The 144,179-nt window shown below is 41.5% G+C and overlaps 2 protein-coding genes across 2 annotated transcripts; both read right to left on the bottom strand.

The window, feature by feature from the left end:
* Positions 1 to 47,740: 47,740 nt before the first annotated feature.
* On the bottom strand, positions 47,741 to 53,246 carry KCNJ8 (potassium inwardly rectifying channel subfamily J member 8). The gene is made up of 2 exons (XM_009821214.2): positions 52,806 to 53,246; positions 47,741 to 48,994 (listed from the first exon to the last, which is right to left on the bottom strand). The coding sequence occupies exons 1-2, from the start codon at positions 53,168 to 53,170 to the stop codon at positions 48,094 to 48,096; spliced, it is 1,266 nt and encodes a 421-aa protein (XP_009819516.1). The 5' UTR covers positions 53,171 to 53,246; the 3' UTR covers positions 47,741 to 48,093.
* A 12,629-nt stretch (positions 53,247 to 65,875) lies between these two features.
* Positions 65,876 to 135,801, bottom strand: ABCC9 (ATP binding cassette subfamily C member 9). The gene is made up of 39 exons (XM_059817155.1): positions 135,769 to 135,801; positions 134,074 to 134,239; positions 130,965 to 131,106; positions 130,476 to 130,597; positions 129,248 to 129,414; positions 128,320 to 128,562; positions 121,940 to 122,134; positions 119,014 to 119,178; positions 117,306 to 117,461; positions 114,364 to 114,498; positions 112,917 to 113,079; positions 112,236 to 112,276; positions 111,160 to 111,302; positions 108,274 to 108,382; positions 106,777 to 106,887; positions 105,758 to 105,830; positions 104,017 to 104,122; positions 98,860 to 98,898; positions 97,214 to 97,315; positions 95,714 to 95,798; positions 95,137 to 95,217; positions 93,989 to 94,126; positions 93,364 to 93,489; positions 92,698 to 92,794; positions 90,357 to 90,586; positions 89,272 to 89,420; positions 88,408 to 88,477; positions 87,421 to 87,578; positions 84,476 to 84,568; positions 81,635 to 81,737; positions 79,153 to 79,254; positions 76,184 to 76,304; positions 75,081 to 75,211; positions 74,410 to 74,488; positions 71,334 to 71,442; positions 70,994 to 71,097; positions 70,156 to 70,289; positions 69,741 to 69,803; positions 65,876 to 67,574 (listed from the first exon to the last, which is right to left on the bottom strand). The coding sequence occupies exons 2-39, from the start codon at positions 134,216 to 134,218 to the stop codon at positions 67,437 to 67,439; spliced, it is 4,668 nt and encodes a 1,555-aa protein (XP_059673138.1). The 5' UTR covers positions 134,219 to 134,239; positions 135,769 to 135,801; the 3' UTR covers positions 65,876 to 67,436.
* Positions 135,802 to 144,179: the final 8,378 nt, after the last annotated feature.

Below are 144,179 nucleotides of genomic sequence, written 5' to 3'. Positions count from 1 at the left end.
AGCTTTTTATTTAATATGTCTGGCTGGCACATGCTAGCATTGCGAAAAACTTATTAATAATTTATATTTGTCCCTTAATGGTTTTATCTTTACTCCTTTTGATTTTGATGTTACTGTGCCAATTCCAGGTAGATGGTTAAGCCTGACAAGTTTAAAAAAATAACCGGGAGGATCAACACCATAGCAACCTGGTTTGCATCACAGCAGCAACAGATGATCCCTTCTGAGCAATCCACTGAGCATCGTTAGGAATAACAGACTTACCTTCCACTAGGGAAGATGATTTTAGACACTAGCGTGGTACCAGCACCTGTGGCGGGAGGAATGAGTGAGAACCTATTTCGGAGGCAGGTGTGGGCTAAGGTGAACGGCAAAGCTCTAAGTTCAGACACGGGCAGTGCTGAGGGAGGGGTAGATCTAGGATTCCTGTGTGGCCGACGGGTGAGGCAGATTTGCTTTAGTCTATGGACTGATGACACATTTGAAGTCTGGATGGTGTTGATACCCTCCCTCCATTCCCTCTTCACAGCATCTGAAGGTGGTTAGCTCTTTAGTTATAACTCAGGCTAGGTTTGAGAGGAAGGGCTGTATAAGTCAAGGCTGTGCACCTGAGAGATAATGAAGATGTGTGCCTGGAGCTAATGAAGATGAACTCAGCAAAGCCCTTGCACCCACTTGGCTCCGCAAACCATCCGAGCTGCCCCGGGGGACAGTCTATGGCTGTGATCAGACCCACATGCAGAGCGGCTTATGCGTCAGGGTCAGGAAACTTTCTGGTATGAACCATCCCACCATCAGCTGTGTGACACCTGCCTTTAGTACAGGAGAAGGAGTATGGGGTTGGGAGCCAGCTTTTGTCCAAATAAGGGGACTGTAAACAAGATGATACAAGACAAGCCCCGGAGATGCAATTACACGTGACGATGAATGAAAAGTTCTGTAATCAGGCCGTGGTACTGATGGCCTGTTGCTGTGGCTTGAGCGCGCCTGTGTGTTATCTGTCAGGGCTGTCCCCCTTTGCAGCCTCTCTGTTGTTTCCCTGTGGGCTTTTGCATGCTCCTGCAAAAGTACAGGAATCCTTCTCCTCTGAGACTGCAGAAGGATTTGACCCTCTAAATCATGTTATTCCAGTCGGGCTGTTGTTCAGCATTCCTCGCTAGACAATGTTTGATGTTATGGAGTTAAAAAAAGCAAATAAAACCCCCACTTAATAGCCAATATTACTGAAGCCAGATATTTTGGGAAGGAATATTTTTTGTTAGTCCCTGGCAGGCAGCGGATCAGTACGCTGCCTGAAGTCAGAGCTGGGCTGGGAACAGCGTGGGGTTTGAATGCCAGATGGAGCAACGCTGGATGTGTTGCCCAGACCTTGTTTACATTTGGCCACTAAGCCTGACTCAGTGCTTTTCAAAACATTTGTTATACGCTCCACGAGTAGTGTCCTTTGATTTCATGACAGAGCGTGTTTTTCATGTCCTAGCCTTTCTGATTCGCTTTTCACTTAAAATGTTTTTCACAATATTTTTTGTTAGATTTAACACAGTGAGGGCAGGAAGAAAAAAGAGAAGAGAATATGGAAAGTCTGACTGGTTGCCTTAGTAGGTAAAATATTTTCTGTGCGTGCAGAGTGGGCTTTGCTCTATTTAACTCAGCCAAACTTAATTTAAGGACAAGGAGCTGCCTGGGCTGAGCGGTGTAACAGGATGCAAGGCTCTTCCTTCAAGACGTAGCTTGTTTCTCTGGTGCACTCCTTGATTACAGATGCTAATAGCAGCTTCTCCTCTTACAGAGATCCTCTCCCAGGAGGAGATTAGTGTTTCCACAGCGTGCGAAACAAAGCCGAACTGCTTAATAGTCTCATTGTCCTGCTCGAACTCAGCAAAGGGGCAATTCCGGGCTGGGGAAAGGTGTGGTAGAAGTCCCATAGGACAGATTTACCTTTGGCAGCTTCCGCTTCAGCTTTGTTGCTGTGTGAGTTGCAGCTATTTCAAATCACAGAGCTAACTCTAGGCTGAACCTTGGGAGACAAACCTCAAATTTTAATTCTGCTTTGTAGTGGTGTGCAACAGTACGTCAGAAGCTGAAATGACAATAGCTCCAGAAGTTATAGTCCTGGCTTTTAAAAAATGTTTCACCCTAAGCACTGAAGCAGCTATGGATGCTCATTCTATTACATGTTTTTGTGCTCTGATGCTATGCAGAATCAAAGTACAGCAGAGTCTTTGGTAGGATGTTTGAGGTTATCTTTTCTCACCCTACGGTATCTAGTATTTGTGCTAAAAAAGAGCAGTACTGTTATCGGGGAACAAAAGCAGGCTGTTCTGAGAGGCAGAAGTAGTGCTCGTGTTATGCAAACTCTTACAAGAAATGTAACATTTCCATACCAAGATGCACACACCAGGCAAGTAAAATGAAAAAAAACCCAAGCCAGGCATGTTTTTATAATCGAAGTTTATAACTTTCACCATAGAGTTGTATGAAGTTTAGAAACCTGTAACTTTTTAGGGAGAAGGTTGGAAAGCACCCACTTGAGTTTGCTGTGCAATTATTATATACTCTTTCATGTCAATAACCTGAATTGTCATTGCACATGTAATTAACAGAGTGAAAGTCCTATTTTGCAGATAATTGCGATGTGTATGTTAAATAGGAAAAGAACCTTGTTTAGGCTAACATGCTTCTTTTTTCTGGTGAGGAATTAGTTTAGCACTTCAGTCTCCTATTCATGCGTTATAAAGGCTGGAAGCAGAGGTGGTACAAAAAGGAATTGTAGGAGATCATGAATGGTTCTTACTCTTTACTGAAAACACCCAATTTACTTTGTTATTTCAGGAAAAAAAAAAAGTATGTTAAAGGATGGTGTAAAGTGCTAATATTTTTCCATATGTTCTTAAGCTTTTTGGAGTATTTTTTAACTTTCAGGTTCCAAAAGCAAAGAACCTGTTTTGTCTCACCTTTTTTTTTTCTTTAGCCTTAATGAAGTCTTGCATTTCTGTAGCCTTCATTTAACTCTGTCATCCTTATTCACACCATGTTGTACCTTACACCAAGACCTTGATAAATTACCACTTAAGTCATGTATTTTGATTTCAGCAGATTTTAGACTAAGTTCCTGGAATATTTGCATTCTAGGCAGACGGTGCAGAATTAGGTTCTTATCAAAGGAACAGATTAGCATACTATTCTCATTTTCCAAATAGGAGGATGCGATGTGATAGTTTGAGAACCAGAGTGGGAAGTAAACAGTAAAGGCAGTCCTTGCCTACAGCACAACTGTGTCTAGACCACCTCTTGCTGAGGTTTCTTAAAGAGCATTTGTGTTCATAATGTGTTATTTTGATTCCTATTGCCACAACTTTACAATTGTGCCATCAAAAATTAATAGCTTACCCATACAATGGCCATATGTTTTACTCACTTTAGAATATATCTTGGAAAATCTTCCTGAAAATTCTGCCTGTGACCGTAATTATTTGTTAGAGGATGAAGCTTACTTTGATTATAGACTACACAGAACCTTTGCTCAAAGTGTAGACAATGAAATGTAGACTAAGTTGTTGCTCTGGTGGTTTTAATAGTTGACATTTGTTGGGTCGAACTAAGGGAAACTCTCTGAGTTGGGAGAAAATCCATGGGACCCTCCTGATTAAAGCCCTCTCCCTAGTATATTAGCTGACTTCTATAAAGCATTATGTCACTTTAAACAGTTTATATGCTATTAGAGAGTGATAAACATGTCCCTGTGTTTAACTTTGTATTCCTGGAAGGCCTTTGCAAGTTGCAAAATATTCTGTTACTGGTATCTTTTGTACCTTAGTTAAGACAGAGCATGTTTAGTTGCTGGCTTCCATGTACAAAAAGACAAGAAAACTGCGAGAAAAGAAATTTCAATTTAAGGAGCTGGTAAAAAAATTCAGATTCTGGAGTAGGAAAGCAGGCTGTTGGAGAGCACCAGGAGACAGGCCAGGCTTCAGCGGGAAAAGAAAGAGGCAAGTCACTTCAGAAGCAGGAATGCGGCCACTGCGGCATGAAGACTGATTTTGAGGCTTTTCAAGCCTAGGGCCATCACGCTGCAAGTTCAATCTAGTGGCAGGGTGGGATAGCTTTGCCCAGAAGTGCTCTGAGCTTCCCAGTCCCTCTGCCAGCCCCTCACTCTTCCCTGCTCCTGCGGGGTGGCTGTCTCCAGGCAGGAATCTGCCTTATCTCTTGCCCCGGCAATCCCCTCTCCTGTCTGTCCTCAGTTGATGGGGAGTGGTGGTGGTGCTGCTTTCTGGGCAAGCATCCTTAATTCTTTCCTTTTCTGCGAGCTGCACACCCCAGTGGAGGCAGGCAGAGGCAATGGCAGCAGACATAAAACTACACAACGTATGAAAACGCTGACTTAGTTTGGAAGGAGAAGCAGCAATAAGAAAGGAGATCAATATGAACTGTGAGGGTGAAGAATCCCAGGAGTCCTTTACTCAGTTGGACAATGTTCTCCATTAGTTTTACATTTTATTTCTAATTTGGGAAGGGTTTTGTGTGTTAATTATAAACTGGAATTTAAATCATACTTTATGCACGTGTGAAACAATGTGGATTTTAAAGAAAATAGAGTTCTATCTCATATAAGCTGTCTGATGCCACACAAAGCAATTCAATAGTTGGTCATGACTTGTATTAATGCCTGTTAACCCCAGCTCTTTCGTAAAATACTGATGGTGAAGCTCCCTTTCCTGCTTTTTGAAGCAAAAAGGGTATTAGCAATGCAATAGGGAGAACATCAGCGAATGAGGCCTTTACAAAACCAAACTGTGTTTTTCTATCAATGCACCACACAGAAACCAATATCTTTCTGTGTCTTCCTGCAAAGGTTAGAAGAAACAGAAACCGTCTGTTGATCAAAACCTCTTGAATCTGCTAGTGGTAGATTGTTTTGTCCTTCAGAAGCAAATAAAGTACCGCTAACTTGGGGGCTGTTTAGTACCCTTGACTACCCAAGAGGTGTGGGAGACATTTTATTAAGCAAGATGCACAAATGCATCCTTCTCACAATCTCAAAGTGGCTTTGCAGGTAAGAGAGGCCTTGGAAAGACATACACTTGCTAATGATTCCCTCATCAAATAAAATTCCTTACCAGTCGCATGGCTTTGTTTATTCAGTGGTTGAATATTAGCTAAACTACAGATAGGAAAGAGTGACTGTCTAGACCAGCAATTCTTGGTCCAAACTCCTGTGCCCCTTGAACCTTCCCACTCTCCCCAGGCAGCCAAGGAAAATTCTGGTGACAATTTCACCCCACCATCTCTTTGGCTAACATCAAGGGAAGAAACCGTGGGAATGTTTGAGGGTTGTTACCTGGAGCTGCTTCTAGGTGGGGAGAGTGCTGGGTGCACGTTGGGAGAGGGGAGACCTGATACATTTAGGGGCTGCTTCTTGCAGAGCAAATGTCCACTATATTTGACAGCATATGCTGTAAGACTTCAAATCCCAGGGTTAGCAACATGGCATGGGATGAAGAACAGTTGTCTCTTGCCTGACCAGGTTCATTTTCCCCTGACTTGAAGAGTTATGCCCTACCCTGCCTCTTCCCTTACTCCCAGTTTCTTAACAGAGAAAATAGCGATCAGTCAATTTAGTTTTAAATACGTGAAGGATGGATGAAAGGAGAGGAGTGAACACTCCAGACCACAGATAAGTTTTTTCCTTTTATTACATATTTGTTGGTAATTACTAACCCTTTACCTTTAAGGGCTTTCCAGTCACATGGACACTTTGCAGTCATTAAACCAGTATTTTCTGCTGCCATACAGCTTTTTCGTTCTCTGTGAGTGGTTGCCTTTCTGCTACTTTCTGCGCTCGCATGAACAGTCTTTGAAGCATACTGGATGACCTAAAAAAAAAAAGCCCCTGAAAAGTTCTCCTTTGGTTTCCTTATATGCCTTCTGTTCTCCCTTAAATCTCACTGCTAGTATGTTATTAAGAGCTGAATTAGAAATAAAGGAGTCGGAGCGGCTCACTAACACACAGTTGTTCCCCTTAACCTCAAAGAGACTTGCACCAGTCTTTGGCCTCCTCCTGAGGGAAGGGGAGGAGAGGGGTACCCCTTTCCCTGTCTCTTGGCTCTGCTTCTTTTATTTACTGCAGATTTACTGCCACTGGTTGGCTTATTTCGGTTGTGCATTTGTGGCTGCACGTACTAATCACTCTTGACTTTCACTTCACGATACTCAGACAGACACCATAGGTTATGCTGTGTTTTGGGCTCTGTTGTGCATGGGCTAGCAGCAGGGAATCCCTCATCCAGAGTCCCTCCAGTGCAGGAGTTACACCTCCAGAGCTTCAGGACAGCCGCGTCTCTCTGGAGGCCTGAGCTCTGCAGATGAGCTGCAGTTGTGGCATTCATGCTTGAGGCTGCTGTGGAGCTGGAGAAGTGACCGACCGGTTCTCGCTGCAGACTGACATTTCCCCTTGCTGAAATGAGTACCAAATGAGTAATTCATCTAAAATTTCCTTTCTTGCAGATTTTTCTTTCATATTGATGCTGGTCTGAGAAGTATGATCAGTTCCTGCCCAGGCTCCTGTTTCACCCACAATTAAACTTGTCATTTCCTTGTTGATTTCTGAAAACCTTGTTCCATAACTTCTCCACTTTATATTCCAGTAGTTGTTGTTTTTGTCATAATTTTTGCCCACCAGTGTCCTAATGACACTCATAATATAAAGTTGTGCAGAATAATTATGGTGTTGGGACAGAAGGGAGTGTTGTTCCTATTTCTGCCTTTGCTACTGGCAAGCACGGTGACCTTGTCCTTGGAAGCTTGGCTTTGTGTTACCTCCTCCGTGACGTGTTGGTCTTGATGGTATAAATTGCAAGGAGGTAACTCCAGTGGCCTGTCAAAGCCAACCCAGCCTGGGCTGTCTGCCAGGGTGCTCTGCCTTTCCTTATCAGCGCTTTGCAAGCAGATTCAGCAGACATGTCAACCGTGGGCCTGCTGCTGCTGCCGGCTACCATGGGGATACTGGCATCTCCTCCCGAGAGCCGCTGGAGAGGGGCAGGCGCAAGCTTGGCCCTTCTGGCTCAGTAAGAACTGTTTTGGATGTGACTGTCCTCAGTTCTGCAGGAGTTTTTAAATTGCTCAGCAAAGCATTTTTTTCTTCCATAAACTGCTTTAGCTCCAGCCATGAGCTATGAGATTAGGTCCATGGAAGATCTGCATCAAGAGTCATTATCAAAATATCAGCTCAGCGTTACCCATGCCAGTAAAGTAGAATGGGGCAAGTGGTAAGAATTTAAAAGATTGAAAAGAGGAACACGTTTATTTTAACCTGCCAGTTTACACTGGTTTTGTCTCCTTTTATCATCATCTAATACATCATACCTTTCTATGGCATGAAATACATATAAAGACACATAATCCCTTTGGTACTACTCAAAATGGGAGAGCAGATGTTGTAGAATAAAACTATCTTGTATTAGCTGAGTTTGTAAGATGCAAAGAAGACTCAAGCATACCATGGCAAGTACCTCTTTACAGGTGTGATTGCAATGGCTTTACCTGAGTGGTATCGTTAACTAAAACAGATTAATTAGGGCCCTACGTGAAGTTCACACAGTGAGCTGGAGATGGAGACACTGGGAATGTATCCCTTACAAGGATGTTGGCCCCAGCTCATCCCATCTGAATTATGATTTTTTCCTTGGAGGACCTTCTCTCTCTTCATTGCCTGTGCTCTAATTCGGCATCTCAGTTGAGGGAACAGAGATCTGTGTCTTTTTGCCCTCAATAACTACGCGTCTTCTAATCTTTGATGTACCTTGATAATCTGCCCCCAACAAGGTACTCTTTGATTCTCCTAAGAGAGCACTAGCCACTTTTAGCTCTCAATGAAGTGCTTTTCTGGATAACTCTCTAGCAGTCTTTGTTTTTAGCTGGCTTGTGACTCGTGGGCTATTGCTATTGAGTTTGTTATCAAAGGCTCTATTCTGATGGTCCTAATGGCATTTGTTATGGAAAATACATGCTTAGCGCTTCTGTTATGCTGCTATCCCAAGGATGATGAGATTTGACAGCAGGTATCCAGGTATCATCAGAGCAGAGGTCTTCAATCTTTTCCAGTATTTATTTTCCCCATGGCACAGATTGCATTTAAGCTTTTGGTGAACTGATTTTAAGAGCCAAGATCTAATTTGTGAACTGACTCAGCGCCATTCAATGAAAATAAAGGACATGCTGAACTCCATGGAGCTATGATTATTCACTTCCATGACCAACAAAGGAGTAATTGTGTTTGGAGTGAAATCAAAGAGAAGGTGCATAAGGCTTTGTCCTCGCATGAAAAAGAGTCCGGGTACTCCAAGAGCTAATGATGCCAACTCTTGTGATTTTACCACAGGTTTCAGGATATAAATAGAAATATGTGTATATATATAATCTTTCTTAAGGTCCATGGCACCTGATATTGTGTGACTGTATGAGAAAATCACCTCTTCCAACTTAAAGTTTGAGGAAAGAAAGTAATCCAACTGTACTCTAAAGAAGCCAAGCCAGAAGGCAAGTAGCGGTTCAACATTTAAAATTAAGAGACAAATACTTACTATGAATTTTTCACAGCAGAGTGAGAACGGAGCAATCCACCCAAGCTTTCATCCTGGGTCACAGTAGTGGAAATAGCTGGCATTCCTGTAAGGGAGCTATTGCTTTTGCTATTGCTATTTGCTATTGCCCCAGGTACCCCCAGGCTGGCAGAGGCACCCTGCACCTTGCAGTGGTTCTTTCCCGCTTGTCAAGCTGGCAGCTGCGTCCTCATCATGAGCAGACAAGATTTAAGAAGAAGGAAATGCTTCAGAAGTTTATTCTTGGTCCTCAAGGAGCTCTTGTTTCCAGCAATGCCTCCAGTGGCTTTGGGTATCTTCAGTTTGTGGAGTGAATTCAGGTCTGCCTGGATTTGTGGATAAGGTGGGAATTGAGGGGAGGGCGATCATGCAGGAGCTGAGAAGCAGGCTGCAGGGGCAGTACGACAAGCTAGATAGCAAGGACAGGCAGAGAATGGACTGTGGGTAAAAACAAGGGAGTGACATTTTCAGAAGCATGTCATTTGACTGCTAGCAGGCTCAGTGTGACAGTGCCTGTGGATTTTGGACCTGGTCTGGTAACAGAATCGACAGCCTTAAGCTTGGCTCTGGGAATGCCTGTAAGACTTGCAGGAAGACTTAAGTGCATCTGTGAGTACCAACAATCAGAATGGGAAGTCAATGGGAATAACTAACTTACGGGGTGCGCCAAATCCCCCTGCCCCTTGGGACTTCTTATGCTTGCTCAGGGGACCCCTGCTTTCATCCAGGGTTCTCAGCTTCGATGCAAATTTTGGTCTGTGTGAAAGAGTTCAAATCCCTCTGTAAGTTGTGGAAGATGAAGATGCCAAACATTTTTGCAGTGAACTTTTCAGATAAAATACTTGCACGTGTTTTGGAATCTTGCTTCCTCCTTTCTATATCCAGCGAGTGCCCTAATCAGCAGGAAGGGGTCCAGTCTTTCTCCCTCTTGCCATTCTTTCTCTCTCTAAAATACCAGAGACACGGCATGACTCAAATTTCTTTCAAAATCTCAGAACACAACTCATGTGCTCACTACTTCAAAAATTTTGGTAAATATATAGCTGGCATTTGTAACAAATGCAAAGCAGAGCTGCAGTTAATATAGAAACTTTCCTGCCGGGGCGTGGGAGGCTTCAATTTAAATCAGAACTTTGCTTTTCTTACATACTGTCCATCGCAGAACAGTTCAGACTTTACAAGTTGCAAAGTTTTCATGGTAATTAGCCAATTTATGAAGCAGATTTATGTTTCTTTGTCTTCTTAATTGGCATGTTCTAACCCACTACAGTTGAACTGGTCTGTTACGAAACTAACCTAAATAGTGAATGGCTTTGCATAATTACCCAGAAAGAGTATTTCGTGAAATGTTAAGAGTTTACTTCCCCCATCCACTGGTGTATATATATATACACAAGTGTGTGTGTGTGTAGGTGTATTTTCCTTTTAAAGTATTAAGTGTTTATACACATGCAACACATTTAAAGAGCACAGAGAACAGTGTAGGCACAGAAACATGGCACATCTACTCATATCTGTTGTGTTTTAGTCTGATGCAGAAACTCATTTCAGTCCTAGTGAATTTTATAATCATTTTATCACACAAAGAAAGACTAATTCTCATCTTCTGTATGCCAGCTACTTACAATAAAGGTATGCTAAATTAAATAATGAGTTAACCTTCTGCAGTTTCTTCATGTTATTAGAATGACATTTTGATATGGGAAGGAGGCTCTGCCTGACTGAGGCACTGCTCGCTGAGCACAGCCTTGTACTCCGGACCTTTGAGACACACCACTGATCTCTGTCATCAATCCGACCCAGGGCAGGGGGGAACCATTCACCTGGGCACTCACAACAAGGCCAGCGGCAGTTGTTTGCTTGCTTGAAGAGTCTTGGTGTGGATTCGCATGGGCTTTGTGTCTACTTTAAGATCTCATTTGTGGCGGGGAAGAAAAAAGGAGGAGACACTAAGTGCTGGGATAAACTGAAGAGCTCTTTCTGATGAGTCGTTGTGGTGAATGTGTAGTACTTCTTTAAAGCATGCTGCTGTTCTCAGGGGACTGCTCAACAGGACACAAAGACGTGGTGTTTTCATTCAAAACCTAAGCAAACTTAATTTTGCACCTGCTTCCAAAAATGCCCAAGCTCAGACCAAGAGTGAGAAAGCAGAAAAATTGTGGTGTTTTTTTTATTCTCCCAGAAAGTGTCAAACATCTAAGTAAAGATAAATGATATCCACTCTACCCGTCTCAAGTTGAAGAGCATCCTCTGTGCACCGTGCCTCTGCCCAAGTATACACTGTTCTGTGGTTCAAGCACAGAGCCAGTATTCAGCAACTGCAAGCTGTTTCCTTTTGAGGGAGAAACAGATGTCAGAGTCAAATATTTCTTTGATACAGTTCAGTTCATTTATAGACACCATATAGGAAGGGGCTGTTTGCCTGGGCATCGGAAAAACTGGGGAGAAAGACACCTTTTTTTCCCCTCATTGTTTTGAACCTTAGCTCAAAATTCTCCCAGAGTTATCCAGCAAGTGTCCACCTAGTATTTTTGCTGTCTTCTGTGGCTTTTCTATTGTTTTCCCTCTAGCTTCTTGTAGTTTTGTTCACCCTGAACAGCAGCCATGTGTTATGCCCCCCAGCTTCAATGCGAGATGTCCAACTCACTGAGGAGTATTCAGAGACATGTATCATTCTCCCCTTCACATTCCCCTGTTGTATCTGACATCATCAGTATTTTCTTGCAGGGATGCCAACAAAAGCTTGGACAATGGTTAAGACCACAGGCTGACATAACTTGTACTGTCTGATGCTGTCTCCTTTTTTCCTTCTGTTTTCCATTTGACCTGCATCCATCTGTTGCCTCCCGTCCGAGATAACAAGCTGCCTGGGCCACCACCGTCTTTGTTCTGCCTGCGGATGGTTCCTGATGCAGCCAGGTCCTGAGCTGCATGGGGCTTATAGGTGCTCTGGGCATACATGGAAATAAGAGTGGGGATATTTAAGATCCACTTTGGGTCAGGTGGGCAGTCAGAGTGGCTGCTTCTGGCATTTTGAGAGTGGAAGGTTACGCTCTCATTCGAGCACCTGCTGCTCCGTAAAGCCCCTTATGGCTGATAAAGCCTCTGTGCGCAAACACGTGTCAAATTGCCACTCCAAAGAGGGCATGGGCCTTATAGAGCTAGCTGCTCTGAGGTATAATAAGCGACTATTGGTATGTCATTGCACAGAAATTACCGCTTCCAGAGCCAAGCTGTTGTGTAGATCCTAGCTCTGCTCGTAGCCAGGGGTGACGCTTTCCTACCTGCTTTCAGTCAAGTGCCTTGGAGTGCTTTGCAAACAGAGATTACTTGTGCCTCACAGCACCTCCTGAGGCATGTCATATTATCTGTTGCCAGATAAGCAATGACACAAAAAGGAAAAAAAAAAATTAACTGGTGCTATTAGCTGCCCAACCCAGAGCAGGAAAAGTCTAGTTTTCACTGCTGTGCTGAATTTATTTGGGGTGGGGCTGCTTACCAGATGTACAGTGTCCCCAGACAGGGACACCACAAATGAGCAGCTGTTTCTGCAAGAGCTAGGGTCTCGCCTCATTCTACCTGAAGTCAATCACCCACTGAAAAAAGAACCCAAAGCCCTTGCTCAGCTCTCAGCCTCCACTGAGCTTCTGGACTGTGCCTGGGTATGATGTTCTCATAGCTCCATGTGGGTGCTGAGACATCTGTTACAGTTTATTTCTGTACCAACAAAGCTAGGGCAATTTCCAGCAAAGAAGGAAAAGGAAAAAACATCTCCCTTTAAACTTTTAGGATGACTGTCAAAAGAGAATAAGAAAAGGAAGGGCTCAGATGAGAAAGGTAATGGGCTGCAAGCTTGTCTGGAAACAGATATGAACAATAAAATGGGTGAACACAAGGTTATTTCCATAGTTACATGGAGAATTATATGTAAACCAAAGCTGGACATGAGCTTTATCTCGTGATATTTACAGCAGGATCTGATGTTTCCATCTACCTGGACTCCAGGAGGGTCATTTTCCTGTGATGCCATTTGGTGCCTGGGTTAGTGCCTGGGAGAGTCTTGTTTAGAGCAGGTTTTGTGGGCCTGAATGGAGCAGGACAACTTGCTCCCCCAGGGAGGGCAGCCTCTCCCATGGTCATGCCAGAGGATCCTGTCCCTTCAGCATCCTCCTTTCCATACCCCAACAGGTCATCCCCTTCCTCCTATACCTATGCACACATTGCAAGAAGGGTTCAGCAAATGTAACTTAAGCAATACTCTCTCCCGGGAAAGGTTTGGACCAGTTTTGCCTCACCCAGCACCCTAGAGGCTTACAGCTTACAGCTGCAGCACCTGGAGATGTCCCACTGGAGTGTGGAGAGGTTTATTGGACAAGCACAAGTCCAACTGTTTGCAGCCCTATCTCCTTTGTACCGAACACAAGAAAAATCTAGCCCAGAGGCAGCCATCAGAGTTGAAATGGACTGCTACTAACTCTGACTTCAATTTGTGTTGGAAGGGACCTTTGGAGCTCCTCTAGTCCAGCCTCCTGCTTAGCCCAGGGTGTCTTTCACAGTTAAAGCAGAATGCTCATGGCCATATCCAGTCAAATGCTGAATGGCTCCAAGGATGGAGTTTTCACAGCCTCTCTGGGCACCCCTGAGAGCCTGATTGTGCCTTCTCACCCATGAAGTAGTGGAGGATACGGACAGATCTCCCCATAGATGTCTACAGGCTGAACAAACCCAGCTTCCTCAGCCTCTCCTCATACACAGTGTGTTCCCGGCCCTTAATGATCTTGGTGTTCCTCCACTGGACTCTAGCCAGTTGGCCAATCCATTTATGTCAAACAAGAGGAGTGCAAACCTGGCCACAGGTCTGGGTCATTCAGAGCAGGTGTATGAAGCTTTGTAGTGAGGAGAGGATTAACCTTCCTGCAAATGCTTTTAGTGCCCTCATTTGAGGTGTTATGGGTGCTATACTCAGCTGGCTGCATTCAGACAGACCTGCTAAACCTGTATGGTCACACCAGGACATTCACAGGATCTAAACTGATTTTAATTTGTGCCTCTGCTATGCATATTGCATGAGGAAGTTGTGGTTAGAGGTGTAGCATTAATGCCCCCATCTAAACTTGGGGTGGGACCTACAATTGAGTTTTAGGTCAAAGCCAGTTTAAGTAGTGATTATCTCACAAACTTCCATGGCATTGATCAAATAAAAAAACACAACACCCTCTAATAATTCCCTCTTTGATCTATATGCATTATACTTTTATTCATAATGCATAATTTTCCCCTTATTATCTTCATTTGTTAGGATTAGCCTAACAACTTAAACATAATATACTTTTTAACTGTATAGCCATGCTGGGGGCACTAGTCTGAAAAGGGAAGGTGAGAGTGCATGTTTTCACAAAGAATGAATGAAAGCGTTGCAGAATTCAAACTGAAATTATATATGTCAGTCCTGAAATTGTCACTACCCTGTTTTGCTGTTTTATCATATTGACAGGTAGGACACAGGAATCTCAAACATTTCTTGGGAACATTTTTCCTCTGAAATACATTCACTTCTCCCCTTTTCCACCCTCTGCATCTTGATGCCGGGGAGAAAAAAGAGTGCTGTCTTTTTTTCTTGAAGCCTTCTGGTTTCAAAATTTGTCCATGTGAGTGTGCGCGTGTATCACTGACATCTACCGACCAAATTAAAAACCACAGCCTTACCAGATGGGAACTGCGTTCAGCTGTGCATTTTAATGGTAAAAGCAACAGTTGATAGCAAAATTTGGAGCTGCTTCTTGTTCAGTGACCCTGAATCCAGACCCATAGTGTGGTGTTAGGGCATTTCTCCCAAGAAAGCCAAGCAGAAACTCCACTGCCAGCACCACCCAGGCATTGCTGCCTTGTTCACCGTGTTCATCCCAGTACATCTGTACTTTATTTTCAAGACCTTTGCGGCTACAGGTCCCTGTAGATGAGCTGTGCTCACTGCAGGGGTGCAAGTTCATGCCAGGGACAGCATGGAAATCCAGGCTGTGTCCCTGCGGAGCTGTGCGGGAGCAGGCGTGACCTAGGGGGAAATTCAGTCCCAAGGCTGCACAGGCAAAACTTGTGTGAGCAAAACTTGCATGAGCTGATACCAGCAGGCTAAGTATCTGATGCAGTTTTAGTCTCATTCTTGTGTGTTGGTAAGTAAGTAGGCTGTGGAGGAAGTTTGGTATGCAGGTAGCAAAACTCTCTCCCAGGTTCCCTGGTTAAAGACCTGTGAAAGTCAATAATACCACAACATTGGTCGACAAAGCCCATTGACACTTCTCTGACTGAAGAGTGCACCAAACTTTTCAGAAGAAGAGTTTAAGAAAAGATGTAATAAACCAGTGGGCCTCTAACGTGCCTGTCTGTTAATGAGTCTCACCTATTCCAAAGCACAAATGTTTACCTTGTTTCTTTTAAAGCCTCTCTGGAAGTTGTGAAAGTTCTTACAGGTGTCTAATACCTTGTTTAATCATCTGCTCAGTAGATAATTAAACAAGGTATTAGACACCTGTAGGAACATCTTTTTTTTTTAATCATTTTAAGGCTACTGCCTGTAACTTAATTGTGTTATAAGAAACAAGAAAAACAAGCACCCAACCCACCTTTGCTGTATCATCTATTATTTCAAACATCTTGAATCCTCTGATTACTCTTTCTGTCAAGAGTCTGCCAGACCTCTCTCTATTCATAATGCCTGCTATTCATTTATTATTTCTCTTTCCTTCAAGGCAAGTCCTGGAACCAAAAATAAATAAATGAGTAAATTCTAGTCTTTGTTAAAACCAATGGGCAGATATGTTTACGCCAGGCTTAGCCAAAGCACTTTCCGAAGCACAAAGACTGCAAGCAATAAAGACCCATCCCTAGGTATGCAGCACAGAAGAGCTAAGTCCTGTTTGCTGTTGGTTTTCTCTGTTGCAGAGGTGCAGAGCTGATGGTATCAGTCAGCCTGAAAGGAGTGCACACAAAAAAAAGACCTTGGGCACTGAGCTTTCTAGACTTGAGTATGGGAGACATTCCCCAATGTAGAATGAAGAGACTATATGCCTATATACCTATTTTGAAACAAGCAAGTTTAGGTCAAAGAATAAATATTTCATGCTACACTGTCAGACTACCCCAGCAAAAAAACAATAACTCCCATGATACTTTGTCTTTGACTCATTTAATATTTAGAGATAAGATCACCAGACCAAAAATATCTGGAAAGATGAGGAAAAGGTTTGTGTCATTACGAGGCATATTTTCAAAACTATTTCTAGACTCAATCTGTATAAGCAATACAATTTAGTTTGCATTTTACGACTGTTATTGCACAGTGCTTTGAGGTTTTCTTGGGGAAGAAGGAGAAAGTGTTGAACATGGCTTCCAGAAAGAAGGAAGGAGAGCACCATACTTGGGAAAATGGCTCCAGGCAGGGATGAGAAACCTTCTTGTCAGTCAAGTCCAGATTGATGGTGCCATGCTTCTGTGGATATCACAGAGCAATCTTAAACTCCAGACCTGTGTTTCTCATTTAATTTGCACAATAAAGGTATGGTTTGTGTCCTCCCTGTCATTCTACTGGTGGGAAAGGGAAAGCTTCTCACAGTGATGAGTAATCCCAACCCCTGGCCGACCTGTCTGAGTTGCACAGAAAATCTTCTCCCCCCATTTAAAAGGATTTCAGCCCCATCTGTGGTCACCACGACTAATTTGCGTCCTTGAAGGGTGGCCGTTCGGGCTGCGGAGATGCCCAGGACTTTCCCATTTAATTTATAGTAACTAGGAATAGCTGCTCCTTAATGAGGTGTACCCTGACCTCTGGTGGCAACCCCCCCCCCCCCCCCCGCCCCGCCCCAAAAAACCTACATGCACTTCACTACAGGTTAGAAACCTAAGCTTTGCTCTTACACGGAGGTGACCGCAAACCAGCAGGACAGGGAGCAGAGGCCTGGGCAGAAATTTCTTCTCCAAACAATCCCTAAAAAGTGGACCTGATAATTTGTTTGTGGAAGGCTGGCCAGCTGCTATGAAGAAAAATACAACGAACAGTTCTATCTGTAGTAATTCCCCTACCAAACCTTTATTTTGCTTGTCCTTATAATGATAGTGATGGATTATAATGATGTCACCTACAATAAAATACAACTGTGGATGTAATTACTGGAGATATTGAATTACAAGAGCTCTTGGTCAATGCTCTCATCATCATCGGAAATGACTGCTGATTCATTGACTTTTTTCCTGCCAACAGCTTGACTGCGAGACATTTTGAGATGAAGGAATAAAGGAGCAACCTAGCGTCTTTCACTGAGGGACTGCTCTCAGCAGTGGCTCTATCTATCAGTCTCTGATACGACACAGCACAACAGCATGTGAATGAACCAGGTTTCACGGAAGCAAGTGTCGGTACCTTGTCAACACATTCATTTTGTGCTCTGCGCCAGCACTCATCCCCTGGTGCACATCCCCTGTCCTGCTGTCCGTAGGGTCCTGGTCCTGGTCAGTGTGAACCTGACTTCAGGTCTCTATCTTTGAATTTTTGTTTACTTGTATGTATGTATATACAGGTTGTGTTTAAATGATATAATCACATTTTTCATTTATTATAAAATTATTAATTTGATATTGAGTATTATAAAGAAATTGGGGCATGAGCATGTTCATGGAGCAGGAGAGGTGAGAGTGCTTCCCCTGGGATTTCCTGGTACCAACCAAGTTTCCAGTCAGAGGAGCAGGTTCCTCTGCTGCGGGCTGTGCTGGGAGAGGGCAGGGTGCAGGGGCAGCGCGCTGCTCAGCTCCCTTTGCTCCAGGAGCTGCTGTGACAGACATAGCTTGTCAGGGGCTGCTGGGAGGCACAGCCCAAGCAGCACTGAGAACAGGACATCACAGGGAGCAGCACAGCATCCCCTGCCCACTTTCCCAGGTCTCTGGAGAAGCTGAGCCCCTAGGGAAAGGTCAGGGTAAATGGACTGTCTAAACCAGAGACTAGGTGGACTGTCTATCCCAATGCTGGTCTGGGTAGTAAATGTTACCAGATTTTACCAGGGTGTGACAATAGTCACGTACAATAGTAAATGCCATTCTTTGGAGTCCTTGACACCAGATGACTCCATTGCACAGGACACTATAGCCCCTCACTTTCTGGCTGCAGGTGCGGGAGCTTGTGCAGCAGCACTCCCGCTAGGTCCAGGTCTGCTTCAGTCAATGACCAGAACCTGCTCTTCCACAGACCTGCACAAATCTGTGCCAAATTGACTGCATTAAAATGGCTAATCCAGGTCCAGAATGATCTGGGATAGCATTTAACGAGGTGGATCATTGTTTAGTACGTGTAGGCAATATACAAGTATTGCCTAGTATATCTTAGCCATATTCTATTCATTTTGTCTACAGATGTATCAGCTTATATGACTTTCTTGCAGAGGTCAGAGAACTTCTTGTCAGAAATAGTCAAGGCCACAGGATTTTCCTACTTCCAGGCAGTAGAGTGCCCTCACTGTTTCCTTGGTTCGTAATGGTGGGAAGACATCCTCTGTCCATGACCACATCTTAAAGCCAGTCTCCACTGGTATCGTTCTTCCTCTGATGGTTCTTCCAGGAGCTTGCTCCTGTTGGCTTCAATCACACTGGTGAGGTAAGTGTCAGTGCTGTTCCTCCAGGTCTGAAGGTCCTGCACCCTAAGAAGGCTGGCAGTTTCTGTGCTGCTGAAAGCTGACCATGGTATTATGACCACTGACCATACTTATTTAATGGACTTCATTATTTGTTATACCTTTTTCTCAAAATTCCCAGTAACCCCCAACGAAGCTGTTTTCAGGCTTTACCTGTCCATATTTGTTGCCCTGTGTTTGGAGCTCTTCAAGCTTCTCCTCTAAACAAAGTGTAGACTTAATGCCTACCCGAAGGGGATCTGAGGAGTCTGCTGGGAAAATGAAAAACAAACATTTTCTACAAAACTATTCTCTGGCTGCATACTGCATGCTCTTTAACCCTAACTCTTTTTCTGGAGTCCCGCTGCATCCCAGCTTGGTGGATAGGCTATGCCGTACTTGCTGTCCTAGAAGTTACCGGGAGTGCTGGAAGGTTGCTGATAATAAGTGAGGTCAGGACAGTTTCTAGGAGAGTCAGGACTGTGGCCAGCTTCCTCCATATGGAGAAAATGGTTTCTGTTTGCTGGGGTTTACAAATGAGTTAGCTCTCAGTCCTTGAGACTCCATTCATTTTCATCAAGGTGTGCTGGCTACTGAAAACCGCCCTGAAGGGACAGACATTCAAGTATGTGGTAATGACTGTGGAAGTTCGTGCATTATCAGTTGGCTTCTTAACAGCTTCAACTTTAAATTGTTCAAAAGATGCTTTTAAGTAATTTACTGAGAAGTTGTCAGCATCCTCAATCATTAAGAACAAGTTAAAAGCAGCATAAGTGGAAAAATGAATGGGCCCTTTGTATCCACACCAAAAAAGCCATGAATCTAAAGAAAGGTCATATAAATCATGTGCACATAGACTTTTTCTGAAGTAGGTTTTATGCAATGAAAGTGCTTGCTGCAAGTCTACCAAGACCACCACTGGGTGGTGGTAACAGCGCAATTTCTTGGTTGGTTGGTTGTTTTTTTTTCTTTGAGGAAAGGATTGACAATTTTATGTGATCATGACACCCCGTGAACAGTTTGTTAGATGATGATGAAATACCCATCAGGCTTCAGATGTGAAACGGAAACCACAGGCTCATAGTCCAGCAGTGGGAAAGAATGGGGCTCCCCCAGAAACAACCACAAACAGCTCGGTTACAGACACTGGAGACAAAGTGGATAGTGCTAATTACAGAGCAGCTGACTGTGAAGGGAAGGGGTTGTTTTTCTTGCTCGCTACAGATTTACTTTTTTAAATGTATTCTGTATTTAAAGGCTGGAAGATTTAGATTCATGGTTAAATTCCCACTTTTGCACTAGTACCTACTTTCGCGTTAGCACCCAAGTGTTGCAAGATTCATGCTGCAGCAGCTTCAGCCGGTGTAAGGTTTAAAATCTGAAAGCCCAACCAAATTCCTTTTTTTTGGGGTTTTGGTTTTTTTTGTTTTTTTTTTTTTTATAATGAAATTAAATAAAAAATATTATAGAGGATAAGATAAGGGTCTCTCTTACTGTTTGCTTGATCGTTTCTTTGTCTGCAGCTTTGGGCCATAAGACTGCTGCTAGACATTGGTGCAGTTCCAGTGGAACAAAATTTAAGCTAATGAATGTTCAAATGTATCTTGACCAATCTCCTGTTCTTGCAGTCCCCAATAGTTAAGGTTTTTCAAACAGAAAACTCACCAAATCAAGAAAATGAATCTGTGTTCATTAGACCAATGTCCAAACACTGTACTGCAAGAGTATTTTCTTCACCTTTGCAGCCAAGTCCTTGCATAGGCAGCACGCTAACAACCGTATTGCAATCGAGGTTTACATATACAAAAAATCATACTGGGATGTAAAATTTGAATTCCCTCTGTGTCTAAATTAGCATATATATCTGCTGGTGTAAGCACTTCAGCTGGTGTAACTACTTACGTGGTCATTCCACTTAACAGTGAATTTGATGTTGTAGCTAGAAGTATATGAAAATAAAGGGAGCTACACTGATATATGCTTAATTGTAATCTGCGATGAAGAGTTACTTGATTATTGCACTTACAAAACGAATCCTGGTCAAAGAACCACTTCCATATTCTGCAATCTTTACTACTCCAGTTCTTAAATTTATGAAGCCTTCCGAGGCAGACCTGGTAAGGTGAGTGCATTTCTCCCACGATATAAAAACCATATTCTATTTTATGGTGTCAGATAAAGTATCTGCCAAAAGAAATAACCGCACATAAAAAATACATTTTTAAAAAGTAAGAGGCTTTTTTTCCAGTTTGAGGCAAATTGTTCCAAGCCCCATGCACTTCATATTTTTGTAACAGTAAGATATGTTGCATTAGCATTCAGTTGTTTTATTATCGTGGATCTTACATTACTGTGTGTGCAGTGATTACTCAATGTTGTGATTTATTGGACTCAGGTGGCCTGCCACCATAACTAATCACCAACTAGACAAAAGTTGTATGCTAGGAAAACAGCAGTCTTCTCAGGTGTTCCCTTCTTGCCCTTTTCCTCTATTTTTTATCCACCCTGGGTCCAGTGAAACCAAGCTTCAAAATAATGAGCATCAATCAGGGCTGAGTTTGAGATCTGAAAAATCTGAGCTACTGGTCAGAAACTGAGTTGAAGCAGCAATGAGTCAGGCCCTTATTTTGTGTGCTCGATAGCAAAGCCCAGGCAGCCATGGTGTTTGGAGACATGACTAAGAACAGCTGTGCAAATTGGTCACTGCATTGTGCTGAGGCACCGGGATATTCCATTTAATCCTTCCCATTAGTAAAAAAATCCACCCAGAAGAGGTCAAGAAGCTGTAAAAGACTCAAAGCCTCTCCTCTCTGATGCATTCTTTGTGGTCTATTTTTACAGAAACCTCTCTTAGTTCAAACTGTCCTGAGATTAATGGTTCAGGGAGGGTTAGCCAGCCTTCCCGGCCATGGAAAAGTAATCACGCCACTCAGTCAGCACAACAAATTGATAAGGTGCTGTGCAAAGTGCTTTTTCGTCTGCTGGCAGCCTGGGCCCCAAGCCTGTATCAAACGCACTTGGAGGATGCCACAGGAATTCTGCCGAGTGTATCTGCCACAAAACATCTCCCAATAACGTCAAAGCAAACTTACTCAAAGAAAATGAGCCCTTCCTGTAAATACCACCAAAAGAGCCATTTTATTAGCTGATGGTGGTATTAAACGTTGTTTTCCTAGAACATTTACACCACAAATAAGCCAGAGTACACCAGAGCTTTATCATTTGTCATTGCATTTGCCAGGTAAATTAGGGTTTTGCTCAACAACAACCCCTCTACAAGCTGACAGAGTTTGCAGGTTCAACAAACATGGAGGCCCCTCCCCATGCTGCAAGTCCATGGGACATAAGAGGTTGTGGGGGCACAGCACCTGGGTATGGGCAGGCAGCGTGGGACCCCTTAGCAGGGTCCCTGCATCCCTTTGGGGATGAAGTCGGGCGGCACAGCCTGGCCGGTGCCTGCTTGCTTGTGCCGATCCTGCTCTGTTGCGCCCATACTGGAGCTGCTCAGACTGATAAACTGGGCAGAAAAGTTCCCCTTTCTCCAGCTCTTTTAGAGAAAGTCCCCCTTTCTCTTTTAGCTCACCGTGTTGTTGGACGAGCTGATACACCATGTGTCACTTTGCCCTGACTCTGACTAGCATGGGAAGTAGAAAGCATGTGTTTAATTACCTTGTCTCTGTAGATTTTATTAAAAACCATCAGCTCCAGGCTTTAACTCTTTGAGCACCTAATGATGTTGGTAGGCAAGTAGTGAGCGTTTGAAAACACCAAATCTGTCTCCGCTTTGCAAAGGAATCTGAACCTGAACTCAGGTTTTCAAAGGTAAGAGAGAGAGTTTGAATTTCCTGTTAATCAGTTCACACAGCTGCCACTCAAACTGTTGATGGAAAAGGATAGTTATTACTTGCAAAATCCTCACCCCTTGTTTCTGGCATTTCAGGAACACAGACTGCAGTATCTTTCCCGGAGACCTCTGCTTCAGATGCTCCCTGGAACATGGATGCTGGGAATCATTAGGAAAGGAAAACTCAAGAAAACAGAGAGTATCATGATGTCCCTGTATGGGTCCATGGTGTATCTTGAACACTGTGTACCGTTCTGGTCCTCTCAGTTCAGAAAAGACACGGTAGAACCAAAAGGGTCAGAAACACAACAAGGATGATCAATAAAGTGGAAGGACTAAATGAAGTAGGACCCCTGAGCCTGGAAAAATGGTGTCCAAAGGAGCATATGACAGATGTTTAGAAGATGTGTGTTGTCTGGGTAAGAAACCGCTTCTCACAGTCTCTTTAATGCAAGCTAATGGGCATCACCTCAAACTGTCGGAGGAGGTTCAGAACAAACAAACAGATGTGAGAAAGGCTGAGAGACCTGGTACTGTTCAGTCTAGAGAAGAGAAGGCTTGGGGGGATGAACATATCAGTGTATATACATACCTGAAGGGAGGGTGCAAAGAGGATGGAGCCAGGCTCTTTTCAGTGGTGCCCAGTGACAAGACCAGTGGCAATGTGCCCAAACTGAAACATCCGAGGTTTTGTCTGAACATCAGGAAACACTTTTTCACTGTGAGGGTGACCAAGCATTAGAACAGGTTGCCCAGGGATGTTGTGGAGTATCCATCCTTGGAGATGTTCAAAAGCCATTGGGACCCAAGCCTGGGCAACTGGCTCAAGGTGGCCCTACTTGAGCAGTGGGGTTGGACAAGATGACTTCCAGAGGTTACTTCCAACGTCGACCATTCTGCGATTATGTGATCCTTCAGAAAAAATGTACTTAAGCTGCCATTCCTCACTGCAGCATCTGGTGGATGTTATCGATGTACACATATTCAAAAAGCGATTTGACAAATTCAGAGAACAAAAATCCATCAAAGGCAGGGGGTGTGAGACCACACCTCTGCCTCAGAAGGCCTTTAGACAGCAAAATGTAGATGCTGGTAGAGCTTCCTGGGGGAGTGTACCATTACCCTCTCCCTACACACCCTTTATTGGCCACTTTGGGACATTTTTCTGTGGAAAGGGGCCAGTGTACTACTAGGTAATAAATAGCAAGAGCGTGGATCCATCTCCCAGCATAGCAAAACCTTTTAATGGCAAGTCCTCACAGCAAGCATCTGTTGTATTAAGCCATTAAGAAGAGAAACCACATTTGATCATAGCTTTCTTTAAAAAGAAAGCTGAAAAACTGGGGTGACTGAACCAGTGTCGCAAAAACTGAGGCAGTGCTAAAGAAAATGGGGAGCCTAAGGAAAACTTAAATCTGTTCAGTTTATTGAGGTGTGACTTTAAAAGGCATACAAGTAGTTCCTGAGAGAAAAATAGTCAAAGATTACGTTAAAGTGCTCCTTAATCTGGCAAAGTCAGAACAAGATGAGGTAGCTAGCATTAAAGAAACACACATTAAAGTGAGAAATAGAACCAGGATGCCTGATGATGACAGTGATTACCCGCAGAAGCAAACTCCCTTGACAGCCGTGGTACTCATGCCTGTAGACTGGAGGTACCAGCAGGGAGATTTGGCCCAAGCATTCCTCTGCTTTGTCATTGCAAGGGACCCTGTACTCCTTCCTCTTAGGCTTGGGAAAGCAGGCTAGAGATATCTTTAACCTTACTATGGTCTGACACATTCGCTTCTTCCCAGGTATATTGTTTCCGTTACTTGTAACTCATATTTTTGTTTGTGTTACCTTAGACCAAGATCGCTGGGTCTTCCCAAAGATGAAGCTAATTGTTATCCTTTCTACCACTTTTCTCCCCAGATAAAAAAAAAAAAAAAAAGGTGCAAATCTTACTGCTTTTCATGCCCTGAAACTATGTTACAGAGTTTTTGCAGATGAAAACAAGGTGAATGCAACCACTGTGCCTATGTGTGTGTGTCCCTTTCTTCCTCCTCTCTCCTTAGTAATCTTTGAATCCTTTGGCTACCATCAACCACAGAGGGCAGAGGTTTCAAGGACAATTAAAACTCTACAAGTTTTGTGAAAATAAGTATCCAAGTAGAAAAGAGAGACTTTGCTAGTATTTTTACTGAGGAAAGAGTTGTAGTGTAAGCCTACATCTTTTTATTCAGTAGAGAACCTGCATAAGAGAGTGCCTTTATAAATAAATGCCCTATTATACTTAATATCACCTGGAAATCTTACATCCTTGGACACCAAAGTCAAGTAACTAAAACCATAAAATCCTTATGAAAGGAGGTGTCATTAGTTTGGCTGCTCAGGGAATTGCTTGCTTCTCTTTGAAATCCTGTCTCTCAAAAATGCCAATAATCTAGATTATTGGTACAATTTCTGATCACGTTAAGAAGTCTTTTTCTATGTACTCATTCATATTTGATATATATATAAAAATAGCTCTTCTGTAAAGTCATAGAGAGCATGGCTTTCTGATTAACTGTGAGTTTTTGCATACTTTGTTCTAAACTCCATGCCTTTATAAGCAGATTTGTTGACTAGAACTTCTGCAATGTTTTCTACTTCCCAACCAGAAGAATAGACTTACTAGTCCCCTTGCCTTGTGGCAAAGGACTCAAGTAATGCAAAAGTATCCTCAAAGCCCCAGAACCACCTACACTGGGTTTTATTTGGTGCAGAAGACAAGGGGAGCAGACTCTTACCAGCACATATGGTTTGCCAGCTGAACCAGCTCAGTGCCTGGTGTCTATGAGAAGGTGAGCTACTGAGCCCATGCATAGCTTAGGCTAAACTGGGGGTCTTTTTCTCAACAAGGGAAATCTGCACTTACAAGATCAAAGAATTGGACAAGGCTGTGTAGTCTTAACCCTTTTCTATAGGATCTGAATGGGGCAGTTGAAACATACCACAAAAATTCTCTGTATCAGGTTGAATGATCATTTATTTAAATGAGTATCTCTCCTTCCCTGGGCTGCTCCACTGCAGACTGCTCACCAATTTCTGTCCAAGAAGTGTCACTGGTTTTGATCTAGTGGTTTACCCCCTCCTATCTCTGTTTTCCTGGGGTTATGGGACATACAAGAACTGGTCCCTCAGGACTGGCCAGGACAGCTCCAGAGAGCCCCCTCCCTCAGCCCCTCCATCATGCATACTGCAGAGCCCATTTTCAGAGTGATTCCTCTAGCATGGTACATCCTGGAAGAAAATATTTGTGTGTGTATTATGAATTAGTTAAAGTTGGCACATAAATTGCTTTTGGAACATTAGCTTGTGATTACCATTGCTTTTTAAACTTTTAAAGCTAGCTTGCTTTCTTTGTTTTTTTTTTAAACCTGGATGTGTTTAACAGGCAAGTCAACTTTGAAAATGCACTTAGCAACGTTATCTTTTTGTTGTTTGGAAATAACTGTGCCTCCATCCTGAATAGATGTAAAACCGTGTTTTCTTTTACGTTCACCCTGTCTCCACTGCTCTTTAAACAAACTGTGGCCAAGTGATTGTGCTAGTGCAGTGTTTCATAACAAAGCCTTTCACATGGTGTTGGCTCTTTCTAGGGCAACACATGTGAGAAATCACCCTTTCCTTTTATTTCTGTTGGAATCAGATTGAGCCCCTATTACCAAGTGACTTCATACCTGCAGTACCAGGAATATGAGTAGCCATAAAAATAACACAGATTTGGGTTGATCAAGTTTAGGGCAGGTACTAGGAAGTTGCTTAATTCTCAGCCAGATCCTTCCTTGTTTCACCCATTTTTAAAGGTTCACTGGTTGCCATCTAAGACAAATAACTGGGAGACCTAATTTAGAAAGACAAGTGATCCAAACAACAAACTATAAACATGTTGCATTTAATCTGTCCTTGTTAAGAAAAGTTCTGCATTATTTCTATAAGGAACATAAAAAGAAACAGAAAGTTTATTTAGTTGATGTTTTGAAGACATATTGAACAAGCACAAATTTATGGCTTGATCACTTCAGCCAGTGGCTTTAGAGTGCAGAGAATCATTTTTGTTCATAGGCATTGTACACAGCAAAACCCATTAAAAACTTGACGCTTTAGTGGTACAACAGAAGGGGAAAGGGAGATGTGGCAAGAAACTGCGGTTATAAAGTTCAAGTCTAAATACCCTTAAACATAGGGAGGCTCTATTGCTGTGTTATTTCTGTACCTTGATTTGAGAGCCTCAGTCTGACCATGAGCAACCAGTTCACGAATATGAACTCTGGGACTCAGATCCACCCTTCTAACTGGCTTGTTTATGGTCAATGGCTCCAGCTTTAATTTGGTAAAACAAGGACTATTGGCTGGGGCCTTTAATCTCTTTTTTCTTCTCCTTCTCCTTCTCCTTCTCCTTCTCCTTCTCCTTCTCCTTCTCCTTCTCCTTCTCCTTCTCCTTTTCCTTCTCCTTCTTTCCCTTCTCCTCCTTCTCCTTCTCCTTCTCCTTCTCCTTCTCCTTCTCCTTCTCCTTCTCCTTCTCCTTCTCCTTCTCCTTCTCCTTTTCCTTTTCCTTCTCCTTCTCCTTCTCCTTTTCCTTCTCCTTCTCCTTCTCCTTCTTCCCCTTCTCCTCCTTCTCCTTCTCCTTCTCCTTCTCCTTTTCCTTTTCCTTTTCCTTCTCCTTCTCCTTCTCCTTTTCCTTTTCCTTCTCCTCCTTCTCCTTCTCCTTCTCCTTCTCCTTCTCCTTCTCCTTCTCCTTCTCCTTCTCCATCTCCTTCTCTGTCTCCTTCTCTGTCTCCTTCTCTGTCTCCTTCTCCTTCTCTGTCTCCTTTGCATTCTCCTTTTTCTTCTCCTTCTAGATGTAACAATTTTTTAACCGGATCAGCACACATTGTGTTGTCATTTGCGTGCTTTGTGAAATCTTCCCACACACATTTACCTCATCACTTCCTTGAGTACATGGAGCCACTAGGAAAAAAACAAGCTTCAGCATCTGTCAGGTTACAATTTTTCTTTCTCCCAGTCCTATTTTCTTGTTGATGGGTTAGCCTACTCCTTGATATGTTTTAAAACTCTCAGGGACCCAGCTGTTGAAATGCATGTTAGCTTAATCAAAAAACAAATAAACAGCAAAGACATGTGGGAAAGGAACCAACCGTACTCACTGTGAACACAGCAGTGTACAGGATGGACATCTTTTTCCTCTAGTTCCTCTTGTGATTCAACGTTTTTTTTACCCATGAACCAGAGAGTAACATTTGATCTCAGTTTGACTTCTGAAATAGGTCACTGTCTGGTTGGGGAGCAGAGATACGCAGAGATGATGCGTCTACTTGGAGATCAGCTTCTTGTGGCTAAGGGAAGCAGATAGGAAAGCATAAATCAAAATAAATATCTTTATCCCTACTGTGGCTGACATGGGCTCCCATGGTATCCAGGGACAGCAGAGGATTTGGAAATAAAGGTTGCATTGTGATAGTATTATTCCCTTTGTGGGTTACTCAGAATCTCGCATGGGAAGATGTGGAATGGCCCTGAGCACAGACTAATTGGGATGAATCAGTGTTTCTAATTCCATATAGAATAGCCTCTGTGAGAACTGGAGAGGTTAGTGTCAAAACAGGGAGCACTGGTGTTAGAAACGTTGCTGGTCATTTCAAGGGGAGTGAGTAAATAATGCACACAGACAAGCTCTGGGCTCTTATTGTAAGCAAAAGCACAAAGAACAACATTAAAATGGTTTAATCTCCTGTTCTTCATGTCTTAGAAACTAGAATACCTTGAGAGATGAAGCAGAGAGTGAAGACTGCAGTGTAGAAATGAAATCTCTAACTTCTAACTCCATTAATGGGATGATGGGTGGACTTAAAAATTTGCAATCTGTGAGACGACAAGTTCAGCACCAGTGTTTCTAGAAGTAAAACAGAAATGAGTCAAAAAAAATGAAAACAAATGAGTAAAAATGTCAGTATTTTCCTTCCCTAAGGAGAAATACTTGCATTTAAACAAACTGGACATACACAAGTCCATAGGGCCTGATGCGTTGCTCCCACAAGAGCTGGCCAATGTCATTGTGAGGCTACTCTCGATTATCTTTGAAAAGTTGTGGCAAGCAGCAGACATTCCTGAGAACTGGAAGAAAGCAAATGTCACCTCTATCTTCAGGAAGGGCAAGAAGGAGCATCTGGGGAACTACAGGCCAGCCAGCCTCACCTTGATCCCTGGGAAGGTGATGGAGCAAGTAATCCTGGAAATAATTTCCAAACACATTAAGGACAAGAAGGTGATTAGGAATAATCAGCATGGATTTACAAAGGGGAAATCATGCCTAACCAACCTCATAACCTTTTGTGATGAGATGACCAGCGTGGTAGATGAGGGAAGATCAGCAGATATTGTTTATCTTGACTTCAGCAAAGCATTTGACACTGTCTCCCATAACATCCTCATAGACAAACTCATAAAGGATGGTTTAGATAGGTGGACAGTGAGGTGAACTGAACACTGGCTGACCTGCCAGGATCAAACAGTTGTGATCAGTGACATGAAGTCCAGTCGAGGCCAGTCACTAGTGGGGTACCGCAGGAATTGATACTGGGGCCAATACTGTTTAAAAATTCTATTAATGATCTGGATGATAGGGCACACTGGTGTCACCCTCCGCAAGTTTGCAGACAATGCAGAATTGGTAGGAGTGGTTGATAGACCAGATAGTTGTGCTGCCATTCAGAGGAACCTCAACAGATTGGAGAGTTAGGCTGAGAGGAATCTCGTGAAGTTCAGCAAAGGGAGATGCAAAGTTTTGCCCCTGGGGAGGAGTAACCCCATGAACCAATACGCTCTGGGTACTGACTGGCTGGAGAACAGCTCTGTTGAAAAGGAGCTGAGGGTGGTGGTGGACAATTTGACCAGGAGACAGCAACGTGCCCTTGTGGCAAAGAAGGCCCACAGCATTCTGGGCTGCATTGGGCAGGCCATTGCCAGCAGGTTGAGGGAGGTGACCCTTCCCCTCTGCTCAGCCCTGGTGAGACACATCTTGAGTGCTGGGTCCAGGTCTGTGCTTCCCAGTACAAGAGACATGGACATACTGGAGCAAGACCAGTGAAGGGCCATGAATATAGTTAGTAGACTGGAGCATCTTTCATAGGAGGAAAGGCTGAGAGAGCTGGGACTGTTCAGCCTGGAGAAGAGAAGGCTTGGGGGATCTTATCCATGTGTATAAATACCTGATGGGAGGGGATGAAGAGGAGGGAGCCAGACTCTTTTCAGTGATGCCCTGTGACAGGACAAGAGGCAATGGGCACAAATTGAAATACAAGAAATTCCACTTAAGCATAAGAAAAAACTTTTTTTACCGTGACGGTGACCAAACACTGAAAAGGGTTGTCCAGAGAGGTTGAGGAGCCTGCATCCTTGCAGATATTCAAACCTCAACTGAACATGGTCCTGGGCAACCTGCTGTAGTTCACCCTGCTTTAAACAAAAAGTTTAGACTACGTGATCTCAGGAGGTGACTTCCAACTTCAACCTTTCAGTGATTCTGTATATTGTCTTATACTATAGGATTTTGAGAAGGCTGCGATATACTGCAAGCGTTTTGTTTTTCATTGACCAGTGAAAAAATTCCAAATAAGTTTGAGGGGAAGAAGGATGGCAACAGAAAGTCAAAGAACTGATGAAAGTATCACTTGTCTACAGAAATGTTTGCGGCTCCTGTTTGTGATACATTTGGTAATCCTCAGGGGTGGCGTGCTATAAAAGTGCTGATAAGTTTATTTCTTTCTTACATTTTTATTGGAATTAATAAATGATCATGGACCCTGTTTTACTTTCAATTGCACAAGTCCCCATGAAGATTCAATGGATCAAAGACTGACCTGAACATACCATATCCAGCAAAGTCCATATTGCAGATACTATTACACTCCAGATGAAAATTTTCCCCTCGACATTGAAAAGTAGTGGGAATTGCTTGAATTCTCATAACCAGAGGGTTAGATGTACTTCAAGCGTTTTGTTTCTTCTTAACTACTCTAAAAAAAAAATCCTAGAAAAGTTGAAACAGAACGAATGTAAGGAAAATGACTCTGCAAAACAGCACTGTGGGATTTTTTCTCTCAGTGTAAACTATACCAAGCTCACAGGAAAAGAAAATAATTCTTCAGTAATTGCCCTTGCAGTAAGCCCAGCCTGAGCTGCAGTAATCAGACTGTTATTTTGTATTTATCCAACCATGGTAAACAATACTAAGAAACGTTGAACTGCAGTGTGGTTTCTTTGGTTTTTTAGCAGAACAATTTCAGATCTTTACTAGGTGTCCACCTGCTCCAGTTTTGGGGTGCTCGTAGTCCTCTGCTCCTCCATCGCCTCACCAGCCGCTGCCCCCGGAGGGGCGGGATGACTGCCTCCGTCTCAGCGCTTTCCAGCTCTTACTGTCAGGAAATCCACCACAGTGCAAACCAGGCAGCCCTGTGCTGCTGGGAAGGTCTGCACCAGTGGCTCCTAGGAGAATGGGAGCACGCCGGCCTGCGCCCATGCCTCTGTAGGCAGCTGGCTGAGGACATACTGCCTTCTTCGTGCCTGGGGGAAAGCTGGGTAGCTCTGGACTACAGTGAGCTGAAAGGTGGGGATATCTGTGAGACCAGGTGCTTAGGGAAAAATAGAAAGTGAGGCAAACTGAGAGGAGAGGTGCACCCATACTTTTGTGCTTGTGTGAATGCTTGCCTGGCCGTCAGGAACAGCTGGAAACCTCCTGCAGCACCATAAGGGTTTAGAAGAACTTAAACCTCAGTTGATGATGGTGGTCAGTCTGTCACTCACACATCTGTGGTGCTCTCAGCCATGAGACGGCTGTAGCATTTTCATTGCAAAACTGTGGTAGGAAGACGTCTCACCACCCCAAGTGTTCTGTGGCCTCACTCCCGTTCCTGCAGATTAATGGGGCTTCTCTCAGTCCTAGTTAGAAAAAACACTGCTGCCTCAGTGAGTGGCCTGGCACACCTGAGCATGAGAAGGCCATTGTAATGGCTGGAAAAAACAGTATTCCGTGCAGGATGTCTCTCAGAAGGCTCTACTGGAAGGTAACTAGCCAGCACCCTCTGGCAGATGTGGGGACCAAGACTGCCCAACGAGCTAGTGTGTGACAGAAAAGTCCCCTGCCAAACATAGGAGAGGAGATGCTGGTCTGATTGCTCCATGTCATGCTGGAGGAAGAAGCAGCTGAGATGCAGAAGGAGGCTGCGAGCCAGACCACAGGTGTACAGGGAGCCTGCAGCTGTGCAAACAACATCAGCCTGTGGTCACCGACTTTCATGAGCACAGTCTGCACAGATACACAAAACCTTTGATTCAAGGCTTCAGGCCAGCCAGGACATGATAGGGTTTGCATTTGGTCAGGGCCAGATTCAGAGCTGGTGTAAGCAGAGATGATCTATGGGCTCAGACAGGCCAACTTGTGCAATCTGAAGAACTAGTCCCTGTTAAATAAAAATTGAATCAGGTCTCATGATGTTTTTGAGTAGCTTTTTCTGGCTTTCCATCTTAAAATGGGCTACAAATTCTGTGTTAAGAAGCTCCATGATTTAAGTTATGCAGCTGAAGCTGAGTCCTTACGAGTTTATCCGACGGGGGCAGAGATTTTTCCATAGCTGCATCAGAAAGTGGCATGGATTGACTTCAGAAGTAGGGTTCTTCCCTGGCCCTTTCCTGACACTGCTTGTGTGAACCCCAATGCCAAAGCAAACCTCAGTGTGTGCGTGTGTTCACCTGCATGACAGACCAGCCACCACAGAGCCTGCTGTCTGCCTGGCTCTGCGCTGGTGTAAATCTGGAATAATTCTGGTAACTTCAGCAGAGCTGCTTGAGAGAGACACAGGCAGTCGAGGCCAGGATCCGTTCCACTTAATTAAATAAATAAAGGTTAAATATCCTGGAAGATCAATTTTCCAGTGCCCTTAACCTTGTCTTTGCTGGTGACCTCCTTATTTATTTATTTACTTATTTCCAAACTAAGCTTTTCATGGCCATTGACATAAATTTTCCAGCTTTTCTAATACGGAACATCTGTGGTCCCTATGCAGTGTCCTCTATAGGTCATGGGAAAGCTTTATCTTACTAATAAGCTCCATTCCTCTATATATTCAAGCCCAATTGACGGGGCCAAGTGTGTTTATAAATAAATATTGTCTTGTAATGACCATTTCCATATGTCCCAGAGGAATAGAGATTTAGTCCAGAGGAATAGAGATTTAGTCCTTCTGAGCTGGCCAGCTGCCTCCTTTGTAACAGTGAGAACAGTTTTACCCTGTCTGGTTAATGTTTGATTTATGTGGAAGTGAACTCCCCAAGGTGACAGGCCAGTGATACTGAAGAATGCAATGCTCCCAGCTACCCTTAATAGTCGGGGAAGTTTGTTCATCCATCCATTTTTCTCTTCATCAAACAAAATGATGGGTGTGATTATTGAATATCTCTATTTGTCCCTAACTAGCTCTGTCTGCCTCAGCCAAAACAGGGACAAAAGCATAAGGAAGGCAAGTGAGTTTCATTCGAACACTATCCCATATCTTCCAGTAAGAGAAATGACATTGCGAAGTTATGGAACAATACATTTGCTAGGAAATTCGGAGAATGGATTGCAAAAATATCTGGTGAATGATTGGCCCTTCTTACTGATGAGTGCAACAAGAAATATGCTGCAATATGCCTTCTCGTCTGAATGAAGCATGATCTAATAGATCCTTATCACTGAAGGATGACATACTGTCTCAGTGGCTTATTTCTTAATACTGTTCTATCAGAGAAAATATGTTGTATTTCTTACAAGAGTCTTGATCTGCTCTGCATCCTCTTCCATCCAGGCAGCGGTGCAGCAGAGGTCAGGATCCATCTTTTAAAAGCTTTCAGAAGAAATCCATTGCAGATTTTAGAAAAAAACATACAGAACTGTCTGTTAATCTTCACTGCTTAAATTGTTCCTTTAGCTACATATATGTGTGTGTTTGTGTAGATACACACACACAGAATAAAGAATGTTTATTCTGATTTTCCACACTCCCAAAGCTTTGTAGTGTGTGGAAAAGAATGAATGTCTGTAGATTTCTATGGTTTGTTTTCTTGTAAAGCCAGTCTGATAAACAGCCTCCGGGCTTGATCGCTAATAAGAATTGATTCCTATGGCTATAATTTCATTCTATCTTATAGCCTGTCAGAAATAGTTTGGCTGTTTCAATTGGTGTGATAAACACATTTCCAGCAAGATTTGGCGTGAATCCAATGAAAGATGCCATTAAGAGAAAGACAAATGTAAAGTATCTCTGTCTCAACTTCTGTGATTCCTTGATTTCAGATAGAAACAAAAGTATGAAAAGTTTCACAGTAGTGTCTTACCATGATATTAAAATCTGGGTTAGGTTTTTAGGTTAAAAAAAAAAAAAAAGTCTACCACCTTCAGTCAAATTTCAGGCCACAAGTATTTAACAATGAATAGCATTCTGGGAGTGATCAGACATTCCTACTCCAGAGAGAAATAAACCCCAAACCCCCTGATCCTGGAAACCTGAACAGTGAAAGAGATAAGACATGGAATTTAAACCTTACCTCCCCTGTCTTCTCACAGTCTATGGCTTTTCAATAATATTTTATTTTTAATATTTCTTGGAATTCAATTACACCTGTGACTTTTTTTTTGCCAGGCTGATCTCCAAAGACTGCCAGTGCTGGGTCACCATGTGGCACCATGGTCACGTTGCCTTCAGAAGAAGGGTGAACTGAGCCAGGCTGTGGCTCCAGATCAGGAGCTCCATGCTGACAGTGAGTTGCCCACATGGGGAGAGGACAGGGCTGATGGTAGTCAGTGGAAAAGAGGGGGTGTGCATGTATATGAGGGGGTAACCAAAACTTAGGACTAGACTGAGGAAAGAAAAGTAATTTTCCAGGACTTCATTTTATTATACAGAGAAAACAAAGAATTATCCTTCTCCTTAGCATGTTGGGGTTTAGCACTCAGTAAAGAAAGGTTGTATCAAAATAGGGCATCTATTTTGGGTGTCTAGGTGTTTCTCCATTTTTGTGACAAATCCAGTTTTGGCTGATGCATGAAGGACTAGACAAAGCCTTCCTTTCCTGTACACTGGGACATGTTGTAGGGGAGAATTCAGCAGTAAACCAACTCCTCTGAATTAAGTTATTACAACCTTATCATGTTATGCAATTCTTTTCATATAATATAACAATGTATGTTAGAAGGGGATGTGTGCACTGCGATCCGGTTTTGATACTGATAAGATTTTGCATTGCAATCCTGGCTCTTCTCTTTTAAATGGCAAAGCGAAAGCCATATCACCAGGGAAATAATACAAAATACTGTTTGTAGACATTTAATGTCAGGTTTATGAACTAGATAAAAAACAAAACAAAACAATCACACCCCAAAAAAGCTCAGTTGATCTATTACTACTGGGATCTGTTCAGTTTTTTGTTATGTAAACTGCGTGATGGCCTTGCTTTCTGCCGGTGGGAAAATCTCCTGAGAAGAAATGTGTCTCTTGCTTCCTCTGGGAATGCTCTGTACCCTGGAGATGCTTCTTGCTTGACATTTTGTTTCTCAAGTGATTACTGGGCCTTTGCTCGGATGAAAGAAGTAATTTTTCTTTCCCTGACTTTGAGTAGTACATGTAATTATGTAATTATAAGGCTTTTTCCTTTATGCTTAAGGCTAAACTGACTTATGACAGTGGATATACAGGGGTTTGTCCTCCCAGTGCTTTTCTGAGCAAAACTGAGCTGGGCTGGGCGACTTTGACTACATTTTGGTGGCAGGTAGCATGGCGAGCTCAGGAAATCCCGGTTCAGTACTGGCTATTGTCCATCCCTGCTTTCATACATTCTCCCACAGGGAATTTGGGGGCCAGAGCCAATGGACTTGAGTGCAAACGCGGGCAGCGCCCATGGCATAAGGGTTCAGTGATGATTTGTGCCTGCTGTAACTACCGCGTACTTACTACGTTGTTGAAACAGAAACAAACTCTGCTTTGTTTATAAAATGAAAACACATATTTGCCCTATCTTCTGGAAATACAGCATAGTTAGTGTGAATAATGCTTGTAAAATACGTTGGAATTGCATCTGGAAAACCTGAAGTCCTCCACAGAAGACCACATTGTTCTAGTTAGGAGTTGCGATTAGAAAGATTCAGATTATGTTCAGATTATGTCAGAAGCAATCACAAATTTTAGCTCACTTGAACCTCTGCTTTCTGCCCGATACTGTTTTCTGGTATGAGCTGCTTGCAACCACAGCATTTGGAAGGCACTTTGCAGACTCACAGGAAGGACAGATCTAATAAATGCACATAGGTGAGCCGAACAGTGAACCTAAATTTATTTTCATGGTACAGTTTTCACATCTGTCATCTTAAAAAGCACCAGTCTACCCTGCAGTGTCTGAAGTTTTGTCTCTATTGAAAAAGAGACAATTCTTTCAAAAACAGTGCTGAACCATGAGGTATAAAATAGGGAAAAACAAATCTTGTTTGCTTACTTGATTACTGATGGGGTTTTTTCATTATTAATTGAAGTCTTGTTGCTACATAATCTTCCTTTTTTTACCAGAAACCTATGAAACAAAAGTACACTGCTGCCATATGGAAAGGGCAGCCAGAACCTTACTGTTGTTTTCTTTTCCAGGACAGGTTCCGTTGAAATGTCTAAACAAAAAGATGCTTGTGTTTGTATGTAAATTTAGGGTTAAATAACTCCCTGGAGCTGGAAGGCACACACCCATGCTGCTTCAGGATTAGGAAAACTCCCCTGCTAGACAGATTCATGCTCTGGAGATCCTGCCACTTTTCACTTTGAGTGCTCTTCCTGCCTGGACTCTGGAGTCTTGAGCATATATTTAACTTTAGAGGCTTCCTTGAGAATCTTCCTAATTTGGAGTGGACTTAAAGCAAGTGTACACAGATTGCTGAACTGCTTAGGATGTCAGAGGTGCTCAGGTGTTTCTGTCTATCTCAGTGGGTAACAGCATCCTCAGTGTTTTAATTATGTTCACATTTATTCATATTAGCAGATGATACTCTATAGTTCGCACTTTATTACGTACCTATGTCTTAACCATGTCCTAACCAGCACAGCAACTGGAATCCAGTACTTGCAGATCTCCCTTCAGTCTTTGATCCGAAATAAAGCAAAATCACATTTACTTTACCAAAAAGAATACTGCATTTAGTAAGAAATATTTTTAAAACTGTGCACAGCTGACATTCACTTCTGCTTTCCTTAAAAGCCAGCCATCCCTTGACTTCTTCTGTACATTCCCACATTAGCCTGGTTCCCTGGAGGAGCTGTCTTCTCCTCCCTTGGATGATGTGTTCCTTCAAGTCTGCTGCAGCAGTTTGGTCTCCAGTATCCCTAGACTCCTTCTTGTCCTGTCATGTCTTTACAATACTCCATGTGTGCTGAAAGTGGCTTGTCCTACCATTCCTGGTTTTTCTCTTTCTTTTGCCCAGCAGCCCTTTGTTGAGCTGATTCACTGTAGTTGCACAGGTGTCACCATAGGAACTGTTTCAGCATTCACTATCCACTATTTATTACAGAGAATCCAGGTTGTTAATGCTCAGAGGGCACAAGGGACTATTCCGATTCAGAGTGTGTGCAAAACCCTTACATGCAATAATCAATTGTTTAGCAAGAGGGAAAGCAAAAGCCGTGGAAGGGAATCAGGAATCTGGTTTGTCTTTCACAGTCCTTTGAACTGTGCTCTGGCAGCTCCGAGCAGCCTTCCCCGGGGGGACATTAGGCACATGTGCTTTTGAGAGCAAGAAGATCCGGGGCTGATCCTCGCTGTTGCTGTGAAGTTCACATGGCCACGGCATGCGACCCAGCTGGAAGTGAGTCCCTGCCTGATGTGAACGGGGAGGCACGTAGCTGTGTGATTGCTACCACTTTTCATGACTGAAAGCGCATGTCCTGCACGGTGTGTGCAGCTCCCCATACGGCATCATCTGTGGCTGTGAGCACTTGTGGAGCTTCCTGGGGCCATGAGTGGGTACTGAGAGTAAGTGTTAGCCTTTAAAAACTCAGATCTCTGAATGAAACCATTTGGTAAGCCTGCCGCGTCTTTGCTAATAAATATTTCACCCCTTGGAAGGTACATTTGTACCCCCTTTTTGTGCGTGCCATGACTGATGCTGTTGGGCAGATGGGTCCGTATGTATGGCAATTTTACTGTGTTGAACCACCACAGCCTCTTGATGATTTCATGCGCCAAATTACTATGGGCAAGTTTTTCAATGGGATGTCTGAAATCTGTTTCTACTAAAACAACCCTTCCTTTTTCACAGAAAAGTTCGGGAACAAAACATAAACGATCTTTGCATATGTGTTTGCACACACACACTTGTACACGCACACATTTTTCCATTACTTTATTTCCCCTGTGTAATACTCCAAATGACATTTTTGAAGTACCCATATGAAATGCCTAATGGGGGAGGAAAAATAAGTTTCGCTGTGTAACTATCCTGCCCCATTTTCTGTCCAGATGGCACAGTGGCATGTACCTGCCTTTCTCCATCACTGCATACATATGTAAGTCAAGTTGAAAACTTCAAAGAAGGAAGTGGTCATGTGAAGATCTCTGAGACACTTGACAGAAATCTAAACCAACACATTGCAAAGAGTTGCAAACAAAAATCAGTCTCAAAACCAGTGCTTCTCCTGTGACATCATGTCACATTAATCACTTCTAGGTTGCCCTAATAAGGATGAAAATTCGCCCTTCGCAGCCTGTTCTCCCAAACAAAAAATGCATTTTCTGCTGTGTCGGACCTTCCCTAATGTCTGCCAGAACAGATGGAGCTGGTAGCTTTGCTCAAAGGTCTATGCGATTAGTTGAGGTCCTGTATGGGAGAGAAGTCCATCGCAGTGATGGACTTTTCCTCTCTAAAGCACATGAGGGGGTCTCTGAGACATGAGGATTTGTGAGATATATATATATGTATATAATTTCACAGAATCATTAAAGTTGGAAAAGACCTGTAAGATCAAGTCCAACCATCAACCCAACACCGCCATGCCCGCTAAACCATGTCCCGCAATGCCACATCTACACATTTTTTGAACACCTCCAGTAATGGTGACTCCACCACCTCCCTGGGCAGCCTGTTCCAATGCTTCACAGCTCTCTCAGTGAAGAAATTTTTCCTAATATCCAACCTAAACCTCCCCTGGCGCAAGTTGAGGCCATTTCCTCTTGTCACTTGGGAGAAGAGACCAACACCCACCTCTCTGCAACCCCCTTTCAGAGAGCAATAATGTCTCCCCTCAGCCTCCTCTTCTGCAGACTGAACAACCCCAGCTCCCTCAGCCGCTCCTCATAAAACTTGTGCTCCAGACCCCTCACCAGCTTCGTCGCCCTTCTCTGGACACGCTCCAGCACCTCAATGTCCTTCTTGTAGTGAGGGGCCCAAAACTGAACAGGGTATTTGACGCACGGCCTCACCAGCACAAAGTACAGGGGCACCATCACCTCCCTGCTCCTGCTGGCCACACCATTTCTGATACAGGCCAGGATGCTGTTGGCCTTCTTGGCCACCTGGGCACACTGTTGGCTCATCTTCAGCCGGCTGTCAATCAACACCCCCAGGTCCTTTTCTGCAGGGCAGCTTTGCAGCCACTCGTCCCCAAGCCTGTAGCGTCGCATGGGGTTGTTGTGACCCAAGTGCAGGACCCGGCACTTGGCCTTGTTGAACCTCATCCAATTGGCCTGGGCCCATCGATCCAGCCTGTCCAGATCCCTCTGCAGAGCCTTCCCACCCTCGAGCAGATCAACATTCCCACCCAACTTGGTGTCTTCTGCAAACTTGCTGAGGGTGCACTCGACCCCCTCATCCAGATCATCGATAAATATATTAAACAAGACCGGCCCCAAAACTGAGCCCTGGGGGACTCCGCTTGTGATCGGCCACCAACTGGATTTATCTCCATTCACCACAACTCTCTGGGCTCGGCCGTCCAGCCAGTTTTTTACCCAGCAAAGAGTGCACCTGTCTAAGCCATGAGATTTTTCTGTGTGTGTGGCCAGAGTCCAAGCTTTAAGTGGAATCTGTTGGCTGGAAAGCCAAAGTAACAATAACCTGGAGAATCCCTACCATTAAATGTGGCAGTGCAAACACTTACCTCTTTATATAAATTTTTATACATATACCTATTTATATAAATACCATATTAAACAAGCTTTTCTCCTTTGATTTGATAATGTACACAAGGAGAATTTAAGTTTAAGGAATTTACTGATGAATTAATAGTCTTGTGCTTGAAGTATAATAGGAAAGAATGTATGAATATACACAGGTGCATTATGTTGAAAAGACATAAGGAGTTATTACTAGTTGCTGGCTGTGTGATTTGCAGTGCATTGCAAGCACTGTGCAAGGTGTGGCTACCTACTTAAGATGATCCTTCTATTTTGTGGACATTGCTAGCAGCCTCTCAGTGAGTGAGTGTTTAGATGTTGACATTTGAAATGAGAAAGATATGGCTGACTTAGTCTACATGTTTCCATGCTGAATTATTATGCTTGTACATGTCTGTGTATGGTCTCACTTTAAACATCTCCATCAGTAAAGTTGCTGCCACCTCTGCTTTGAAGACTGTTCCACTGACCATTCAGTGCATGATCAGGAAATCTTTATTTTAGTCGTCTTAACTTCTCATTTCTCTGTTTTTGTGCCTTTACTCTAGTAAATGATATGGCTGAATTGATATGATTAGCCCTGGACCTTCTCCTACTCCCCCTGAAAGCAATGTACAGCATAGCCCTTTGCATTGTAAATGTAGGACTTTCCAGTACTTATAAACATGAGAGGTTTTAAACTATTGTGATGAAATGTTTCAGGGGTTTGTGTATGATTTGGGTTGCACTGTTTCCAAGTTTAATTAAACAGGGGTGAAACGTTTGTTAGGACTGAAGCAAGGAGAAAAAAAAAACCCAGAACATGGCCCATTTTGCCTGGAGCTTTCACTGACAGGGCACAAGTAAGCGTCATGTGTCTACAGTGGTGGCAGCTGTGTTGTGGCCTTTTGTGGTCATCTTACTACTCCTGGCTTAATGCTGTGAATGTCTTACGGGTGACATATGTAGGTTTTCTCTGTCATCCTGGCATTCATAACTTAGGCTGTGACTGAACAAAGCACTCGAGCATTAACTTGAAGTCCTGTGCAAGTTAGCCCTGGCCTACGGACAGGAATGGTGTAGATATACAACATGCAGTTGAGTCAATGTTATCGTGCCCATGCCCCTAAGGGAAGGATGGCAACCTCTTATTCCACATTAATGCTTTTGCAGTGGTTGTCTGGCCTCAGTGAAACTGGTGAAACTTTGTTATTCAAGCAAAAAATAAACACAGTTTTAATATTGGACATAGCCTTACACACTCAGTGGTGGCACAACTGTCCAAAATCGAGCACAAGTTGAAAAGTAGTGCTGCGCTGGACCTTGGTAGTACATGTAGTCATGCCCAACTATATGTTTTCTTGGAATCATTTCTCAAGATGTACCATAACAAATTGGATTGTGGAAGGCTATTTTTTTTTAATCTCTGAAAAAGGACACATTGAAAAACTTGGCCTCAGTCACACGGTTTACTACAAACCTTCACAGAAACATGATGTAGTATCATAAGGAATTTTGTTGTATTTGAGCAGTTGATCAAAATGTAAACTTACTCTTTGCTCATTGTCTGTTACATTTTATCTTTAACCAGAATATCTGAATTGATATTTGAACAGATTATTGTCCCCGAACGAAAAAAACCCATAACTGATAATGACATACCTAATACCAATATAAACTGAAGGATAATCATGTCTTTAAAATTAGGTTGAATGAAATATTTCAAGAAGCACATTTAGACTCGTATTTCATTTTTCATGTTGATGTATAGACAGTACAAAGGTGCTGACTATAAGGAGAGATTCAGTTCAGAAATCATATTACTCTCTTAATTTAACACAAAAGATTTAGAGAATATGGTGAGATTTTGTATATGGAAAAAATAGCACATCACAAACAATTTAATCTGATTGACCAGGAACAGTATCTGTTTGTAACACAATTTGAAACACTAGATAAGGCTGAGCATAGAACATCTTTTATTATTCAATATATTTTTGAAATGCTGTGAGATGCAAAGCTGACCACCCAAGGGACGAACAATTATCACTTGCTCTCGATCAAACTCAGCAGAGTTTCTTTTACTGGGTGTTGCAACCCTTCAGTTTTGCTTTATGTCCTGGCCTTGACTGAATCTGAAAACCATGACAGTCAGCAGAAGCAACGCCTTTTCGACAGGCCAACCCGGATCACCCAGAATCAAAGACCTAACATCAAAAAATATACCCTGAAGGATAATGAGGCTGGGCCATGGAAGGATGCAATAAATTTTCGTGGCTATTGTGGTTACAAAAATAGTGCTTAAGGAGAGCAGTTATGTTCCCTGGGTGAGGAAGACACTGAGCCCCAAACTGTGACAGCCCTTTGCAGTCACTCCAGTGCCATTCCTCAATTTAATGATCTTTGCAGTAGACCTCAGACCATAAAACCAAGAAATATAATTTCACTTTGGCCCACAGAGAAACTGGCTTTCTCATCATTGCTACTAAGTCAAAATTTAACAACAGCAGGAAGCAAAGTAAACTCCTGTAATGATAAGATGATTTTTGCAAAGTAAACCCAGGGACATTTGTCAATACTGTTTGAGGGATCCGTAATTAGCACTGAAATACATTTGTCAAAATAAATTGACGATTTGGGGATGCCTAACTGTGTTGGGATTTTTTCCCCATGTTTCTTTGTTTCCTCAGTGGGAGATTAATTTAAGACTTTTGAATCAGAGGAAGGTTTTCTCTTGACCAAAACTAATTAACCCTCCCTATTCATAAATTTGGAGTGCAGAAGGGACCATTAGATCATCCCGTCTGACCTCCTGAGCAGCACAGGCCATGACATCATGCACAGCTACTCCTGCACTGAGCCCAGAAAAGTGTGTTGAGACTAACACGTATCCCCCAGAAAACTACAGCTTGTTTGTGGATAGAAGTAATGTCTTCAGTTGGATCAACTCTTTTTTAGAGTAGAAGAAAAAGAAAAAAAGGTGTTAAAGCTTTGTTAAAGGTGAGGAGAGAATCCATCCCTTTTTTGTTTGCCTCTTTGAATTTTTAACAACCTAAATGTTAAAATTATTGGTAGCAATAACTAAAGTACAGACAATGTTTACCTTGAATGCATGGGTTTTGTCCTTTTTACATTGTAGTATGTTTTGATGGTCCTAGAATATTCCCTTCACTGTTAACCAATAACTCATCAGTGACCTGTAAGGAGAGTTCTCAGCCAGAAACCTGCTGAATACTTAGTATTTTTAAATATTTCTTTTAATCCAAGCCCCTTGCTGATGTGTCCTGGCTGTGACTGCCTCAATCTCAGTGGCTGTTTCTCTTGGACAGCACTGATCTCGTCTCTGTGGGCTAAATCTCTTTACACTGTCCAATAAGGGAATGTGGGAACATATTTTATCTTTACTGTGCAGTTATCACATGAGAAATCTTTTTTTTTTAAAAGTTCAAAGAATTCTTAAGGGGAAGTAGGAAACATAATTCAGAGAGATAGGGCTGAGAAGCATTATTAATATGCTAGGGGTATTAGAAATTCTTCCCTATCAGCTTAGATTAGTCTGGATATGATGTAAACACACATATATGGAAAGTATATTTTAACATAAGCATTTGGGGGAGAAAAAGTTAACTCTCACCTGTCTGTGCAAGCAACCCAGACCAGGAAATCAGGTTTAGAGAAGTGGCAATTTACTGCATCATTTTGTATTTCACTGCCATCCATCACACACAGCAAGAGTGTCCCCCATCAGCTTGACGTGAAGAACGATACCTTCCTGAAGGACACTGTCCGAAGCACCTGCGGAGACACACCGCTTCCCAGTCTGCTCCTGGGGACAAGTCACCAACCCAGGGCACTGACACCAGGGTCCTTGCTGCCTCCAGCCCCAACCCCGCATCCACGAGCCCCAGCATCACTCCCCATAGAGCCTGGTGACCACAGCTCCTGGAGTCAGCCACCACCCAGCTCATCGCGAATCCCCAGGATTGTGTTTGGTGACTGCGAGCATCTGGAGACCAGGCTGACGCACACTTGTAGGATGTCGTGCTGGGGCTACAAAACCCTGTTGCTAATAGTAGCAGAGCACAAAATCAGAGTCTAGCAGAACATGATTTATTGCTTGATGATGCCTTCCAAACCCCCACCAGTGTTTTGAAAATATCAGGCTCCGCAGAGAATATAATCTGTCAAAAATAATGAAAGCTTTGTTCCTTTCATCATATAATATCTAATGTTTTTTTCTCCAGTCAAAGTTCCTTTCTGGTCTTGGACTAACAACTTTTTCAGCTTGCAGCAACGAGCATTTCCTAATAATAATCACTGGACAGCTTGGAAACTGGTTTCACAAAATGTCCTCAATCTTAGTTTGTGAAGGAAGAAAAGATATGCAGAATTAGCCATGTTTTTTCAGTCAGCAAGAACGGTGCGTGCATACCACTTTCCAGATGGAAAAGCAAAAGCATGATTCCTTGCCTGAACTTTACGTAATATAGATAAAGGCATGTGCTTTGGTGAAATACATTCAAGATGGCTGTGAGGTAAGTCGAGTCCTGCGCCTTTGAAATGACCCAATGGACTACAGTAACACATGGCGTTAGGGAAAAGGCCTATTGCATACATGAGGTATTAACTAAATCTGAATATACTTCTTGCTCTCTTGCTGTACGATGTCTTGAGCATCCCAGAAAGCTTGAGTTAACCCTTCTGTGAATGGAGCCAAGCAGTTGTATTCGCAAGGGCAAACTGCTGTGGTGTGACACGTGCCTGTGAAGCAATACTCAGGGGGGTATCGTTTTCCAAGGCCACAACAAGCAATGCCAAGTGTTACGGAGAGGTTCAAAGCATGGCTTGCAGCAGGCTTTAGGGGGGTTTGGTACGCAGAGCAGGATGCAGCTGGGTGCGCTGGAGGGTGTCCAAGAGGGGTGCTTTGAGCGGGCAGGTGTGTCATGGCCCTGATGGGGGACCAGTGGCCATCCGAGCAGCTGTGGGGGCCAGACAGGGTGCACCAGGGCACCCAAAATACACCCAGTCATTGCTCGTTGAGTCATGATCCCGCTTCCATTAGCTTTTAATGCTTAAGTGCCTATCCTGCTTGTATCTTCAACAGCCCGGGTCCAGCCTAGGGTAGAAGGGCAACCCTGCTGCCTTGCCTGCGGTACAGACCACCCTGGCAGCCCTGCTCAGGCACGCAACCCCCTCCAGCAGGCAGCCCCAAACCCCACAGCGAGCCCTGTCTGGTTCAGCAGCACTGTCCTCCATGCCACTTGTGCTGAGGGCTCCTCCCTGGAGCCAGACTCTTTGGGCTCCGGGCCGCACTCAATGACCATACATTGCACATCCTGGCAAGGCTTGGCTGCAGCTGGGGGTCTCCAGGGGCTGGCTTCATTGAGGGGTTTGATGGCATTGCTCTGGGTGGGAGGAAAGGAAGAGCCCTTGTGTTTGTGGTCTGCCAGCCCTCCTGCAAAGACCTGATTCACCCGCCTGACTCGGGCTGCACCTGCGCCAAGGTCCTGCCTCTGTCCCCGGCTCGCAGCAGATGTTTTGAAAGAGAGCACAAGAAATCCTGAAGGTGACAGCTACAGAATAACCTGCCAACAGGGAAAATTTCCTCCAAATCCTATTACTCAGAGGTTGGCTTCAACCCTGGAGCATTAAGCTTTATATCCCCTGTGAGTGCTGTCTGTGTGTGTTTGCTCTCTACGTCCCCACCACGGTAACTCTGAATCTTCAGGGTATCCAAAGAGAGGACAAAGAGTCTCACTGCCATTTTTCTGTTTAAAATAGAGAAATTCTTTAAGTGAAGGCTAGAAAGAAAAAATAAAGTGCAGCCCCAGATATTACGCCTGTCCTGAAAGGACTTTATAATCACTTTTCTACTCTTAGGAAATAGTTTTGCTCCCTGCAGAAGGCTACACCAGAGAGAGCGACATCTGCCCAGTGGGCTGTTCAAAGACCCAAAGCGTATTAAATGCACGGAATAAGTGATGTTGAATAACACAGTTCCAGTTACACCATATTACAGGGGGATGGGAATGATAGGGACACAAATAATTGTGAAGGGATGGCAGTCAGATGATGCTCATACATTATTGCTTCTAATTTTTTAAATTATTATCAATGAGAGAGATGGGTGGGTAAATGCCAGCATGAATTCAGCAGTATTTTGTAGAAATCTCAACTGTCATTCTTAAATTGACAGTGTACTTTAAACACAGAAAACTTCAAATTTAAAATAAAGCCCTTTTCATCTCATAAAGTTGCCAGGAAGAATAAATAATAAAATATATTGAACCGTGGCACTGCCAGCTCATACCCTCTCAGCAGCCACGATGCTGCAAAGCTGGGTCTGAAACCAGCTTCAGTGAGGAATGGCAGCCCCAAAACATCCGCACGTCTCTCCACGGCCAGCCAGGTGGCTTACCCTGACTGCTTCTGCTGCCGGCTTCTTCCAGGACTGCAAAACTTGCTCAAGAAAGAGGCTTTGCACTAGGGGTTTTTCTGCAAGGAGCAGCACATATGACCATGACATTCATGACACAAGGGTTTGCCTTGTGTATCTATCTGTTCAGCATCCTTGCATATGACTGAGGTGCCTTAGTGTTACCTCAAAATACCAATAGCCCTATAATAGCCTTATGGGAAAGAGAGTACATTAGGTGTAAAGCAGAGAGAGACATGAAGGCAAAATAAAAATTGGAAGGAGGAAGGTACTTAAGGAGAAAATGAGAAAATGGTTGTGGGTAAAAAAAATCTCAACTGAAATACTGAGAGAGTATTGAGATAATATAAAATTATTACTCAAAAGGACCATGGAAAAGGCTGGGATACAAGAAAGACTAAGAATATAGAAGAAAGAACAGAGAATACAAAGAAAAAAAGGGAAAGAAATAATCATTATTGTAACTTTTTTATTTTGTAGAAAATCTGCTTTTGTACAGCATCTGAATTAATCATTTATCAAACAGACAGCCTCAAAGAAATTCACAGCCCTGGAAATGGAGGCCAGAGACGAATTGTATATGCTTCGCTCTGACTCTTCTTGGAAGCTACAGATGTTCATTGTTTGGACACACAATGGACAGATTAATGTCTCCAGATGTTCACCATCCATCCTCCCAGAACTTTAATGGGCAGGCCAGGGAATGAATGCTTTTAGCAGAAACTTCAGTTTCCGCTACTGCTTCAGATGAAGTATTTTGTCAGTGTTCATTTTCTGGAGAGCACCTGCTCCAAATGTAGGGAGCCTACGCTACAAAGCAATGCCCCTCCGTGCCACCACCCAACACTGCATGAAGCCTACAAACCATCCATACGAGTGCTGATGAACTGACTCCCAAAGAGATCAGAATCCAGCATTGCTTTTGACTATTTTAACTGATAGGAATAAGCAAACATTTAAAATTATGAAAGTGCTTAAGTCGTTGAGTGGCTCCCAGAATCAGCACAGGGATAGTACTTCTCTTGAGCCACAGACATAGTAAGGCAACTCCTATAAGAAATTTGAACTGGAATTTGTCCATAATTGTACTTCTTATTCGCAGAGGAAAAAAACATGCCTCAATTTAGCATTATCAAATGTGATACAATTAGTTGTCAAACATTTATTTATTCTTGTAGAAAAACTTGTGATGACATTTTTGGGAATGCTCTAGGTAACAAATGCCCATTTGAATTTTAAGAGAAAAACTGCTTACCACCAATTCTCAATGCCATGTCATATAAAAACACAGGTGAAACACTGCTGAAAAACAGTAATTCAGCAGCAGCACCCAAGTCCCCCTGAAAATTATTCAGATAGTTCTGAAAATACTATCTTTAATATTATTGGCATGGTTCCCTCTCATTCCCATCCATGAATTCCCACTGGCAAAAAGTAACCTTCTGCTGAAGCAAACAGACTTAATCCTACAAAAAATACTGTAAGTGAACAAGTACACTTGTTGCCTTCCGTGTATGAATCTATAAGAGAAAACAAAAGAGGATTTGGTCTTCCACTGATATGAAGAGGATGTTAGAGAGGCATGTGCTTTTTTCAGCTTGAATAATTTCAGTGAAATGGATGCTCAGGTGGCAGCTGGGACGACTTCAGTTTCTCAGCTTGGGCTACAGCTACGCTACAGATGCACGCTGTCCCGCAGCCGAGTACCTCACCCTGAGAAACAGAGCAGTGCTCTGCAAGAGGCCATGCCGTTTCGCTGGTTCTTCTGTCGGTGCTGTGCTGAGCGGCACCAGTTTTCCTGCCTTTGCCATGAACCAACAGAAAGAAGTCTGAAAAACTGAAGGTAAAATCCTGGCTCTTCTCCAGTGAAACCATTGAGGAAGTTAGCTACTCCTTTCAAGAGAACAAGGAATTCACCCCCAAAAGATCGACATCCAAATATCCTGCACAAAATCTGTGGGAACTGTTGTATGCAGCAGTTTTGAAAACGTACTCACTTCTGCCTGCAGGTGGGTAACCCACTTAGATAAAAACACATTTTGTGACAGCCAGCAGAAAAAGATACGAAAGAGACCCTGGATAGGAAAAATAAGATTAAAAAAATTAGCATGCCATTAAAACAAGTATATATACACATTATATTACATGAGTGAACTGTGTTTTCTTTAGTGTACGTGCCATTTTTAATTAATTCATTCACTAAGTGCTAAAGTGTTTCCTAATGCCATTAGGTGGTGCTTTCAGTAAGTAATAGAATAAACAGTTCTTGCACGGTTCTTTTCTGCATCATGTTCTCATTTTCTTAAGTAAAAGAAAATTTAAACAAAACACCATGGGTGCCTCCTCCTTCCGAAGCCCACTGACCTCGCACAGAGCTGTGTATCACGTTTCTGAGGCACTCTGGCTCCCCTCGGGTGTGATAAACTGCACTTTGGGCACGATGAGGGAAGGATTTGTTCTCCGCATGGAGTTGCTCCTCCGAATGGAGTTGTTTCTCCTCATGGAGTTGCGTTTCCGCAGGGAGTTTTGGTGGGACAGCTCACTCTTTTGCAGGGTCTGGATGAGAATGGATGGCTTCTCATCGAGCTCTCGAGCACTGCAACGTGGTGCCGCCACTTTGACGGTGTTGCCAAACTTGGAGTAGTCAACTGCGTACACGCCTTCCTCTTCGGTGACGATGGGCACAAAGCGGTGACCCCACAGGATCTCCTCTGCTATGTAGGACGTTCTCGCCTGTGTCGTGATGCCAGTCGTTTCTACGACTCCTTCAAGTATCACAATGAGCTCCAGGTCCTGGAGTGCCAGGTCAGCAGCAGAGATATCATAAAGAGGACTCCGCTTGTCTATGATATGACAAATGATTAAGGGAGCCACAAGGAAAATATTGTTGCTTTCAATGGGGTTATCCACAGGGATATCTACTTGGTGAATGGGTATGACCTCTCCTTCAGGGGTCGTAGTCTTCCTCACAACCTGGATTCTCACTGAGGCGCTAATAATCATGCTCTTCCTCAGGTCTCCCACTCGAAACATGAAGCAAAGTTTGCCGTTTCGAACTGCAATGACCGCCTGCCGGCTGAAAATCAAGGTCTCAGCCCGCCTGTGAGCTTGTGCGGTTTTCATGAATATGCAGCCCAGCATGACAGCGTTGATGATCAGACCCACAATGTTCTGCAGGATCAAGACCGTGATGGCCAAGGGACATTCCTCGGTCATCATCCTGCCCCCAAAACCAATGGTCACCTGAACTTCAATGGAGAAGAGGAAAGCGGAGGTGAAAGACCTGGAGAAGAAGATTGCACAAAGTTAACTCTAAGGACATCGAACACAAACTGAGAAGCTATTAACATATACTTTCTAGAAACAAACTTAAAGACCTATTTGTACAGTCCCGGTACACTTAAGCCTTCTCTTAACACCAGCAAAAGCATTGCATGCTCAGTGACTCTGGTTTTGTATGATCAGTGCAGTATCTGATTGTGACAGGGAAGACCTCATTGCCTGAACTCCTAAAAGACCGTCTGTAACACCAGGTGACCCTGAGAAGCTCACTAGATCCTCTGTTCAGGAACACACGCTACCCACTGTGTTAGTGGACAGTGCTGTAACACCTGGGCTTTCCACCTTCTCCATCCCGTGAAGCTCTTGGAGGAGAGCAGTGGTTTTGGCAATAGTGACCAAATGGCTGGCACACCGAGATTCTTCCACCAGCCTGTGCAGGGAAAGGAAATAGGGAAAACCGCAGCATTTCACTCATACTACCTGAGCCGGGACCCCCTTTAGCAGGATTTCCTGGAGGGAAAGGGGACACTCCCAGATCTGTGACACTTCCCAAACCCTTGCTTGCCTTGCAACCGAGCCCGTAGGATGAGGCTGCAGAGAGAGGCCAGCAGCCTCCACGGTCCCCTCCACACATCCCGGCAGGAGGACAACGCTGTGACCCAGGGTTTGGGTTTAGCTCACTGCCGTGGCAAGACTAGCTGGAAAATTCCAACCCAGGAGTGGGCTGTAGAAGTGTGGGTTAAGTTAAACGTCCCTAATACACTATAGTGCTGGACATCAGAGGATGCTGTCCACGAACTTTCCAAATACATTCTTTATAGTAGTCCACAGTGCCATATTCCTTGTATACCCCAGGATCTTTCATTTCCTTTTATAACCAGATACATCCTTCACCAATGTCTTTTATGCCCCAGATCAGTATCCTGGGCTTTATCAGGTAGACATGCAGCACATTGGGTCTCATATGAACTAATATCATAGTCACCCTTTTAACACAGTGCAATCCACCAACATTTGAAGCATTATCATGCTCAGCATGGCCTTACCCATGGAAAATATATGTCCTGTCCATGAAGATGGTTCTAAACCATTAATTGCTTTTGGTTTGCTTTTCAATTAATCTGCTTTTAAATAACTTTTTGGTTTTTTTCCCCTAACCATATTTTTAGTGAACCTCAGGTCATGAGGAGACATTAAAATAGCATAGGCAATATCAGGAATAATTTTCTGTAGAATGAGAAAGTTCATCTTTCAGAAAACCAGCCAGCCTCTGCAGAGATATCTTTGAAAGAACTTTGTCCTTTTTTTGCCTTTTCCATTTTTTTAATCTTTGGCAGATTCCCTCATACTGAGGGGTTTATTTCTGCATTTCATTCTGAAGACATCAGGGATGAAGGAGTTAATTAATAGAATTCATGGAATGATTGCTTATGTTCATGAATATACAGTTACATGCAGAATGAAGCTTCTGGCTTAAACTTAATTCAGCTTAATTGAATTTAAAGCTCTGTGGAGTAAATATTCTGATTTCCCTTAACAGTACTTCTTAAAAAAAAACCAAAGAAAAGAGAATCCACCTTTTTACAGTGGAAGTAACTGAAGCAGCAAGTTTGTACAGCGTTTTGATCACGGGAAGATGGAGCCAGAAACTCCAAATCTCACTATTCCCAGATCCTTCCCTTTAGAGCTGTGTAACAGTTTTCCTCTTTGGATAATGTTTGCTTTGTGTGGCAAAGAGCTGTGAGACTTAGAAATTCCTGCAGCACTTTGAAAAATTAAAGTGCTGCGCAAGTTCTAGGCACTGGTTAAAATTTCCAAAGCCAGGTTTCCAGTAAATCTGTAATGGTGCCTACCCAAGAAAGCTCTCCTGAAATATATGTGGGCCTAAATCTCATGGAAGTAGGTTAAAAAATATTTGCCATTATTTCGGCATACATATCATTGCAGTATTAAATATATTTTACATCCAACAACTCACCATTCTTAAAAATGTCAGCAATCATATTGCTATTTCATGACTTTGTCCAAAGCGGTAGCCAGATTTAACAAGATGAATTATTTCTCTCTGAAGGGAAAAGATTTTTCCATGGCTTGGACATGGACGCTTGAGCAGCTGTTGGCTGAACCACCCCAGGTACTTGCACGAGGGAGCGACATGTGTTCTTTGTCATGGCCTAAACCAGAAAGTTACACCGATTTGATTCATTTGCGCTGCTTTTCCACGCCCCTCCAGGCTGTCCTTCCAGCGGAGGTTAGCAGCCATCCTGGAAGAGCCGCCTTTGTGCGGCTGCTGCAGTCGGGAATACAAGGAGGGAGCAAGGGGCAGAGCCGTGGCCATGGGTCTGCCTCACCCCAGCAGCATGAAGCCCTCAGCAGCCGGCTCAGGCTCTGCGGGGTGGCCCGGGAGCCCCATGGGGAGCCCCACGGGGTGGGCCAAGCCGAGTGGGCTGCCAACCAAGAGGAGGGATGTCCCCCCGGCTGACCCTGAAGAGCTGGCGGGGCGTAGCTGCTTGCTAATTAGGGTTGGACAAATCTCACAAATCCCAGAAACGCCGCGGGTGACACCCCAGCGGGCACAACCTGGGTCATGACGTCTCATTTAAGAGGAGACTACTTGTGGGCAGTTATTAGAAAAGAAATAAGACAGCAACATCCCCCCTCCCTGCCCCAACCCCCCAACCTAATGAAGGTTAGCTTGGAAAAATCCCCATTTCCTTTAGCTTGGAAAATCCCCATTTAGCAAAAAAGCGTGAAAACAAAGGAAGGATGAAATCTCCGCTCCTTCACAAGCCAGATACAATGTTCCTTCAAACTTGGTGAGGTGCCTCAAACCCATGTGCAGGAGAAAGGAGAAAAGGGAAGCGGATACTCTGTCTCAGGGGACCCTGCAGCCCCCCCCAGTCCCTCACAGCGCTGCAATGTGTAACGGCAGCTGACCTGGGGCAGCCTGGCAGTACTGAACCGGGATTTTTCTGCTTAAAAACCTAGTGCTATAGAAAGAGATTTTACTGATGAGATGATGAAGCGATCTTATTGCTTACCCCCACCTCCAATTAACAAACACTCTTCTGTTCTGCATATACACGTGTAAGTTTATCGGTGCCTTGAAAATTGTCGTGGCTTTTGGGATGGAGAGTGAAATACTTCAACAGGTGACATTTAACCTGGTAGTCCCTTCAGCTTTCACTGCCTGACACATCATGCACACCATGGAAACTGTTCCTCTGTCAAACTGCTGGCCTATGGCTTCATCAAGGTATTTTTGAGCACCCCATATTTAGCTGTCTCATGAGAGTCATCTCAAAACACAACTGGTTTTGCCCTAAGTGGCACTTTTCTTGCTAGCCCTGCCTGACATCCATGGCAGGTGCCCTGCCTGACACCCGTGGTGGGTGCCCGGCCTCTCTTGGGGTGGCCACCTTTTGCCGGCACAGCGAGTGGCTTGCACCATGCTGGGGATGCTTCCGCTGCCATAGACAACGTTACAATACATATAACACATACCCACTCTTGTAGCAGGCTCTTATCTCGACAGGCAAGGTATGTTACCCACAGAGTGTGGAGACACATGAAAAGCAGCAGGTCTCCCTCTTTTTCAGATCCTGTAAGGAATCAAAGAAATCTACAGTACAGTATTTTCCAAGCCTGGAAGGCTTGCTGAATTTATGTAATCTAGAGGAAAACACTGCACTTTTCAACTGTGTCAACCAAACACAACGGTTCATGTAAACCAAAAGCTGCATTTAAGGCATCGGCAGGACAGCAGGCAGCTCTGTTCCCCCCCTTTCTTCATCCCACTCACTGTACTTTACCTGACACACGTCACGCATGGTGTCCACTTCGTGCTGTTCGTAGTGCTTTCTGTGCTTGGGTCCATGTCGCCATGGGCAAAAGCCACCAGCCACCACATCATGGCGAAGAGCAGCCAGCTGCACAGGAAGGACATAGTAAAGATGACCAGCGTGTGACGCCACTTCAGGTCCACCAAGGTGGTGAAAATGTCTTGCAGGAATCGCCCCTGCTCGCGGATGTTCTTGTGTGCCAGGTTGCATGCCCCGTTCTTGGCAATGAAGCGGGCTTTGCGTGGCCGGTCTCGGATGCGCGGCTTGCGCAGGTTCTCAGCAGCGATCCGTGCCAGCACATACTCTTCAGGGATGATACTCTTCCGAGCCAACATCTTTCTGCCACCATAGTCCACTCAGCGAGATGCGAAATGGGGGGTGGTCCCTCTAGTGCGTCTCCGCAGGGCTCACTTTACCCTGTAAAAAGAGAGAACCTGGTCAGATTTGTCACCTATGCACTACAGCACGAAGCCCCGATTACGTACCACGCACCAACAGCCATTACATTAAATGTCACTGTGTGAGTACTTATTCTAAAGTGCTCTCCCTCTTTCAGAGCATCATTTTTATATAAGCAAGTGGTATCAGCTCGCAAGAGAAACGAAAGATGCTATTTTGACACTCCTTGCAGGAAGGGAAGCTGCAGAACAGTCTTGCAAACTTGGTGTAAAGTAACGTGACGTACGACAGGTCAGTTCCTCAGGCTGTTTCTCCAGGAGATAGCCGTGCCCAAGGGGGTACCGCAACACGGAGCACTAAGTTATTTGCGTCCTTCAGGACCTGAAGAATCAGACTTCTCTGGTTTGAACCAAGGTTAGTCTGCAGAGAGGCTGCGGAGACTCAGTTCTTATGGCTGTAGCCCCGCAGCGCTGCCAAAAGCCCCTGCCCAGTCCCCCGAAAGCATCACAAGAAGGAGCTGAGCTGGCGGTGCGGGAGGCAGGGAACGGGACTCCACGGAGCAGGCGGTCGCATTTCCCCTTCGCAGCTCTCCTTCCTTTCCGGGATTAGGCGGGGAAACCCTCCCTTTATTCCCAAACTTTGTCGCCAAACGGGTGACAGAACAAACCTACGGAAAGCCCGGCTTCCCGCAGCTCCCCGCCGGCTGGCCCGTCCCACCGGGGGAGGGCAGGGGCTGCCTGACCCCCCGCCGCTCCGCAGGGACCCCCGCCCCGCACGGGGTTCAGCCGGCCGCCGTACCCCCGCCCCGCCGCCACTTACCGCAGCGCGGCGGGGCGGGACGCGGCCGGGCCGGGCGGGGCGGAGCGGAGCGGGGCGGGCGGAGCCGAGCGGAGCCGAGCGGAGCCGGGGGCCCGGGCGGTTGGGGCCCGCAGCCCCGGGCCGGGGCGGGCTGGGGCGGGCTGAGCGGCGGGCGGCCGCGGGGAGCGGCGGGCAGGGCAGCCCGGCGCGGCCGGGTGCGGTGCGGGCCACAGACACGCACACGCTTCCTCGCGCGGAGCGGGGCCTGCGGCGGATCGGATGATGGGGCACTGTAGGTAGATGTGGCGGAGGAGCAGGGTGCTTACACTGCCCGGTCGGTGGGGAGCCGGCTCTGCCTGGGGAGGCAAAGCCAAGCCCCGGCTGCAGCAGGGCAGCGGCACGCTTGCTTGCTTCCTCCGGTAAGCCGAGAGTTGTGGCTTTTAAACTTTATCTTACCTCGAATCTCGCTGAGACAGCTTGCAGGCAGAGAGCTGAAGCATGTGCATAAGTGTTTGGAGGGCCAAAGCCAGAACCTCGCAGCCTTTGCTGCTTTTGACAAACTTAATTACCTGTTTCTGCAAGGAAAAAAAAAAAAGCATTCCTTTTTATGGTTCACAACCCTTGTTGGGCACAGTCTCAGGCCCGTTATAATGTTCCGCTGGTGTAATGGGCATTGGCAGATGAGTATTTGTATACGGGATGGGTGTAGGAGAAATTACGCACAATGGCAAAAGACAAACAGTGAAATCGCAGAAGTTAGTTCTTTTTCCCACAGGTCGAGGTTTACAGTTTTGGCTCTTGTGTTTAATGGAAACTTGCATTCTTGGAAATTGCAGCTTTTTTTCCGAAGTCTTAGGGTTTGTAGTAGGACGAATAAACAGTACATGAACTTTATGAAAAGATCTAAGTTTAGATTTTAATGAAGCAAAGTGCAGAGATTTCATTGTGTCGGATTAACTTCTTAACTCCTCCGTGCCCAAGGAATGTGTGTGTGTACAGTAGGGAGGTTTCTAAAGTTTCTGTGTATTACTCCAGTGAATGACCTATACAGTATAAAATTTATATGGAACCTAATACCTTACTTCTCTCTGTAAACTAGAGAAAGAAAGAAACACTTGACAGGCCTGCTGCAGTCAGGAAGGTTTTAAGTGTATTCAGGCTTGGAAACATTGAGAAGGTGCATTCGACAGGCAGTACAATCCTCAGCTTGAAGATATCCACACTGTCGAACACATGCACGTGCTCAACTTTAAGAAGACAAGTGATTCCTGGAAACTTTTCTAGCACTCTTCTTTTCTAATACCAGATATCCAGTAGTCAGAAAAGACAGACACAAAGCCCCAGTCGTATTAGGCAATTAGCTAAACATTTGTATATGAAATTAACTTTAGGCAGATGACCAGCTCCAGCCTGAAAAATCAGGATCTAAACCAATTACCTTTAATTTCTAACCAGACTCTGAGTAAAATACATAAAGTCGCTTGGCTGGGTATCTGCTGGATAAACGTCACTGGTGCCAGCTATGGCACTATGTAGCCTGGGCTCGGAGAACTCAGGACGTTACCCTGCTACAAACGGGGTGGCAGAGACTGGTCTTGGGGGACTGCATCACTTGTTTGATGCAGCCTCCAAAAGTGCATCTCACTTGGGTGTAACTATTCAAAATAACAGATATAATACAGTTCAAAAAAGTTCGTTTTCCTTTTTTCTTTTTCCTTTTCCTTCTCCTTTTCCTCCTTCTTTCCCCTCCTCCTTTCTTCCTTTCAGCTCCTATGAAGTATTTGTTCAATGCTAGGGCTAGAAACAAGATTGATGTTCCCCAGTATGACTGCTAGCTGCACCTCAAAAAAATAAAGAAATGTCTGGGAACTGCATGAAAACCTCCCTCCTTTTTCATAAGATCCTTGAATTACATTATTTTGTTCCTGACACAAATTTACTCATGTCACATGCCCAATTGCACAGTTTCTTTTGAGGTTATTATTGAAATCCACAGCTTTGTAAACAGGGACACAGAAACACCAAGAGATGTCACTTTTATTTACTTGCCACCGTAGGGCATAACCCACCGCTGCGGCTGTGTTCAGCCTCAGCCCCTTCTCACTCTGCCAAGGCCCCTCAGCTGCGGGTGTGCTCCTTGCCCTGTCTCTGCTGGCTGGGACTGGGTGACGCAAAGTCAGCACGTGGATTAGCAGCTAGTTTGGCAAAATGGATCAAAATCATCTTCGAGGGCAGGTGGGAGCAAGGAGGGATCTTCCTCAAGCTGGTCAGGTGGAACAGAACTGCCACCAGCGCCGGTACTGTCAGAGACCCCTACAACCTCTCAGCCACACTTATTCCCCGCTGACTTGCTGGATGTTTCCTCCCCCTTAATTGGGCACTGTGCAGAAGCCTGATTTTTTGTAGCTGAGATAGGAAGGGGTCCCACAAAACACACACCAATAATCTTGGCACAACCCCACTGTGGCTAAATAAAAGTTATTGATCGTTTTCTCCACCATCATACATTTGGAGAAAAGTGCTCATAAAATCCCATCTTTCCATCTCCACCTGTTCAACACTGAAAGATCTCCCCCCTCACAGGAGGGGACGCCTCCCCCCTCTCTTACACTCGAGATTAGCTTCGAGGAAGCCTGCTGGGTCAGGACCACTGGGATGTGAAGATCAGGAGCACCAGAACTATTCCTTCTTCCTGGTTAAACGTTATGAGACATGATTTTGAGCACAGCATCCACTTCCCCAAGTTACAGTGTATGAATATGCTCTGGAGAGTGACAGCTACTAAAAATGTTCCCCTTTGCCCTTTTAAATACTTGCTTGGCTGCCACATGCACATTTAAGTCTGAGATTTAAGTAATAGCTGGGAAAATCTCCCAAAATGTCTCCTAACCCTTTTTGTAAGGAACATAATGTCTGAGTGCTGTGAACACAGCCTTTTCAGGCAAAAAATGATCAGAATTGATGGCAGGTTTGGGTCCAGTTTTATTACGGCCCATCATGCGCCTCCCTTCTTGCTGTTTCATTTCCCCTCCACCCACAAGAGTTACTGATATTCACTTTACAATTATGCCTATCTAAAAAAGGATTAAATAATGTGCTTAGACATGAATCTGAAATTTCCACATTATAGCTGTGCCCAGCCTTTTCAGAAAATCCTGCTTCGTAATAAGTTTTGTTTGAAATTCTAATCTTAGCTTAGAGATAGGATGACTTTGCAGGCGTCCAGAGATGTCATGCACTCAGCACGAGGCTTCCACAAAGACACAAAGCTGATAAGCCATATTCGGATAGCATGGGTGAACTCTTCCCTAGCTGAACTGGCAGTAGATCCATCAAACATGAAAGAGCAGAAACTGCAACCTAAGGGTGTCTGTTACCCTGAACCAGCTTTTTTTTTTTCTGTTTCATGCAACAGCAGCAGGCCAAAAATAGTCTTTATTATCAAAATACATGTAACTAGTGCCCCTCGTCCAATATTACTAAGTTGCATAGCGAAGTTTGTAGATATTCTGTGGATTTGCTGGCAGAGGGGTTGTTTCCCATTAAAACTATCTGGTTTGGAAATGATACATCTGCCTTGTTTGACGAAATCTGGTACTCTGACTTTTCTGTGCATGCCAGGCTGTGGGGTGCAGGCTGCCGACCCTCTGCAAAGCTAGCAATATGTTGGCAGTTCTGTAAATCTCTCTTACGGTACTTCCAGTGCTGACAAACAGGGTCTAGTGCATTTGTCACCGGGAGTTCAGTATTTTCTATCCCCCTGCATGTAGTCACTAGGTAGCAGATGGGGTGATATGTTGTGGTTTAGTTTCTGCCATTCAGTGAGCTGATGGACACTGCTGGCCATGGCCAAGGTATCCCCTACCTTTGTATCTGCTCCCTGCATAGCATGGGGAAGAAAGAGAGACCTACACCATCTTGGGTGAACTGTCTTAACTGGCAGCAGTTATATCCCCTAAAGCATGTCCTTAGCTCCGCGAGCGGGTCTGAGCTTGCTATAGTTTCAACAGCATTAGGCTGACTTCGGACTATCTCTGCTCACAGCTGGCTCCATGGGCTTGGTGGGCAGTGATACTCCAGCCAAACCTGCCCAGAGCTGGGCCACTGCTGCTGCTTGCAATGCAACACATGCTCCCTGTCTGGCTCCCGTGGCCTCTCCTAGGAAGCGCTGCTGTCCTTTGAGGGCTCATCTGGTTCTGCAGAGGGTCAGCATGTGGGCCACCAGCGCATGTTGGTGAGAGAGGGCACGGTCCTAGAGAAATGCATTCAGCCCCGTAGTGTGAGAGAGCAGACAGGGAACCATTTTGGGCTGGGGCTGCAGCCCCTGGCCTCCTGCACAATCAGCAGGGTGGGGGGAGGAGGGGCGAGAGGAGAGGAAAGATTGTCCCACCCAAATTACATGGTTCCTACAGTCATCTGATTTATGAAATCTTTTAGCCTCTGTTTCCCTAACTCCACCTCTGCTCCAGGGACATGCATGAGCCAAGAAACGGGTAGTTGAAATGCCTTGTGGTCCAGGATATACCTTATACTCCCTCTCTGCCATAAGCCCTAGCCTCATTTCCCTCTAGAGATGACCGCATCGTATCAAAACCTTGTGCAAAACCCACCAAGATTTCTTTTAGCACCACACTACTTATTGATGTCCCTATCTTCATCTTTAATTTTAGTTGTGTGTTTGTTTCTTCCCAGATCTCTCGTTTACAGTGCAGGCTGAAAACCAAAGGCTGCACTTTGTGGAGCCTCAGTGCTACAGAGACTCAGCCTGTCACAACGCCTCCGTATCAGGAACGCTGCCATCGCTTTTACCCAGTCCACCTTTTAGGTCATGGTATCTCTGACTGGCAAAGCTAGCTAATCCTCTCGTTTTTCAGTTCATGGCAGATATTATCTCCCACATCCTTCAGTTTAAGCCTTTAGCTCAACATACAGAAATACTGTACTGTCACATCTGGGACTTACCCAAGCCAGCCTCTGCTATGGGGTGAGATGGCAATAAACAAAGTGGTACAGACTTTTTCTGATACCTGATGCTCTGAAGTACGTCTCTCATGTTAAATGCCCCTTCCTGGATCAAGAGTTTCTTCTAAGGCTCTGGGAAGGGACGAGTTTGGGATTGTTCCTTTGCCTCCCCATGCCATAATTTATGGAAAGGCTGTAAATCAGTTTCTAGGTAGGTTGAACATGGTTACAAGAAGTCTTTAGCTGTGTTGCTAATTTACTGGAGTGTTCTTTCCCTTAGGCGCTTCTTCCCTCTGGCTCGCTGGCTATTTCCCTGATGACTAATTTTCTGTGGTAAAACTGGCTGCTGATCCATCTCTCTATGATGATTCTCATTTCTGAGTTTATGGGCCAGACTAACCTCTGAACAGGACGAGTAGAGATGTGAACTCTCTGCCTCCTCTAGCTGGTGGAGATGTGGCTGCTCTTCTTCCCACTCTTTGCCAAACTCTTATGATCCGTCATCAGATGGAGGCCTCAAATGGTTTAAGTTCACTAACAGGTGAAACCACAGTGTAGGAGGACTTTCTACAAGCTCCTAACCTGCTGCACATGCCAAGGTGGCTCCCTGCAGCTGGGCTGAAAGAGCTGGTGGGAAGCTTCAGTGCTGTTACTTTGTGTCACCAGGGCATTGGGGAAAAGGTAAATGAGGTTTTGGACTCCTTAGCATCTTTCTCTTGCATTCCTTCATTTTTTCCCCATAGGTCTACCCATAGCAGACAATACTCAAAACAGCAGAGCTCTCTGAATGTCTGAGCTGTTCCCAAACTCAAGGGAGTCTCAGAGCAAAGTCTGCTAACCTGCTCCTCAGCGACCAGGCACGGCTCTGTGCTTTCCTTGGTGTCATTGCCCTCTTCACTCTGCTCGGTCTCATCTCAAATTTCCCCACAAGATTTGGATTTTAAGTCTTGTGGGGCAGGGATTTCCTCACTAAATGATATCTCGAAGTGTTTAATACCTGAATTTTTAAAAACGTCTTCCACTGCAATGTTGTTTCTCCAATTCTTCCATGGCAGGGTTTTGGCTTGTGTCAGGTGGCACCCTCCCACCCAGTAATCAGGCACAGCTTGGATGTGGCATGTCCCAGGCATGGTCCAGAGACTGTTCTAAATGCTCAGGATGGACAAGACAACCTTATTTTGGGATAGCTGTGGTTTTAGACACATGGATGCTCTCACAGGTGGGCTGTGCCACTTTTCCCATTTTATTTAGTAGTGTAGGTAGAGCCTAAAAGTTGGCTCTAGGAACCAGTAAAGCTGCTTCTGGTGGCAAAGTGCTGGAGGCAGCAAAACCCCAGAAACTAAGAGACTAAGAAACTTCTACTGCTGGGACAAATGATAGCTGCCATTTCTCTTCTCCTTTTCTTCTGGTGGTATGTGGAGCAACAACGCCAGGTATTGAGGGTATTGAGGGCTTTTCATTCCATCTCCTTGTCCAAACTGTGCTTATTCCTCTTGTGTAGCGGGAGCCAGAAGGCTTCTGGCTGGCTTCAGCCTTAGAGTAGTATAATACAATTTTGTCTGCTGTTCTGAGAAGCCCAGAGCTGGCTCAGAGGGCTGTACCACCAGCTGAAGGAGATTTTTGTTCTGATTTGTGAAACGAAATTTTTTTGTATCTCCATCTTTGTGCTTCCCGGTCCCCTTGTCTACGAGTGATTGATATCTCTGCTGGCTGCAGAGCGGGGGTTAAATTAAGATTATGCCATTGATGGAAGATATGTGCTATCTCTCATCTTAAGATCATATAACAGAATAACTGGCAACTCCGAGTCCTCTGATCTTGGATGTTGTGGTGAGACCTGGAGAAGTAGATGGCCCCAAACCCGAATGATTCAGCCATGAAAATCTGCAGTACTCAGAGCCTCTTAGAACCTCACATTCCTGCCTCTGATGGAGAGGTCTAATGGTCATAGCTGGTATTGCTGAAAGAATAAGGGCCTAATCTAGCTGGTACGGTAAAAGCACATAAAGTTGTTGTTAAACATGAATCTGTAACTTTCTGCTTTTTAAAGAATATGCTGCTTTGGGGCATCTGTAACTGTGATACTGAAGGGTGGTGGTTCTGGACCATGTCATTTACACTAAGCTGCATTAGTTCCTTAGTTACATGGTTAAATATTTTACTGGACGTTTAAGTGATATTTATGGATGTAAGCTGGTACAGCCAGAAAACCCTGAAGTAAATTAAAGGGAGAGTTAAAAAATGTCATGGGAATAGCTATGAAACACTCTTATGGGCAGTGCTAGCTCACTCTGTTCATTACTTATTTATACCTTTTATACAAAGGATGTATAACTATGTAATGTATTTATGTATAAAAATGACTAGTATACATACATGGGAATGAATGCACTGGGCAGTGAAATGTGCAACATGGTAACACGTGAGCTGAATGCCGTGTTATTATATGGTAATTCATAGGATGAAAATCTCTATGTTCAATGAAAATGAAAGAAGGCATCTTGTACACAGTGAATGTCAATACACCAACTAAAAACTAATTTTTATTAATAATATTTTCTTTTTGATGACTGCTTGTTTATAGTCTCTTCAGAATGTGGCTTATTATATTAGAGAAATAAACAGCTCCTGCTGGGAATGTCTGTTATGTTTGCATGGGTAGTGTCTAGCAGCAGGCAGATGCTATCAATAGTGAATAATTAATAATAACTATGTAGTAAATAGATTAAGACTTTTCTAAAAATCTCTCTTCTCTTGAAGGATTACATTTGGAAGCTTCTCTGAACTCCATGGCGTTGTACAAGCCAATACTCTAAGCTGTCCTGCCAAAACAGCATCAGCACATTGCTAATTTGTAAGAGTCAGAGAACTTCTGCCTCACAACAATTTTCTGATAATTTGAAAACCTGATAATCTTTCCCCACAATTCCACACAGAGGTCAGTTCTGGTGGAGAAAAACCAGAGCAGTAAAAAACCAATGTGGAAATGTTTGGGATGTTTGCATGGCAATGAAGAATTTGATTTACAGTTTTGTTTTCAGACTTTTTTTAGTACTCACTTAGTTTTGCCTTTGGAAGGCTTTATTTCCAAAGAAATTAAGGGGCTTTTTACATGCCATCATTGAATTCATATCAGACGATTTGCATAACATATTTGTATTTTAAATTAGGCTTCTGAAAGGTAATACTTGAGGATATAAAATAGCTAACATGCTGAATTAATTTTTGCTTTGAAACACATTTTATGGGAGAATCGTTGCTCCAGAGAGATTTTAACAAGTAGGAGTGTGGTTTCACTAGATATGCTGGAACTGATATCTATTGGCAGTATCCCACTAGGGATGCTGGACCAAAGTACTTGCAAGGGAAACACACTCCAACTTTTGCCACTAGATAATGAAATCATGATAATGAAACATGGCCCTTGTCCACAGCGTTTTTATAAAGGTTGCTGTTTGCCTCAAATACATTCTATCTCCATTTGTGATAAAATGCCTACATAGCTTGTGTAAAATGTATGTGTGATGTTTCCTTCAGCTTCTCATGACATGTTAGCAGAATGGTATGTGAATGTATCGGCATCTTTACATAACAAAGCAAGAGAGCCCATTGCTTTAGGAAGCAAAAAGAAAATAATTAATTCAATCAAACAATTTATGGTATAAGAAGTTTGAAGGGACCTACCTGACCACATTCAAAATTGATGTCATCTGTATTTTAAGAAAACATAATTCAATACAATTACTTTTTGCTGACAGAGGTTTTACATGTAATGAGATGCCAAATCCTTTGGGCCATATTCATGTTGGTACTGATTGAATTCAGTGGAGATGTATTAATTCAAAGCAGAGGTGTTCTGCTAGTTTACACTAACCTAAAAGAGGCTTATCCAAGTGCCAGAGAAGTTTTTGATAATATATTCTTTCAGCTAAATGATACAGTTGGAAAAAGCAGGCAAGGTCTTGCAAATAAAGAGCTTTTTTAGGTCTGCAATGAAACTGGAACTTATAAACACTTGAGATACCTCTTTTGCACATCAATTTGCCTAACAAAATAATGGTCTTTCCCTGCAAACTTGGCCTTACTTATAAGCCCCTGGCTTATCAGAGCTATTCCAAACTTCTATAGGGCTGTCTGCCTTGCAGGAAATGCTGGTGGATCAGTGTGTTGTCTTTGGTTTACCGATGGCTAAAAATCCCACTGATTGTCTATCTCTACCTGTCAGAGGCTCCCTGAGGCTATAAAGTTAGTGATTGAACAAGCAAACATCTAGTTCAAGCTCATTGCCTAGACTTCTGCAGCCATTGGCGAGAGACGGGCACCTCCAGTGGGTGAATTGTCCCGTTGACTGATGTGACGTGGATCTTTGGCTGGCATTGAAAAAAGCATACTTGTTTTCTTAGAAACCTTTCTTCTGAACAGAAAGGAAATGTACCATATGCTTCTTTAACATAAAAGTTTGCATGTGTGTGTGTAAACACACACACATACAGAAACTTACGGTCTATCAAATGGAAAATTTATTCAGGTCATTTTAAGAGGTCTTAATAACAAAGCAAAGGGAGTATGCACAGTTAGTTATAAGGGACTGTTTGAAATAACATATAATATTAATCTAAAACAAGTTTGAAGTTGCAAAAAATTACAAAAATTCAGCAACAAACTCAGCTCAGAATTCAGAGTCCTCACAGCCACTGACTTGACTTATTTCCTTTAAAAAAAAAAAAAAAAGCAAATTTCCTATTTGGTTACTCTAATGTTTGAAATGTCAATTCCAAATAATTGTCACGCTCCCAAAATCCCTGAAGCGTAAATAACAATTAGCAGAACACAAGTGGTTCAGGCAAATCTATACTTAAGGAGATTCTCACCATCTTTCAAGCTGTGATTGCCCAGAAAACATCATCAAAATAATTCACCTTAGATGAATCCCAGCATCTGCTGTGCTGACGTAGATCCCCGGAAAAGCTAATAGATGGAGAGATCTGTTTTAAGCGCTGGATCTTGAGAAAGCAAAAGCCTCCCCTTGCTACCTGTCAACAACATTGCTTTATGGCAGAGGCTTGTGGACCTGCTTCAAGAACTACTTAAAATCTCTACAGGGGGTTTCCCAGCACATTAAAGCTTCGACTCAGTAATAAACACAAAGGTTGTATGGCGTGTTTCTGGTTTCGCAGAATCAGTAATGAGCAGCTTGCTGTTACGAGTTTGATGAAAGGCCACATACAGGAAGGAAGCAGTCTCATCCGTGCCAGCCATTAGCACCGGCTCAAGGAGTGGGAAAGATAACCCAGTGGCTGCAAGTTAAAAGTTGAGACACACTGTTGTGGATCCACAAGCAGTCGCATTGGCAACAAGGGAGCTTATCCTTCTATTTCGCTGCTTCTGCTACAGAAACACTTAGCAGAAAACGAAATGCGGGTGAGATGAGAAGCATAATTTAGAACCTCTCACAGTGATGATTTTCCTCTGTCCATAGTTAAAAGAAATGTACGCATGGCCAGTGTTTGCGTTCAAAGCTCCTTTGTAAAAGGAAGAACTTAATAGTTCTAGCGCATAATATTGCAATAATGAAAGCTTGTTTAGTTTAATGCTTGGGAAAAAAAAAAACCCAACCCCAAAACTTGATGACCCTAGAGTAAGTGTCCCCCTGAAGAGGAGGGGTGTTATGACAGAAAGCTAGAGAAAGCCAGGGGGAGAGGAGAGTGAGTGCAGAGCTGTGCCAGAGAGGAAATAGAGCACAGGGTATGGGGCTAAATAAGGAAGGAGTGGGAGGCCACAGGCAGAATAAGGAGCATTCAGGGATACAAGCATGAGCCTCGAAGAGGGTATGATATAACGAGATGGTAAAGGAAAAAAAAGCAAGAAGGCTGTGGCAAGAGAATAAGGGCTGACCAGCAGAAGGGGAGTGTGACAAGAGTCAAAGAAGCAAAATCCCCAGGCTAATGTTTCCTTTACCATTTATGCACCACAGCCTAAGGAAACTGCTCCTAAAGGGAACACATTTAAGACCTTTACGTGAAATTAAGAGAAATTTGTTTCAAAGACTTCATCCCTTCCGCACCCTTCTTAGTAACAAAACAGCTGTGCGACTGTTGGGAGCACCCTCTTCCATTAGAGGAAAACACAAAAAAGCAAAGTTCAGCCTCAGCCCTTGGTGAGTATATAACATCATATGCACAGTGGTTATAATGCGACGAGATCTGGTATGTCTCTAGCAGTTAGTTTATGTTTTCTGTCTCTCTTGGACTTGTGTATATTGAATAGGAATAATTGCTTCAGGAGTCAAATTGTGCTTTTAAACCTGCTAGGCAGCTGTGGGATATGCTACAGCAATCATCAAACACTTTGACCGTGGTTAATGTAATACTAGGGCCAATATTCCTGCACACTTCCATCAAAATGAATAAAGCACGCTGGTAGGTTTTTCTCAGCCCATAATACATTTTCTTTTCTACCTGTTTCAACAGCAGTGTTAAGTTCTGTAGTTCTGGAGGGATGGATGAGCAAAGAAGGTGCTTCTTACTCCTGTGATGGCTCTGGGACATATGTAAGAGGAAAGAGGTACTAATTATTGGCCCCTCTTAAGTACTACAAGATACCTGACTCAGTCCCAGGCCCACAACAGCCATTTAATGTAGTGGGAACTGGGATCTCACTGAACTGGTTGGCACCACTTGAAATAAATCAGGCTTGCATTGTCATCAAAGATAAACAAGGTTATGTGTACTTCATCTTCATACTGACTGAGTCTGACAGCAATGAATCCAATTAGCTTTTCACTGAAGACAATGAAATTAAATCAAGAATGATTTTGGCCTTTTGACTCTGAAATCTGTGTAACAACATGCGCTTCCGCTGTAAACATCTGCTTTATTTTTTTATTTTCTTTGTATGACAAAGTTCAACACAGGGAATTAATGCAGAAAAGAGCAAAAACTTTTCACAGCAGTAGACAGGGAAATCACAGAAGTACTTCCCCTCATAAAATGTTCAAGACTGAGGTTTTTTGTTTAGTTGTGTCACACAGTTTTTATTTCCAATAGTTAAGATGGATACCACTGTATCATTTTTACACTACTAGACTAAATGTAGTCCCAGTTTTAAGTCCTACAACTTCTCCAAAATTCATAACATATTTTTTGCCATATACTGTGCCTTCTGTTTGTTTCATTAAACTAGAAATAGGCTTAAGTGCACCTCATGTTCTTCCTAATCTTATAACAATAGACAAAAAAGAATCACATTGAATGCTACTAGTGAAGGTGATGGCTCAAGATCTGCCTTTGAAAGTGTCAGTGAAATTCCTTCTGGAGATTTAGTGCCTGTTGTGCAGTTGTCATAGTTCAGAATCTAGCCATATGCATTAGCCAAGTGCAGGCAACTTTTTCAAAGCTGTATGATGTAAATAATTATCTAAATTCACCTAAATTCTTGAAGATACAGAAATAATTTGAAAATCATGCCTTCTTGGACTAGATCTGATTTAGAGATATGCCAGAAATATGTAAAGGAAAAGAAAGGTTGTCCCAGGATAAAAAATAATGTGAAGGACTAAAGACATACAAAACAATTAGTGATTGGCTAATTACATGCCATTTTAAGTAGAATATTTTAGTGGACATGTTTAAAAGATTGGCTAATACCAAGTTTATAAAGTCAGATTAATTTTAATACAAAGTCTTAAGATACTGTACAAAATTCCTCTATAAGCCTATCAAAGCATGCATAATTATAGGATGATTTGCATCTTTGATTGAAGAAAGTCTGCAAAACAAATACGGATTTAGGAACTGACTGTAGGGATAAGCCATCATTGCACTGAAAAATAGCAGTGTGCCAACTATAGTGTGCCAACTATAGTGTGCAAACTGAATTGAAGGACAGGAAGAATTTCCTTAGTTCTGATGAAATTCCTTTCCCTCATTCACTGCTCCTCCACTACAACTTGAAGAGCAAAGTTTATGCCTTTGGAATGCAGCAGATTGCCCCAAGTGTCATTGGTTTGGATTTTTGGGTTTTTTTTTAATTTTTCCCCTCTGGGGAGACAATGCTTCTGGGGATCTCTCGTTTCCTTGAAAAACTGCACTATTTGATTGCTGGTTTCAGCATAGCATATGCAGTTTATAAGAGCAGTGCATTCTTTTGCTCTCTATAAAGGAAAATAAAGTCACTAAAACATCTAAGGAAAATGCCAAATTCCCAGGAAATAAAAGCCTCTGCCTCTGTGTGTGCGTGTGTGTGAAGTTTAATAGCTTTTGAATGAAGTGACATTTTTATTGCTTTGAGGCATACATGTATTACAATAGCTTTTATTATTTTGGAAGATGGAAGTGTGAAGAAAGACGCTCTAAAAAAAAAAAAAGTGGTATTACATTGAATAGAAAATATTTGCATTTCTTTTGTTTAAAAATAAGCTATTGAAATGCATCATGCAATTCTTCACATGTCAGCCCGGACAAACGAAGCAAAGATGCCGTCTTCTTGAGAAAGTAGGTTCTCAGGTGTATCATATTCTAAAATGTTCCCTCGCTTCATGACGATGACCAGGTCTGCAGTTAGGATGGTGTGAACCCGATGCTGCCATAAAGAAAATCATACAGAAGTTCTCATTATGCTAATTCTCACTGCAGTTCATTAATGGGCTGAAAGCAAGGCATACTAAGTTGGTGAAAGGCTATCCTTGTTTACAGTGGTATTTGGAGTAGGTCCTTGTACTATATCTTTGATCTGAAGAGATCTCCAATTACTTACAGCCTCTGGCACCAAGCCTGAAAATACTTATGCATGCACTTCACTTTCTGTCAGCTGATTGCCGTTATAGACAGCACAGCTGTTGGAATAAATCCTACGGCATCACTGAAATACATTTTCTGCTTTAGGAAATATGGGCAAGAAACATCCTGGGTATGCCTGCACTGCCAGGTGGCTTAGCATCCTGCTCCACTCCTTGGTCACTGAACCCTGACTGCCTGCTCTGCTTCTGTCTTAGGGCACTCCTGGGCTGTTGTCTTCTGTAAATCAGTTAGCTCCCTCTGAGAGTAAATTTGTGTGTGCTACAGGCGATAGTTTAGCCCCACAGGCAACAGGAATGAAACCAGGCTGAGTTTGATTTCAGTGCCATACGAATACAGCCAGTCAGATATAGACAGGACGAACTCTAAAAGTGTGACATTTCACTCTATAGGCTGAAGGTCAGGGGTTATTTTATGGGGTGGATTCCTTTGACATGATATATTCAATGTTAGCTGCCTGTCTAAGCTTTAGTTAAATATAATTAGCATATATAGTCATGAAATTAAACAAATCCAGGAATGACACAATAAACACCTTCTTGCACTGTCGTCTCAGAAGCTGTGGAGTAGAAAGGAAGCAGAGAGAAAGGAAACTAAAGAGGTAAAAATAGCTACCAAAGAGCCAGAAGTCTCGTGAACAGTGTGGACTGACAGAGTCTACTTGTGAGTCTTCACCAAAGTGGTGAACAGGCCGTCCTCTTTGAGGAGTAAGTTTGAGGCAGTGTCACATTCAACTAGAAAGCCCTCAGAAAGGACTAGGACAATATTGGCATCCAAGATGTGAGATACACGATGCTGGAAAAAAGAAGAGAAAAACAGGTGGGTGAAAGAAGGATCAGCCATGAATGAAGGGAGGCAGGAAATGAAGCCAGCTCTGTGAGGAGAGCTAGATATTAATGTGTGCCGTTTTGCTTGAGACACCGACTTTGGAAAGGCAAAGCAAAAGAAAAGTGAGATTCCAGTCAGAAGGACAATACTGAAAATTTGAATGGCATGTAACTGAAGGAGAATATGCTTACTGATAGCATCTTCAGCATTTAGGCATCCAAGAACTTTAGAGTCTATTGTAAATGAGCTAGGTTAAATGGTTTGCCCGACACAACCTAGTCACCGACAGACTTGAAACCAGAGTCCAGGAGGCATAACTCTAATCTCTAACCGCAGGACTAGATTCCAGACAAAACAAATTAAACAGCTGTTGAAACACATATTTATCTCATGGATAAAACATCTGTTTGTTGAGTAAGCCTGCTGTCACAAGGTGGAACACTGTGTGTGTATGTATGTGTGTACGCATGTGTATGTATGCACATACACATGCATACCTGCACAGGTATGTGGAACTTTTGGGCACTAGAAATGGCAGGAAAACAGGAAAAGAAATCATAAAACCTTAGTTGAACAGATACTAATTTTTGAGCAATTCCCATTGATTTCAATTTTTAAAACCTTTATCATAAACCCAACTTATTATTCTGAAGGAAAAGGTAACCCAACTTGAGAAACCACACCAACAAGCTTTTGAAATCTCACCACCTTTTATAAATTTGTGCCATGATTGTAGACGCTATACACGCATAGACTTCAGAGGCAAAATTAAAATCTAGATTTTGACGCAACTTTCAATAATGGTCTAACCCATGGGTTTGGTTTCAACTTTTTAGTGAGAATGACTTCAAATTTTCTTGGAGACAGTGTAGATGCTGAAGTTCCCCATGAAGTCCTTCTTCAGGTCTAAGTTTGGCTCACTTGCAAGATAGCTTTTACCACAAAATTTCAGGTTGATAGTATGTGTCTTGACTTGTTCTAGTATCTGGGAATATTCTGACCTTGTGTTTTAGTTTTATTTTGTGATGTTTTTAGTTTTATATAGTGATGTTAAACTGGTGAAAGGCAAGATTAACTGCTTGAGGAATGAGGAAAGAGAGCATTTGCTGGCATCGATACTTACCGCTATAGTTACAACTGTGCGGTCTGCAAAGGCAGTCATCACAACCTTCTGTAAAATGTTTTCCTATCAAAGGAAAAGGCTTATTTCATTACTTCATCCTTTTACATTTTAATTCATGTGTCTTCAAGCACATAAGAGAGAGGATCACATTCCATACTATCTCTGATCTGCACACCGGATTCTCAGTAATTAAATGCCACACAGGTGAAAGCAGGGATTTTCTAAAACATTTGTCTTTTTTCCCCTCACCATAGGCATCAAACCTCAAAACACATCAACAGAAACAGCTGAAACTAAACACAAGAGAAAAGCAAAAAAGCTGTCAGTTTTCTTTGCTAAGGAGATCTCATGGCTCCTTATGATGCCTCCTCTCCTAGTAATTCCGTGCATCAACGGTGCTAACTGCTGTACTCACCGTGGCCATGTCAATAGATGCTGTGGCTTCATCCATGATGAGAATGCTACTCTTGCGGACAAAGGCTCGGGCCAGACAGAAGAGCTGTCTTTGCCCTACACTGAAGTTCTCTCCTCCTTCTGTGACCATTGCATCTGTAATAAAGTCAGTTACTTTGTCGCACCACTGAAATGCTGTACATGCATACAGTCAGGACCCAGTGATTTTGAGTAGGCACTGTGAAAGCTCTGCTTGTGCACTATTCCAGGGTCAAGCAAAATCCCTGTAAAAGCCAATAAGCATAATCTTGACTGAGCACTGGAATGGAGTGATACCAAGAAAAGTGGGCACAGCTTCTTGGGAAAGGAGCAATATATCATTAAACAAATAGTTGGCACAAATAGTTAGCAGATCTGATAGGCTGCAGGAAGTAATAATAGAAATACATTTAATATGGAAGGAAATATGTGCGTTTCCTTCATAAACCAGATCTGAAATGATGAGGAAATGCTCTGTCAGTGTTCTAGACAAGAGCTACAGCTCTGATGGCAGAGCCAGATTCTGCTGAAGCAGCGGAGGTAAAACTGCTCTTTTTTAACTCTTTGCTGACTAGTCACCCCACTATGATGCGGAGGTGCTGCAGGATTTTTCTGCAATGAGTGGAAAACCAGACTAGTCTTCAGCTTTTTAGTAAGAATGTTCTCTGTAGCATAGAGACAGAATATTCATTAGGTGCCTGTCAACTCCTACATGATGGTTTAGAGTGTAAGATCGCATGTATCTGTTTATTTATGTTCATGCTCATGCATGCATAATTTCATTATTGGCCTATGTTCCCAGAGACTTGGTTCAGACATACCAAGGCCTCCTGGCAGTGACTTGACCATGTTCTTCAACTGAGCAATCTCTAAAGCTTCCCAGAGTCTGTCATCGGTGCACTTGCATTCTGGATCCAAATTAAAGCTGCAAAGAAAATTGTAACAGGAGTCTTGTTACTGCAATTACATTTCATTCAGGTCTCCTGCAAAGGAACATTTTGGCATTACGTATGTGACTTGACTTCCCTTGGACAGACTGTGTAGATAGATTGGACTGAGCTAGGAAGGTTGCTTCCCTTTTCCATCACTTCATGTTCCACAGTGCCCATCACAAATATGCCATACAATGCTGTTTGTCACCTCCTGATGGCATACACCTACCGGATGGAGCCGCTGAACAGTATTGGATCCTGGAGAATAATGGAGAGTCGTGAACGGAGAGTATGAAGAGGCAATTTGCTGATGTCTATTCCGTCAATCACTATCCTCCCTGTTTGAAAGAACATGCAGAAGACATGTAAGGGAATTGCACAAAGCATATGATCTGCAGGTGGCAGACAGAAAGATAAACCAGCTAATTTGGGCTGGACTGCAGGGGATGAGTCTGTGTCTCTGCGATCTCTCAGCAATGTCATAAACATGGGGAAGGTGAATGTACGTAGGGAACCCAGCTTACTAGTGGCATTGTTGCCTTGCTCTCTTTCTTTTTTTTCTCCCCACCTTCCCTTAAAGGAAATATGTGGCTTCCATGCTATGTAATTAATGATAGCAACAGAAGGATAATTTATTATGGGGCAACCTGAGCTTCACCACCAAGCAGAGTGAGAGCAAGAGCAACTTATGTAACCAGATATGTCCCATGCCTTTCTCTGTTCCTCTTGACTTTAACAGTTGCAGAAGATACATAATTTGAGATTGTGCAAAATTTGTTTTGCATAATGTATGTATGTATCTGCAATCCATACATCAGGAGCCAAAAGTATCCTTGGAACTCTAGAAGGAATGAGGTAGCATTAACTTTTTAATGAGGCAGATCAGAAAAACAAAAACGATGCCCTACTCCAAGGCATTTTAATACCATTTGTGCTGGTTCCTACAGATCAGTTTCATTTGAGTATTTGGTTGTGAATTAGCCACATACTGTTCTGCTAGCATAAAATTACTGGAAGCAGTCGCATTAATCACTCCTTAACCTAGTAGTTCATTCCCCTACAAGAAGTTGCTGCAACAGCTGGGATACTTGGTAAAGTAAGAGGATTTTTCCTTTTCTAGTCACTACTTCGGGTCAATGAGCATATGGATCTCATCTGAAAATCTGATTTATGATGTGCTGGGTGTGGCAACTGCTGATATTCAGGCAAGGGAGACAGGGGAAACGTACAAGAGAAGCTGTTTGGCTGCTCTGTAAGTAGAAGAGGGTGAGAAGGGCAGAAAGAATCTCTTCCCTTGAATCCTCAAACAAAAGCCAGGAACTACTGACCTCACTTACTTTCCCTGGACACAGAAACTTCCTCCAGGTTAAGGGGAAGGGATGGGCCAGGGCAAACTGCATGAGGATGTGGTAAGGGGTATTTTCATCAGGCTCATTTCTGCAGTTTCCCTGCGGAATTCTTCACTGGGCAGCTGCACTCCTCCCGGGGAAGTACCTAACATTACGTTCATCAGTTCTCTCCCAAGACTAAGAACCTAACCATGAACTGGCAAATACATGGATATTCAAAGCTGTGCACATATGCCTCTTCCGTCATTTCCAATTGTTATGATACTGCGTTTTGTAGGTTACTCTGTGTGGCCTTATTCCAATGAAAGACCTAATCCCTACCTAGCTGGACTACCAATAGTCTTATGCTTTTATTAGATGGTCAGAGGAACCAAGATTTCATCTGTAGGGTGCAAAGTCCAATTGTTTTCAGACTTTCAGAAAGTCTGAATCAGGTCATAAGACTTCAGCATGAGGCATTGATGGTTGAATAAACTTAAGCAATTCCTTTTCTTCACAAATGAGGACCTGAGAGAGGGACAGCAGAAGATGAGGTGGACTAATGAGAGAAAAATTAATATGGCATGCCTTAGGAATAGGATAATAGATTTTTGATAGAAGCCAGGGTGCTCAAGGAAAAGAAAAGAGTAGATGAGTCGACCTAAGGGAAAAAGTAAATTAGAGAGGAGTTGGGAAACTGGGAAAGTAATGAGGGGCAGCCAAGCAAGAAAGAAGAGAAATGAGAGGTAGTTTGAACAGAGGGCAAGAAAAGGGAAACACTAAAGAACAAAGAAAGAAATGAGAGTAGGGGAATAAAATGGAACACATACATACAAATTTAAAGAAATAAGAGACATAAGGAACGAAGATGGACAACATGAATGAAATCTTGGCTCTAGTAAAGTTACTCGAAATCTTGTTATGTAACTTTTATTACAGCCAGGACTCCACCCAGAAGTGGACCAACATGGAGGCCAAATATGGGTCTAGCTGAGAGAGAGAGGTATGTGCATGAAGGATAAACAGAACTCGATTGGAAAAGACAGGCATTCCCATTGGGAAAAATCAGGGGTACAGAAGGAACAGACAAAGAAAAGATACAGAAAGAAGACTGAAGTAGAAGGAAACTTGAAGTTGGCCACAAACATTATTATTATTTGTTTGCACTATTTATATGTCCAGGAACCCCAGTCATGAATCAGAAACCTATTACCTATACATATAGGCACAGAACCACAACAAAAGCAAGTATTAGCTGCATTAGTTTTACTTATCCTCCCACATCCTACTGTGGTTTTCCTAGCAAATGTCCCATGTGCAATGGCTAAATTAGAAACATGGAAATCTTTGAAACAAAAAGATGACTCTCCAGTAGGTTTCTATATTCCCGCAACAGTACACATGTATATGTATTATAAATGACAGGGTGCATATTGCTGCATCCCAGTTCATGCCAATTAGCTGGGAGAGTGAAATGTTGCAGGAGTGAAACCATAGTGAAATGTTTCCAAAACCTTTAGTCAGTTTCTGCTGTAGTTGTGGGAAACCACAATAAAATAAAAAATAAATATCAAGGGAACGGACTTGTTGAGTTCTAGTTTCTATTCTGCTAATATTTCGACAGCTATCATAAGTTAATGCAGTTATTCTTTGGGGAGAAATTTAGAGGCTCCAGAGAGTTGCGTATTTTTTCCTCCTATCTCAAAAATGGCATATTGTTTTGTCAGAGCATACGCAAAAAAGATTAAAAAAAATTAGAAGTATAATCTGTGCGTAACGTTTCCTGGAACAACCAAGCGCTACTCACAATAGGACACTTTGTACTTTGAAGGATGAGGCATAACAAGCCCAATTCTAATCAGGTATCTTCTGAGCCAGAGAGCCAAGATATAAACTATCAAAAAGCCTCATTGCTTCTTCTGAAGAAATAAAGGGGAAGCAGGTCAGGAGTGACAACGTACTCCAGTGAAAACTAACCATCAAATATGTCTACCATTCTGAAGAACGCCAAAGACAGTGATGACTTGCCACTGCCAGTACGACCACAGATCCCAACCTGCAAAAGAAAGCAAGATGTTACTTAATTATGGAGGGAAGCTGTACATCAGACTTGCAGTCCTTCTGGGAAAGCTGGACTGGACTGCCCTACTGGTGACTAGAAAGGTCCTTCCCAATAGCTGGTGGCAGACACCAGGGACAAAACAAAAGAGCACTGAAAGCACAATCCTCTTTTCTGGCTCTCAGCAATGTGAGGACTTGTCCCAGGAACATTTTTGAAACTTCAGCATTTTGACTTGGACTCCAATGACACTATATGCTGAAATGTGAATTATTCTTGCATTTTTACTCAGTTCCAGTCTGGTGTTCATCTAATATCATCTGGCCACCTAGGCTCACTTTATGCAAAGGGGGTGGACTTGGAAAGAAATGGGAGTCTTAGAAGGAAAAATGATCCCAGACAAGAAAAAGATGTCATCAGTGTAAGTTTCTTGACCCATGCCCAGGGATCTCAGAGAGGACCAGCGATGTATATAGCTGTCACTGCAAATTGTCGTTATTCTTGCTCTTCTGCCACCTTAGAAGAGGAAACACACTAAGGAAGGATCTGCTCCAGAATGAGGGTGACAGGCAATTGCTTGACACAGTACCTTTTGTCCTGGTTTGATATATGCCTTAACATGCTTAAGGACGGGCTTCAGGTTGTTCTCATATCGAACACACAAATTTTCAATCTTGATTTCCCCTTCTTGGGGCCAGTCTTTTGGGACTTGAGAGGGATCTGAAATAGTTAACAGTAAAACAAATGAAAACGAATGCTATCAGAGGGTCACCTTTTATGACATTCCCCTTTTCCCCCTTCTCCTGCCTGGGCACCTTCCTGAAGCCACTCGAGAAATGGAGTCCCAGTTCCCTGCTGAGGGGGAGCTGGGAACTGCCTGGTGGACACATTAGCACTTAGCTTCCAGATCTCGACACATAAGACAAGAGGGAAGATGCTAAAGTGGCTCTTGGCAATGAAATGGGGAGAAGCCAAATGAGCAGAGAAGAATATAGTGTCAGCGCAGTGTCAACATGTTCTTTGGTCAGTAACTGGCATAGGAAGGGCAGCGCAAGGAAGGATGTTGTTACTGCCATACAACATGAACTGTTGACATTATCACAGCTCATGTTTCATCCTCATTCGCAAACACACAGACAGGTTTTGTCTGCAGACGAAGGGGCTTAGATTTCCAGGGAAGCTTGCTGACCTGTGAGCATTTTGGCCTTGTGCTTCAAGAACTTCTAAAATACCAAAGCCAATTTGAAATACGTGGAGTATGAACAGCAACGTGCAGTTCAGGGAAGAGTTGCTGAGGTCTGATTGCCAACATGCCCCTGTCCCGTAGACCTCATTTGCTGCAAAGCATGTGACTGTTAATGCATTTCTAATTTTTATCCATTTTTTTGTTTTCTGAATAGCTACAGGGATGTTTTGTTCATCCCATCTATAACTGTGCCCTGGTACTTTCTGATTGTACCACAGGGCCATGCTCTGCCTCCCTGGCATTTGGTAGGGTTGTTCTATGTTGAGTAGCATGGGCTACATATCTCTTAGCTGCTTTTGGCTACCCTTTTCATTCAGATCAGTGGGAGTTCCTACATGTCAATGAGAACAGATTTTGGCCAAAGAGGCATATACATTTTGCATGACCAAGTCTACCATGCTTTCACATTACCACATTAAAAACCCAAAAAAATTAGAGTGCAATACCCAAATAGCCATCATAGTTCTCCGACTCCATGTTCAGGAAGCTGTGCACTTTTTTTACTGCACCCATCTGTACCTCCAGATCAGCCAGATTCCTCACCACCCAGTTCAAATAGTTGGTTATCTGCATCACAAAATGAAAACAAGGACAGGGTTCAGCCTTCTGTCTGTTCATCTACCTGTTTGAGAATAAAGGTTGGATAAATTTGTAAAAGTCTTTGGCCTGACTCAGGACAGTGGGTCTCTCGATGACATTACAACCATTCTAGACTCAGTGCAACAGCATCAAATATGTAATACACCAGTCATACTGCAATACAAACAACCCTGACATAGTAATTTAGTGCTCAGTATTCTCATCCTTGTTTTCTGAAGGAGAAATAGAAAAGGGTTGTATCTACAGTCTGAAGATGTGACTGATTAAGAGAATCTCTTGTTCTCGGTATCTAGTAATCAGTACTGAAAGGTATCTTCTTTAAACACACGCACACACAGAAAAAATCAAAATTGGAAGCACTGTTTGGAAATATTTAATTTTCTAATCTTTCAAAGACTGCAACTAAAGATTAAGAGAGTTTACTATTTGCAAATATATTGAAAAGATTTGATGGGCATTTAATTTCTGTTTCCTTCTGTGTATATTTAGACAATTCATTTCTCTCTGTGGAAAATGCGAGGTTTTTTTCACATAGAAATATATGACAAAAATGTGTTATCAGCTCAATGGTATTTCCTTCTTGGTTTTTATTCCCATTTGTAATCAAAAGGATTTGATCAATAGCAAACGTATGATTTGTAGTAGATAATAGTTGATAATTAGTTGTCTGACAATACCCAGTAGCTTAGAGAAACTGATCTCTAGTCAGGAATGACTATTTAAGGCTGAAAATTGTAAAGCAATTTCCTAAAAATTTCGTAAACATTCCTAAGTCTGTATTTAAGTGCTTATATAAAAAAGAAAAATTGATCTTATTAGGAACAGTTGATTGCCAAGCACTTTTAAAAATTGAGATACTTTATATACCTGAATAAAGGTTTAGAAACTTAACCTAGACAGTGAAAACATCCTATACACAGACATATTCAGAGAAAGATTTTGTCATTTATTTGTGGGAGATTGCCGAATCTGCCAAATAAGAAGTTTATTCTGAATAAATCACCCAGCTCCACTTCTTTTCCACTTACCTAATACTGATTCAATAGGCATAGAGTAAATAATTTTCACTGAGATTCAGCAACAGCATTTGTTGTCAATTTAGAGGATTTAGTTGCTTGTTTTATCCTTAAAATAGAGTTATTCTAGGAGGTAGTGTGAAGTATTTTCTTTGTTATTCATAAATCCACTCATTCTCTGTCACGATTTTGAGTCAGAAAGTTATGGAAATGGGTACATTTACAGATAAGCTAAACACTCTGCAGAACTGCTGCTTGCAGAGTAGCAGGCTGCAATCATAGATCTGACAGATTTGATAATAGACCCTGGCATTCCAAAGGCTCTACCCATTATTTCAACTTTTATCACAGTTGTGCAAGCGAGTTGGCAGTGTTTATACAGGGGGAGACAAGGGGAGAGAATAAGCTTATGTCTACTGTAAACACAATGTTGATACAAACAGTTTGCTCTCATCCAGGTCCGAACATCAGCCCCCTCGTAGCTCCAAAGAGAAATGATACAAAACCGAGTGTCAGGGGACACAGGTGATGATCCAACAGCATTCAAAGTTTCATCAGTGTTATTGTGGGGCAGGAGAGAGACAGGTAATCACTTGGTGACTACAGCATTTTTTCCTCTGCTACGCCGGACTTCAGCACTAATTTACACTAATGCTGTGTTTGCAAATACAGACTAAATACAAAGCCAAAGATGATGCAGACATCTTGGCGCTTCCAGATCTCTGCTAATGAAGCAGGATTACCAGGAATGTTTTCAGAGTGAAGTTGAAGCACTGGGACTGATTCTCAGTTGCTGGCAGATTCTCACACTGCTGCAACAGCGGCACGAAGGGGATCTAAGGCCATGCTAAGGCAGCTGCCCAGAACTTTCTGTTGTAACCATAGGCTCGCCAGCATTTACATGCAAAGACAGATCTCAGCATAAGACCCATACCCATACCCCTCCCTCATACCAGTGCTGTAAACCAGCCATTTTTTTGCCATGCCAACCATGGTTTCAAAAATTCTTCCTGCTGTTATCCTCATCCTCTTTTTGTCCCCACTCTTGTGGTTAATTCAGTGATATTTCAGCTCTCTATGTTGATTGTACTGACTCTATGCTCATGATGCACTCTCCAACTCTCCTATAGCCTGCTACGCCGAAACACTGTTCCTTCTCCATGACTCAGCTCAAATAGCTTAGGGCTAACAATAGAGTTAAAATGAACCGGCTAGTGTCCCACCAAGATCTCATCGTTCCTAACCCCAGCTCCTCCGCTGTCCTACTGCTACCTGTCATGATGAACCATGCCTACCAGCCCTGAAGGTCCCAATCCCCAAATCCATTCAGAATTTCGTGGACAATATTGGGCATCTGAGTAGTTTCCTTCCAAAGGTAGAACTGGCATTTCTGGTCCTTCAGCAATCATTTCATTTGGTCTTTGGTTAAACATTACCCAGGTTATGACAGTCTGTGGGATAGTATTTTCTGGCAGGTTTTGCCATATACAGGCGGAACCAACACTGTGTTGTGCAAAACAGAATGCACAGCAGGTCCTCTTACGCATTTTTAATTTTCCTGCTCTGCTTGGGAGCACGCAGGGCCTGGGAATGGTTGTGTTTTTTTAATTGGCTCATAAAACCTGAAGCAAGTCCAAGTTGCCCTGAACTCTCTCAACTTTGGCTCAAATCCATTATTTGCAAGACTGTTTTTTTCAAGATTAAGAAAGCTGGAAGATAACCATGTATATGTATTTTTAAAAATATCATAAAATTAATACATTGGTCTGAAAGTTCTTAGGCTTTGCTTTGGTACATACTGTCAGAGCGTACAGGAGACCTAGCCCCACAAACCCCGAGTTAGGCCCTTCAGTGATTGAAGTGACGGCCGCAGTCAGAACTATGCAAGCACCAAGGTAATCCTGGAACGAGAGAGGGAGAGAAAGGTTCTAGACAACGTTAAAACGAAGCAACAAGAATATTTCTTCAGATACAGAGCACATTTGCTTTACTAAGGTTTATTTCTATAATGACACCTAGTCCTTAATTCCTGAGCTGTTTTTCCTGGAAAAGGTCAGGGGGTTTGGTGCCCAACCTGAAACACGCTAAAGGAACTTGCTGAACACAAGTGAAACAGGCCAGTATTTTCTGCAAAACCAGTCGGGCTAGGGTGTCTGGTTGTGGCCACCCCAAAACCAGCAGGTATCAAAAAATCTAATAAGCACATAAAAAAAAAATCATGAGAATGGCATAATACTGACACCCCTAATTCCTACCACTAAACCAAATCAATTCCACTCTCCACTCTCCTTCAGGTCTTCTCAAACATGGGTTTGCCTCCCCAAAAAAGGGAAGTATCAGTGACTTCACAAAGTCCATGAAGAATTTTGGTAGAATTTATACAGGTAGTGCACATGTTTTATGGGCACAAGTGGGCAGGCTGACATAAAGTGTCTACATCATGCAATGGGACACTGTGCATTTTGAAGGCATCCCCAAGCCTGCTATGCACTCACAGCCTGCAGTGAAACACCATGTGGGTGTCGGTAGTGTGGACTCTGAAAGGAGTATAGCTGTGAGGTTGTGATGCTGCAAATGAGCTACTAAGCCTTGCTCCTGACACAGCACTTTGAGTTTCAGAGTGACTCTGTGGTAGATACCTGAAGGTTCTCAGTTCTGTTGCATGGTGATGACTTGCTTTACAGAAATTGCTGTGTAGGCTGTATTAGAGAGATCTGACTTCTCACAAGCTTTGCAGGAGCTTGAACCCATCTTCCTGATGTCTACCTCAGTTCTGAAGTGAATGGCACATGTGATCTCATGTAGTTGTCAAGGTGCCTGATTCATGAGACTGCTGGTATTCCCGGTCTCCCACTGCTCCCTGCATTATATTTACTTTGGATTACAGGGTTAGCATTTTCCATCCATTTTTTTCCTCCTGTCTGATAATATCCTGCCTGGAATCTTTCCCTCTGAGATCTGAAATGAGGGCTGCCTAGTTCATCTGTCTGTAAAAAGTGTTGATGAGCAGATGAGAGATTCAAAATTAACATCTACAGGCAAGTAGGAGCACAATGGTCTCGAGTCTCAATCAGCAGTTGGGACAGGACTTCACAGTTGCTATTAAAGCCTACAAGGTTTTGAGCAATATTAGTACCACTGTGGCATTAGGCAGAGCTAAATAAACTATTCCTTGGCGTAACCACATTGTTTCTAATGCTATGATGAAGCGATGCATATTCTTGGATCAAATTCATTCTGCGTGTAAGCAAGTCTAAGACTGTGAGACATTAGCAGGCATTGCCACAGTTTATTCCAGGATTGGTTGTTGCTCTGTTATTTATCTGTCTTTGAATTGGAAGCAAGTTCAGCTTGATCTTGGATGCTGTAGGAAGCTGAAAGCTTCATGCAAGAGGGAAAGCTGTGCCATAATAAGAAATGGAGCAAAACTTTGCTGCTCCGCCAGCGTACCAGGAAATTAAGGTAAGGATACAGCCTTTGAAGTGAGCATTAGTCATGCCTGTTACTATTTGTGTCTAGCAGAATCAGGTCACTGCTCTGTTTATTCCCTGCTCTTTTAGTGTCGGATAAATGAGGAAATCACAAATTTTGCTTGCCTCTTCTTGCCTTGCAAATCAGGGAACCTCCTCATATGCTGTCCCTGGAGAGCCCCCATAAAAGCCAGGAGCCTGTCTGACTGGCACTGGCTGCGTTGTGCCCTACTGTCATTTGTTTTTCAGTTGGAGTCTAATTCTGCCACCTTTTGTGATATTGAACAGTACTGTAAATCGCACAGTATGGACTCACAGCTGCAGTAAGGGCACTGCAAATGGGGGCTCTACATTACAGCTGTGCCATAAAACCTGTTGCTGGAGAGATACCTCAGGACCTGGAAGCTCAATGGTGCCTAAAACAGCCCTAGCAGAATGATGGCACAGTTCACAAAACTACTTAAAAGCCATGCTCTGCTTTGAAAGTAATTCCTGCTGCAGCAGGTCTGCAGATGCTGCACAGTAGCAGAGAAAGCCTTATTTCAAGTTACGTAAATGTTTGTTCTTGCACTCTTCAGACGCTAGACATCACAACAGCAAAAGATGAGGGAGACTTGTATTTTCTTGCTCCTGGCCAAGAAAGCTGAAAAAACCCTATGGGTTTAACATAAACAATCCTGATCTATTTTAAGGAACAGTGCGTATAATCTCATTGCGAGATTAATTCTCGTTATTATCTTCTCGGCATCAGGCAAAGTCTCTGTTTGCTTCCAAGGTTTCAAAACCATGGCTGGGACTAAACTGAACGTACCGTCCTGACCTCCAGCCATCTGTTGGCAGCCGATAGAAATAAGTAGGCAATGTTGTTCGTGTCCGTTAGTTCCAGCATACGTTGTTTAAATCTGGCTTCGTGCCTGCCAAGAGCAAAGTTGTTATATTACAACACATTACTCACTCATACACAAAAGGATGAAGCATTAAACTCCTCTCTCCCTTCCCTCCCTGCAAAACCAAAACGTTTTGTCCTTCTCCCTTTGCCAAACTTTGGGTTAAAAACTCTTCCCTAAGGACCTGTACCTGCTGCCAGGACTCTCCTTAACCAGGAAGAGCTACATGTACAACGGGGAGGATTTTGTTCAACAAGCAATTATATTGGACTAGATTTTGCATCAAAGCCTGTCCCCTCCAAGAGACTGCAATGCCAGGGTGCTAGGGACAGGTTTTACTTCCCAGAGCATATCTGCTTTTATAGCTGTGGACTGCGGCTGCTGCTGCTGCCACCCTCCAGTCCTCTCACAGGTGAGTGCTGCCGTGGCCCATCTCTTCGGCTTCACAAACCACTAGCAAGAGCAGAGGGCTCACCTGTCAGCTTAAAATCTGATTTTGGTAATCTGATTACCTGGCCAGCTGCAGGAGTCTTCAACGGGAGTGACATCCCTAAGGCTTCAACTAATGTAGACTACAGATTGATCAGTGGATCAATACCTTTCAGCTACTCAGCTCAGCAGTTTTCTCAGCCAGTCACACATTGCCTGAGCAACTCGGACAGCTACAATCAGGGAGAGCTATCGATCATTTCTGAATTACAGAAATGAGCGGTGTTACCTCCCCTGTCACTTGTTTCTCTCTCCCCCCACGTAATGCCCGTCATGTTTAAAAACCAGTGCAAGGATGTCAGAGCACCTAAGAGCGGCGGTACGCTTTGGGGAGGGAGGGGGAAATCTCTTTTGGCACTAGTGTATTAAATTCACGGTGCCTTGCAGTACTTCAGGTATGACCTGCAGTCAGATGGAAACAATTTCGTTGTTTTGTATTCTACTGTCTGTTAAATACCCTCACTTGAATAAACTAGCCAAACTCCATTCAGCAGCTTGTTGTCTGTTTTATCATGGCAAGCTCTTCCATTTCAAAGTCTCAGGGCCCTGCTGTGAAGCACCTGTAACCCCTGTTCTGCCAGAAACCTCTTTTTTTTTTTTTTTCCCCTTTTCTCACTGATAGTTTATTTCCCTCTGCACAGCTTGTAAACATGGCAAGCAACCTCCTCAAAACAACTGGTAACAGTAATGACGCGGGGAGGAGCAAAGATGCACTGAATACTCTGCTCATCTGCCTTTCTGGCAGTGAAACTCCTGTTTTCCTAATGGAAAATCTGACATGCTCAATCTGTATCTTTTCATCCATGTCCAGCTCATCTTCTGGGCAGTTTTAGAATTTTGTCCTGTCAGATGACAAACAGCAAAGGTCACTGAAATTGCTTTCTGATCCAACTGTGCTACTTTGTGGTAAGTTATATGAGGGCCTGCTCTATTTTATCCTGGAACATACTGAACTTAAACCACAGAGAATGACTAACAGGACTATTAGTAAATACAAGCTTGCTGACAAAAAATGCTGGAGACTTCAGGTTTGGTTGACAGTGGAGAACAGACAGGGAAATGAAATGGCTTTGATTAGCACCAGAGATCCTAGAAAACTCAATGCCTAGTCCTGTCCTAGGGCTGCCTTTTGCTCTCTGCCATCCAAGCCCACATTGCTGTTTTGTAAGGTAAAGGAGAGTTGAACGACTCCCAAGAAGTGCTAAGCTCCTTCATCTTTCTCAGGAGATAACGTGATGAAAGGCCACTCTGAACCTCCCAAGAAGCACTCAGCATACATCAGCATCGGGCCTTAATTATGACTTAATGTTTCAATACACCATTGTGGTTGATGAAGCTTGTTACAGCATTTCTTGTTGACCACTGGCTCACGCCTCTTCAACACAGCAACATTTTTGCTTGTCCTGCCGCAGTCCTTACCGCAGCACTCTGAACTAATAGCCTAGGTCCTACAGCTAGCTTGAAGTGATGAAGCACTCTTAAGCTGATCAGATACACATGTAAATAGCAGTGCAGTGTGAAACACCAGTTTGAAATTCTACAGTGTACAGAATGAGTGCAAGTTATGTTGACTGGGGTCAACACCAAGCTGGCACTTTGACAGACTCATGCCAGCTGTAATGTAGTGAAGGTACAAGGAGAAATTGATCTATATTTCATGTAGTAAGTAGAAAAAAAAAATGCATGGAAAGTTGGAAAAATTCTCTGAATCTTCTGGAATTTATTTTTTGGTTTTGATTGACAAGACTAGGTTTTACACTATTAATATCAAGTTATGTTCTGCCATAGTTTTCTTGGAAAGTCCCTCTAGTTGCATACTGGCTTTCAGCTGTAGAGTACTATAATGATGTTTCCCTGCCTGAGCAGTGTGTTAAATACAGAAATTATTCAGGGCACTTGGATAGCACAGCTTGTAGGATATAGCAGAGGGGTTTGAAGGAGTGATGCCTGTGCCTGCCTGGCAAAGGAGAGCTCCCTGCTGTCCAAGTAAGGCATGGTTAAACTAAACACCTTAAAAGTTTAAATACTGTATCCTAAAGAAGTCATCACCTTTAATTCAGTGGAAAACGAATACAGATAAATTAGTGTGTTACTGAAAATATGCACAAGCATTTAGAGACATGGCAAAGCAACAGGAAAATAAAAATGTCTTCTCTATTTTGAGACAGCTTAACTAAAGTCTACCAAATCCAATCATTTGCTCTCAGGCATGGTCCAACAAGCTGCACGGGCCAGAGCAGAATCCAAGACTCTCTCTAATAATCTGTTTTACGGACCTGAATGCTCTGATGGTGGTAAGGCCTTCAGCTGTCTCAGAGAAGTGACAGAGTAAAGGTAGCTGGGTGCTGTCATCAAGTTCCTGGAGGTCCCTGTGGGTATGAAAAACAACAGGCAGCCATTACAATGTAAACATCCGTGTCTGTAGAAATTTTACTGCATAACAGACAAGAATAGACATTTTATGTATTGCACATATTCTTTTCAGGATCACACAAAATAGTATTTCTATAGTATATAAAGACACTGACATGGGAATATCACATTTCTCTTTTGCCATAGAAGCCTTTGAATCATCTTCCGGCCACCCCCACAGATCTAGCTTTTGGTCACAGCTAAGCTTCTCTTTGTCCCATAGCGATAATGACATTATCACACCTCTCCTGGATAAAAAACTGCTGTCCATTTTAGCCAGATCCTAACTACCTTTTATTCTCAAACATTCTAATTTATTAATGTAATTAATATAATTAACTTAAATTCAGAACAGTTGATTTTCAACTGTGGCTCTTACATCAGGTATAAAATAGAGTTTGTGTACCTGCAAGTTCATCTATTTTATTGCAACTGTATCAACTGGCCTAACAAAAAGGGTGCCTTTCCCTTTAAACTTTGCCTTTTTTTGAGATCTGTAAGTACCATGACATGCTGAACATAAAATATAACAAACTATAGCAGGCCTTCTATTTGTAGTGTTAACATTATCACATTGGTTGAAATAGAGACAGCACTGACAGAGAAATAATATGAATGAGAAATTTTCTTAATTATTCAGCAATGGCATTTTCAAGACCTGCATGGAGCAATGATATTTAAGTCTAAAAAGTTCCAGTCTCCTGAAACCGTAACATTTTCCAAACCACAAATACATCTTTCTGTAACACTCTGCCATTGGCATAGCAGCCAGTTGTATAAACAGAAGAGAGGCCAGATCATCAGATATTTAAACTCTTTATTAAAATCCTACTATGTTTGTACACTCAATTAGATAGGCCAGGAGAAATAAGTGCTCCATGATGCTGGATGTTACAGTATATAGAACTTACTTAATTTGCTGCTTATGTTTTGGTGATAAATATCCTCTCTTTCAAATTTATGATGGAAAGTACACAGAAGTTTTTGAGAGATGTAATGGAAAATACAACAGAGAGTCAAAGTGCTGCAAGAAATACTGTAAATATTTGCATTTCTAAAAATTAGTGAAGCTTATGTGCCTAGAAAGTACTGCACGCAAGTGAGTTATAAATACTGGCTGAAGATATTTCTTCACCCTACATTTCCCAAGACTATTTTTTCTAGAAAAAAATTGGATTTATTAATTTCTGGTATTGAAAGAACACAAGTCAACCCTGGATGCTTCACAAGTGATTTTTAAAAGTTTAAATTAAACAGATTAAAAAAAAAGCACTTGCTGATACAGATTTTCCCAGAAAACTGTAAGGGAATAAAATGAATGAGGTAGTTATGGACTTGCAGAAGATCAGCAATTGCAGAGCCAACGGGTGCATGTGTGTGTGTGTGCGTGTGTTGACCTACAGGGGTGATCAGCTTCTCGCTAGCTTGTGTGGTATGGCTATTGGTACAGCATGTGGGAAAACCAAGTTTGGAGACAGATGGAGACTTTACTCTCACATATAAAATCACAGATAGAAACTGTAGTATTTCCCTGGGGTCTAATATATCAGATTTTGCCTACTCTTGTGTATTTTAAATAAGAAGTTTAAACAGCATGCACTGCTATGTGTAGCAGGACAGGGTGACACTTGGAAGACCATAATGCATTTAAGAATGAAAACCAGGTGTCCTGATTCCTTAGCCACCTTGAGACCTGGTGTACTGCCATGTATAGCATTAGTTTGGAAACCTGCTGGGGAGAGAACAAGGTTTCTGAAAAATCTCGGAGAATTTAAGCAAATTATTTCAGAATGAAACATTACTGTTTTGTGAATTCTGATTATAGAGTTTTCTTATGAATAAATCTCCTTGGAAATTCTGAGGAAAGTTGATGAAAAGTAGGCTGAAGTGAAGCTAAATTATTGATATGTTTCTCTGTGCCCCTCCGACTCCATTGATTTAAGGGGAATAACTGACTAAATAAGAGTATTGTCCATGAACCCAGCTGTACTGGAACGCTCAGTTGAAAATCACCATGTCTCTTAATTGGATGCTACCAAACAGCAGTTAATGCTTTACTATGTGCATCCTGCAAAGACAGGGACAGAAGTGACAGCTGCTAATGACGGTAGGTTATTTTGGTCTCCCTGCAGGTCAGCAGGCACCTTAACGGGTGCTTTTAAGCATCAGAAAGTGGAGTAAATCCACCCAGAAATCTGGCTGATAAAAAAAAAAAAAAGAAACATGACTGATTGGATTTAAGAAAAAACTTTGAATGGCTTGCTTAAGATATTTTACTAAATTATGTAATGGATTTAGCACTAGAAACATGACTCTAAGAAATCATGACACTCTTTTTGCTGAAAAAGTATACTCTTTATAGCCAGCAAACCATTCTGAACATGAAATGTTGCTGTACAGTGGAAATGACTTTCTGTGCAGTTTTTTTCCCAATATGAAGAAAAAGCTGTGACTGACGTTAATCCAGGAAGTTGTTTTCCATTCTCTACTAACCCTCAAAAGGTCAAAGAGGAGCTTTGACCAGATGCGAGCTGGCTCAGTTGCTTAACAAACTTCATGCTCATCGACTCTATAGCTAACAGTGTACAAAAGTGACATCACTAGTGTTACTTCCCCAAATACCCCAACTTGTAGTCAGGTCAGCAGAAAACACCCTCCAATGTATGTGTCAAACTCATACCTCAGGATCAAAAGCAGGATGCCGTGGCTGTTTTCCCCTTATACTAGCTCCTATAACCTCACATTCCATCACAATTCTTATGTACAAGTTTTTTAGAAGGAATTTTCAGGACAGTTTTTTAATACGTACTTGGAAGCAACTCTGAAGTATTTCTGAATGAAATAAAACGCAATCCCGAGAGGCACAAGAGCAACAAGAAACCATGGAGTGGCGTAGGAGATCATTCCGATGGCTGACAGGCACAGTAAGGTGGACCGGGTAAGAGACTCCAGGGTAGGAGGAATGTGCTAGAGCAAAAGAAAAAACAAACATAAGGCAAAAGTCACCTGTAGTACCACAATATGCCTTTTCCTATGGAGGACCATAGGGAAAGTGGAATGATACTACTGTGCACTTGTTGATATTGTCCTTGTATCAGGAGCCTTTATGTTTCTGTGAGTCTACAACTCAAATGTGCAGATGTTAAAAAATTAGTCAGTAGGCTTTTTTCTAAAGGTCGGTGTTTCAGAGATCACGGGGAAATAGAAGTCATTTCTACCTTGTTTATATAACAGGCAAGAAAGAAATTTTTTCTTGATATCCCAAATATTTAGAGAAACAGCATGCTCTTTCTCAGAGCCTCTTAATTTTCCTTCTATGTTCCCATCACCCTTTCATTCTGGATTATTACTCATCTGAACATTTTAATTCATAGCCATAGTGAAAGCATCCCTTCCTCTCCCCAAATGCTCTAAATTCACATGTGCTACATCCAGCATGGAACATTTGTCATGTGTACTCCCATGTAGTTAAAGTTATTATATTCTACCCTGCTCCCTATTTTGAGCCCAAAATCCACTGTTTTCCTAATCCAGATCTTCCAGCAGAAGCAACCAGTCTGCGCATGAAGGCATTAAGAGCCACCATCTCCCACCATGTTTATTCTAATGGTAACCTGCCCTTATTACCACAAATGTGTGCGTACTTTCTATTTTGAATTTGTCTATTATGATTCCCAGAGCCTGTTTTGCTATGCCTTTCCCTACTGAATATTTGAATACATCATCTTATTCAGTAGCTAAGTGAAAATCTACAAATAAAAGATGCAAATAAAACAGAATATATTGATACGTCTACCTGATCAATGATATTTGTATCAGCAGAGAAGCGATTTAGAATTAGCCCCAATGGAGTCATATCGAAAAACCTGTTGAACAAATTAAAGACAAAAAGTTACCTGAAAAGGAATTCCAGTTTTGGATAAAAAGCCCAGTCAGACAGAACACAGGGCTGTGTCCAGACATTTTCTAAAACCAAGCAGTAAATATGAATAACTTAACACATCATAATGTCTGCATCCTGACTATCCAAAGCTCCTCTTGGCATTCCCCACCCCAAAACTTCTCAGTCTCCCCTTCCAAAAACCTACTGTCTTGCCCCCTGCTCTTTCATCCACGCTCCCTCAAGATTTAAGATCCCTTCCAAAGATCCCAGCCTGTCCCTGGCTGCTACTCAACCTCCTGCATAGTACTGGGCACCAGGACTCATAAAAGAACCGTAATAACTGTTTTCATTATGCAAGCATCCTTTTGTCCATCCTGCTGCCTGTGAGAGACTGTGGTTATTGTGCACAGAACCTGCCCCTGGCCATCAGAAGAAACTTGGCGTCCACATCATTTGACCCCATGCCCACTGCTCAGGGTTGGAGTTGGGTGCCCTGGAGCTAGAACTGCACTCAAAGCTTTCCTTGACACCCCAGCCTTGAAGGGGGTGCCACCTATCTGACACGTTTCAGCCAGATACGAAAGGGGGCAGAATGTCACATGTTCTGACATGGAATTTCCCCCTCCCTGCTCACTTCACTAGTTATTTTCATTTTTTGAGGCCTTGAAGAAAGCAGGGCAATTACAAGAGCTTTTCACAGGAGCATCCTCTTTGTTACAAAAACAGGACAGGTTTTGGCCATGTAGATTTTCAGGAAGAATGTTATTTTTGCTCTACCTGATTGGTCCAAGGATGATCTTGTTGAGGAGATTATGGTGTAGGTTCTTGGCTGCTGTGAGGCCCATCCACTCCACAGTCAGAGATGTGATGAGGCAAAGGACAATCCCTGCTCCAGAAAGGATGCTGAAGACAGCTACATGATAAGTCTAATAAAATGACAAATACATCAATTCTAGAAATAAACACACATTTCTCTTTTCTCCTAGAAGTTCCCAAGGTACCTGATGCCAATCAGATAGTATGTCACATCACTTACATTACATAATTATATTAATATAATCTTTGGGAAATAAAAGAACTATGACAGAACTGCAATTCATTAAGTTCACATAATCAGAAGATCTGGCAGTTCTAAGATCCCTCAAGCTACTGATGAGTACCCTTCAAGACCTTGAAGTGATAGTACTTAGAACTGTGAAGATAGACTAACTGGACAAATACAAAAGTATGCAAATTGTTAGGTAAGAAACTCAGACAACCAAAGTAGAACCTCTCAAGAATTAAGGCATTTGAGAGATGTTGAAAAGTTACACTTTATTAAGTTCAAGCACCAGTAATATTCCCAGAACAAATCTAAACTAATTTGCCAGGGCTATAACACATTTAAGCCTTCTGAAAGTTTGCTAAGTGGATTCCAGTAAGATATTTGCATTTGCATTTGAGTCAAATGTACAGCTATAAGCAGATTTTATTTAAGTAGTACATTTTAAGACCTTTTTTTTTTTTTCTGGCAGGACATTACTGGACAGCCAGTACTTAGGAAAATGGGGTCATTGACTTAAGTGTTAAAAAATCCAGATGAAAAAGTTTGGTATGAGATTCCTTCCTTTGAAAAGTCAATCATTTTTCTAGCTTCAAACATGCTTGTGTTTCAGTTTTGCATATTTAAAAAGATTGATAAAATTTGAATTGTCTTATGTTTTATCATAAACAATTAATCCATCCTATATAATAATCAGTCTTACTACCTCTGTTTCCAATTTAGCTGGCTTCTAGATGAACAGCAAATAATTACTTTAGAACACTTTTCTTTTTCCCCTGTCAAGCTCCAAGATATGGCCCACCTTATTTGTGCTCTTAACATCATCAACGTTCCTGACTTCATTTGCATTGTCCATGGATGTCCACGTAGCAAGCCAATAGTCTATGGCCACTATAACTGAGTGTTTCAACAATTTTGAGAAAATCATCAGAAAGAGCAAGAAAAATCCTCCAGAGGTTAGGTATCTCCAGCAGGTTTTCCATGGCATCTTTGTTCTGAGCCTCAAGACGGTTGACATATTATCATCTTCATCTTCTTCCTCTTCTTCCTCTGTGACTCAGACATTTGATCAAGTTAGCTTGGATTCAGTACTAAAAATTATACCTGGTTTTCCTGGATTTGGTTGACTTTTTTGTTTTAAATTTTAATTTTAACAGCAAAATTAAATTTGTCATTTAAAAACAGCAAACACTTTGGATATATTTTCATAAGACTTCCCCTGTGCTCTTTGAGCAATGCTGTAGACTGTCAGTCTTTAACTAGCTACAGTTTTGGTAATAAATATTTTTGCAAGTCAGGTTTTCAGTACTGACTATTTACAGCAGAGACTAGGCCTTTCCCAGCCTGGTCAGTTGCTTTTATTATACAATCAGCAGAGGACTTTGGGTCACATGGAAGATTCTAGAAAGCTCTTCAAAGCTTTCCATCCAGATGCTCTGTCATCTGTTGCATGAAAGAACTCCATTTTAACTTTATTCCTGAGTACTAAAGTTTTGTCTATATGAAAGAGCACAGCTGTGGGATTAGCGCTTCTTCCAGTCCTACCTTTGACTATATATTCACATTACACTGAAATACAATTGGTGGAAGACTTCTGCTATGGGAAATATATATTATTTCATAGGTGCAGAAACATTACATTTTAAAATAATTATTTTTCCAGGTAATAAAAATATAGATCACAGCCTTGCAGGCTGCACTTGGGGAAGAGAAATGTTGACCTGCTCTTGACAGCCCTGAACTGACAGCATTTCCACCCGTTTCTGATTTTGAACATTAAAAAATAATTAGTAAGTGATTTCTTGAAAGTTGAAATTCTACACTTTTTGGGACAAAGTGTGCATGTTGCCTAGGTCACATAATAAGTGTGGATGACCTGGAATGCAATGTCAAGTTATATATCTGTCCTGAAGTTACTGATATGTGTTTTATGATCTTAATGATGCTTTTTTCAGGTATTTTGTGGACTACATGGACATGTCTTTTTTCCCCCGTGTTTTCTATTCTATCCTGCAAAGAAGATACAGGTTTTTGGCAAGGCTTTCTTGCACAGACCAAAAGGAGGATCTTGGGAATGCCTCAGTTTAAACTCTCCCAAGAATTTAACTGATAAAGTGTACTGATGACTGGACATAGTAAGAGGTGTTCTGCCCAGCTCTGCCAAAGAAATATGAAGCCAACATAATATTTCCATCTCAGGGACTTTGGGGTCCAGCTCTTCCTATTGTGCAGTGATTGGAAATCTCTTCAACATGGAGCAATCCAGGACCTACAGACCTATGACTTAAAATGACAATCCATCATGAGCGTTGCCAGATGAAACACACTGCTAATAGCCAGTGTGCATTCTGCGATCACTCCAGCCAACATTGCCACGATAATCCCTGCAATTAGTGCTCCTGTTGAGTTAAGGTGAAGCCTACAGTTCCCCTCCTCTCTTCCCTGGCACACACTTACTGCTTGCCAGTACTGACTACTTCATTTAGGCATGGTCTAGCATCCCAGAGATGTTCTTGATGCGTCTTGTTACCAGCTGCCAATATCCAACCGTGTGACCCCCTCCGCCCCCACCCCACTTTAAAAGTGACATGAATCTGAATCTGCAGCCTCTAAACCCACCAAGACTTGGGGGGATAAGAAGCTAAGCTTGAGAACAAAGCCTAAAATTTCTCCCATAAATAGTCTGAGCTAGAAAAATATCAGATTAACTCCATATCCAAAAAGGAATTGAGAATAGCTGCAAATTTGATCACGTGATGATATATCAAGAGCCCACAACAGACATCTCATGAGGGACAGGGCTACAGATGATCTAACGTTATTGTGCCAATGACTAGGCAGAGCTACCTCAATTTGCATTAATAACAATTCTTACCCTTGTTTTACTTCAATCTCACCTTTCACTACCTCCAGGAAGTACGAGTTAGCAAAGAAATTAACTTTTTTTGGTACACCTTATCCTTGCACAACGTTTAGAGAAATTTATGGAGAATCCCTTAGACAAGTCATATTCTAAACTGCTTGAAGTATTGGACTTGCCACTGTTATTATCAAGTGTCATCAACAGCTTCATACTTCCTTGCTAAGAACTGCCAGCTGTTTAAGTGGAAAGGCAATGATATGTGGTAATAGAATAAATAAAGTGAAATGGTAAAACGTACCTTCATCTTCATCTTCCAGTTGTGATTTGGATTCTCTGGGGTACATGGCCCTCCTAAGAGTTTTTCTCTCAAGAGTGGTCTGGTCAGCTTCCATATCCTGTAATAAGAAAACTTGTTTATTAATTTGAGCTTAGCTGCTGCCATTGTGGTAGCACCAACAGTAACCTCAAAGAGACTATTTGGATGATTTAGTTCACAGAATGCAAAAGCACCATATTTTAGGATTTATCTGTCAGAAAATCCCACCTTGTCCATTTTCTTCCCTCTCTCTTTCTTCCATTCTTTCATTCCCTCTCTTCTGGAATGATAAAAACTTCAAAAATAGTCTTTAGAGAATCCTAAAAACTCATGGCAATAGCAGAATAAAAGTCTAAGAGATACTTTAGGAATTGTCTTAGTCTGCCCCTTGCCCAGCAAAGTATCAGCTGTGCACCACATTTCAAAAAAATGTTTGCCTAATGTGTCCTTACAAACCACCCATGACAGATACACCACACATTTGCTAGACAATCTGTTCTGGTCCTTAAAGTTCCTTATAGTTCATGTGCTTTTTCCCTAATGTCTACTTTAAAACTTGCTTTCTGGCATGGTTTGGTTTTTTTTAGAAATTAACTGGCAAATACTTCTTTTCAGAAAGGTCATCCTTGCCCAAATGCTCCTATTTACCTTTTCCAGTTCTTGATCTTGGCGATTCATCAACGTTTTCCAGTGTTCATATAGCTCATTATCTTTGTTTTGGATATCCTTTAGTGTCCCTTCTCTAAGCACCATTCCATCCTTCATTGCTATGATCTAGGGGAGAAAGCATCCAATAGGTCTACTCAGCAACATAGATGCCACAATCACTCACCTGGATCCTACAAGACATGTCTCAGTATTAGTGAGATTACCATTATGCAAATTGCTGTGTTCATTTTATTCAATATTTTATTAATAACTTCTTAAGTTTGTTGACGCAGCTCATAAACTGAAACTTCTATAAACTATACTTACTTGTATTTGTAAAAAGTATGGACAAGACATAATAAGTAATAGTCATATTTGCAATTAAGTCATAATTCTCTGGTGGCTTTCAATCAAAAAAACCTACACAAATAATATAAAAATAAAATTGTTCCTTCTACTATAAAATCCATATTATGTAAAGTGGCAGTTAGCCACATGAAATATGGAATTAAGAAGGAGGGACTCTATTACAGAGAAAAGTAGTGATCTCATCAAGCGTTATGGTGCTAACTTCAAGTGTACATTCATCATTAGCAAATCTGCATCATGGTATCTCTTCTCTTACCCAGTCAGCATGTGGTAGATATTGTAACTTATGTGTCACCAGAACAAGAGTCCTCTTGTCTTCTTGCAGAAACTTCAAAATCCCTTCCTGCATTAAATGATCACTTAAGTGAATGTCCAGCGCAGAGAATGGGTCATCCTGCAATCAAATCAAATTAAAAAATATTAGAACAGGATACAAAAATTAGTTTTATTTTTTCAAGAGTTTTTTAAAAATAGCAGTTGCCATTACTAACATTTCACCTCTCTCTAATGACTAAGACCTAGTCTGAGGGCTGCACTACGAAACAGTGAGCTAGAATCCATTGTTCTTCAGTTCATAGCAATGGATCAGTTAATTTTTTTGTGTCTGGATGTGCGCAGTGCTGGTGCCACACTGACAGTGTGGAGTAATCCTCATCAGGAACACCAGAACTTAAATTTTCCATCTGAATTTGAAAATGCCAGGATCCAGAGCCAAGCCTGGGCATAATTTTGATGGGAAACTGGCACAGGAAAGATAAAGCAGAGTTAGGAACTGTTCTGATTTCTTCCAAACTAAACTGCAGATGTGTTTGGTTTTCACTTTGAGTGAGTGTGGCTAGCAACAAGATAACATTCAGGTAAGGATATTAAAATGCAAACTCTTTTTCTCTAAGAACAGAAGTCCCTGGTTAATTTTGAAGAGGCTCAAACAGCCCCTTCATGAGCAGTAGCCTCCTGAAATTCCTGACATGCCTTGAAATTAGTAACAGAGACGGGAGAGTTTGTCCAAATCCACAGCAATCTGCAGTAGAGTGCTGAACCCTCAGTCTGTTCATTGCTCATGAGTAGTTGCATTATGGTCCTTTTCCTTATCAGAAGTCCTGCTGATTTTGGTGGGACTATGTTAATAGCAGGTCACCACTGAGAGCGAGCAGAGGTTAGACAATCTGTTTTACCCTTACGGTGTTAATCTCTGTAGGAAATCCCACCTTCATAAGTCTCCCAGTATGTTTTGATGCTGCCTCTGGTGGATGTTTATTTCCTATCTCTATAATTTGGATTTGGAGTTGAATACAAGTCTCTATAGTTCTCTAAATCCAACATAATTTTTTCTAAAGCTAAATATAAGGAATGACAGTTTTATTACTAACTTTCCATGCTCCATATGAAAAAGAAAAATCTTACCAAGAAGACAATGTTGGTGTTCTGATAGAGTGCTCGAGCTACACAGATTCTCTGTCGTTGGCCGCCGCTTAAATTAATCCCCTAATGAGTATAATGGATCAGAAATATGGATCTTTGAATAAACATTATGATAGGACTTTGGAAATGTGATTTTTTACAATTATACAGAGTTCCAATAAAAATAAAAAGCTTTGTTAAAATGCTAAACCTGTTGATAAACAAGCATAATCCTCATATAATATCAGAAGAAAAATGATTATTCAGCAACTAATCATGGGTAAGTGTAAATTCTGAAGAGCTTCTCCAAGCACATTAGGCTTCTTAGACTGAAACATGCAACCAAAACTAGCATTGAATTCTACAAGCAAAATATAGGAGACTTTGATCAAAAAAACCCATTTGAGAAACAGCTGAAGAAGGAAAAAAAGTTTTCAAATTTTTTCGCGGTAACCCCTGGTGAATTACAATTATTTACCAGGCTGGCAGCCCAATACAAACTAGATTTGCCTGAGTGACATCAGAGAGCGCCTTCTTAATACATAGGCTAAGCAGACATAAAAGCATTCATATTATTTACCCTTTCTCCAATTTCTGTCTGATCACCAAATGGTAGTAAGTCAATGTCAGGCTGCAGAGAGCACGCATCTGTAACAGCTTTGTACCTGTAAAAACAGTATGGTCATTGCAATTATTTAACCAGCCACTTACTTTGCTAACACAAGATCCTCCAGCTCAGGTTCACTGCTAAGTAATTATGCCTCTATGATGGTTGGATAATTGCAAAAATAAGTAGGGCAAAATGATTCTTCAGCAACTAATCATGGAGCGTTGCAAACTAAGCATTGTAAAAAATGACATATTTATTAGAGATCTTTATTGGCAAGCCTTCTTTTTAAAGATTCAATTATGTAAATTATTGAGTACATTCCTCCCTATTACAGAAGTGTTTTGCTGGAATGTGGAATATTTGAAGCCATTTTCTAAAGAGTTAGTATTCTTCCCCCTTTAGGTGCCTCTTCATTTACTTCAGTGTGATATTACAGGACAAAGGATCCTTTCAGTGCTTCTGATCTTGCCAGGATCGGAAAATCACTTGCAAAAACTTGAAATTTGTTGTGAGATTTCCAGGTCTGTAGGGTATCGCAGATGATCTGCTAATAAGCAGCTGGGATCAGACTGTTTGAGTGGTGTAATTCACCCTTGCCCCTTTGATATGAGTGAAGTTAGGCTGATGGATGCAGTAGCTGAAGAATCTGTCCCCTGAAATTTTAGATGTTTACCTGGATTTTGAGATATTTGGTCACTGCTAAGTTTTATTAAGTGGGAATGGAGTTATACATCTTAACAAAGCACACACTGAGAGAAATGGGATGTATTTTTAATAACTTAAGGAGAGTGTTGCCTTTGAAAACATAAGCAATTTGTTTTCCTTAAGTCGTCACTTTTTCCACTGCATTTGTTAGCTGACCTTTTAGAAGGACACAAGAAGCGAGGGCTGAATAGGCACAAGAGAAGCTGTGCACCTCTGCTTTCACACTCCCTTCTCCTGGGTTTCTAAAGGAAGAATTAAGGTTACTTCCTTGAGGCACCCCATCTTCACAGGTGCAGTGTTTTTGTAAAGTGACTGCTCCAGTAACTTTATCACAGCAGGGTTAGCACATAAACTCGGTGGAAACATGCCTAGCACCCCTATTTCCAGAGTCCTCTGGCAACCTCAGGCTCCATTAAACAAACCCAAACCATGTTAGTAGTCTCCAAAGATGGGATTCATCTCACCTAACTTAAGCTGCTCGAAAAATACACGTATGGCTTCTGCGGTATTCCATGGAGAGCCACTGCTGCTGTGTGATTTCTCACAAAGATCTTAGGCATGCACTCTGGTTAGAGGGGGAGCCCTGAATCACTAATTTAAAATGGAAACCCGCCTCTGAGATGGCTGAAGTCAGGTTAGCTAAATCCACCCCAGGGTTAATGTGCATTGATATTTTTCAGAATCTACAAACTTCCTCCAGAAGGAGAAGCCAAAAACTCTTTAAAAGAAGCTGCCAGGTGTTTTTGCAAGGGTGTTGATATTTACCTCTGTTTATTAAATGGGCTCCCAAAGATAATGTTCTCCTCCACGGTTGCATTCAGCAGCCACGGCTTCTGAGCTGCGTAAGCCACTGAGTATCTGTTTCTACTGTAGACAGATAAAGGGCATTAGTAAAAAGCAAAGCACCCACATTATGAAATGTCTGAGAATCAGTTTTTTAAAATTAATTTTATGAATATGCATTCATAAAAATACGGGGAAACACATAGGCAAAGCAACTGTTACAAAAGTGAAGGGAAGAATTTTAAATTAGATGCTTTTGTTAGAACAGCACCCACTCTCTCCCCTGATGGCAAAATCTACACTCTAGGTTGTATTCTATTCTACTATAAATGGCTGGTACCTACCTCAATTTAGTAACTGCAATTTCAATCCAAAGGCAAATTATAAATAATCAAAATTATTAAATTCTCACCAGAATAGTTATTTGTTTTTTTTTTTAAAAACAGGTAGTGAAAAGGCACTGTTTAAATGGCATCAGGACACTTGACTTGCTGCTTTCTGAAGTTTTAGATTATTTTATGTGGCTGTGCACATGAAATACTTTTTTCTCAGCAAATGTTTTTTTCCTTTAAGTCTATTAGATCCTCAGTGGCCTTATACGATATTGGAAAAGAGAACAGTTCAGTACAGAGTGGGAAGGAATCACTACAGTCTCCCGCGTACTTATTAAGATGTACTTTCAACGTGTCTAAATACCTAATGAAATGTGTTCAATAGGGGTATGAATGTCCTTTACTTCTGGCTGTTTTGCCTATGTATGGCAAAAAAGGTCATGTAATTTCAGGCATTTTTCTGAGATGCCTGAGATGTGTGAGGAAGGAGGTGTGAACTGGGACCAGCTTGTGGATCTGAACACTTATCTTCCTTCTCAGTCTCTTTGATGGTATCACTTCAAACCAACCATTTGATATAGCTTTGTACGTAAGCGTCTAGGATTTGCTATTGAGAGAGAGGGTGCTAGGGTATGAGAAATAGCTGGTTAGAGGCAGTCAGGAGTATCCCAAAATTTTTAGGAGTTTTAGCAGTTCAGTATGCACTAGTATGAAATATGTCCCCAGGATTATCAGGTAGCAAATCATGGTATGGCTCCCAACCACAGCTATATGTGCCACTACTTTTCTATCATTGATAACATGTTTTTAGTTTAGCTTGTCCTTCTTTTAAACCTGCAGACCCTTTCACTGCATCTCGACTTCAGCTGGAGCCCAGCCGGTTCCCTTCGCACAGTGTGCCCTGCTCCATCACGCAGTCGTCAAGCCGGGTTACAAGCAACACAAAACCCAGTGCTGATCAGAAAACAGGCAAACACATGGGAGTGTACACATAAGGATGTCTTACATCTAGAGGCCCTGTCTTGCAAGATATGGAGCACACTAAACTCCCAGTGACGTCAAATGGGAGCTAGGAGCACTGAACACCTTTCAGATAAGACTGAGGTAGTGGTACAATGGCTGGAGAAGGTTGGGATCCACTGGATTTAACACAATCTGTCAGTTAATCCTATGGTAAATTATTATTGATATGGTAAGAAAACACAGAGATGGCTGAAGGGTACAAAGATGAAGGTTTGAGGAAATTCTGAAGAAATGAACAAGTGTATCATGATACACTAAAAACAGAAATAATACCTTCTGGATGCTTCAAAAGAAGGTTCAGTTTCATTTACACTGTAAGTTATGGTAAATGACATTTAGTAAGCAGGAAATATAAAGAAGAACATGTGTGCAAGTTTTCTATACAGGGAAACTGGAGTTAAGTACATATTTTAAGAACTCAACATCACTTTGGTTTTTTTTATTCTTAAAGGGAAAATAAACAAGATCTAATTAAAAGTATATAGCTTTTCTAAATACAAGAGTTTCATATATAGTGCTTAGTGGCTAAACAGGCAAGTTAGAAAATGTATTAAAAATGCAAAGTGTATTGTAAAACATATTAAAAATTAAATTATTAATATTGCCTGGGCATATAAAAGGTTGTCAAACAATAAGTTAGCTTCTCCACACAGTTCTGCCAATGACCTGCAAAAGTTTGTAACTAATGTCAAATTTCCCCTGGAGCAAAGATAAGCTTTGCAGAGACAGTTTTGCAAGGTACAGACACACTTTTGCATCAGAACAGATTTTGGACTTCTTTATAGCAGTAAGGCTGAATCAAGCCATGCACTACAACACCTAGGCTTTTCTTGCCAACCTCCACTTCATAAGGATCATATCCATGAAAATAATTTTGAAGAACATGCAATGGCAGTAACGACATGAATGATTTTGCAGCACCCTCTGTTTGTTAATTGACTTATTAACAGTGTTGAGAGCATGGAATGGCAGTCAAAGCAGTTCTGGACCAGCGATGGTGCTTGTGTCCAGGCATGGCGACACATCACTGCAAAGTGCAAAACCTAGAAGAGTAAGTTTATGCCAGGTAAATGGAAATAGACATTAGAAGGGACTAGAAAAAATATATTAATGTGTTATTTGCTTGACTTAAAAAAACCCAAACATACAAATCCTCCCCTCCCAAGCCTACAAATCCTCCAGATGTAATATTTTACTGCTGAGACAGAAATGTCTTCTTGCCTGCTGGGATACCAGTAACTGCAGCTGCACTCATAAGCAGAGGATCCAAGTCTGGCAAAGGGCATAAAAATTGTAATAGCAGAGCCGTCATAATGCCAGATTCATGTATCAAGCAGCTTCCCAAAATGCCAGAACTGAGACATGTTGCCTTCTGTGCTGCACATCAGCTCTCTAAAAACTTTGATAATTCATGCCTCCTAAAGTGCACAATCAGTGTGTTTCCTTCGTGCACAAATCGCCAGAGAAGATATTACACCAGAGGTGAATAAACCTTGTTGGTTATCTCAGAAGGGTCAGAGAGCCATAAATTGAGGCTCAAAACAGATGTTGCTTCACCAAAATTAATCCTTTATTCAGCAGAAGCTTTCAGTCTTTACAATGGAAAAAAGTTACAAGAAAGCAAAAGATGGAGTCTAATGAGAGATTAAAAGGAGGTCAGAAATTAGGTCAAACCAAACAAAAAAGAAGAAAACCTAAATTTCCTCTACTAAAACCCCCCAGACTTCTATCAGCAGAGCATTGCAATGGTAGAGAAAGGGATAATGCTTTCATGTATACATTTGGGACTGCCCTCTGAAGTACAATTTAACAAAAACTGAGCACAAGCTTTGCAAGATCCCCTGCAATTCCATACCAGATTTAATATGCTTGCCATTATAATCAAATAGATTATCTGAATGAACAAGGACTAATTTTAGCATCTCAGTTTCTTAAACTCTTTTTCCTTGGTTAGAAATTTCATTCCATGCTTCGCTTGACAAATACACTTTGATTCTCCCGAATTATGAGTGAGATTGCTGTGAGAACCCATGTTCATTAATAATCTCATGAATAAACAGAGGTAAGACCTCTGCTGAGCTGGGGCCTTCACAAATAACGGGATTAAATGTTCGGTCTTGTACTTTATTACCCTACTGAATCTGAAAGAGTGATGTGATTGCAGGGCATGGGAATAGGCTGAAACTGAAGCTCCTGAAGTTTCTAAAAAGAGTATTTTATTTGCCCACTGGGATTCGTAATCTTTGATCTAATTTCTTTATTTATTGAAATGTGGCTATTTATGTGGATTTTTATTCTGTACTATAAAATATACATATTCCCCAAAATGGGGAATGGTAAGTTCAAGTCTGAAATGGTAGGAAAGAGCAAACTGATTAGATTATTTATTTTGATAAGATTTTGAATATATAAGCTGAAATAATACAGAAATGAATTAAAATCAAGGTTTTAATGAAAAGTAAATAAGAGACCTTGTTGAAGTTTGGACAACTTTTATGCTAACTCTGATGTTTTAACATAGAGTGATGCATCTCTAACCAGACCTGGATGCCCTCAGCTTAGAAAATGAAAATAGAGGAGAAAAAAGGGGTACAAAATCTCTAGGATACCACCGTAATGGTGGAATGAACCATTTCCTCTGTTAATCTAGACAAGAGATTAGAGGCAAGACAAGGACTGATCATCTACACAAATACTATCCAGCAGTTTGGAAGAATGTATTCCTGTCCCTGCAACCAGCCATAGCAGCACAGCAGCGTTAGCAGGTATGCTGACTTTGGCTACTGACATTTACCTGGCCAACCATTTATCCACCTGTGGATAATGGCCTTCCGTGTTTTCTATGAGTTACTGTGGTTGCAACCTTTTGGTAAGTAGTTGTCCTTGTAATCTTTATGAGGGGAGCACTGACTTTTCCTAATTTTTCTTGAAGCCTTCCATAACTTGAAGGCAGAACAGGCCATTTAGGAGAATTGATTTCGTAATTCTTGTGCTTCCCATGTTTTTAATTTAGTACATAATAACCTGTTTGCACAGAAATCAGCTCAATGTACAGAAAAGGTATACCAAGTGAAGGGCTTCCACTTAGCCACTATTCTATGCTCGGCGGTCTGAGAAGATGGTTCTGACTGTTTGGCTTGGTATGGATGAGGGGAATACATGCGTCTGCATATTCCCTACATCTGTCCCTGTATAGACTTAATAGTTAATAATTCAGATCTGAAACAGGCTCAGCTGAATCACTGCATCTGTCTAGCCTGACGCTTCAGTGTTTAAGAAGTCTCTCCAGCTGATTGCTCACTGGGAAAACAAAAAGCCAGTTCATTCTCTAAGGTTTGCGATGTATCTGAGGCATATCTCTTATAACTGGAAATAACTGAGATCTGGCCCATAAGATTTGTCGTGGCCAAGATCTCTTACAGAAAGATACACTAACACACTTTCTTTCCTTAAGATCCCAAACCAGTGGCAACCCTGGCAGTAGGACATACAGCTCTCACTGCATTCAACCACGACAGCAACCAGATATTCAAGCCCCGTGGTGGGCTTTCACAATGACGCATTGCAGGATTACCTCAATATAACTGGGGCTGAAATTTGATCCATCATTACTGTTATTCTGTTGTTATACCTGAATTTGTTGGGGAATTCACCTAGACTGCATTTCATCCCTCGATAAGTAGCTGCGTTAGTATAGCACGTGGAATCACATGGAAAGGGATTTAAGAGTAAATAGGACTTTTATTATGGTTTTGTAAAGCATAGGATCCACTTTGTTAAATACCTGAAGTATCCTTCTGTATTCATCTGTCTGTCAGGCAGTCTGAAATTATCAGCAAAACATACCCATGTTTGCATCAGCTATATCACAGTACCACATTATAGTTTGCAATGAAAAACAGTCACTCAGTAAGGCCTGAGATGCTTGCTAAAACCTGAGTTACCTGTTTGGTTATGTACAGACTGCGAATCAACTGACAATATGATCTTAATCCCTCTCAAACAATGTGGAACTTAAATAGTATTTCATAATCTTTCTCTAGTATCTTTCTAAGATTTCTCTTTTTGTCTAATATTCCTAAGATTCCATATCTTTCTCTAGGACAAATTTGATTCTTTCTCAAATACATCTTTGAAAACAATTGTGAGAATAATTTCATGGTAGACTTTACTCACTCCTTGTATTTTCTTAAACTACTCAGAAAAAAAAAGCCTGATTGTGAAGTCAAAATCTCCGTTATATGTCTCAAAGAAATTAACTGTGCTAGGTCACATATTCTTCTTCCTTCAAAGCTTAAACTCACATATAATTAAACTAAAGTTAGTCTTGCCTTGGCTCCAACTGTACCTGCTACTCCAGTGAGATCATATGTTTGGAATAGCAGACAGTGAAATACGACTGGGGAACAAAAAATGCCACACATACTAACACAGGAAAAGCAAAAATATCCAGCCTGCAACATTGCTGTAAGAAAAAGATGACAAAGGAGGTTACTATGCAAGGGATGGGGCAACAAAGTATTGGTCTCTGGCAAAATTCATGCTTTCTTCTCAAAAAGCTAATTAAGAAGAGTTTGGCTTGGTAGTTTTAAGGAGACAGAACTGATCTTTAAAACCAAAGAGCAAGTCCTGGGGTTACAGCATATCCCTTCCACAGCCTGTGCCCTGCCTGGGCTGGCAGCGTGTTGCTGCCCTACTTAGTCTCCGTAGGAAGTTCTCATTCACTGGGTCTGAATCCATGTGGATGCTGAGGCCTGACCTCACTAGCAGTTCCCTCTTCAGCAACAGCTTCTTCAGAGCCTTTAGTCTTTAGGTATTCAGTGTCCTCAGGCTGCTTTCTGCACATGTTACTGTGAAGAGTAACACTGACTTCCATAGGCAAGGCTTGGGCAGTTACCAGGGAAGAGGAAAAGCATTGCTCTCATGTTATTATATCAACTTTTTATTCTGTTAGCAGCAGCGTCAATGAGTGGGAAAGACAGCCTTTCCTGTATGCTGGTGCCCCACACATACCACTCAACTGAAGAGGCTCCAGCCTGTCATGCTTTCACAGGTGTGTGCAGTAGCAGCAGAGCAATGCTGACTTCAATTACAGTGAGTACCATAAGTCCAGAGCCGACTCCCACCACCAAAGACTATTGGATAACAGGAATACTATATGTTTTCTATTCAGGTCATTTGCTAGGGCTAATATATTAGATATTAATCACCAGACTATCCTCTTTCCCTTCCTGAGGTGGTCTGCTCTGAACCATGAAGAGAACAGCAATGAAGATCTTTCATAAGTTTGCAGATGCTTCCAGAGAGCATCTGGGTGATGATAATCATTTAACACGCAGTTCTGAGGCACGAAGTTCACATTTCTCACAGCAAAACCCAACTACCTCCTTCTTAAGTGAATACAGCAATTAATAGCTATATGAAACATACTTGCTCCAGTGAACTTTTCCCTCCAGCGTCTGCATTTCTCCCAATATAGCAAGGAGAAGTGATGACTTGCCACAGCCAACTTGACCCACAATCATTGTCATCTGACCTATGATAACAATAACAACAACACATTTTCAAAAAAGAAAAAAACCCCAATTCTACTCAAGTTCACAAGGCCCAACTAGATCCAGTTCTAGAGCACTTGAAATGGTTAAATTTGTTAGCATTGACTACGTAAATGGGCAATATTGTATGTATTCATCTATGGAAATATACATTAACGGACAGTACAAGTACACACTAATCTCCAAAGGAATGAGACTATTGCTTTGACAGATATTATCATAGATTGTATGGGAGTGTGTTATTTTATGGAAGTTATTTAGGGTTGAATGATATAAAGTGGGACATGATTATTTAGCCTGTGGTTCCATGAAAGTTTGGGCCAATCTAAAAAGTGACTGCAACTGAAAGAAGGTCTATTACTCTTTTCTGCTTTGCTGTACTCGTCCCTCCCCCACTACCACTTTCCCACCTTCAGTCCTACTCTGCAGTGGCAATGGTGCTTCTCAGATCTTCCCATTAACTAATTGAACTCATTAACTGTGCTAGCCAGTGCATTTGCCAGGTAAGCTGCTCACCAGCTGGGGAGTTAACGGTCTCATTCCTTCTCAAGGAGATAAACTTTTAGACTGGCTCACCCAGCTTGTAAACCCATGGCCTTAGGTTGTAAACTCCTTGGAGCAAAGACCTTCTGCTGGTGTTGTACGTTGCACTGGGCCAGCACAAAGAAGTGTTGTTTATCCATGTATAGGACACCTAATGCTACAGTGAAACAAATGATATAGACTTTGGGATTATGTATAGTACTTTTGGAATTACTTAATAACTGTGTGATATCAAAGATGTGTCAACCTAGTGTAATAAGCTGTTTTAAAATGAAGCACTTGATAGGATATAGAAATAAAATATAAGACTATTTAATGACATGAAATACCAACAGACAGTGCTAGGAATTTCACAGTAATACTACTATTACTACTACTACGACGACTAATTTTCTACTTTTTGCACTTGCTATGTAAGTCTTCCAAAACAAATCAATGTTTTGTAAACCTGTGAAACTCCTAGACAAAAGACATTGAGGATGCAAGAAACGACAGGAGCTCAGCTGGACAAAGAGAAATTCATTGAGGATTTCTTGACAGACAAACTGCATGAGGCTCAAGGAATTCTCTGAGATGAAAATAGTTGTGAACTGGGAGAGTGTAATGTTGAAGAATGGTAGGAGAAGTATAACGTATGACTGCTGTGTCCCTCTGCACCCACTGGTAGCCACTGCCGGAAATAAAATACTGAATTAGATGGACCCTTGGTTTGAACGAGTCTGGAATTCTCCCTCTTTCTTTTTTTAATTTGTCTATTAAAACTATCAATTCATTTTTGCAACCATTTTTTTTGTATTTATTCTTACTCTTGACTTTGTTCATGCTATTATAAAAACTATATAAACTATATAGGTATATAGAAATCATGTAATTTTTTGCTTATTTATTGTACTTTAGGTTAATGATATAACTATATGACCAATACAGTTCATGACCTTGTATTTATTTTTAACGTTCATTTTTTCTTATAAAAATCTAAATGTGTGGTTTTGTGCTTTTCACAACATCAAGAAATGGAACTAGTAGCAATTTGATATTACGTATTTCATGTTTAAGATGTGCATTTATCCTACCTGTTGGGATTCTGATGTTTATGTTGGACAGTGTAGCTAAACCACTTCCCCATGAAAAGTATCCATTGGTCACCTACAAAACATGTCAGATGTATAAACACATGAGGGGAAAAAATTAGAATGTCTAGTTTGGATTTAAAATATGTTACTAAAATAAATCTGTGATTAATACACATGGTGAAGTATGCTCATACACAAAAAAGCAAGTTAGGTTAGTAAAGATTGCCAACCTCAGAAAAGTTTGGGAATAAGAAAAGTTTTGTAAGCAAATATATATACTGTATGAAATGCACTAAAGGGATGATCTTGAGTTGAACTCTATTTACCAAATACTTTCATTCTGTTGAGTATATAATTAAAGACTAAGAATAATGATCACAAGACCTCACAGGTGACAATCTAAATAGCACAGCTTATCAAGGAATGTATCATTCTGCATATTGTGGTATATGGCCCCTTGTGAATATATTCCCAAAGTACAAATTGAATATTCACCAGGTTTATGCTGGACATAAGAAAAATGTTCCCCAGTGGACCCTAGCCTTTGTGTGCATACTTCCTTTGGAGTTGACAGGGGCATGAAACATTCTTTGTACAGAGCACATATGTGGGGAAAAGTTGGCCAACAGGACTGAAAATGTCATGATAAATGACACGTCATAATAAATGTCAAAAAATGACTCAAAAGTTTTGATCTTCACTCTAAGAGTGAAAGAGAAGTGCATGAAGGGAAAGTCTAAAAAATCTATATTAATTTCTGCATATCATACTATCTAGGTTTTGTTCCTTTATACTCATGATGCCTCTTTGTTTCCTGAGAAGGCAGGGAATCACTATAAGGATCTGGTCTGAAGCGAATTCTTCTCACTTTATTTTCGGCTAAAGAGCTAATTTATTTAAGGGCCTGTTCTTCCAATGGACACTTTGCCTTTGGAAGAACAGCAGCAATTGGGCACTCTCTGGTACTGTTGCAGGAGGACCTGCTCCTCACAAAGAATGAGACGATGTTTACAAACCACCTTGATTGCGATATCATCTATCTCCACAGGACGTGTTTGCTTCCTTGTTGGCTGTTCATAGCTTTCAAGCTGATACCTCAAGGGCTGCCTCCTGTTGATGGCCTTGGTGTGCTACATAGCGAAATGAAGGAAGGAGAAAAGTTGGAATTCTCAAGAGAGGACAGCATTTGGTTCCCTATAAAATAGACAATCCATTCCCACCATTCTAGGTCACAAGACAAAACCAGAAATATGTGTGATAATACACACACTACTGTGACGCACATATTGTAATGTTTTAAACACCCTTAAGTGAAGCGCAGGAAATATCTGATTTTTGGTTTCTCACACATAACCATACCAAATTTCAGCTCTGTCACCCTCCTCAAACCACTAGGTAAGTCTGCCCTATCTGAGGTAGCTCCAAACAAAGCTGTGTCAGTAAAAGTGTAATGACATGCAGAGTTACCAGTTTGGTTCTTGCAAGCAGAATAGCTGCAGGAGCGAGAAGCATATCGAATTAGCTTGTGCAGAGTACTTCACTAATACATAATAGTGATTGTGGAGCTAGCTCATTTAGAGCTACCTGTGGTATTTGTAAGCGCCACTGCATTGAGCTGAATTGGCACAATCTTAGTGATTCCTTAAAGCTGGGCTGTCTACAGTGAATGATTTAACTTTTACAGGTATTACCTTTATTTTTCCCTCTCCCCATGATCTAGACTTTGCCTGTTTCTCTCTGTAGGGCTGGGCAAAAGGTGGACAAGAGAAGCAAGATAAATGCTGAAACTATTTCATTTTTGTTTCCTTTATTATAGCTGCTAAACCAGAAAAACAAGAAAAATGTTCTTTCAGGTTGGCAAACTAATTTAATTCAGCTCAAAATAAACTTACTTTGTGCTAAATCTTTCTTTCTGTTGCCATTTTCAAGTTTCAGTCACATTTCAAATGATAAAATGTTTGAAACAGTTGAAAATAGTCAAAATGAAAAAATATCTTTTCCGAAATCATCTCCCTAGGGGTTTTTTTCCCCCTCAAATTTTACTCAAATTCATTACATGTTTAGCACTCCAGAAACAGCATTTTGGAATTAATTCCTATTTCATAAAGTTTGGTGTTGTTTTTCCCACTTCCAATTCTGAATTTCCCAAAGCAGGAATCAGTCCTACCTAAAGATGCCCACCATACGATGGGTTGTACTGGAAATATACAGTACAAACCCCGTAACCACAGGAAATGCACCTGGGCCTTTTATAAAAACTGAGAAGCATGAATTTGAACCATGTGTAAATGTGTTGGTGTGTTATGGGGTTTTTATTACTACTGGCACTTCAGCAATGCTTAAATGTGTTTGGGGACCCTTCATGCCATAGAAGCACAGAGATCCTGGCATAGAAGAGGCAAAACTGGGCAATGTTAGGGTCAAAACTCCCAAGCCCTATCAGCTAGTCCATTGGCCTTGTACAGGGATATATGGCCTCTCTGCTTTGAAACTCGGTGTCATAAAACAGAACTTACAAGTCCTGTGTGCTTCTTACAGGATTCATAAGGTACAGAGCTGTCCCCACCTCTCCAGCTGTCATCTCCAATCTCATCACTCAGGAGAAACTCATTCAGCTTCTGTACACTTGAAAGAAAACAGGACAGTCAGTTAAATAAACCCAGGTTTCCATGAGTACATTTCCATTTTTGTGCAGTCCAGCCAGCAGGATGTATCAGAAGTGTTCCAAAAGAAGTTCATGGGATACTTTTGGTTTCCTATTGGACTGTCTGCCACCCTGATGGAAGTGAAAAAAGATTTATGTGGAAGAAGGACAGACAAAAATAATTAAACTGGTACTCGTAGCTGGGAGTGAAGAGGAGAGCTAGTCATGTGAGTGCCGCTAGAGCTCTGTGGAAATGGTTTCCATCTTGGCAGGCTTTTCTCTTCTGTGCCTTTCTCATGCCTACACACAGTCAGGATGCATAAATGAGTCATTCGTGCACCTATGTCCTTTGAAAATGCCAATGCACTAGATGATGCACCCTGAACACAGCTTTTGCATACACTGCATGCAAACAGGACTGAATACTGCACAAATCAGCACAGCCATGGCCAACCTTGGAGAAATACAGCAAGAGCTCTCTTTGACTTCTTCTTAAAACTGTCCCCTGGGAAATATAGCGCACAGGTTCAATCCATTCTTCATCACAGAAGGATTTAACCCTCTTTCTGCCCCACTTCCTTTCAGAGTGCTGTAAGGACCTGGATCTTTATTGTTCTGGGGAAGGGGTGAACAAAAGCACCCACTGGTCATGGTGAAGCTATGTTACTTTGCAAAAACTAAAATCAAGGTGCATTGAACCAGCGACTGAGAAAGCAGAAGGACATATGGCTTCAGATCAGTGATTTGAACATAATCTGCAAATGGGAAAGTAGTCCTGTTTCAAGGCCTGTCTGAGCATTTTGTATGAAATTCTCAATACGTGTTCAAGCTACAGAGGTACTGGTTAGCAAGAAAGCACTGCTATTGTCATTATTTCCTCCTGCCAGTATACCTGTTCCTATCTCCTCTTTTGAAAAGAAAATTTACGTGCCTAACTCCCATATCAGAATTTCAGTCTTACATACGTGCATCAAGCAAGAATTTATCTTCTTGTTAAAGATAAGAGACCTCGTTCTGATCATCTGCCTAAGACAACATCAACCATTACTTTGCATTTGAATGAGGACAGGTATCCTCAAAAGCTTTTGTGGTACTAGAACTACTCTTTACAATAAAATGGAGATTCTGATCAAAGTATAAGCACTTAATCATAACACAAACGAGTGCATACTCATGTACATGTATTTGATTGATGATAGAGCCCTGGAGTGGCCAAGCACGCATTCTTCATTCTTCATTTGGAGGACATGATGTTCATGGAAGAAAGATGTTAGGCTATAAGTTTGCCAAAGGGTAAAGTTTGTTTTGGCAAATATGGTCTTTAAATAATGTCCTGAGGGGTGGCCAGCAGTGCTAAGGAAAATGTACACACCATTTTGATATTAGGGCTGTGCTAAAGATAGTGCAGAGATGTAGAGGCTGGGATGACTTATAAAGGAGACTTGAGATTTTCCACTAGTCAGAAATCATTTTCAATGTAGCAAAAATCTCTCATGTGGCCCTGCTGCTGCTTCAATAAAAATAAGCCCTATTTAATTTTTTTTTTGAAGTGAGTGTGGTACTGGCAAATGACAGCTGTGGAGCCTGAACTCCCCTTGACTGCTGTTTGTTATTATCATTACCCACCAAAAAGAGGTAGTGGCAGCAGCAATGCAATACCTTGCCAATGTGCCTCAGTCCTGGCAAGAAGGAACGATGTTTCTGGGTGGGAAGGTTAGTTTGGTCTTCACATCCTGCTAGTGCTTGGCATCTGACACGTTACTGCCAGTCAGGTGTCAGTTTGTGCCTCTTGGGACATCTTGGCAGTGTATATGTCTACATAACTGCCCCATGACAATGACTCTTTCCGTACAGACCACTGACGCAACAGCCAAAAGTCTGAAATTTGACTTACTACCAACCAGCTCTCTTGAGATTAAGTGCTCTATAGCCCAGCATGAAGGAATTTGTTTTGTCAGGCTATTTGCAGAAATAAATGCCTGGAACATATAAGTTACCGATGAAGCAACACATTTTGTGAGTTCCTTTTCCTTTTTTTTAAAAAAATCCACTTCATGCCAACTTCCTTGCTGTCCTGCCACACAGATCCCTAACCCTCATGGACTAAACTCCCACATGTCTGTCTTGCCGTGCTTCCTCTCCTGTGTCTCTTTACTGCCATTCAGGGGAACAGCATTTCCTCTATAACAAAAGTCCTCAGTTTCCCTTGAGCAACTAGTCCTTCCGTGTCCAATGTTCCTCCATCCACTCTCTTTCCTAAGAGTCCATACTAGTGCTAGACAATGAGAGGCAGGACAATACTAAATTCTCACTTAAACCACGATGCACCCTTTGTGGAGGTAGAGTTAAGCCAGGTGCTCTTCCTTGCATCAGCAGGGCCAGTCTTGCTAGATAGCTTCAAGTCAGTCTCTCATCTCCCTGTGTTGACAAGAGCCCAGAAAAGTACTAGGTGAGAGTGACGGTGGGTGGCCACACTGTGAGAAGAGGAGCATATCCCAAGGAAGGACAGTCTGGCTCTGAATCTGGACTGCCAAGCTTGATGAAATTATAAAAAGAATGGAACATTTCTTTGTCTCTGTTTCATGCAGTAAAAAGAAAAGATTATTCTGATTTCTTCCACATTTTTGAACATCAGAGTCCCACCTCTAAATCCTCTTCCATGTGAGAAGGTAGAAACAACCTTTTTGTCCATCACCTTTCCTATTATATTACCAAGCATAGGTGTTCAAGAGTTGGAGAAACTAGAAGGGCTACTTACCTTATGATAGCCTTGACTGCAAAACGCACCACAGTGGAGAGCAGGAACAGTGGTGTGACCAGGATGTGAAACAATGACAGTGATGCAAAGGCCTGGGCGGGCTGCAGCGGCTTGTCATTGGTATATGCGTAAGTCACAAAGGTCTGCCACATCGGGAAAAGAGCATGTCAGGATAAAGACTTGAAAAAGATGGACAAGGAAGCGAAATATTTTGCTCAACTAAGGCCAATAACTATATACCTCAATTTATTGGGAATCCCAGTGAACTGAAGAGAAAGGTGTCTTCTATTAAAGTGAAAAAGATTTTAAAAACTTGCCAATGATTTCAAGAGATTTACACATTTAAGAATGAAAACATTTTCTTTGTAAAATAAAAGCATTTAGTTTTGTAAAGTTTTGTAATTGACTTCGGGGTTTAGAGGAAACACACAGCCCAGGATAATCAGTAAGAATCTAATAAATCTTATGGATTTTTTCACAGATGCAGAACTATGGTCATATTTCATCCAATTCTGGTACACACTGTCAGCATGCTCTGAGTAATTCCCTCAGAATTTGGTCTATGAAGACTCCTTACTGACCGACATGCCATAGTTCCTCTAGTGCATTAGGCTGAGATTTAAAGCTGGCCAGAGGACAAGCAAAATTTATTTCTCCTTCAACTGCAGAATACCCTTTCCTGAAAACTGAAATGGTGGTTTATGATGCATTTTGAAACAGGAGTGATTTTCGCTGCTAGGTGATAGAAAAGCAAAGCCATCCAAAACACCTTCAAAATGAGAGCTTCTCAAAATGAGTCTCCTTTCAAGTTGCAATGATTTTTTTCTTTCTTTCTTATAGTAAAAATTTATATTTCTTTTTGGTTTTACCAGTCCAAATCACAGCTGGTGAAATACCAGCTCTGGGAATGGGCACTTCCAGTGTCATGGTATCCTCCAATTAGCAGAAGCACATTAACTCACCTGCCGGTTTTGTGAGGAATATGTCCTACAATAACAATGGTGTCCTTTCTTTCTTTCTCCCCCTCTCTTTTTCTCTCCCTTTTTATAAGGAAAAGTGAAAAAAACATATCTTACCGCAAGAACAGCTGCTATTGGTATGGCCGCATTCATAAAAACTGAAAGAGGAATAACATAGGCATCAGATTATATGAAAAGAAAAAAACAGTTTTACAATTAGTTGTATGGCACTAGAAGAATCCAGTTATTTCCAATTCAAGTAATTAAAACTCCCAAAGGAAAATTCCTCTGCAGGAAGAAATTTCCTTCCATGACAGAGAGAGATCTTAAACACACAAACAAATAAGCCAAGGAATTATCTCATTTGTATGCTTAGTGAACTTGGATAAAAAGTTTTATGTGCACAATTATTATGCAACACAACTATCACATTACCCTCAGCTCTTTTACGTTACAGAAAAGACAGTTTCTTTCAGACACTAATTTATTTTGGCTGTAATGGGAGCTGCTAATACTATCTGGAGCCTCCTTACTATAAAGCAACTCATAACTGTTATGTCATAATAAAGGTGACAGAAAACTTACTACAAAAAAAAATCAACAAGACATGCTTTATATTTTCAAGTTGCTGTGTTATATATTTGCTATGCCTTTTTATTTTAACCACATTCCACACACACACACACACACACACAAAAAAGTGTCATAGGTACAGTTGTATTTCGCTTTAGCTGAAGTCAGGAGGAACGCTGACATGAACAGGATCCATTTCCAAGAGCTAAAAACACAGCTACTTACTGGAAAGAGATGTATGAAGTGCAAAGGTTTTGAGACTGGTGAGTTCCTTCATTCTCGTTTCTTCCACACTAGTACAAAATATGTGCTCCCAGGCATACAGCTTTAATAACTTAATGCCTTTTAGTATCTCATTGGTTTTTTTCAATCTCTCAGTAGAATAGTCCTTCATTTCAAAAGAAGACAAAGGTAAGTAATTGATTATGGTTTGTAGTTTTAACGAGAATGTTCTTTTCCCTTCACTTCTATTGTAAAATTCATTAAAAATTAATAATTTTGTTTGTTTGGGATTTTGTACAGGCATTCACTTGTCATGTGGAGTAAAACAATATACAATTTCACGTTCTTTGGAGATATTAAAGTGCTTACAGTCATGAGGGGAAATGAAGTGACACTGTTCTGAGAAGAAAAATAAAAAAAACTATCCAAATCTTTCAAATAGAGGGGGAAACTCAGGGAGGTGGATTACTAGGTCAGTGGTGTCCCTAACAATATAGATGACTACATGGGTGTAATTGCTGATACAAGATTCATTCTGGGATTCATACATAACAGTCATGAAAATAGGTGAGATGTTTATTGGTATATTTAGCTAATTGCCCCTCACCAGAAAACAGTAATCGTAAATTTTGGTAAAATCGTAATCCAACAGATGTTATGAGTCAGGGGAACTCAGAAAAGAGCAAAAAGAAAGATTCAGACTATTTCTGAAATTATGCAAAGATAAATCCTCTGTTGATATAAATTGGCACAACTCAACAGGATTGTAGTGTGCTGAAGATTAGATCCATGTGTGTATAATTTGCTTACTGAATATTGATAACAAGGATCTTTAAATATTTGAAGACTCAAACATCAAAGGCTGATTAAAAAAGTTCAAGGATCACGAGAATAAAGTTAAAAATTAGACAAAGTATCAGAAAACATTTCTAATTGGTGAACTAAATCAGAAATCAAAATAAACTTACAGCACTGAAGAATGTACAATAGATATTAATCTAGCAATGCCAGCTGACTTCCAGGGAATACCAAAGCTTGGGGTGAGGAGCATAAAGCTTCTAGCCATTTCAGAGGGGGGTTGTACACATTCCTTAATACTGTCCTCCTATAATTTATCAGTCGTTTGTACTGTTTGCTAACATCCCATGAAATACAATATCTGAATGTAGGAATAACACCCTTTCATGCAATTGAATTCGGATGAAACTGCTAGTTGGGTGAAAAATACTCTCTGCAGAAAAGGTGGGTCAAGGCCCACAGATTCAGATTCTTGTCTGACAAATGTTAGGAAGAAAGAGCTACTGAGCCACAGAAAAACAGAAAGGGAGGGACGATGGAATTAAGGGAGAGCTTGCCCACATCTCTGCAATGAATGTTCACAAACAACAAGAACCCCTGGTTCCCTGTTCTCATTTCTGGATCACAAATGTCACTGAAATAATTTACTTACGAGAGTGCTCTTCTGAGCTTCAGCCAACTTCGTAGCTATGAAGTACTGTATTGGAGCTAACAGTACAATGACAGCGGCACCGACCAAGGCACTCACTCCAAGTAAATTATAGAGTAGGATCACACCCATTATTATCTATGAAGAAAAAAGCAACGTAGAAAAAAAAGTAGATTTCAATATGCCAGAATGATAGCAAGAAAAAAAAAAATTTGTTCTCCTAATAAACTGTTAAATGGTTCGTAGGAATCGGCTGAGCCCGTACTTCAGAAGGTCATGTTTGGAAAGTGTGGGAAATGAACCCAGAAGGCTTTATTTTTGACATTAACTGCATAGTTTGTGTTAGTGCCTGGCAGTCCTAATTCCAAGGTTTCCACAGAGCTAAAGGAGCACTAAAACGATGGTGCTTGCCCCAAGGCATTTTACAGAATCATTGGCCTCATGTCTTATTTACACTAGAGCTCCTTACATCACTCTGGAAGTATTCAAAGGTCTTAGGACAGTCATGAATCACATTTGCATTCTGTCATAGTGGTCCCCTTGCAACTGCAGACAGAGGCACATCTAAGACAGGCACTGAAGCATGATGCAGATGTGCTGGGAGTGACATAAACCTGAGTTCGTGCATCAATACCATGTAGCTCTGTAGGAAAGTACCAAGATGCTACCTTAGCCCTACAAAGAGTTTGGGAACACTTCCCACAAAGGTTTAGCCAGGAATGGCTCTGATGCAACTACCGTGATTCTGGTTCCTGTGTTAATACAAGCTCTACTACATAAGTATTTTTATAAAAAGCTCTACTTTATGGTACAGAGATGCCCTCACTAACAGGACATACAGAACTAGTTCTCTGCTTTGTATTTTTGCTATCTCTTCAATGAGTCAGTTCTGTCTTTAAATCTGCCTTCTTGTTATATAGTATCAGAAATAAAAATCAGTGGAGCTCAACATTTTGAAAGCATTATTTAGCTTTTCAGGCTTCTGTAATGTAAATTAGCATACCTACATGCCATTTTCTTAGCGGAATAATACAAGGTTACAGGTAGCAATTTGTACTTGGAGTAAACTGAAGCCCTTACTGGGGGCCTGATCCTGCAATGAGTTTTTGTTCTTGATAACAGGCCATAATTGGTGGATACACAATATATTTTCTAAGATCCACTGCAATTTTTGGCAGGTTATGGCTATATTGGCTCACACTGGAAAGATATAAATTCAGTGTTTGCTACAAGCTGTTCTGCTCGAGGAGGGGGCAGACTTGACAATTGCTGTTTCTTGGGACATCCCTTGAAGCTCAAGTCCTTTGCATAAAGCAAGACAGGACAGTCCCACCACTTTTTCCAGAGTGGTATAGTTACAATCCAACTCATACTTAATACACTGGTATAGTTAATCCAGCTCTTCCCTCTTTTTTCCAAAAAGCAGCCAATTGAGCTAATCAGGCAGAAAGACATATTACCACACCACCAGTGTCATTGATACCAGTTGCATAATACTTCAAGAAGGAAATAGTAAGTAGTGTCCTTTCAATTTTATTGTTGGAGCAGAGGTGTAAGGTAATCGCTATGGTTGATACAGCTGAAGAGCAGAAGGAGCCCTCTATAGCCTAGGTCACAGGTGCTCACTCACCAAGTTCTTCAGCAGGAGCAAATTCATGGGTGATGCTATGCTCATTCCCAGACAAAGCTATGGTCAAGCTATCCCTGTGTTCTCTGTCTCCTGATTGCCTGAAGGTGAACTACAGAAACCAGCAAAACCATCAAAAGCTTCCTCAAACTAGCTTTTTACAGTAGTGGTGAGGAAGACCATTACATGTCTACAGTGGCTGAGACAGAGACTTTATTAAGGAGGCAAATGTGTGATGAATTTAGACTACATATAATTATTCACTAGCCACAGGAATCAGACCACCTGTTCATTTAATAACATTCAAAGTATTAACAGGAACACTTCCAAATAAACCTGGATATGAAACAATGATTTAAAATTAAACCCTCTGTTCTAGTTCTAACTTCAGTTACCATGCAAACTTTGTCTTTTTCTCCATAAATTATTTTATGACTCTCTAAACCCTACCCAATCCTAAAATAGACACATAAAAACAATATTTGTTTCCATTAGTAGTAGTCATATTGCTGACTATTATAATAGATTACTGATACAGTTCCAGGAATTTCAGCAAAACAGATCACTATGAGAGTGGCTTCTTTAAACGTGTTTAAACCTTATCTATAGGTAAGGACCACACCAATCCCACCCCAAGCTAAAATTTTGAAGGTGCTACAGGAGTCCAAGCTTCATGGAAAATCAGCGTGGCTTAGGTCATTAAGTCGTTTCAGCCCTTTTGAAGATTTCTTTCAGGCTAATATTTTTTACCTTTCCTTCCTACAGATTCGCCTCCAGCTCTTTCCCAGACTTGTTAAGAACTAGATGTTTACAGTAACTAAGCTTGTTTAGATGAATGCTCCTCGGAGCATTTTGTGCAGTGCACTCTCGGTGCTGCTGTCAGTCACTGAGCAGGATTCAGTTGCTTTTTGTTCCTGCCATAAAACGCATTTACAAGTGGACACTGCAAATGCAATACTTGGTGCTGGTCAGATCCCTGTGTTGCTGCTATGTGGCAGAAATAAAAGCAATGACTTGTGTCAGTAGTGGAAGAAATATGAGCAGGGAAAGGATGACAGGTCATCATTCTTAAAGTCACAGACCATATCCAGGACATGGAAATCCTGCTCAAAAAAATTATCTCTTCACTGGCCCTTGGAGACACAGCCTCCCAGCCCTTGGAGGAGATGATGGGCCACATTTCTGCTTGTTAGTCCTCCTGGCAAATAAGTGAGAAGTCCAGGTTCCCCTCTGGATTTTGTAGTAGTCTCACAGACATATACTCTTTTCAACCAGGTTGGAGGATCTCTGAAATCAGGCCCTTACTTTGATGCTCTACCTGAACAGGCATTGCCCACAGATTGGGGCACAGGAACAAGAACCACATTAATTGATTTGTTTCTATGGCAACCAAGTTATTGATTTGTCCCAGCGTCATCTCTCCCATGGACAAGTTGGATGTGGAAAGCCTCAGGATCTTATTATATATCATTGCCTGTGGGAAAGGAATAAAATGGAAGATATGAAAATGACATCATTATAAAACAACAGTAGCAGCAGGAGGTTTCAAATGGCAGTATCGGTCTTTACCTAAGACAGCCCTTCTCCCAGTCTCTCACCTGAGACAGAGAGAGAGATGGAGACAGAGTGAAAGAAAGCACAAGAGAGAGAACTGACTTTAAAAAACTCCAATTCCTCTTAAAAGGTTTGTTGCTTAACGCAGACCTAAAATAGAACAAAATGACAAGAAAACATCAAAATTTAGGAGACTGGGCAAAGATCTTTTTTAATAAACATTTGGCGAGCCTACTTTCCTGTGACACTGTCAAAGAGATCCTTGTTTCTGATAAGATAGTTAAACTCATGCTATGAAGTTTTGATCAGGGTGGGTATGTATTCCCTTGGGTTTCTCTCCTTTACCTGGCCATCTATTTCCACAAGATTTGTAGGAGCTTAACAGGGTTTAAAATTAATCAGGGCTTATATCTACCAGAATTTTAAAGACAAGTATTGTGAGCCCAGTCCTCAGTTATGACCAAATATCAAACACTGCGGCTTCAAGCAAGTTTCTAAAATAATTTGTGCTCATTGCCCTGTTTTGTCCATGAGCAAGGTAGATCCTGTAGAATTAATCAGAAATGCCTACAGACCATGGTGAATTACATTAGCTGCATATGGCCCTAAGAGTCCCCATTTTGGCAAGTAGGAGTCACAAAAGCACAAGGAAATAATCAGGTACACTTTCTTCACCAAGTCTGTCCCATCTATCCTGGGAGAAGGCAGAAAATGTTTGAAACAGCTACATCAATCACAGTGCGCACAAAAACCAGAAGCTTCCACACTGAGATTATATTCCTATGGTTAGTTACCCCTGGCAAAACATCAGTTCCAGCTTCTGTTTTGCACACAGTGCTACTGCTGTCTGTGGAGTTTGGTCTGCTGAGATCCCTGCCGCAACCCACCCACGTTCTGAGCTGGAGCTGCTGGCTACAGTTCATAAACATTGACTTTCACAGAGGGTTAATGGATGCTGGTTTTCGAGACACAGTTTTGGAGATGAATCACTCCTGTCCCATCCCACAGGGCTCTGTGCGAAAGGGCGTAAACATTCAGAATCACCACTCACAATACATGGACAACGTTCCCGTAAAACATAGCTCAGCCAAAGATACTCTGCAGATGACTCCGTTCACAGTCAGCAGAAGTAACCTCATAAGCAAATGGACAAAGCAGATGCAGAACCAAAATGACACTGCTTATCTTCATATACCTAACGTCATCTGCAAAGATATGTTCTTATAAGCACGGAGTGAGTGTTAAACTCCTACAGGTTAGTACGATGGTTTTAGCTTTTAGCAAAGGAATTGCTGCCATCAGTTTGGCTGTGTCAGTGATACTACTTTTTCCAGCTTTCTCTGTAAAAATACAATGCATATCTTCTCTCAAACAATTGCTAACCGAGTCTTCAAATGAAGACAAATGAAAGTACAAAGCTGGAGCTATTATTAGTGAATTTCTTGGCAGATCATGGGAATGTCTTTGCTCACCAATAAAGCACCTCGTAGGTTGATGCCAGTTTCTGTAGTCACATAGTAGGATGCCTGCAGAAATGTCCTCTGCAAGATAAGGGCCAGGAAGAGAAGAACTGCCAAAACATAAACATTCCTGAGGAATTCCTCTGAGGAAAGATAGGAATTTGATGGATCCTTCACCTGAAAAGAAAGGAAAAACTTATGAAAGTGGCATAGGAGAGACTGTATATTCTTGAGACGTTGGAAACAAGGAAATTCAGTCATTGCATTAGAATAAAGAATACTGATGGTATTATGGGAAAGTTACGGAAATCAGATTTCTCACTGTCCTATGTATCAAAATCATATGGATACAAATTAAATACTCTGCTCATGTTCCAAAGACTTAGGCTCTTAACTTCTAGCATTCTAAAATGAATTGTTTTTAGCAGGAAAGGGAGAATGAGATCACCATGTTTGCCTCAGCTTTAGTTTTGCCATTGAATTCTGATGATTTGTAGGATAGACATGCTACTCAGTAGAAAATAAAGTTCATTTCACCTGCACCACGAAGAAGGCGGAAGAAAATATTTTTTATTGTATCGGATTAGTTACTTACATTGCGTTTGTGTATTATGGAAACAATTTCTTCCAGAAATATAGTCTACGATATCTGTGAATTCTGAATAAAATAAGAATATATACGACAGTACTCCCCACAAAATGAGGTTTAAATGCCTCAACAGGGGAAAAAAAAAATCTTGTTTAAATCACTTTATTTGTTTTCATTTTCTACTTTTTATGTTCATTGTGCTGCTCTGTTTCAGGCAGAAAAGGAAACAAATGTACCAAAACACGGCAAGGAAGGCTGTTCCTTTGGTATTTCCGATCCAGATGGAAGCAGGATGTACTGAAATACTTACAAAAATAGAAAGAAGAAGGAAAGAGCTTGTTCTACTCAAATACCCAGCCTGATTCTGAGATGAAAGGTTTGGGAAATATTGGAAAGTAAGCCACCTACCTACCCTCCTGAAGATTCCTTCATCACTCTGGATTACTGTCATCTGCCGTGAGACTGCAGGCAGGAGAGAGATGCTCCAAGCCATCCAGGCTCACCTCACTGCAGTGACCCCAGCCTCTCCACACCACATACAGGCAGCTGACACCCAAAAGGTGTCTGTAAGCACCTAAGGGTGTTTTCAAAAGGTCCAATGTCTGTAAGACACCTAAATCCCACCGAAATAATAGAACTGAGTTGCTCAACCAGCCCAAGACTCTTTGAAATGAGGGTTGCTTAAGTGTACGATTGGTCAGATAAATATTTTTGAAAACTCTTCTCTTAACGTTCTGCTACATCTAACTTCCCTGTGTTTACATAGTGGAGAGATCAGTAATAAAATAACAGTTGTAGATAACTCTACCAATGTACACAGAGTTCTCAGGAATTAAGGGGAATAAGCATAAAATTCAATTAATTCACATTAATTGAAACTAGAGACAATTTAAAGGAGAAACACCTAATAACAAGAACAACCAAGAGAAAGTTTATCAAAATCCATAAATTAAAAGCAAATGTATTCTGAAATGTATCCAAGAGAAATAGTGACTGTCACCAAGCCAGGCTCTTGGAGTGGTTTCAAGTTCTCCAGTGATTTTAATCTTCCCTTCAGCCAGTGTTGATTAAAACTTAAAAAACCCCACAACTAAAACCACTACACTGAGGAGTACAAAAGATAAAGGAAGCGGACAAGGTACAGATTCCTAAATTTGAGATCTAGAAATCATTATTTTCAAGCTAAAATACCTTGTTTGTTCAACATGCAAAAAACCCCAATTTTTGAGGCAAAATATTCACTTTGCCTTTTAACTCTGTGGCTCAAATCCAAAACGTAGAGGTTCAAGGATGATAAAAATCTTTATTTGATAAGCTGCACAATTAAACTCTCCTTCTTTAGTGCAATGGCTGAATGAGAGTCTAAAGCCAAATTCAGACCATCAGTCAAGAAAATGAATGTCGGGAGCGAGCAGCCAAGGAGAAGATGTTTGGATAGTGATGATAGTCAAATGCTTTATCTGGAGAGAAAATGTTATTCCATTACATACCTGTCTGCTCATTCAAATACAAAACACTCACTGCATAAAGTGTGTGGAGATGTTTCTGTATCAGAAGACAGACAGAAGAAAATTTCTTCATCATGTCTTCTCTGCTGTCAGCTAGTAAAATAATTTTACCTGTATCTTTTCACTAGTTACTAATAAATTCTTTTTCTTGTGATAGAAACTGTTCTGTATCAGAGGCTTGCTCAGTGCTTAGAGGTGGTCTCTGAAAGTTCAGTCTTGGTGAACCTTGAAATGAGCTGTGAACTAGCATCTTTTGCGTGCCTCTAGTATCAAGAATGACATTGAATAAAGTGGATGCTTTTCAACTTCTCGCATGTACCAATGCATTTCATCGTAGCAATAAGCAGCATAATAACAGGGAGTGACTACTCTCGGCTTCCCAATGGAAAACAGATTTCAGAGAGCTCAAACCTGTCAATGAACTACAAACGGACAGATGGACAAAAATTAAGCAAAATTCCCAGACTCATCCTTGCTGGATGCATCCCTGAGGCACCACCAACGGATGTCCAGCCTGAAAAGAGGAGGCACAGTTGAAGAGGAGCAGAAAAGCTGTTCCTTCTCCCCAGAACTGCAGGGATGAGTTCCCTTGCCTCTACCAAGAGGCAGACAGCTGGGGAACCTCACCACCTGTGTTGCATTCATACCAAAACTTCCACTACTCAGGTTTATAACTTGACCATCTCTCACAAAAAAATACTGAATTTGCTTGAAAGAAACAATTAAATAATACAATGGTGACCATAGACACAAAAAAGCATGCAGCCAGACATATTAAATACCTGATATGGATCTGGAACTAATACCAAACAAAGTTTTTCAATCCATGTTATCAGGTTACCTTTTCTGTTGTATTGGTGTTATTGGTTGTATTCTGGAAGCCCTGGACAATGCCAGAAATGCATAATGGCCCAGCAAAACCCAGCAAGTCAGCCAAGTAACGGAAAGTGCTGCTGAGAAGAATTGGTCGTCCAAAAGCACTGTACATGGCTAACCATATCGAGGGACTCCGATTGGGCTGGTCTGCTACCTTTTTCTGGAAGACAGAGAAACAGGTATCAATGCACCAAGAAGAGGCCTCCCCGGCTGTATATGGCAACTTCCATTTCGTTCCTGTCTGGATGCCCAAATGTTTTGGAGTAGATGAGGGAGCAAACATGCTGTAGATATCAACAGATTTCAGATATTCTTCTCGGCAAATTCAAGTTCTGCCTCCTCTTGGTAACTGTGGTTCCTCACCTCTAAATGCTAACGCTTTTCTGAACCTGTGAACACAGGAATGCAAACACAGATTAATCGTACCAGCATGTAGCCATTGCTCCTTGTCACATGTGCACTCAGGAAAAGGTCTGACCTTTCAGGCCCTTGCTCATATGGGTTATCTTGACTTTCACAGTAGCTGTGAAACCACTTGATCCAGTAAAGGCTTCTGATGTGAGAAAGAGATTGAAGGAAAAAACATAGACAGACACCTACAAGAATATACTTTAATTTAATTTATCTGGATTTTCTCTATCTCTTGGATGCCTTCCAGGAAGATACACTTCAGCCGATCACTAATTGCTGAGCTCAAAAAGGTGAAAGTAACAGGCTATGTTGAGAGGTAAGATTAAATCAACTGAGGGTCCTTTCTAGCCTTCAGTTCTGTGAATCTATGTAGTATCTCAACTCTTGCCCTAAACCACCAGCCAGCAGATATCTCTGTATCTAGTCAGAGGAGTTCTGATATTTCTGAATTCCTTTCAATCTAAAGAAGACAGACTTTTACTTAGCAGATCCATGGTCTGCAGAGTGCTTCCTTGTGCTTCAGGCAGCAGCTTTTGACACTTTCAAAAAGCATCTGTCATTTTTCAAGTAGCACAGATGCCTGCAAGCTGTAACCCAAGCCAAGCCCTCTTGAGTGTTCACAGAGACATTTTAAGTATAGCCCAGTAATAACAACCCCCTGCCCCAGCAAATTAACCAAAGAAAAGTAAGTATGCCTGTACCCTGCCTGGCTGCCTCGAGTCTTTTTTCCTCTTTCCTCGTTTTTTCCTTTTATGCCACTTCAACGGTGAGATAGAGTATGTGCATGGTGCCAAAAACGTACAAGTGTACAGGAGGGCCAGATAGCTGCTTACTGGCTTCTAGAGATTAGGCCAGGCTGGTCATACCCAGTGCCAAGAAGCTTAGTACAGAGAAATAAGCAGCACGGGGGCAAATCAGAGCTAACGTTTCAGAAAGTGGTAAGAATGAAACTGTTTCTTCTGGTGAGGGAAAGAGCACAAGAGCCTCACGTGAGTTTCCCAGACAAAAGGCTCTGAATCTGTTGCCTCGTGGGTTTTGATCTAGACTGCACTACAGGGACTACTGCCATCCTCCTCAAATAAGTGATCTGCACTTTAACAGCTTGATAGAAGCTAAGCTAACTTATTAGGAAAAAACATCTGCTGTCTTTTGGAAAAAATTGCACATACTATTCTGGGCTTTCAATTTGGTAAATTTGGTAAATGGCAATGGTAAAGCCTCATTTCTTTTATAAGAATCGCTATTTCAATAGTGATTTTCACTACTACTACAGTTTACATAATTGTCAGCACTACATGAAATCTATTTACTTTTCATTGGAAAAATTACTAATTAAATTAAATTCAATTACCTAATAAACTCTATTGCTAAACACTGTTGTTTCTTCTTTTTTAATCAGGACTTCAAATTAGCTGAAGTATCTAATGGGGAGGGGAGAGAAAGAAGAGTGGATTTTTCTTCTGATCTTAAGCTCTTTTCCAGAATGGTTCTTAAGGCCCAGTGTTATGGGCTTGCAGTATAGCATGTTGTATGTGCCAACCCTATGCTTTATTTAGGTGCTGAAGGATGATCTGTCAATCACCATTCATTATACCTCTCTGACAACCACTGACATGTTTCAGTAAATCCACAATTGGAAGTTTGGCCAATGTCATAAGAATGAAATAAAAAGCTCTCTCTGGGCTTTCGGCATCAGAAAAACGTTATTACCATGATGATTATTTTCTGCAGTTTCCCAGTCCCCTGAAGCCTCTGCGACTTGGGAAGCTACCTGAAGCCAAGAGCTTCTCCTCCTGGGCACGGGAGGCTGGAAGGACATACTTTCCTTTTGGAAGGTGAGAAAAAGAATCTTAAAACATAATGTTAAAAATGATCCAGTTACAGAAAAGGAGGGGAGCTGTACTAAAGACAGGGAAGAGGTGCAGCAACACAAATGTGAGCTTAATCACACTGTGCATCTCGGTGCCTTGTTTAAGTTTGCAAGGATTATTTTTGTTGATATGGTTGGTAGCATTTGTTGGTGTGTGTGAGTTACGAGGCTGGACCACTATTCTCACCTCTGGCACTTGCCTAGGTTTTTCTTGTCTTTGTCACCTCCCTTTTAAGTCATTGTGATTTTCTCTACTTTGGGCACTCAGTTGAAGTAAGGGCAGTGAGACAGCACTTGCTGGTAAATCAAGCCACCTGTAAGGTGGGAAATCTAACTGTTCCCTTAGTGCTGTAGCTGACAGTGTCATCCTGATGCTGAGGGGCAGTGCTCTGTCCCTCTGATTTCTAGCTATCTAACACACTTTCTTTCCTCCTATTTTTGCCATAACGGTGGCACATGAATAGCAGGTATAGAAAATTCTCCTGGTCCTTGACTTTAAAAACTGCATTTTCTATTATACCATCCCAAAAGTAAAACTTTCTATTGACTGTCAGAGCAAATTACATGGGATTTTGGTTGATGGGGTAAACCAAATGTAGTATCAATGTGCTAAATCTATTTTGGGATATGTGATGTATGATGCATTAGTATGTAGTTTGAAACATCTAGACCACTTGTATAGAAAACAAAACAGAAGCCAAGCAACAACAGAAACAGGATCAATTTTTCAGGGCGGGGGGGGTGTGTGTGTGGATTATGTGACAAGTACTACCTGCACATAGTACATTGGTCCAAAAATCTGGCTGTGAGAGTTTCATTGCATACCATTAAAGACTGCTTTATCTTCTTAATCTTATTAAAGAAATCTTTATCTTCTGCCAAAATGTCCATTAATATAGTAGGAACCGTGAACATGTATTAAAAAGAATACATGAATTTAAGGTCATGGGTCTAACCCTATGTGTATGATGTGCATCACTGCTTGTTCTGCAGAAACAACCTTCCTATCCACAGTTAGAATTTCTCCAGGATTCTTAGAAAGGTATGATAAAAATACTGTACGATAAGGTATTTCTGTTTCTATAGGAGACTGTCCAGAAAAGCAAGAAAATATAGCATGTCCGTCTTTTAGAATATTTACTGATGTCAGGAAATAATGAGATAAGGAAAGCCAATTGCAGTGTAGTTTTTTTGGCAACACTTGGTTTAGGAAAAAACTCAAACAGCACATTTAAGTAAGCTTAATTATCAAAAGAGCTTGTTTTACCTGTAGTTTTATAATATTTTCTAATTGAAAGAACATATGCTATGTTGTTTTCTTCTGATGCGCTGTGTTATGCTATGTTGCCAAACACAAACTATCTACAAAACCAGTAACAAATTACCTGTATCTTATTGTAAGAGTTGGAATGCCTTTTCCAGACTAATAGCCAATTAGAATGTCAATTACCAGTTAATTAACCTTGCTCTGTGTTGGTTTGTATTACTTAACATTATAATAAAATTACTGATAACTGGCTACAAAATTCTACAAAATGTAGCATGAAAGCGATATTAAAATTAAATTACTTGATACTTCAAAAAAATTACTTATAACTAAAGAATTTTGCATAGTGAATGTATTCATAATGCTAAGAACTGCTTGATGAAAATCTGAAAATGTAAAAAAACACAGAACAGAACGATGATTCAGATTTGTCACTGAGAAGCGTTAGCTTAGGTCTCATGTGCCAGTGGGCAAACCTTCATATGGCAGGAGCCAGAACAATTCTGTCTAAATAGTTGAATATGGATTTCAGGAGTTGTCCACTGACATCAAAGAAAACAAGAAAAGGTTCCACCCAGTGTTCACAGACTTCATGGTTACTGAAGTAGCAATGTGCTATTTTAGCAGAATATAGCAGCCATAAAAAGTTTATCTCAGACCCTCTAGTTTACACTCCTGTATGCTTGGACACAGGTTTGGAAAATAGTGAATCTGAGAAAACAGCCATCAAAATATAACCTGACTCATTTCCCTCGTGCTATTATTTGGTAAAGAACTTCAGCTGGTTTCAATTTTCATAGCATGCAGAAGGAATAGCAAGACAACATCATGTGAGCTATCTCAAAGGCATTTTACAGTACAAATTATTCATGGTCATGCTCAGCATCTTTCATCAAGGCATGATAAGAAGGGTTTGGAAAGGAACAGAAGCTTTCTTTCTGCAGGGCCGTGGAGCACAGCTGAGATCAGCTATCTCCAGGCACAGGCAGGGGTAACCCCACTTAATCCAGAGGATGCTGGGGGGCTCCCCTCACCAGCTGCGGAAGATTAGTGTAAAATACACCCTGGCAACAGAGACAGTGACATATTGGCTCTTCTAGATTGCATACTGTGCTTCAACCTGAAGAATTTTCCTAATTCTGTGGCTGTTTTCTGGCCCAACCATGCCCAAACCGACACATTTCTCCATGGGAGTGAACTGCAGCAAGATCCACTGCCTGGCTCTTTGCATTGGTTTTAGCCCTTCGGTTTACTTTATCTATGAACTATCAGTTTAGTTCAAGGTTACAGCCTGTTTTTGAATATTAGTACAAAAGTGCTAGAGGCTGTGGTAATCTTAAGAGTTTAAACAATTACTGAAACCAAAAAATCTGATGTAAGCCAGCTTTATCAATGCAGGCACATCTAACTGCATGGGTGCATTTATGCAAGTCTTCATACACGCATGACGCACGCCGAGGGAAGCTACACACTGAATGTTTGTGTTCATGCACATGAGCAATAGCACACTTAACTTGCCTTTTGGCATCTGAACCACATATTTGTGCAGGCACACACTCTATCTGCAGATATAAATGAGCTACAGATAAATGCTTGCACCCAGTCATCATGCCTGCTATTAAGAATGGCACAAAGACTCATCCTTGGGGCATGTAGGTGCCTAAGACTCTTTGGTCTCTTTAAGTAAGATTTACGCACCAAACGCTTCTTTAAGGAGCTGGCCTAAGGGATGCACTTCTTGCTGTGAAAAGCTCAGTTCCAATGACTCAGTAGTTTTCTGCTTAAAGCAGAAGGGTCTTGTTCTCTAGTACTGTAAGGAAAGAGAAGCAACCTAAATCTATTAAAATAGAAAAAACTGTACTGATTGTGGTTTCATTTCAGAAGGCACAGAAAGGAGTCTGCAGCTCCATCAGTTGCTGGGAGCAGAGAGCTGCTCCTCCTGGCTTCCCCTCACATTGCAGTTCTAAACTGTGTACTGCTTGGAAACATGTTTATACGGCGTGTGCAGGAATGGGAGTTATATGCTTTTGTCCTACATGCTAAATTTTCCAAAGTGGCCTCTGAATGCCTGTATTCTCTCTGTTTATGCTTGAGAATTGATATGCATGTACAAATCAGGGAGATAGGCTCTTGAATCCTCCCTCTTTTCTGCAAAATATTTCTTTTCTTTGGCAGAAATCACCAGTTTTAAGCACAAATGAAATGCCACAGTTTTGCCTAAATGCATCCAGAAGTTTCTCTGGACACTCCTGCCCTACCCAGTGAGTTTGCCCAACCTTGGTTTTTGTACTGGGTCTGGCTGGGATGGAGTTAATTTTCTTCATAGCAGCCCGTATGGTGCCATGTTTTGGATTTGTGACTAAAACACTGTTGACAAGACACCAGTGTTTCGGTTATTCTTGATGTGTGGTTTTGGTTATTTCTCTTTCTGGAGAAAAAAGTGAAGATGAGTGTTTCCAGCTGAAACTATGGATAGAATGTCTTCTAATTTAAGATGCTGTCATAAGTAGCTAAAATTTAAATAAAGCTTTCACTTTTAAAATTAAATCTAGCAAGTGATCAGTCTGTTACGGTTTTAGTTTCCAGTTGCTCTAAGTCTGGCAACTCTCCCCTGCTGTAAATTCACTTAAAACCAAGCAGTAACCATTGGATTGGAACTTCCTAAGCCAAGTTTCACCTTGGAACAAACAGTCCTAAGTTAAAAATTCCTAAAACGAGGGTTTCATAAAAGCACAAAAAATTCAAAGTGATACTATAGTTTCTAAGGCCAAACAGTGACATGAACATCTTTAGTTACCTTTTGTTCCTCATACGCTTCTTTGAGACAAACGTAATTTGTCAGTGCTCTCATTGCAATTGGAAGCTTTCCAATTGCCTTCAGGTCCACAGGTTTCTTGTGAGCAGATATAATAAGAGTATTCATCCACCAATAAGTCGCCTTTGAGAGCAAATTGACAAATGGCTGCAGAAACCTCACCCCCAGGTCCTGTAGATCCTCTGGTGGCTTTACTTTCTGAGGGTTCATGAAAAATACATACCTCTGGAGAGGAGAAAATAGGCAGCATGTGCTCAGGAATTATCTTATTAACAGTGATTTTTAGTAAAAATTATGTATAATACAACTACAGCATCAAACTTGCATTCAAAGGTAATTATACATTGAATTTAAATGTAAATTTGCATGTCAATAGGAGCATTTCCATTTTGACAGCATAACTGGCAAGAAATTGAGCAATATGGGATGTGGACACAGCTCTACCAGTGCTACCTATCTCTATCTGAGCAACAACAAAAAAGAATTCTTGGGGTATAATTATATTTTAAATTATCATGGGTAAGAACATATGCTAACTTACATATTCACTACATATATAGTTTATCTGCATTAACATAGCGTATACGGTATAAATTACATACACATTCACATATACCCTTACATGCACAAATACGCGTGTATATCTATCCATACAAATATGTATGAACTCTCTGTATGTATACATATACACAGGCACATGTACATGCCAAGTCCAGGGGACACAACAAGGACATACATTTTAAAGAGATGCCAGGTCCCACTGATTTCTATAGAATTGACCAGACATTTACAACTAAGCTAGACTTGGGCCTGAACTTGACACAAGCCAGAGTTACTGGGACTAAAGACCCATCTTCATTCCCGAGATACTACTGATATCTCTTCAGGTCCTGATAAAGAAACCACATACCCTAACTCGAATGACATTGATCTCCACAGCCATCAGCAGCCCATAGAGAATGACCATAATTCCAGTGATGCAGAAACGCAGCTGAGAAAAAGGCACACCATCCTGGCAGTATCTGACAAGTTTGATCGTTTTGGTGACAAAGGCCATTATCCAGTAAAGAAAGAGAGCTGTAAAACAGGTGAACACGCATAATTAAAAAAAAATAATTTAGCTACACCAGTGCTGCAGAATTTTAGCTCTTTTAAACAGAAATATTCCATGGCTTAATTCAATGCAAGCATGGAGATCCTCTACATCACCAGCCTGCAGGCTGCTACAGTGTGTTGTCAGCCCAAGTCAGGAACTCAGGTTTGAGAGATTTGCTTTGCACTTTCTTTTCCCGGTCACTATTTTCTTTCCTCGGCCACCACCTTTCAAAGACATCCACGATGGTGTGTCTTCACACAATTACAAAAGTCCATTGAAGATAATCTGAAGGAGAACTTTGGTATTGAAATGAAGTAAAAGTCACTTAAATTGACATACCATATTGCCTCTTTGAAAAAGCAGAGTGCATTGCAGGTAAGCTCAATTTGAAAAGAGTTCAGGTAATTTAATTTGATCCTGCATCCTGGTTTGTACCTGTCAATGGCTAGTTTAGGTTGTTGAGTTATAGGTAATTTGGACCGTATACTTCTATGAAACATCATCCTGCAATATCTAGTCAAAAGTCTTCTGACTGTCTCCTGGCTGAGACAGATATCGTGAATACCAGGTAGCAGTTTCTCCCTGCCTTCCTTTGGAAAAAGTGAGAGGTGGCACACATCATTAGCCTGAGTAATCTCAGAATCAACTGCAATGGATGCTGAGAAACAATAGCCATCTGCACAGGACTGTTTGTGATCAGATTGCTATTAAAAGTGGCCATTTAAAATATCTCTTTTGAATTAAGACAAGTTTTTGCTCAAAATAATGAGTAGTGTTAAAAAATACCTAAAAGCTCATGCTTAGAAATACAATAGGCATACTATGTTTTCCCTTTTGTGATCTTTTTTAAAAATAGTTTTCAATGCGTACCTTATAAAAGATGCAATAACTCCTACAATAATACTAGTTCAAAGAGCAGAGAATTATTCCTCTCTCTTTTAGTATTCTCATGCATTTTACTGTCCTCTTCAATCTAAGCAAGCTGACTTTGGCTAAACTACTGGGTTTTATAAAAGTACGTAAATATCAGACTTAGACTTACCCAACAGTAACTTTGGAAAGTTAGATGTTTCAATATTATGGTAATAGACTATGGATACAGTGGCAGCCACAAATCCCATTATAGCTGGTAGAAAGAGATGCAGATGGCGGGATTTCATTTGTCTGAAAATAGATAAGGTATAAATTAGTGAATTTAGTGTCTTTTTTCATCATTTTTGTATTCCTAGGTGTTCTGCTAATCTAATTAAGAGGATAGATATGGCTTTCCTAGAGACAAAAAGATTTTTTCTATGTTAATGCTTTAACTTCTGCCAATATTTACTTGTCGTTACAGTTTGAGAGGAGAATAATAATGTGCTAAGAACAATCATTTCACCTTCATCCCATTAAAATCTGGACAGTTCATGAAATGATGACCTATCTTTTTGGGGAAAAACTCCTTATGCCTTACTAGTCAGCTCGTCACACATTATCAGCATACATTAACGAATGCAATTAGCTTGGCTACCCACCAAACATCATCACTTACGTATCAGAAACTATGCCCTCTGCTATTTCACACACATGTACGAACAGGAGGGTGAATGTCAGTATCCACCGCAGGTTGTGTCCAGGGAAGTGTAGCCAGGTATTGTGGTGAATCTGGACTTTGGAACTTTGGCTTCCCCAGCCTGGGAAATAATAGTAATGAAAGAAGAACATTATCACACAGCCAGCTAGTGAGTGATCTGGTTATCAATTACCTATTCTAATCCATAGGTCACACTTAATAGTATATAATCAACACAAAACCCCTATAAGACTATGGGGGCTGTTGTTACTAATAACATGACCCAGGAGAGTTTGAGTTGCCATGTAGCCTCCCATAATTTAGATATGACCCTCTAGACAACATGACAACAGACTTTCCACAATTGCAATCGAAGAGAAGAGGTCTCTGGCCAAGAGCAAAGATGAGAAAACCAAAAGAAACATCTCAGAGTCTCACCCTCGCACAACAGGGACCGACAGATCTTAAGTGATGGCATCATCGTGTCTTTCCCAGTCACAGACAGGAGTGGGCAAAGTTTCCAACTGATATAAAAGTTACATCCTCCAGAGAGGCCTCAAAGAGATATATTTACTTCAAACAAAATTTATTATCTCTGTCTCAGGCCTGGTTGGGAGCGCTCTTTCTGGGGATGCTGAATGGCAATTTCCCAGTCTCCGCTCCTCAGGCACAGCCCAGCCTCCTTGCCCTGTGCATTTCTGGCACATTAAAGCTTTCAGCACAGCACCAGGACTCAGCTGATTTAATCAACAAATTAACCTTGAAGCCCATTTTCATGTGGTCACCTCAGATGACACCTATACTTTTCAGGCAACATCCTCTCTGAAGCCAGCAATCTGGCAAGAAGCAGGACACCAAGGAGATGTGACAGTGCTGGGGATAGCTGAGGACGGATCAGAGGTTAGCCTTGCATGATGGCGAGTCTTGTCCTGCATGTTGCTTTGTCTTTTGTCTCTTCCCACCCTGGTACAGAGCTGTCCGGAGTCAGTCAGCTCAAATGGCTGTACATGTCCCTCTTACTGTAAGCAATGCCTGGAATTCACTGACAGACTTCCCAAAGCCCATAGAGAATGCCAAGAACAGCACATTTTGGGAAAGTACAGAAACAAAACAAAAGAAAACAAAACCAAAACCGACGTTGTTGAACTAGGGCAGTGAGCACTGCATTTGTTTCTTCCAGTAACTGCAGAACTGAGTTTAAAATCCAGGATATGCTTTTGATACACAAGGATGCAGCATCTCATCGTGCCTAGAGGCTCATCAGGTGACTCAGAAACACATAAACCAGAGCCCAGGTTTATTTGTTCTTGGAAACTGTCAGGGTTTCACTGTTTCATCCTTGTTTAATATGTAAAGTACTGCAGGAACAAAATATTTTCTCTTCTCCATATCTATCTCAAGTATTTTCTGTAGTTTCCTGAGATTTTTCTAATCTAATGTGGCTTTCTTTGACCTTGCTCCTATCTTCGTCTCTCCCAAGCTGCTTTTCATTTTTATTTCCTCTTTGCCCACACATCTGCACAAACACGGTTCATCATGAATTTTTGGTTTTGGAGTCAGTCAATACTGTGGACTCCAGCTGGCTTTTAATGCTCTGTTCAACAACTATTTGTCCTGATAATCAAGGTACAAAATAGAAAAAAAAGAATTACATACATACATGAATAACATCATACAATTTAAGCTATTATGTATTTTTCCTAACATTGTTAGAAAATAGAGGGAATTTTCAGTGGCTGCAATACACTTCCAAAATTAGCTGGCTAATACCTGTAAAAAATATTAAAGCCACCTGCTACCCCTTGATGCATAACACAGAATGTTGAAAAAGATTATCTCTGCCCTCAGACCTTGCATTGAGTTTCCATCAAACACTTCTGCAGAAAGGCCTGTAATTCAAGGATGACTTGCATCTCATCTCAGAGAGAGCCAGCACTGATGTAAAGATACAGCACTGTTGGAGAGAGTTCTCCACAACCCTTGGTTTTTTTTCCAGTCTTTAGTTATTCTTTTGTTAGAACTTGTTTCTTATTCTCTTGCTTAATTATTTAATTAGTATTCAGTCACTGGATCTTGTTATACCTTTGACTGCTAGGTACTGAGTGTCATAGCCCACAGGTTCCTGTAGCCTATTATTCAACAACTTCAGAGATTTTTGCATAACGGAAGTCCTTAAATCTCTAGTTCCTATATAGTCCCAAATTCAAATCTTCCTCATGGAAGAAATGTATTACTACGTATATATGTTACACCAGGAATGTAACTTGGAAGAACTGACATGCCATTTCTCATGCAGTTGTCAGGAGAATATTAATTTTTATTAATAATTATTGCCTTTTGACAGTTATTCAAGTCTCTATCTCCTATGATTGGTTAGAATGCCACTGTTTGACAGCTCTGCAAAAGTATTAAATTGTATTTATTTCATCACCGCAAATAACTGGGATAAAGAGACAACTATAGAGAAAAAGTATCATTAGAGTACTAGTTATACAAGAATATGTAAGTTAGAGCCACTCCACTGTCCTAAATTCTTCAAGACAGATTTATCACTTCTTATTTTCATTTCTGTGGAAAAAGATTATCTCTTTTGCTCTACTGCTGTTTACAAATGTTGGCAAAAGAAGTAATTATTCTGTTTTTAAAATTTCCTAAATTTCTCCTAGCCTTAGATCTCAGTTGCACATTTTTGGATATTCTCTGAAATTCTCATAACTTGAAGGGAATTCAGACCCACTGTCCTAAGTCTTCTAATATCTAATAATAGCAAAGGTTGCAAGTTGCCAATTTCAAATCTGAAGAAAATGTCTCCAGAGAGAAGTTTCAAAGCATTTGGATCTGATTTCTCTGGTTCTCATCCACCTTTTCATGCTGCTTAGTTCAGATTTATATCTAAAATTCCCAACATTTCAAGCAGGTTGGCTTCATGTCCTCTGGGTCAAGCCGTTCTGTCACTTCTTTTTTAAAATTAATAAATACAAAGCATCCAACAGTTTGCACCACAGGCCTCCAAGCACATATAAACATGACTGAGTATAAATACATGCTCAAGTGTTTGTAGGTTTGCACAGCTCCATGAATAACTCACCAATGAACAAAATTGGGAAGGTGATAAATAGCAAGAAGACATGGGGAACCAAGTTGAGGGCATCCACAAAGCAGACATTTCTTAGGACACCAGCACTGATGTTATAGGCTGAAGCATTGTCGTTGCCACAAAATGCGAGCCTCATTGCTTCCAGAAGGTCTAACTGCTACAAAAAAAGAGAGAATAGTTGGCTACCGAGACTGCTAGCATTACTTTTAGCTAAACACAAAATAAATAAAATAAAGAGATACAGAAGGAGCACACTGAACAACCCATAGAGAATAATTCAGTTGTATTTTGAAAATTCTTTTGGGCTCTGTCAAGTATAAGCACATTAGAATGAAGGCTGTGTTTATATTCAATGTTTGATTTATTGTAAGTGCTATTTATTAAATACGCTATGCTATGTGTTCATTATATGCACAAATGTTATGCTGCAAATGCTCTATGAGGATATAAAGAAAGAAGAAGAAAGTTTTGAAAAAAAATTCTTTCCATTTCTCATAAGAAAATTCAAGTGCACATAAGCTGACTCCTGTGTGTTACTGCTTCTTTGATGAGCTAACATTCTCTGTGCAACATCTCTGTTCATATGATTTGTTACACTACATTTTCTGTGCAAGCTCTGAACCTTTGATATTTGTGATTTGGCAGCTTTGCATTCACTGTTATTTTGTATTTCTTCATTGTCCCATAGAACAACAATGGTCACACACACTAGTCATCACAGCTGATTGTCAAACTCTTAATCAAAGTAGGTTGTATTGAAGATTGCATACGCAGTAAATCAGCATTTATGCTTGATCCTGCAAATCCTTATGCACATGCTTAGCCTCATCTAAGCAGTTGTCTGAATTCCATGATTTCTTATGAGATTATCTTTGTACACCAAGATAAGCTCATGCAGTCGTGCTTGCAGAGTACGGGCCATAGTATAACCCATTATGGCCAGCTTCTGGCTTTTATCAACCTGTGCATCATTTATTTATTCATTCTATTTTATAAGAAGATGAAACAAGATTGCAACCAAAATGTTTCCTTGCTGGTTTCTTTGCCCGAAACTTATACACAGCAACATAGTGTTGTAGAATAGGTTGTGTAAGCTCATTTGCGCACACCTGTTTTTCCAAATTTTACATACTAAAATGGAAAGAATATCTTCAATTCAGCAAAGTATATGTATACTTTGGTGAATGCATCTTTCTGCAACAACATTGGCATTAATGAATTTTGTGGAATCAGAACCATATAGACATGCAAAAAATGCATGACCATAGTTTAAAAAATGTTACCTGAATGTGGGGAAAAATGGTTTCCTTCTTCCCTCAAATAGTTCAGATTAGTTTTATGAGCCTAGTTGTTTAAACAAGGTAAGCATAAACTACTCAAGTACTCCCTTAGAGAGAACAGAAACATATAGATCTTCAAAAGAATACAGAGTTCAAAGAGGCACGTTGAACCTCTGCTAAACCCCCTTTTTGCTTTTAACTAACTTTTTGCTGGATCTGAAAAGCATAATCCATACTGAAATACATCAGTGAAATTTGTAAAGGAGTTTCATTGAAAAGAATGTGATAAATGCAGTCCCTTTTCCAAACATATCAGCGCTTTATGGTTTGAGATTTGCCAGAAGTTAAGCACAACTCAGAGTCATATGGTGGACGACATCCTGCAAAAATGCATGCGTGTACTTACTGTGGTGCAAAAGCTGATGGACAACCCACTCAATCTTCAGTAGAACACGATCTGATGGAGAGTTTGGCCCGTTCTTTATAATGAATAGAGTGATATGACCACTATCATTCTATAATTTTATTTTTATATAAAAATATATTCATAATTGCATATGACTAATAACACAAAAGAAATACCATGTTAATATGAATTCTGTCTGAATAGACTGAGGGGTTATTAGAAAAACAAATATGGAACTTTTCAAAAAACTACACAAAGATTGCTTGCTTTTAATCTGTAAAAGCTTGACATGTCTCCTTTAAGAGAAACATAATGGTAATCATAACCTCTTGAAAATCAGAAGTGTTGTTTCCTCATTTTTATCGAAGGTCAGAAGTCCAAGGGAGTTCTGCTGGGAATTTTCCTCCCTTTCCCACAAAGAGGACTCTTTTCTGAGACAGCGTAAGATGCTATTGTGGTCTAGCGGTTGGATTGGTACCGAAAGGCAGGAGGATCCTGGGTTCAAATGAGCACTGAATTATTGACTTCCAGTGTAGCTTTTGGCTTCTAGTCAAAAATAAATCTGGGAGAAAGGATTAAAACCATGTCCAAGAGAAGTTAAGGGAACTGTTGGTTTTTTTTCATTTTTCTGGAAGAGAAATAGTATATAGGCAGTAGATGTTCCTGTGGAAGAAAGGACTATTAACAGCATGGAGAGTGCTATCTGCTAGCTAGGACCTATCATCAGTTTGTAGAGGTTTCATATTACACCTCAAACAACCTCTCAAGAAAGATGCATCTTTCAAGAATCACATCTGCACCTTCACAAGAATCTGTGCTGTACCTCATTTTGTGGTGGAATATGTCCAATAACACACTCTTAAAACCAACTGTCCTTTGCACGTTGGCAGGGCTGAGAAAAGAATCTGGTCCTATTGTTAATAACTGATGTATAGAGACAGTGCCCATCATACTGATGATAATATTCAAGAGTAGGTATAAGTAGGCCATTCACAATACTTTTGTTACAGATTCATTTCAAAAAAGAGGTAGAATTTTATTGTCTTCTCTTAAAATGAGAGAGAAATTCAAAGAGCCTAGGTTGGTTAGTTTGTAAAAAAAACCCAGAAAATCAAAAAGATGGCATTGCCAATGAAATGAGATAGGGTAATTGACAATAAATTCCCAAGTTTTTAAATCTAAAACCACTTCATTATTGATTAGCACTTCCAGTGATCACGTTCATTAAACCTCCACAGGCTTAAAATCTATCAAAACATTCTGATCAGTGTGATGATGTTGTGTTGACCCAATGCAGCTCAGATTTGGCCTCATAAAATGCTCACAAGGTACCACTTCCCTTTTTAGCAGCACCCACTTCAGAACACGTCTAGCGCAGTATCGTACTGATAGGAAACAGAAGAGGTAAGAACTGCAGAAGCATTAATAGTCCAGAGATCCTTCCTTCCTTCCTTCCTTCCTTCCTTCCTTCCTTCCTTCCTTCCTTCCTTCCTTCCTTCCTTCCTTCCTTCCTTCCTTCCTTCCTTCCTTCCTTCCTTCCTTCCTTCCTTCCTTCCTTCCTTCCTCCCTCCCTCCCTCCCTTCCTTCCTTCCTTCCTTCCTTCCTTCCTTCCTTCCATTTGTCCATCACCACCGTGCTAGAAATGAACTATGACTGGAAGTGGAGGACTCACGTTCCCTGTCTGTTGATGTATGCCAACTTTCATAGACACTTTCTGGTGTTTACACAGAGAGGCTGCTAGTAGTTCTCCGTATCTTCAAGAGTGGCGTATGAAAATACACTGCAGTAGGTTAGAGCTCTAAGAAATAATTTTATCTCTAGTGTGCCTCACAGGGAGCAAGAAACCACTCCATCATTCCCTTCCCATCCATTTCTGGTGCAGAAGGCAGATCCAATATACCCTCCACACTTTTGCGCATATGACTCAGACCTCTGGACCTTGCTCTGTTTTTTGGAAAACTTACACACACAGGAGGCTCTGGAGGTGCAGATGCACAGGCTCATCACCCCAGGCATAAAGCATGTCATGTAGTTTCTACTTCTTTGCTCAAGTTTCACAGATAGGGCAAATATATTGGATGAAATTTGACTGACACGTCAGGGAGGATGCTTTGCATTTACAGCCAATGTGAGTGAGATTCCCATTTGGTTCGAAGCTGAAATTAGCCATTACGTTCTGCTGCATCAGGGCGTGCCTCCAGAAGCTCATTTTCATTGGCCTCAAGGTTTAACAAGCTGTATTCATTTCCAAAGAAGGACAGAAAGAAAAGCCCCTAAGGCAGAAGAACAAGTGCTTGATTTCTCTAGACAGTATGGGGCATTTTACAACAATGCTTACACAGCTCTACCAAACTCAACAGGAGTTGAACCATGACAGGTTCCCAGATGCAGTTGCTCATCCAAGGAAATAGGGTAACCTTCAGTCTTCTTCAAAGGAAAATTTGATAATATAATGGCAAAATCTCTTGTGCCCACACTCAGATCCCGTGCTTGCAAAGGTCAGCGTAGCTACAGATGAACACATTCTTAGGGCTGCAAACAGTGCAAGTAGCATGTTCAAAAGCTTCAGACTAATTTGAGAGTCTAAGTTGCATTTTCAAACAGTATTTCAGTATTGGGAGTTAAGGCTAAAGAGAGCTTTAATAATTCTAAAAATTTTAAAGAGTTTTAAAAGGCCTCAGCTATACTGACTTTTAAGGAGGCCCAGTTTTGAAAATTTTCACTCAAAAAATGAGCCTGGAAATGAAGATGGTTTGGAAGATCTTGACTGCAGATAACCAATGAAAGGCAGAGTGAAAAGGCAGTATTCCCTCCTCTTCTGTAAAACCATAAGATTTTATTTCATGAAATGAAAATGTGAAATGGAAGAATGACAAATTTAGAAAAAACCTGAAGAATTGCAGTTGTGATTACTGTTGTAACTCATCAAAAACTGCAGCTGGATTTAGAAAGGAAGATGGAACACTTTTATGACTGATCACTGACCAAACTTGGTTCCCTTAATAATAATTAAACTATTCTTCCATTGGCTTTAACTCTTCTAGTAAGCCAATGCTTGGCTTCAGTCAGAACTAGATCTGTAGAGAGGTGTATAGAGGTATCTTGCCTATGCAAGGCAGCGCTGTTTGTTTCACTCACTGCTGAGCATTGTGCAAGTATGTAATTAATTACACTGAAGGCTTTTTATATTTTTCCCAAGCACCAGTTGTTGATCATTGCCAAAGACAGAATGCTGACCATACCAGACAACAGTCTAACCCTGTAGTGAATAGCCGTGCTGAAGATCTTTAAATTAGTCCCAAGCAAGTCAGAATACAGAGCTGACCCAAGGTATCCCACAGTGTAGCTAAAGGTGATTTTCTCCTTACCAAAGATGAGGAGACAGACTTTTTAGGCCACAGTAAGAATGCAGGGAGAGATCAAAGAGGAAAAACTGGGCTGAAGAGCCACACGAGGAGAGGTTTGAAGAGACTGGTGTTGTCAAGGGATGGAATAGATAAAAGCAGTTATTGCTGCAACTCAGAGAGGTCATCACATTCCATAGCAGCAGTTGTCCTCCTAACCTGCAAAGACTCCTTCCTTGGTTAACACCAGCAGCAGCACGAAGCTGGGCTTCCTGGAACTGTGCGCAGGTGAATTAAGCAGCAAAGCCAGATGGTTTTACCATCCTCAGCAGTCTGCTGCTGTAGGCAGCTGGCTGCTTCGCTGTAGGCTACAGTTTAGTAGAGAGCCACGCAAATACTAGTTCAGTCTCAGAATTAATGGTCTTACTGACCATGGTGCTGTTCCCAAGATAAGAAGCCCTGCTCACAGCAAGCTTGATGTCGGTGCTGGTTTGTTGCAGTTGCTATACTTCAATTCCAAAGCTGGCTCATGCAGGACTATCTCAAGGACCCATGAGCCATAGGGCATAACAGCAGAGAAATGCCCACTAGTTTCTTAGCAAATCTTTATCTATGGGTCCTGAAGGAAGGGATAGTCACTGGAAATCAAAGGCCTCTTCTTCTCATATGGATTGCCAAGACCTTTTCTCTAAGTTCATGTTCAGGTTGGAATCTTGGGAGCTGAATGCTTCTTTACAGGCATATGGCCTTGTCTAGCAAACAGCAATGTCTGCAAAAAATGGGAGCAGTCCGACCACCACATTAAAACAATAAAATGCATAACCCAAACATGAATATTCAGGAGAGAATAGATGAAAGGGTAGCAAGTTGTTTTGAAATTTGTTGGTCATCTGAAGTTATTGACCACTACTTCTCATCAGGTAGTAGCAGCCTTTCAGAATAATTGTTGAGATCCTCATATACTCATTTAAGAAGAACGTTATTCATAGTGGTTATAAAAAATGGCTTTCACAGAGATAATTTCCCTTTCTGTTGAATATAGTAGGCTGGGGTGATTACACCAAAGTGAGTACATCACAGTGTATTTGCTTCACTACTTGTTATAGCAGGAACGTTATACTTCATAATAATGTTGCCAAGCCTACTAGGTTTAACCCAGCATTTCAGTCAGGGGAAATGCAGTGATGTGATAAAGATCATCCGATAACAAGCACGTGCTCTCTGAGGGTGCCAGCTACATTCAGCACCCCAATAAGGGCACCGAGTACCAGGAACTTTTTCGTTCTAACACTTGTGGGCTGGAAGGCTTTTGTTCTTCAAAGTTATTGACAAATTGTTCACTTTAACTTCAGTCTTTACAAACTCTTGAACTGGTCAGAAATTTTCAGAGGTGGTTTTTCTTTCTCCCTTTGAAAATGGCCTTTGCTGAGCAGTCAGCTACAAGCTAAAGCCACGAGCAAAACTTCACAGAGGAGGGGAATGGAAAGAACAATCAGGATGACGGGCCCAGGATGATGCCAGTGAAAGGCAAGTTTCAGCTCTCCTTTACATCATTTGGGAATCTGATTCCCTGTTGGTTTACTTTATTGAGGATATGAACTAGCTGAACAGCAGTTCACCCTGCAGTGAAATAGCTAAAAAACCTTATGTCCTTTAAGCATTTAAATTTTCATGCTAAAATCCCCATCACTGGCAAGTTGAGATTTTCTGGTTTTGGGCTAAGGTGTACAGACATAGTCATAATTTAATAATTAGAAAACAGTACAAAAGAGATTCAGAAATAAGTATTCACTGTGAAGAAGAAAAAGGTTTTGGGGAGAAAAAAAATAGGATAAAGTTGTAAACATGAATATGACGTAGCATTGAACCTAAATATTTACAAATCTCATTTTAACAAGCATAAATGGGGATTCTCAGGGCACTAAGCCAGTTCCTGAGATATATTTTCCTTAAGCAATTGTGAAGGAGGCAATGGGAATAATAATTTAAATTTCCATTAAAATTATAAGAACATCCTCACCGATTGCAAAACTGTAAGAATTCTATTTAAAGACATTTTAATTACCTTAGGTTCTTTTAAAGTGGATTTAAAAGTCTTCATATTCAAGAGTTTCATCTTACCTGGATTATCACTCTGTTTGGCATGCTCTGCTAGATACTTATGACTATAAAGAAAAGAGTATAAATACACTCCTCAGGTGGACCTTATTTGGGGGAGATAAGAATATTTTGAAAAACATTTATTTCAGTAGTTCTGTTGGCTATATTTTTAAAAAAATAAATAAATTAATAGCTGCACTTCCTAATTAAAATATATCAGCTTACAGAGCATACTTGGGTCTCGGTTCAGATTTGGGTTTTTTTTGATCTTAGATATAATGTGCATTATATGCCCATATATGCATATATACATGTATATATACACATATATATAGATATGTGTATGCATACAGATGGACGATGGAGAAAGTACTCAGAGTTTTACAAAAGCAGTTAGTTCTTATCTTCTGACTAATTAAGTCATTACAAAAGCAAGAATTTGTCTTTCCTTCTTGAATTTCACAGAGAGAATTTTAACTAAAGACAAATTATGAATTTATAGGTTTGGATAAGCACAACTGAAGGCCTCACTCTGAGTTTTGCCACAGATTTTAGGTTAGTGCTCTGAATCTTCTTACTTTCTAGGTGTAAATCTACTAGTTTGTTCTTCTTACCTTCCTAAAAGCACTGGACCTAACACAATCTATGTGATCTATAGTCTATGCACTATTTGCAACGAGTTCTGCTAAGGTACTGGCAAAATGTGCTGCCCCTTTCAAATCTGTTTTATCAGAAATGATCCTGTGCAAAATAGAATTTTTTATTCCTATTTAAGCTGTGACCACCTATTCTAGCTAGACCCCACTTCCTTGCTCAGCACTGTCCCAGTTACCTTGGGCCTTAAAGTGATGAATTGCCTCTGATAGTTGTTAGCATTTGCATCACTAACTGCCATATACCAGCAGCCTGATCCCAACGTTATTGAAGTCAATGCAAAGACTCTCACTGACATCGGTAGGTTTTTGGATCAGGCTCCAAACACGGAGAAAATCACAACAGCAGTGGTGCTAAACAGGCTATTGGCACTGAAAAGCATTTCACACAAACATCCGCAGCGGTCTCACACATCTAATACATTGCTTTTTTCTTTTTTGGTAAGCTTCTTAACACAATGCGATTTCCAACATCAGCATGCTACACTGCCTGCTATAAAACCTTCGACTTCACATGCCAAGACAGGACAGTTTAAAAAAAGAAACACAACCCTGTGAAGAGCAGCAAAGAAAACATCAGCAGGAGGGGACGGTAAAGGCTGAGAATGCCTGCAAATGGAAAAGGAAAAGGAAAAAGAGATTGGAGTTGTAATCCCAGGAAAGAACGAGGAGCAGCCCTGTCCCACAGATATGAAGGGAAGGAGGAGGAGGTGGTTAGTGAGAGATAATGGGGGAGGGTCATCGCATGCCCCGTTTGGTTGCTGAATGTTAGATCAAACTCTGTAGCTTACCTTTGTAAACACAAAACCAAAATACCAACCCAAATTGTCACTCGGTTGTGCTATGTGATCAATATCATCCCGATGGCAGGATTTTCCTCCACTCAGTGAAGCCGCTCCAAGCCCTGGAGTGGATTATTTTTAGGCTGGTGATGGGAAGATCAGCTGCTGCCTCCTATCGAGTTTCCAAAGTGCACAAACTCTTCTTGTCTTTCTCATACGCTGAAGGGGGCAGGAAACTGGGAAGAGACAGGCAAGGAAAAAGCACCAATTTTTTGCCTCCTGAAGCTACAGTCCCCTGGGATTTCTTCTGCTTGCTTTTATTTTCATTTTTCCCTCGCTGGAGTAGTAAGATTCCAAGTGGCTGCGTTACAGCGCACAGACTATTAGCAGAAGTTTTTTCTGAAGTAATTGATTTAGACATGGTAGTCTAACTTTTGGCAGGCTTGGGGAGCTTCAATTTTTGAATTAATCTTGGATAATTTGAATTTGACAACATAATTTTGCACGTCTTCCATCAACTTGAGCAGAAGAGAAGTCTACTCAGATATTTTACTTTAGCCTAGATCTCTCCAGACTCTTCTGCTTAAAATACAGACCAAATCCCACTTTTTCATCACACAGAAAAGAGGAACTTGAAGCATTTGATATATTTTCTTTTGATTTTTTTTAAATCTTGAAATAAAATTCAAAACTGATTTGATGCTCATACCAGGAATATCGTTTTCAATACAATAGCCCTTATTTACAAGGGATAATATTTTTTGGCTGCAAAATACATTGTGGATGTTTATTTAGAGAGAAAGAAGTCCTGAGAGAGCCTATATGCAGTCAGTTGGTTAGTTTGCTCACTTTCTTTTCAGTGCCATCGAACCAAGATATACCAAGGTTCGGATTTTCCATCGTGATAGTTTCGCTTGAGCTCTACAACTCAAGGTCACAAATCGCAAAGATCCGGGACTTGGTGGTGCATCACAGGACGCATGGTAGCGCAAAGTGGTTTTGAGCACAGCTGTTCAGTCGTCAGGTACCAGCACTGGAGGCGCTTACGACAGAATTTGCTTAGACCTTGCAGGGTCCAGGGATTGCATCTAGATCACTAGAGAGCAAAAGGTTTCCGATGGATTGCGGTCAAAGATGTTTTCATGCCATGAAAGGGATTACAGTGAGCTCTCAGCTGAGACTGTAGTTGGATGACTGAGGCCAAACATTGGCAGGACTCATCAAAATAGTGGCAAACCCAGCTTGCTGCTTTTTCTCTGATGTTTCTTACCTTATGATTGTAGGGATAAGAAAGCGGAAACCTCAGATCTAGAGAAAATTAACACCTTTTGTTATCTCCCATTGACTTGAAACATCAACACAGCATTACAGTGAACAACTGAGACAGTCCTCAACGGTCCTCCAAGGCACTTGAAATCTTTTACTTGCATTTATATTTTTTTGTTGTTTTTTTCCTTCCCTTTCACGTATTAAAGTTCCATGCTTTAGAAAAAAAGATTGTGGATTGAAAGCTTCTGAGTTCTGCTATATAT

The sequence above is a fragment of the Gavia stellata genome, chromosome 4, assembly GCF_030936135.1.
Source record: "Gavia stellata isolate bGavSte3 chromosome 4, bGavSte3.hap2, whole genome shotgun sequence".
In the NCBI taxonomy this organism is placed as follows: domain Eukaryota; kingdom Metazoa; phylum Chordata; class Aves; order Gaviiformes; family Gaviidae; genus Gavia; species Gavia stellata.
Note: the sequence above shows the minus strand (reverse complement) of the source record. Positions and strands in the feature narration are given on the sequence as shown.

What these genes read in the sequence shown, in the direction of transcription:
- KCNJ8 (XM_009821214.2), bottom strand. Translation starts at nt 53,170, where the DNA reads ATGTTGGCTCGGAAGAGTATCATCCCTGAAGAGTATGTGCTGGCACGG. An exon ending in CCATGCGTGACGTGTGTCAG is followed by an intron (nt 48,995 to 52,805) that starts GTAAAGTACAGT and finishes CTTCTTCTCCAG; the next exon opens with GTCTTTCACCTCCGCTTTCC.
- ABCC9 (XM_059817155.1), bottom strand. Translation starts at nt 134,218, where the DNA reads ATGAGGCTCGCATTTTGTGGCAACGACAATGCTTCAGCCTATAACATC. An exon ending in AAGCTCAGAAGAGCACTCTC is followed by an intron (nt 113,080 to 114,363) that starts GTAAGTAAATTA and finishes TTTGAAATGAAG; the next exon opens with GACTATTCTACTGAGAGATT. An exon ending in ACTTCATACATCTCTTTCCA is followed by an intron (nt 112,277 to 112,916) that starts GTAAGTAGCTGT and finishes TTCCTCTTTCAG; the next exon opens with TTTTTATGAATGCGGCCATA.